The following is a 142,961-nucleotide window of genomic DNA, read 5'->3' on the forward strand; positions in this document are numbered from 1 at the left end:
GACAGAACAAAGGTTTCAAGCTCAAAGAGGTTAGATTTAGGTTGGATATGAGGAAAAAATATTTTACAGTTGCCCAGAGATGTGGTGGATGCCCCACCTCTGGAGACTTTTAAGGCGAGGCTGGATCAGGCCCTGGGCAACCTGATCTAGCTATGGTGATCCTGTTCATTGCAGGGGAATTGGCCTAGATGGCCTACAGAGGTCCCCCTTCCAACAGTAAGGATTCTATGAAATTCCATACACATATTCAAAGTGTATAAGTATTAGAAATCCAGGTCACATCCAGAAATATCAAAACATGATTATCCATGTGAAACAGCCTTAATAATAGATTAGGAAAAGGCAGTTTCTGTTTAGTCCAAAAACTAATATAAGCTAATATTTTTTCATCATATGCTAAAAAATACAAGAAGTTCCAGAATAAAACTAAACATTGCTTATTTGCTTTGCCCGGCACATGAAATAGAGCTCTGCTGCCACTCACACCACAGTGCAGTCGCAGAATTCAGGGTTTGGTTACTGCACTAGAAATGGGCAGTTCACATTTTCTTAATATTTAAATGTTTGAGTAAATCAATAAATTGCAAAGGCATGCATTCAATTTTGTCAAGATGGAAGAAAAAGCAAGATCAAATGATCCACCCATTAGCTTGGCAACTGCTACAAGATCAGACCATAGAGGCAGGTAGTATCTCCACACACTGAAACTTGATTCTTGACCAGATTTAGTCCTAAGAATGCAACAAATTAAGCTGGTTTTGTTTTTTTTTCACTTTGTCCTTCAGACACCTTAAGGTCAGGCAGCAGAAATGTAGATTTCAGTCAATTACCAGACTTCTTTACTGAAGTTCAGCAATTGTCCATTTAGCACAATTCAAGCATAACTCAGTTTACACTCAGATTTTGTCACTCTTTATTTCAGTGATGTCAAGTAAAGGACTCCATCATATGAGGCAGCAGAATCTTTCTCAACACAACCCACGCACTTTGTCTGAAGACAAAAAGAACATAAACTGTCAAGCCATGAATACATCTCAGCTTTCAATTCACATAACAGAGACTGTAACAATAGCTGAACATATCGAAATAACTGCAATGTTAAGGAATTGACCTTTATTTAATATCTTTTCATCTTGTATTATGCTACTGAATACCTTGTGCACTTTCAGATGAAGATTCACATAATTGTCTTACAGATATGAAAGAAAATCTACACAACTGCCTTTGGTTATTGTTAGAGAGCTGCTTGCACACAGCATGCCATCCCTGCCAAAGTGAGCTGTGGCTGGTCTTACAGAGAAAAGATGCTCTGCAAGATTCTCTGCAAGATTCTCAGTGTCTGCAAGGCACTTTTAAGTGAGTAGCGATTTTAATTCTGAGCATACTGACAGACTTACAGAAGATAAAATGACTTGTACAAAAGCCAAGACTAAAGCAATTATTCCTGTCAAAATCTGTTAAATATAATTAGACGTTCAGATGAAATAAAAATACAGTGTGACATAAGGATGATAATACTCAATTTCCTGTTCTCCAGCCTGTTTTTCCTGCTCTCTGGGATCTACTGCTCCTCCCTTAATGCTGCTGTTTTTCCTAGGATTTACTGAATATCCACTCTCAGTCTAGTCAAAAAATGTTTGAAAATGTTCCATTTGGTATCTGAAGGCAGCTCCAACCTGGCCCATACACACTCAGTTGCTTTAGGAGAAACTAGGCTGACACGTGACAATGTGTCACCTCAGTTCTGCTGTCTGAAAGTCTCACTCTGGTGAGTGAGTGAACTCTAGCCAGTTCATGTACCAAACTCGGGAACAATGAAGAACTCCTGGGCAGAATGGGCCAGATATGATCTGTAGGAGTATTTCAAACCTTTAATATGTCCAGCTCCTAAGACAACCTTAACGTTGACTTTAATCAAGCATCTAAGGAAAAATGCACATCTTTGCAATAATGAATCTGCAAAATAATGACCAACAAAAAGTCCTGTTTTCCTTTTTTCTTTTTATTCCTTGGTGATGGGAATAAAAATGTGTGTAAGAGACTCAGTCTCAAGATTAAGTCAGCACTTCAGAAATACTCTTCATGATAGATATGTTAACAGAATCAGCATGCATTACATGCATTATAATTATGCCAGACTTCTTGAGTGAAAAGTTTATATGGCTCTTTCTGATTCATAAGCACATTCACCAGAAATAAAATACAAATGTGTATATATATACGTGTGTGTGTGTGCGTATGTATTCTTTGTGAACTGCTGCTACCTACTCTAAAGTGAAATAAGAAAGCACTTGTTACATATGTAGATTAGTTTAGAAGTCACACCAAGGAAAGGAACACAGTGCAATCCCTAGGTAACTCTCCATAAAACATGTCCTGCAAGCTTGATCAAGTCAAGGTCTAGTTTTAGCTAGTCACGAATTGCACCAGTTTGATTCATACAGTTATTTGGCTGAACTCAGGCTTTGTAGGATTTTTGAGGTTATCTTTTTCTTAAATGGTCAAAGAAATACTAAATATTATTCCCACATAAGATCTTCTTATGTATAAAGCTTTACACTGGGTAGTTCAGATTCTCTCACTAGGATCATGTCTCTTGCTATTCCCTGAACAGCAAATGTTCAAACACAACTTGGATGCTGAAAGATGTACCTCACCAAACTTTAACTGTCTAGGAGATAAGCATCAAGTTCAAAGTAATCATCAATACTTCTGTGCAGTTAATATGAAAGGTAGACACCTTCAGAATGTCATTCATCTCATCTATTCCAGGATAAGATAAAACATCCACAGGCACCTGTCTCTCTGCTTTTGAGGCAATCTATTTCACCAGGTCAGAACTGACAGCTAACTTTCCAACACTTCCAGTTAAATGAGACAAATTCCAACCAAGGTGGCACCTAATTATCAAGAAAACTCATAGCATGCTCGAGTATTTTGGCTGCCAGCTCAGATGCTGCTGGAGCTTGCTTGGCTTTCCTTTCTGTAGAAATTAATGCAATAGGATGCAATGGGGAAGCAGCACTGTGCACTCCAGGGTCACAATCTGATTAAGAACCAGGATGCAGCCTAAGACAGCACCTTGATAAGATTAGTAATGGCAGCTTACAGCTGTACAAACTTGCATTGCTGGAGATATGCACACTCATCAAGGTGTGGTACTGCAGGGAAATCCTAGGGGCTCCTTGGAACAAGCTTGTCTAGAAGCTAGGTAGCTTCCTTGACCCAGCCCCATGTATCAGCCTCTCATCACAGCTAATTAGCTACTTTAATTCAGCACATGATCCTTGTTATGTGCAAGCTACATGGTTCATAGCCAGCTTGGCTATATCCTCATTTTTAACATACCCAGAATGCCTGGGAACTCATACAGACCTTACTAGTTTGCAATTTGCACGCTGCCTCTGCAAAACAAGACTTGTACAAAGACAAGCCTTGAGCTACAATAGACAGAGTATCAAACCACAGCAAACAAAAATATGTAGGTAGCCAACAACACATACAGCTCCTGCTCAGCCGCACAGTGCCAGCCTGCTCACAAACTAGGTGAAACATATGAAATTAGATGGGAAGCAAGTATTCCTTGCTACTCCTGCAAAGCTGTGAATACTGAAGTGGCTTAAGAATAGGCCCAGAGTTACCAAGATTTATCTGTCTCATGGTGCACTTACTGATTTCTTCCTAAGAGCATTGTAAATAATAAAATCAGCTAATGGTTCATCCAAAAGTCAGTGGTGAGCAAAGCCTGACCCATCACACATGAGAGCTTGAGTGCTCAGAGCTGGAAAACTGTATTTTAACTCTGTAAAAACACCATCTGCCTGCAGCTACCTCAGCACCTTTATTTTATCCTTTGCTCCTGAGATTAAAGCAGCAGGTGAGCTGCTGAAAATAATGTTTCTTCTTTGCTGCATTTTGTGTGCTTTCCTTTCCTTGAATCTGTGGCCTACTCATCCATGCACAGGAGAGCACTGGCCTTGGCCTCCCTGCAGGATCAAGGCCTGAGAGAACTGCAAATTCACACCAAGCCTTTCAGGTGCTTTTTCACATTACGTAACTTGAAATATTGGTCTTAAAACAAGACATGAACACTAGGCTCACACTTCTGCCACAGCAGCACTTTGAAATGACAGCAGCGGCATCCAGAACAAGCTGCAAATAGCTGAAAGCCTCAGCGGGAGGTTGGGCAAAAAAGAATTTCCAGGCTGTATGTCTTTCCCACAAATCTTCACCTTTTTTCTTGTGTACATTGTTTGAGAGTGATACTCAGTCTTTCTGTACATCTACTGTCTCCAAGTAACATTATTACCATAAAATCATTAGCAGCAAAGGCACAGTCACTCACGAGACCCATGACTCATGTTTTGTACTGAAAGTCAATGGTACAATGACTTTTTGGGGGGTAATAATGGGCAGATATTATCATGATGTGTAACTTAGCTTTGATATACACACTTTGGCAGTATCTGTGGGCAAGGAGCTGCTTAATACAGCTAGAGCACATGAGGCCAAATGCTCTACTTCCTAAGGGTTGAGCATGGTCTGCAGAAATGAGTTCTCCATTCCCCTTTGCCTGGTAACTCCCCAGGCAAAAGGCACTCTCATCAGATACAAGCCCTCAACACTATCTTTCCAAAAATCTCCAAAGCAATGATGAGAGCACAGAGAGAGAAGCACAGCTCTCTGGTGGTCTCCAGCTGGTAAAGAAACAACTGTAAATCAGTAAAATGCTTATCCAACTTTCTGATCTTTGTACTGTGCCAGCACTAGCTGGAGTATGTGAGCAATCCAGGCCTTTTCCCTTTCACCATAACAGAAGAGAATCTGTACCAGAAGTATATGGTCCTTCTTCTACCAGGTGCAGTAACAAAACTTAGTACAGTTAGATGTGGGATTCTAATGGTTCACTGAAGTCATACTGGTAAAATTAATTGAAGTTTGAATGTTGTATTCTTAAGATGATTGGTATGATAGATTAAAAAAGAACCAGAATGGGTCTGCAGGCTTCTGAACAGAGAAATTCTACAAATAAATACTAAAATTTTCCTTATCGACTGTCACAATAAATATATTAGTCCACTCACTAACATTCACTCCTGACTATGCATGACTTTAGCTAAATATACCTTGCTGAACCCTGACAGAGCCCAGTGAAATCCCAAGCATTTATTTAGTATATATAAGAAAGGATTCTGCAGTATCTTAGCATCTTTTTGATTCTCAGCAAGGACACAAAATTGAGTCTCAAAATAGAATCACCTTTTCCCAAAACAGCCCAGGAAATAAGTGGCACACATGTTTTCATCTGCACTCAAATCTGAATCAAGTAGTCTGAAGGGACCGCATATCCTTTCACTTACCCTTTCACCTTGGTTCTACTCTGAGAAAAAGAGCATGAAGACATGAATTCAGGCTCTGAGAGAAACACTTGTTTTTAATTTATGAGTATGCACACAGTAATTTCTCTCTCTTGTTTTAAATGTCTGGTGGAAGCAGGCATCACAGTTGGTACCACATCTTGGTCTCATGGGGCGTAAGGAGAGAACAGCTTGATGTACAAATAGAAGTGCAGTTAGAGTTACTTACATCGAGCTTTAATTTTTAGTAGCACGGAAGAATCAATCATACATGGCTTAACAGGAAAAGAAACACCAACTAGCACACGTGCAACATGGTGCAACTAGAAAGAAATGATAGGAAGCTTCAGCACCTTTCTAACCAATTGGGGTGAGACTGGAAGGAGATGGCTCTCAGTAAGATGGATATAAATCACAGACTCACAGAATGACCCGGGTTGGAAGGGACCTCAAGGATCATGAAGCTCCAAACCCCCTGCCTGGCAGGGCCACCAAACTTCCACGTTTACTAGATCGGGTTGCCCAGGGCCCCATCCAGCCTGGCCTTGAACACTTCCAGGGACTGGGCATCCACAACCTCCCTGGGCAGCCTGTTCCAGGGCCTAACCACTCTCCTATTAAAGAACTTCCCCCTAAAATCCAACCTAAATCTTCCCTCTTTCAACTTAAAACCATTTCCCCTTGTCCTGCTATTGTCAGTCCTTTCAAAGAGTTTACTCCCCTCCTGATTATAGGTACTCTTCAGGTACTGAAGGGCTGCAATGAGGTCACCCCATGGAGCCTTCTTTTCTCCGGGCTGTACAAGACCAGCTCCCTCAGCCTGTCTACATAGGGCAGGTGCTCCAGCCCCCTGGCCATCCTCGTGGCCCTCCTCTGGACCCTCTCCAACAGCTCTGTGTCCTTGTACTGAGGGTTCCTTGTGCACTGTCTTGCAGAATGATGCCAGAGTAGAACCAATTCCTGTTCAATACACACAGGCCCAGAAGTAACACTCAGCTGCACCAGCTACAACTCAGTTTTTTTAAAATGCAAATACTAATAAATTTTTTCCGAAAGGATACGTGGTTTTTTACAGTCTCTTCCCTGTATAACTAATACATTTGCAGATTTTTTTTTTTAATTCCGCTCTATTCAGATAATTTTAATACTTGCTGTTCTCATATGGCTCCTACCAGTCATACATTAAGGAAAAATATATTGCCATCAACTTATTTAAAGCTTACCAATTTATTTATAATAAAATTATATGTATGCTAGCTCCTCAACATTCAGGAGAAATGCCTGGGAGAAAGCATTTTGCTTATACACAATGTGATTAAAACCAGACATACTGCAACTGCTCATAGGTGACGAGACAACTAAAACAATCTCCAGCTCCCTTATGTGTACTGGAGGGAGAAAGGGGATTGAAAATGCCAAATGAGTTCCAGGCTTAAAAATGAAATGATGTGAGCCATTCAGATCTAGTGTAAATGTCACTGAATGTTAAGCTAAACAAATAGATAATCTTCCTCCTAGGAAAAAGAAAAGTTTAAAATTAATGTCCAAGCATGGGATTAATTCAATAATATTACAGTCTAGCATCTCTTCCACCAACATCCCTCAAAAACAGCCCAATTCTGCAAAAGACCAAATATACTCCTTTCATATTGATTACCAATAATTCCAACAATGCATGCCAGGGCTGATTCTAGAGGTGATATTTATACAACGTGTTGCAATAAGGAAGTGATCATAGTCAATAGTGATTCAAAATATTTTCCATTTCATTGGTGAATACAGTGAAAATCTCTTTTCAGCACTGCTTTTTCAAACACAGTGAGAATTTTAGCTAAGCAGTAGTACTCTGACAACAATGTTGATCAGCACCAACTGGCGAAGAGACCAGACCAGACCTGACTTTTAACCAGGCTGTTCTATTTTGCATTAGCTTAGCAAGGCTGAAACAAGCAAAGAACTTGCTGTCCTTAAATCTCAGCCTGACAGTAGCTGTCAATTCCTTTGTTGCTGGACAAGGAGACAAAGTCATTCCCATTTTAATAGGCATTGCAGAGTAGTTTCACAATGCACCTCTGGTACAATAGTGCTGAAATCAAACAAACAGGCCATAAGCGAATGCTCTTGTATAAGACGTATCAACCTCAACCCATCCTCTTCTGGGAGCATGATGCTCCCAGGGTGCAAGGGAACAGCATGCATATAGACACCCATATGTCTCTGAATAGAGCCCAGGCCAAAATAAAATACTCTGTCTAACAGTGATTATGCAGGTGGTCTTGTCTGTACGTAATGCACAAACACAGGCATGCTCTTGAGGGTGTTTCTTACCTTGAACAGTCTTCAGTCTATAATCCTGATGCAACAGAGGATTTCAGGCATTAGACAACACTTAGATTTAAGAATGTACATAAGCTCCAGTGATACAGAAGCATTTAAGTAAATGTTTAAACACTCTCCACTTTCTTCTACAGGAATGAGAGAAAGGATGAACTATCAACACTTCCCTATCTTTTAGCAGACAGGAAAGGTCAGCTCAGAAAGAGAAAACAACCTGTCAAGGAAGGTCTAGGTGCTAACATTAAACCTGCTATTAAGCAGTTCAGAACTTTAAACCCGACTCATTATTCTATTAGAAGACTAATAAAAATAAAAAAATATATAGATTTCTTATTATATAATTGGATAGAAAAGATGTCAGCCAAATCACATCTATCTCATTTTCTAAAAATAATAAAGTATGGCCCATCACTGAAAAAATATGAAAGGAGTATAAATGTTGTTTCCCATCATCACATGGAAAAAACTCACTACATAGTAAGCCATCATCATTAGACTCTGTAAAATACTACTAAAATACTTTTAAAGTATTATGAAGTATGATTTTTACAGCCCCTACCAATGTTATTTCAAAACTCCAAAACACAAATCTACGCAGTATCTCAAATTGTCAGAAATCCACGTCACAGGAGATAACTGACAACACTTTCCAAGTCAAAAGTTAATCCTCAGGCGTGCATTATTATTTCTTGCAACCTGAGAGTAAATTTCTGATTTTAAAAAAAAAATCTTCAGAACTTCTCCCACCTTTTCACTGCAATAAAAGTAGAAAAGAATGGTTTCAGCAAAAAAGTGCTTTCCAGATGTAATATATAACTTCCTCTTCATCTAGAACCAGCAAAAGGACATTCTCTTTTTTCATATTTTTCCCTCAAAACATGAAGTCCTGACTGTTATTTTTCTTTCACTTCCCACCTGCTGGACATGTTCAAACTAAAACTCACATAACTGACTGTTACATGAGCTGCAGCTCAGTTGGTTGAAAGGCAGCTGGGAGCATTAGACATCTTCTAAGACATGTCCAGAGAAGCAGAGAAACATTCACAACTTCTTGTGGAAAATCAGCCCACAAAAGTTTCAGAAATAATCAAAATGGACAGGAATGATGTTCCATTTCATCAGATGCATTCAACAGTTTTAAACTGTTATCCACAGAACTGAATGTTTGTGTTCCAAGATAGCAGGTCTCCGTTTTGCTCTCATTATTGTCTGGTAAACTTGAAAGCATTAAAAATTTTCACTGCATCAGACCAAACCTACCAGTAACATTTATTTCAGGTGTCATTTTTTGTTAGGTAGCTTAAGAAACCCACTCAGTGTCTCAGTATGCCACACTCAACATTGGCAAGAGTTTACAACTTCACTGACTTGCAGTTTTGTACCCAATTTCACAAGTACTGATTTAGTCCTCATCTCCAAAATATTTTGTACCACAAACAATTGCTCCTCTATTCTGAATCAGTTTAGAGCCAATTACACTGCACCACAGTCAGCCAGTTATCTACGCCTCTCAATTACACCACAGGAGTAAAGAATATAGAGAAGAGATTCATAACCTAACCAGACATCAACAAAAAACATAATGAGTAGGGAACTGCATGCAATTTAAGAAAGTAGACACATTTGGGGAGTTAAAATCTCTTGTATTTGATTAAAAGTAACTATCATAGAATCATAGAATCACCAAGGTTGGAAAAGACCTAAAACATCACCCAGTCCAACCATTCACCTCTTAACAATAGCTCCCACTAAACCATGTCCCTCAACACAACATCCAATCGTTCCTTGAACACCCCCAGGGTCAGTGACTCCACCACCTCCCTGGGCAGTCCATTCCAGTGCCTGACCACCCTTTCTGAGAAGTAGTATTTCCTAATGTCCAGCCTGAATCTCCCCTGCCACAGCTTGAAACAATTCCTATCCCTATCACTAATGACACAAGAAAAGAGGCCAACCCCCAGCTCACTACAACCTCCCTTCAGGAAGTCATAAAGAGCAATAAGGTCTCCCCTGAGCCTCCTCTTCTCCAGGATGAACATTCCCAGCTCCTTCAGCCTCTCCTCATATGGCCTGTGCTCCAGACCCCTCACCAGCTTTGTTGCCCTTCTTTGAACATGTTCCTGGGCCTCAATGTCTTTCTAAATCATTTCTTCTTTTCTTTTCTTTTCTTTTCTTTTCTTTTCTTTTCTTTTCTTTTCTTTTCTTTTCTTTTCTTTTCTTTTCTTTTCTTTTCTTTTCTTTTCTTTCCTTTCCTTTCCTTTCCTTTCCTTTCCTTTCCTTTTCTTTTCTTTTCTTTTCTTTTCTTTTCTTTTCTTTTCTTTTCTTTTCTTTTCTTTTCTTTTCTTTTCTTTTCTTTTCTTTTCTTTTCTTTTCTTTCCTTTTCTTTCCTTTCCTTTCCTTTCCTTTCCTTTCCTTTTCTTTCCTTTCCTTTCCTTTTCTTTTCTTTTCTTTTCTTTTCTTTTCTTTTCTTTTCTTTTCTTTTCTTTTCTTTTCTTTTCTTTTCTTTCCTTTCCTTTCCTTTCCTTTCCTTTCCTTTCCTTTCCTTTTCTTTTCTTTTCTTTTCTTTTCTTTTCTTTTCTTTTCTTTTCTTTTCTTTTCTTTTCTTTTCTTTTCTTTTCTTTTCTTTTCTTTTCTTTTCTTTCCTTTTCTTTCCTTTCCTTTCCTTTTCTTTCCTTTCCTTTTCTTTCCTTTTCTTTTCTTTTCTTTTCTTTTCTTTTCTTTTCTTTTCTTTTCTTTTCTTTTCTTTTCTTTTCTTTTCTTTTCTTTTCTTTTCTTTTCTTTTCTTTTCTTTTCTTTTCTTTCCTTTCCTTTTCTTTTCTTTCCTTTTCTTTTCTTTTCTTTTCTTTTCTTTTCTTTTCTTTTCTTTTCTTTTCTTTTCTTTTCTTTTCTTTTCTTTTCTTTTCTTTTCTTTTCTTTTCTTTTTTTTCCCATATTAATGAATTAAATAGGGTGAAGAAAGATGGAACTTTTTCAGTAGGATTACTCTGTACACAGAACCCATGATCTGAGTCCTTAAGAGTGAGTAAATATTTTTGCCCTGTTCTTGGCAAAACTATTCAAAGGACAGACACCAGACAACACCCAAACTATTGGAAATTTTGTTTTGGATGTTTTGCAGAGCAATACAAAACCACTGAGCAGGTCACTGAGAGCATAATGAAGAACACCAAAGTGAGGAGATATCAGTGAACAAACAAAGTTGAAACTGATTGTGTTCACAACATCTGTGTTCTGAGAGGACTCTTAGAGATTTCACATAGGAGGCAATGCAACTTGATTGAATCCCAACCGCTTATTATATGTAATAAATAACATTATATAATAAGTATAATAGTATTATTTAAACATTAACAGCAGCTCGAGAGCAATGGGAGAAACAAGTGCTGAAGAAATACTCCTGGTAAATCACAGAATCACAGAATTATCAAGGTTGGGAAAGACGTAGAAGATCATCCAGTCCAACCATTACCAATACTTCCCAGCTAAATCATATCCCTAAAGAAGAACAAGCCAATGGAAACAAAAAATAAGTCAATAGGATGGCCAGGAAAAGAAATCACTAAGTCGTGTTTAGCTCCTTTCTCCTTATTGTAACTTCCTCCTAGGAGAATTTCTTTGAGTTTTAAAAACGTTTTATGTGTTTATTCTCCCTATCTAACAGGTGCAAAGGCAGCTGAAATCTTTGCTAGAGTTACAGATTTCACTTACAGTGGAATTTCAGTTTTGTGCAACACACAAATGTTAAAAAAAAAGTTTGTTTTTTTTTTTTTTTTAAACAGTTGAGGGTTATCTGTTGTCAGGCAAACCCTCAAATCCAGTGGTTTTTGTCCCTTTTTTTTTTCTTTTCTTTTTCTTTTTTTTAATGTAAAAGCAACAAAAAGCTTTTCTTCCAGACTCGATAATATGGGAACCTTTGGAACTTCGCAGTGTAAGCATACGTTCTTCTTTTATTATTGTTATTACTATCACTATTTCTATTATGTGCATGTTTTTTTCAAAAGCTCTGTTACCTGTGTGAGTCCTATCTTTATCTACCATGGAATAATTTATTGGTCCCCTACCTGTGGGAAAATGAGAGGTTTCCTTTTGTTCTTTCTTGAATGTTATCTACTCTGAGAAAAAAAACCATAACACCTGCTGTTTTCTATCAGTTACTTATGAATAGAAAAAAATAACACTATATTTGATACCGTCTCTCTTTTTGAATAACACAGCTAGTTTCCATGGAATATGCAATTAGTATATCCATGTTAGAATCAAAACAAAATAAGGACTGAGATAAATCTGCTTTTGTGAGCATAAGGAATAGCAAATGTGAAAACAGGTCACTTCAGTGTCTACTTAGAGATGTAGACCAGCCCCAGATATCTGCAGACAGGTTTTGATAAGTGCTTGAAGCTCTGCTGGAGGCAGGAGGCAGAGGCAGGGACGCACATGTTTTCACATGTAGAAACACACACAAACACACTTTGGTGTCCTTCTATTACACACACTGGCATAATAAGAGTCCTTGTGACTGCCATATCAGTGATAATGATGTCCTTGCTCACAAGTACTTATTCCAGAAAAGCTCTACTTCTAGAAAGAGCTGAAAACATCCCATAATTTTCCTGTTCCAAACAGTACCCTCAGCAAGAAGACTTTGATCACCACAGCCATGCCAGCATATCCATACAATCTCTCCATCTAGGGTCCTGTTGCTCTATTCCTTTCTTCTTCAACTTTTACCTGTCTTCATGTGCCTTCTCTCGCAGCTCTATACTTCATGGGACTGTGCTGTACACTGATCAACTTAGGTTTGTGCACATATATTATTGGATTATGTTCATGGAGCATTTGAATATTTATCACTTTTTTTATTTTGCTGTGCAGATCATTTAGCTACTTTAATATAAATCTAAACCTACAAAACAGGATGAAAAAAAACAGAGTAGAGAGGGGTGATTCTCATGCCAGTGCTAGATGCTTCTATGAAAGGCAGCTGAAAAAACAGAGTCAGCAGTGAGTCCATGAGAACAGTACAAGAATAACAGCATGAAAATAAGAATGGAAAAACACTGCCACAGATGCTCCAGGAAACACTCCACCTCCTCAATGGTTTCAGGGAGAGACTACAGAGCTGCATCACTAAGGCCAAGGCACTTCAGTCCTTCCAGCACCATGCAATGCCCCTGCAGCACACCACATTTTGAAAGCAGCAGTTATTCCCCCTCTGACCCAAATTTTCTTTCTCCTGAGGAGACAAACCAGACCTACTTCCCCTGTAATGAATATGAATAATTTATTCATATTTTACTAATTATAATTATCTCATAAACTTTCCTAACACAGCTTTCAATTCATACAGAGATATCTATGCCAGAACTGGAAATGGTTCTGTAGATTAAAACAGAATTGTACTTTCTGAATTCACAGGATTGCAAAGAGAATTTGTACCTTTCTATCATTGGGTTAAAATGGTAGGCTTGCTACATTTATGGTTATTAAGGGTAGGACAGGTTTATGGCAGAAAACAGAATCCAAAACAGCAGGGGAATCTCAGCAAGGAGGCTGAATATTGAATGCCCATGGCGAGTAAATTATCCTCTCATCTTCTGAACTGTTCCCTCTGGACTGCATTAATGACATGCATTAGTTGTGTGCATCAGCACAGCAAAAACTGAGCCATGATTCTGAACGATAAATGATCTCCTTATCAAGAGTGAGGTAGACTGTATTGACAAAAGCAGACCAGCTAGATGAATAAACTAAGTTGTCAAATAAACAATTTGTGAGCTTCATCTTATTTCCAAGGATTAACTCTAATCTCTCCATTGGAATTCTGTTCTCAACTCACGTTACAGAAGAGTTAAATTTACAAGTGTCTGTGATAAGTATGTGATATGCTGAGCCACTGTCCCCATTTCTCTAAATATGGAGATTTCATTTATTAGCATTCCTAGGTTAACAGAGCAAGAAAGAGGACAAGAAGATGTTTGGAAAGTGCTAGAAAACATTCTGAATGTCCACGACTGCAAATACTTTCTAACACAATAATTAAGTGATCTATCAACATTATAGGCTGCTAAATTCATTTGAGAAGTGTCACCAAGCCTGAAGGTGCTTGAAGATCCAAGGCAAGGCAAAACAAGGCAGGCAAGTGTAAGGACACCAGTCTATGAAAAATTCCCTTTAACTCCATTAGCATGGGTGGGAAGAGAGCCCTTCTGCCCCTTGGGGCTGTCCCAGGCAGACCAAGCCCTGGTTCCAAACAGTGAGATTTCCTCAGCATACCTTGTAATAGTGATTATTAATTTACTGATTTATATCCAAACTGATATAAATAAAGACTGATCACAGTCAGTACGGGTGATTTATGTCAAATCTTTGCCTAAAGTAAATAAAATCAAGAAGTAAATGTAGAGAACAGGCCTATATTATGTGAAGCTGCAATTGCAGTTACAGGCAAGATGATCACCTTGTCCTCACCACTATAACAGTTTGCTATAAACTACAAAGCGTTACCAGGCTAGGAACTTTACAAAGGAACTCTTAAAAAGCATAAACATAAAACTATAAGCCTGCAGGTCTTAGATGTGCACTTACCTTTCAAGGATCTACATAGTCCTTGGCCAAACTGCACTAGTAGTTGAAACTAACAGACTCTGACTTAAATTGCGGTTTAAATTGTCCTGGGTTATCTTAAACCTTTCAGATGACCTCCCACTGCGCAACACCACAGGAGCAAATTGGCTTAAAGCACATGACATCCTCCAAGAAGTACAAAGTTACTGCCTTGTTTCTGACCCAGAAACTAAGAGACTGAGTTTATGTTAGAGAGCAGATGATAGCCAGAATTCATCATTAAAGGGTGCATCTCACAAATGGATTTAGCATTGTTTCCAGTTAGATTGCATTAAAAGCACTGTGAGAACTGTGGTTTTGCCTTCTCATAGATTTGGCGATTAAATAACTCAATATTCCAGTGAAAGGGCTTTTTCTTCTAAATCTGTGAGCTACAAATTCACTCTGGTGAATTGGAAAGTCAAGCTGAGTTGTTTCCATCTTAAACTTTAGTATCAGAAATAAAGACTTTGGAAGCCAAGTTTAACACTCAGTTGTACTTCTGCAAATTCATTGCTTTCAAATCAAGCTTTTAGTTTTGAATGCTGTATCAAGGGTAACTGTTTTAAAGGGTTCTCAGTGCAAATACTTAAAGTTATTGGGACTGAGACTGGAGACACATAGGTGTATCTGAGCACCACCAATGCAAGGACTCAGGATGATTAATATTTTCCTAACCATTGGCCTCTAACATTGGTCAGCCCCACTCTGTACACTTTTGCATGAGTATCTAACCAGAACTTGCTGGGGTGCTTCTTAAGTCTCTAAACAGGTCTGACCCTCAAACTGCTGACTCATACACCTCCTTCTCCAATTATTATTCTCCAATGAATAGTCTGGATTTTATTTGTTTATTTAATAAAAGAGATTTCCTCTGAAGAGAGGAATTGAGCCAGTGGGGACAGCTCTCCTGTCTGATACCGCCCATGCTCTGCCAATGCTACAGATGCTCCGCTAAATTATTCTCCTTCATTCTTCAGGGTGCTCAGAATGATTCAGCATTGGCTTGGGTTCAAAGAATGTGAACAAGTCGCTTTGGGATCAAATCCAAGCTCAGACCTGAACTGGAAACACAGATTGAGCACTGCATACAGCTACATAACAAAGTCATGTACATAATGATGTAAGATTTGAGGGGGAAGAAAGGAAACTATTGCCAAAATTGCCCATTTGAGTCATTTCATCAAAACTAATTTCACCTTTAATCCCACTGAGCCTTTTGTAAACTCATTAATTTTAGGCCAGCTCTAAAATACAGCAGCAGAAATTCAAGAGATCCTGGAAATGCCTTCAATCTAGCATTTTTCACTTGTTTATGAAAATACTTCCCAGTAAGACAGACAACATCCTCACTGGAGGAAGCCCCAGAGAAATCGAGTCGATCTCTCTGCTTATTTGGATGCACAGAGCTCCACAGATACACTGGTACATTTCTGAAATAGCTGATGGCAAGCCATGCTTATTTATTTGTTCAGGTCTACAGGTTCAAATTGCCTCAGCTAACTTACTTGGAACTAATGCCATTATAAATGTTTGTAAATGTCAGAGATTATCCTCTTGGATGATTTCATATTACTTACTCTTCAGTGCTTTAAAATGATACAGTGCTGTCCTATTTAAAATTAGACTTTTCCCATGTACACTCAACTGCACCAAATCCAAGAGTTTCCTATTGTTTTTAGGTTTTTGGAATGCTAGACAAAAGTCACAACGCTATTCTGAGAAAGGAAGCTTCACTGCACTTTCATTATATTCATTTAGGAAGTAAAAAATCAGCAAAACAATAATAATAATTTTAGATTTCAGCCTCTCTGTCAGAGAACAAGCCAAACTAAAAGTATAATTTACAGAATGTTTAAGCAGTTTCACCTTTCTTCGTAAGCTATCAAAAAAGAAGACAGAGACACTAGTACATCCCAGGAGTGAAGTTGGAGTGTTTGCTTTATAAAGAAAACATTCTTCCTATTATTTCCACTCTTAAATCTGTTCTACAAAACTACTTAGAAAATCTATGGGACTTAATAAAGGAGTTATACAAAAAGCAGTCCAAGGATAACACAATAGGGTTTTTTTGTAAGCAACATCTCCTGTCCCATAATGGAGTTAGATTACATATTGCAATTCATTTTTATTTCTGAGTTCTAGGTACACATATTATGCTTTGCTTGAAATCTAAGTCACAGGCTAAGAAGAAACAGCAGCCAGAACTGCCAAGAGACACAAAACCAAATCTGACTTTAAGCTCATTAATTTTAGACCAGCTCTAAAATACAGCTATTCTCTACTTACAATTAGCATGAGTCTTACTATTTAATGAATGTGGTTATATTCAAGACATAATAATAGGAATCGATATGTTCAAAATTGGGGCATTTTTATGTTTCTCCTTCCTTTTGTAGCCTGCCAAAAAAAAATGTGCTTCTCACCCTAACAATGCAGGATGCATATCACTGTAAATACTCAATAACACACCACAGCACAACAATTCTGTTTTAATCCCAAAATAACGCAACCAATAAACCAAACAGCAGCACATTTATTTTTCTGTCAGATACCTTAAAGAAAATCAGTTTATAACAAACAAAAAGGAGTGTTGGAACAAAGGAGCAAAGCAATTACTTTGAAAGGGCACATACAGAAAAACACATTTTCAATGACCAAAAATTTGCATTTATGCTTGGATTTGTAACTAAGGATTAACAATGGTGATGTTAGATACTAGCTAATATTTTAGAGATAGCAGAGTCAACTTTTGGGGTGGAAGAATGTTGTAACACAAGTAAATTGTGGGAACAAGCTCTGAAATTATTTATTCACCAAGAATACTGAATGTTGCTATTGTCCTACTAAACCAATCTCACTTCAACACATAGTTCTTGTTAACTAAGCACGATTTATGAAAATCTTGAAACTGAGGTCCAGTTACATTTAGTAACCCACTACATCATCCAAAGAAATCTCACATTTATAATATCTTCCCATATTTGCAAATTTCTGCTTATAACAGCAGCACTCATAATCGAGATACTCAGAAGTTAGAGACAGTTTCTTTGTGAATAAAACTGAAAAGAGCATTTTTCCTGGTATTACATACATCTTCCTTGAAAGCAGCATAGATTTCACAAGAAAATCTTTTTAAGAGGTAACAGAAAGCAGAGCTTCTGACATCCACAAAATTATTAATATGCAAGACACAAAATAAATTCTGCATTGTCACCTCATGAATGAATGGGAACATGACTTTTTTCACATGCTGAATGAGTTCATATCTCCCCTGTGGTTTATTTGAACTTTTCCAAAGAAGAAGAATGATTTGCCTGGCCACATTTTATTACTTACAGTACAGATTAGAAAGAATCTTGCTTCCTGCCTGAGACATATTGCAGGTCTCTGCCAGTGTCCCCTGAACAACCTTATCAGGATTCTTTTGTAAGAGTTTTCGTCAAAAATGGCAAAGGTGACCCCATGTAGATGAAGGATGAGATGCAACAAAAAAGCTTAAGCGTCATTAGCTATGGAGATCACACTGTTTTAGGCAAACTACCAAAGATGGGTGAGCAGTCTGTTGGAATGTTCACCAAATGTAAGGGTGATTTAGGAATACGTCTGTGAGAAAGGAACATTGCAGGATCAGCATGAATGCATACCATGCATATTAATTCAAAATGCCTTCCAAAATTCATGAAAAAAAGCACCTTCCTAATTTGTTTCTTTTAATAAAAACTGTTCTGTACAGACAATAAGTGATATTAAGAACTTCCCTGGGACCACTACATTCAACATATTATGTAAATGATAGAATTCATAACTTTTCTCCGCCTGAAATGTAATTATAACTCTTCTCTGTGATACAGCAACAGACAGTTCTCTGCAAGGAAGGAAGCAATCCTAATCAGTTTAACCTGAATTTTGACATTGATTTGCATAGGAAAAATATGGGATCCCTGACTACTTTTGCATGAAGTAGCAACTCTCTCCCTCTAAGACATTTCACAGAATCACAGAATTGCAGGCGTTGGAAGGGAGTTAAAGACATCATTGAGTCCAACCCCCTGCTAAAGCAAGTTCCCTGAACAGACTGCACAGGTAGGTGTTCATATGGGTCTCAAATATCTCCATAGAAGGAGACTCCACAACATTTCTGGGCACCCTGTTCCAGTGCTCCATCACCCTTATCATAAAGAGGTACATCAGCATGTTAGTGTGGAACTTACTGTGTTCAAGTTTTAGGCTATTAATCCTTGTCCTATCACTACATACTAGCAAGAAAATCCTGGCCTCATCCATTTGCCTCTCACCCTATAGAGATTTACAAACATTAATCAGATGCCCTCCCACTCTTCTCCTCCCCAGGCTGAAAAGACCCAGGTTACTCAGCCTTTCCTCATATTAGAGATGCTCCAGGCCCTTAACCATCATTGTAGCCCTCCACTGGACTCCTAGAGATCCTTGTCTCTTTTGAACTGGGTAGCCCAGAGCTTGAAACGGTAGTCCAAATGTGAACTGACCAGGGCAGAGTAGAGGGGGAGGATCATCTCCCTTGACCTGCTTGCCTGCCAGGATCCCATTGGTCTTCTTGGCCACAAGGGCACACTACTGGCTCATGGCCAACCTGCTGTCCACCAAGACCCCCAGGTCCTACAGTTGCCTACACTGGCATGGATCTACATGACTCTCCCTGATTCCAAGATGTACTTCTGAAGAGACAGACTGATTTTCACATCCCCGTTCTAAATTCAGGAGCTCATAACTAACAGAATACTGAAGCACTCCTCAATGCCCCAGTCTTCAAATGCCTCTAGTAGTAGCCATCATTTAATATTTTTATTTATGCAGTCCGGGAAAATGCAGTTCATAAGTGTAGAGTCTGTTAAGCATAGAGGTCCCATTGCTTCTCTAAACCTTATTCATGAGCTCTCAGAGGTATTATGAGCAATGCAGAGATAAGTGTTTCAAAAAACATATACTTCAAAAAAATATTTTCATTTACAGAGAACATCCTTGAAAACATAATAGAAGGAATTTTAAACAACTTCCTGTTTTATTTCTGCTGATGAAGGTATAACACAATCAGTTCATGTTACTTGATCCCTTTAGGTATGCCAGCATCCCATTAGAGTAACTCTTGAGCTTAGCAGCTAACTTTGCCAACACAGCTCTGTATTATGGAAGAGGAACACTGACAGCTACTGACATTTAATCACTGTTTGTGTTCTTCAGTGTGGGTTATCCTGCTGACCTGTTCTTTCTTTCTCGGTGTCAAAAAATTCTTTTACAACAGCTCTTCTCCAGTAACAGCAGTTAATATCCTATTTCCCATTGGGCTTAAGTGCCAGCAGCCCAATTTTGCTGCCCTTTCTCACATAAATGGTATTTTGCAGCAAACACAGATCCAGTGAATCTGGTAATAGTACTTGTACTGTAAGGCATAATGTGAAATTGAGTCAGGATGACTGAACTGAGCCCTTTCTGTTTAAACATGCCTTAATTCTCCAGGTACACACCACTACTGCCTGTTTATGCTGCACTGATGGCACAAAAGGACCCTGAGCTGGGTACAAATATGAATGTTAGATAAAAATCAGGCTCATCCCACACACATTTCTGTGTATTCATGCTGCAAAGAGATGAGTGGTTTGAAAGGCCAGGAGGTGTGCATCACTCACAGCATGAATGAAGGAGAGGAGGGCAACATGCCAGCATTCAAAAGATAGACATGAGGGACTGACTGGATGTGAGTGAATAAATAAAGCCAAATACAGCCACGGGTGCTCTGTTTATTTATCACAGGTCCAACCACAGCTCCTTAGAAAAGGAAGAAAGACAAACACCATACCACAGCAGCAGCTGTAACTACAGCCTTCAGACTACCAGTGCCCCTGAGGCCACAGCACCTTCTGAGGTGAGAGAAACTATAGATGAATGCAACAGTTTTGCTTCTACCCTGATACTGAGAACATGACTTGTTATCTGAGTGATCAGTTATTCATCAGGACATTGCTTTGTCTGTGCTAAGAAGCACTGATATCTTAATTAATTACAGAGAGTTTCTCAAGGTAGAAACTACTTTTTCAGTCTACGGGCTACAAGTGGAGACATCTCAAGTATCTTTCAAAACAATCAGAGATGAAAACAGTCAAATTCCATGTTTTCACTCTATTTGAAATCATCCTCTCTTTGCATAGAGTTAAAAATAAAGTATTCGATTGTATTAAATGCAAAATTATAGGTATTGGTAGCAACAGAAATCATTGAACAGACTTAAACATAATGAAGTCAGTTGAATAAGTAAAGAAGAGACTTCTTATAGAGCAAATGTGGTTCCATTTATTTAACAAGTCCCCTTTCCTTTTTGGGATGTTAACAAACCGAATAAGAAGGTAAATTTTGCTTTGCTTTATATTTGATGGGTTTTTAAAGAAATTGAAAAGAAGGTAGGCAAGAATAAAATATGAATTGTTTGAATATCTTGGGAAATGGCCAAATCTTCAGATGACACTTAATTGGAAGCATAGCAAATGATGATGAAGAATGCAATCAAGTACAGAAGAGATTTACACTAAATCCCCAAGCATGCAGACAGTGTGTGCAGTTAAATGGGGATAAATTTAGAATAAGACTGACAGGGAAAGAAAAAAAAGGAGAAAAAAAAACCAAACAAACATTTTCTGTTGGGCAGACAAAGTAATTGTTAAGCTATGAAAATATGGAGGATGAGATTAAGGACTACCTGAGAGTAAACGCACACTGTTAACAGCTAATATGGTCACATGTTTTTTGTTGTGAAAACAAAAAATTAGCTCTGTAAATATGACTAGTTAAGATTCAAATTTGGCTTGTCTGTGTAGCTCGTAATGGGAAATGCAGTCTCTGGTCTCTAGGGAAAAAATCATTTTGAAGAACATTGGACATATGGCAGATGAGACAGAAATCTAGGAAGTGTTATAGTGGAATAGCTAAAAACAGAATATCAGTGTCTTGGAAAGAAGCCCGTTATTCCCCATGTGATTAGATCCAATTAGTGCTAAGTTTTCATTAGAAACTTTTTTTAAAAAAAAATAAATGAAGGGTAATTTATTACACAACGTCCCCTTTTTATGATGCCTTTCTAGAACAGATGGGTGCTTTAAGTTTATTGACTTTTATTTTAGAAGTCCTATTGAAAATATATGAGCTAGTGTATTACATCTTTCAGCACTAACTCAGCTAATGGAAAGATAGCAATTTTGTCATGAAGAAGTGCTTGAATTATTACTGTTCTGCTCTCAACGTAGTTGATCCTGCATCTAAGTAAATCCCACAGGATTCATCAGCAAATCATGCAGCATGCTCTATTCAGTGCCTGCCACTAAATTATCTGACAGGGACCCAAACTGACATTTCAGTAGTCCTATTTCCAACTCTTAATAGTTACACTCAGAAATTACTTAAACCTTTCTTTCCTTTATGGTGATTCTCAAATTCAGACATCAGATGTAAAGGAAAGCAAAACTACATTTGCGAAAAATTGAGTGGAAATGACAGTACTTTTAGACTACCCAAAAAGCTGGGAAGCTTCATCATTTTCTTCAGCTATGCTGACTAAAATCATACCACAGCAATAGAGAGTTAGCACAAAAAAATCTAGCCTTCCAATTTAGTGCAGTTTTGTGAGAGTATTATTCTTTCACTGCTGGAAGCAAAGAAAAATCATACTCACACTGCATTAGTCCTGAAAAGATTGCCAAGATATCTGTAGAGATTCACACAATGAGACTAATGTTGCAAATTGCAAAACAGTACCACATGAAGAGGTATTTCTGGAGGCCAAGAGTTAGTTTTTCAGCTCGTTTATCCAACCAATTGCAATTCAAGGCAACAGATGCAGTAGAATATGTATAATCAAAGAAAACTCGTTTGCCATTTGTCTAGATGCTTTTAATAAATAATATGCTGGATTTATTTGTTGTTTGGTTTGTGCTTTTTTTTTTTTCCCCCAAAAAGAAAAACTGCTGATCTGTTGATCTTGCCTACTTATGTTCTTTTGTAGATGACTGATAGTAGATAAGCTATATAATATTCTCTGGAATAAAGAAATTGTTTAGTTTTATACACACACCTGCTAGGGTTAGAGGCAAAGATGGACCTTTACCCAGAAATCAATCATGTTATGGTTAGTTACCCTTTCCCTCATTAGCAGAACTGGCTGTAGAGCAAACAGCTGGTCCAGACACATGGATCTTTAATAATACATGGCAATAATTTGTTTTCCAATTTTCCATAACATCAAAATATATCACCAAGAACACAGTTTATAGTAACCTTTCTAATCTGTGTTTTCCCTCTGAGGAAAAATAATAATAATAATAATTTTAAAAAATTAACAACACAAGTAATATGAGAGTGCAAGGCAAGACTCCAGAGTTACAGCTGAAAAGCATATGGCCAACTTTTATAAGTATTTGCTGATAGAAATCTGATACTATTGTCTGCATCATCACTGATGGTTGGACTAGGTGATCTTAGTGGTCTTTTCCAATCTTAATTATTCTGTGATTCTATGACCCACTGCAAGAGATACTGGTGCAAGTCCATGTCATTGGACATCAACATACAGCACAAAATTCCTAACATTCTCTTACTATTTAAAACTGAATTATTCTGTAACATTTTTAAGGAGGCAGAAAGTACTGCTATCCACATACTATATAGACTGAGACATTGAAATAGCACTAAGTAATGAATTTGGGGAACCAGGAAGAAGAGCTATCAAAGACAAGATGAACCTGTGTAAAATTTGTGCTCCAAATAACAGAAAACACTGCTTCCTATCATCCATCAGAGTAAGCTTCATCATTAATATTTCCAGTGTGAATATTTAACATGCACTAAAATGTTACATTCTCCTACTTTGTTGGGGTTTCTTTCCCCATAAGTACAGTTTATATGAAGACATAATTTTTTTCCTTTTGTTCTACTCTGCTCTTCGTCTCGTAGCCATCAAGTAAAAGTTTACCCCACATGTAATTTTACTTAGATTTTTACATGAACTTCCTTTCTGAACACAAGAATAAAACAGAGACCCAACAGGGGACAAACAAGAGGGGTCCTGATCCAGGTCTATAAATATCTGAGATGTAGGGGGCAGAGTGGGGAGGCCAGACTCTTTTCAGAAGTGTGTGGAGACAGGACAAGGGGAAACAACCAGAAACTGGATCATAGGAAGTTCTGCATGAATGTGTGCAACAACTTCTTTATGGTGATGGTGACGGAGCACTGGAACAGGTTGCCCAGGGAGGTGGTGGAGTCTCCTTCTCTGGAGATATTCAAGACCCGCCTGGACACCTACCTGTGTGAGCTGGTGTAGGGAGCCTGCTTTGGCAGGGGGGTTGGACTCAATGATCTCTGGAGGTCCCTTCTAACCCCTACAATTCTGTGATTCTGTGATTCTGTGGTTCTGTGATTCTGTGATTCTGTGAAGAGTTCAACATTTCTGAAAGGTACTTCATGGACAATCTGTGCCAACTGATTGAAAAACTCTCCTAAATGGATATCTCAGAGAAACTGAAATCATCTGAAAATGCATTTGTCTCTATGTATGTATAGGGTATGAGAGATCATGGACGACCACTTCAAACATAAGTTTGGATGGCTAAACACTGGTAAGAAGTATTGCCAGTCCATTTCATGTATACCACTACATAGTCTGTTGGCAAAAACAAGGACTAATGGCAGGTAAGAAAGATTCTTTATAACACTGGTAATCCTTTTGCCATTGATTCTTCCAGTAACAAACTTTCTAACACTGTAATCAGGAAAAGAGGTTAAGAAAAGATGGCTTGTAATGCAGTAATTTAATTTCGCATTGGATACCATTCCTCAACAACTTCATCTTGTAACCACAATTCATTTTTAATAGTTGTACCCCAAATTATTTATATTCCAGACAGCAGCTTAAGTCACTTGAACAACTTTGTGAGCAATTTCTTTTGCCCTGTTTCTTCAGACGTAGTAATTTCTTAGGTACCAACTCTTATCATTACTTTTTAACTCATCATTTTTACTATCATTTTGATTCAGAGTTCATTTCTTTGATGTATTCTTTGTTGTGAGAACACAGAATATCAAAGGACACAGATATCTTCATCATCTAAGGCACAGCATGATCTTACATATTAGAAAGAAATTGTTAAGTATTATTTATGCTTCCTCTGAGCCGTATTTCTTACAAAGAAGTCAGACTGCTGCCACTCCAAGAGTAGAGTGTATAATTCATTTCACAGCAACAAAACTCCATTTAATATCAGGCAGGGAGAATGCACACATTGAGCTTTGTAGTGCAAAGGTCTGTATTCTATTTTACATTGTACAGAGTAAGAGAAGTCCAGGCTCCTTTGTAACTGTTCTTTAGATTATTCTGCAATATCATCCAGAAAACATATTATTTAGATTCTACGTGTAAGGGTTCTTCTATATCTCTATTTCTTGCTTATTTTTGCTTTTTCCTACATCTCCTTTCCTGTTTTGTATGAAAGGAGTCTGATTTACCCAACCGAGACAGTATATCTTTTCATTGTCAACACATGACCTGAAAGGTGGCTAATGCAGGTCTGCCGGGTCTTGGGTTAGCTGCTAAGATGGCATAGTATGCCTGTCATTTCAGTGAGCAGAGCTGTAAGCTAAAAATCAGCATCAGGAATAAAAACTTTTGTTGTTCTCTCCCCTTTTGTGTCTATTTGTCTTGCTTTGTTCCCGGCAAAACAACATCAGAGCATAACAGCTAGGAAGTACAATGGCTTGAACTCACCTCAGATAAAACATGGATTTGTTTGGAAAAATGTTTTGTTGTTGTTTTTGTTTGTCTGCTTTTCCAAAATGACATTCAATAAAATTTTTAAGGATATAACATAGTCTAGCAGGAAGAAGGAGTTTCTTTTAAAATCTTTATATACAGAGACAAAAAGCAAGTAGATTGTGCGAGTGATATAAAAACTTCTTATTTTTCATTCTATTACGTAATTTTGTGGTCCCAGGTTTTATTTTTAAAATGCTATTTCAAAACTTCACTTAAGAAACCGTGCTTTAAATGTTTTAACTACATTTAAAAAGAAAAATTACAATAACATCCCAGTGAAATCTGCCACAGCTGAGATCTTTTGAGACATTTCCACTAGAGCTCCTCTCCTGTAAAAGAGTCTTTGTTCCACATAATCATCCCTTGTGATACATACTGTTTGATAATAAAAACAAACAGGGCAAAGGTCTGAAACAACTGATTGATCTTCATACGAAAAACCCTGCTCTCTCTTATCAATATCTGCCTGAATTATTTGTTACCATAAATTCTCTCATCCTGTTCAATACAAAATTACAAATTCAGCCTGAAAATAATGATGCTCTTCTAGCCACATCTGCAAATATTTAGCACACTTCTGGGCTCTGCAAGATAGAAGTAATAATAATAATTACTAAACAGTAGCCTCCAGCCCTGGAAAGCCTGCAAATGTTAACATGAAATTAACATTCCTGGATGCAAAATACTCTTGAATTGCAATTCACAAGGTAGAGCTGAAATAGGAAAAGACTAAAAGGTTAAATAAGCCAAAATTATTAGATACAAGGTCCTTCTGAAGGACAAAGATTTTGTTTTCTTCTTCAAAGCCAAATGTAAGAATTATCTAGTGTTTGTCTTTTGTTATTGTTGGTTGCTGTTTTGTGGGGGTTTTACCATAAATGAAATGAAATTTTTGCATAATATTCACTTAAAAGCAACCAGCTACATCTTGGTACTTCATAAGAAAAAGATAGGATTATGAGTCTGTAAAGATGCCAGATTCTACCTCTAATATGGAAAGAAAACACTGCTAGAATTCTGGCTAGCTGAACACAAGGCTTAGCACAACACAGAAGTTCACTTTAGCATGTCAGCACAGCACACAGCCATCCTGGCACTTACTGAAGGATGGCTGTGCTCATTTCCATATCAACATGCCACATGTTTCTCCAAGACAAAGCTGTTTCACACCACTGCTGCTATTTGAACTTTGTAAACAAATGGAAAGGTTTCTGTATTATTGTTTAAACAATGAAACTCACATATTTTGAGCGCAGGATACAGTTAATGAACATCAGCCTTTACAGGGCTGTGTCAGTGATTGTGCAGGAGCAGATTGTAACAGAGCTTTGCTGTGCATCGCTTCAAACTCAGAACACAAGGTCATGCAAGTAATAGTGATGCATTCTACCAGATTAAGAAGAAAATTATATTTATTGCATCTTTTTTAGCTAGCTCAGTAACCCATAGAAAAACTGGGAGTTTACAGTAAAGCAAAGTTAAAGAGATTTGTCTAAGATCACACAGAAAAAAAACAGTGAAACAATAGTTAGAAATTAAGTCAAGCCTCACTCAAGTTTTAAAACAACTTAAGTTTCTTCTTTAACCCACAGATAAAGACATTTGAGACCCTGCCACAAATTGATGATAAATTACATCCTACCCTACAAAATGGAAGTTGCAGAGCATTATAAGGGAAAACCAGGAGCTCCAACAAAGGAAGTACTAAAGAACCAAAGCTTTGCAAGACCATTTTATAGTTCAGGATACCTGAACCATATCTGTCCAAAGGTTATTAATGCAAAAGAGCAACCTCCTCCATACACATTTCATAGCGAACTGAAAAGTGAGGGAATGCTTCAATGATGTAAAACAAAGGATATTTAACATCACTTCTCAAGATTGTCTAGTCCAGTCACTGCTCATAACAAAGTCAACAAGAGTAGAGTGCTCAGGGCTGTGCCCAGATAGATTTTAATTACCTCCAACCAACAACTTCTCTGGGATACCTGTTCCAGTGTTTTATCGCCTTAATAGTAAAATGCATTGGCTTATGTTCTGATGGAGTTTTCTTTCCTTCAGTTTATGACCACTGTTGCAATGACTCTTATCATTCCAATGGACACCACTGAGAAAAGTGTGGCTCTATCTTTTTTTACCTTCCAATCGGTTATTTATTCACATGGATAAGAAAGAATCATAGAATTATAGAATGGTTAATGACCATATAGTTCTAACTCCCTGCCATAACTTCTGAGCCTTCTCTAGGCTAAACAATCACAGATCTCTCACTGGTGCTAAACAGAGGGAAAGGATCACTTCCCCCAACCTGCTGACAACATTGCTAATTCAGGCCAAGATACTTTTGGACTTCTTTGCAGCAGGGACACACTGATGGCTCCTTTGCAATGTAGTGTCTGCTTGGAGATAAAAATTGCTTTCCAGATGTTTTTTTCCCAGTCTGCATTTTTTTTTTCCCATGCTATTATTATTCCCCAAGATCAAGACTTTGCATTTCCCTTCACAGGATTCCTGCATACTCATTTCTTCAGCCTGTTGAGGTCCCTTTGAATGGCAGCATAACTACCTGGTATACCAACCATTTTACATAGATTTCTATTTCCTAGAAACTTGAGGCTGTGCTCTGTACTATCACAAGGCCATAAATAAAGACATTAAACAGGATCATACCCAGTATCCATCCTGGAATCCACCATTAGTAACTGGCTTTGAACTTGATGTTATGTCACTGATCACAAGCCTTCAGGCCCTGCTTTTCATCCAGTTTTCAGTTCAGATTTTGTTCACTTGCCTAGCCCATACTTTATGAGTTTATCAGCAGTATAATGTCAAAAGCTTTATTTAAGACAAGATAAACAACTTCCACTGCTTTTCCTCACCCACCTAGCCAGTCAAAGCATTATAGCAGGCTATCAGGTTGATAAGACGATTTTCCCTTCATAAATCCATGCTGATTAATCTTGATAATCCTTGTGTCCCTCATGCTCAGAAATGCTTTTCTGCATTATGGCTTTCATCGTCTTCTTAGGTATTAACAACAGGTCTGTAGCTCCTCAAATCTGTTCTCTTGGCCTCATTGACAATAGGTAAGATATTTTCTTTCTACCATTACTCAGGAAACACCCACAAACTCTATGTCCTTTCAAAGACAATCAGGAGTTTCTTTCTGAAACACTGCATTGCTCACTCAGCATGTGTGTGTGCATCCTGACAGGTTGCTGGATTTCTGAATGTCGTGTTTGTTTAAATGTTCCCTAAATTGATCGCCTTCCACCAAGCGTAACTTGACATTGTTCCAGATTTTTCCATCGATCTCAAGGGACTGACAGTCCATGAAAGTCAATTTTACCAGTAAAGACAAAAGATGGGAGAGAAAGTAGGACTCTGTTGGAATATTACAATTAAATTATTCTTAAAAAGCACATATTTTGCTCTTTTTCCTGAAGGGTAGGCAGATGTCAATGAATTTTTAGTTGTCAATTTATAGGATAATTAATCCAAGCATTAATATAATCATTTCTTCAGATTGCTTCTTACTGATGATACATCATAATTAGCAATCAGTGATGACTGTTATTTGTGTGTTAGAGTCAAAGCAAGATATACTCGTTTATGATAGGGGTTGACAAAGTTGTCTATGAAGATGAAAAGGAAGGAAGAGAAGGTAGGACAGACATTCATTTATTTGAGATCTCAATATCTGATACAGAACAGAAGGAGATGTTATAACTTTTATTATTTAAAAATCTATTCATAGTTAATTCATAAAGTCTGCAAGCTTCTCTGCCCAAAATCAGTCCCTAAGAGAGAAAAACTTCCTGCAAGTCAACATAGACCTACCCTAGAGTCAGATCTACCCTTAATTCTAAAGGCTGCTTCTTCCAATTCCTTACCTGAGTATTTCAATCTAAGAGTGAAACACAATGAGCATAACTGAGTAGAAAGCAATGCGTAAATCTTATTTGCAGCTCAGTGAATTGCCAGAATAAAACATGCCAGGTGCACTATATCTGTAAATCTGGTATACAAAAAAAATAATAATAATAATAATAATTTAAAAAATCTATTAAGTCACTGTTTTTATTATGTAAACAGTCTATTATTGGGATACCACCCTGAAAACATTTTTGATATAAAATTATATCACAATTAAGGATTTAGATGTAAAACTTCAATGTAAGTTAGGTCTGTAGCAGATATTAGAAGATAACATATCAGTCTCACCAGGTCTATCGCAACCAGTTATATATAAAGAAAAAAAATATAAAAAAGATGCTTCTTTATCATAGAATAGATATACTTTAATTATAGATTTTATCTTGAGAGATAAAGGCCCAAATCCCATAGAAATATAATGGGACCAAAGGCAAGAATTCTTCTAAAACACAATGGAATTCAAGTGTCTACACACAATTAAAATGTAATGAGATATGCCAAAATCTCATAACATCATTGACAGTCCATTCTTGGTGTTTCAAGAGATCATGAGGACAGGTGGGACTTTGAAAATACACTATACAGAAGCTACATGTAGTTCAATAACAGATTATCCCAAAGTTCTCACCATTATTTACATGTTTTGAGAACAAGAATTACAATTGCTGGTGTTACACAATTTAGCATTTCCTGCATTCTACAAGTGAGAAAATGCTAGGAGTTCACAGAGGTTGCTTATCCCCTAAACAAGGTTGAATTAAGCTATCTAAACCTCTAGCATTAGCTAATTCATGTCTTCAGCACAATGCATTTGAATGCCCTAAAAGATTTTGATTGCGCCTATAATAAATCTACAAGCCCTCTGGAGAACCAGCTAACCAAGTGTATGGAGGCAGAGTATGGATGGAATCTGCTACAAATATGTGCAGGAAAATATCAGCTCCAGAGCAGCCCAACAAATACTTTCCAGTCTCTTAGGCTGTTAATAACATCTGCTGTTCTCTTGACTCAATAATGCAAAATGCGCGCTGTTGCCACATGGTGGCTGTCGAGCTGCAATGAAAGCCACTGCTTTTCTGCTTCCTTAAACAGCTGAAGCAAAGCTTTATGCACTGCACTGCTCCAGCCACGGCACACTGGGAAGAGACACTGCTGAGAAAAGCAGAAAACAAGCAGATCTCATTTTAATTCACCTTGATCTTGCATAGTTTCTCTCACCCCAGTGAAGCAATAGTCATCGCTGATGACTTTGCAGAGTCTTGTGATGTGAAGGTGCCGAGGCCACATTCCTCAGCAGCCAGAAATGCCACTGACTTCTGTGGAATTTCCAAATAGCCAAAGAAATGCAGCCTCACTCCTTCCTACACCTACTCACTGTGATGAAAAATACCCCCATCCTCTTCAAAGGATTTGGAATAGCACTCCGGCATGATCAACAGAGCCATAAGGAGAACTGACTTCAGTATTGTTAATTAAATAATGGAATATAAGCAGGTGTTCTAATGCTCCATAAGATTGCTATAGGAGAGAAAGTGTTCTAAGCAAGTGGAAGTTAGAATTTACTTGTTTTTTAGCAGCTTCTTCTCTTCCACTGCTCTAAGTTAGGGGATATTTTCATCTTGGGGGGACAAAGTTTAGCACATGATAGTGAAATACTGAGTATATCAGATTCAGCAATGCCCATTTTCAAAATGCAACTGATTAACTCTCCCTGGATGTTATGTAATGCATTTCAAAAATTCCAGTGTATTATCCCTGTTGAGTACTACATACTTAAGATAGAATTGGGAATATAAGTGGGAAATTAGTTCAAAAAATGTTCCTTGCAGCATGGTTTCTGCACCAGTCATTCACAAATGTTTTCCGAGTCTGTTAATTCCACTAATGATGAATGCTAGCTAGCCTGAAATCTGAGGAAATTACTTGAAAGAATGACATCCATTAAAAGTCTAAGTTCCAAATAAATTCCAAACAGTCCAATGTGAAAGAGAGAAAACAAACAAACAAAAATTACAACATAAAAATAAGTCTGTGGAATATAAATCCAGCATACCAGTGGTAACAGTAGTTCCCCAACCAGTAGATGCTGAGGTAGTAATACAGCAGGACTGTGCAACATTTTGCAGTCACAGATCAACTCATCTCACCAGACGAGCTTTGCTGCACTATTTTTGTACCCCAAAACAGCACAAATAAGGTGTGCAGAATCTCAGGAGAGGTGCACTGCTCCCTAGAAGCCTTGGACCAGTCCTGAGCCAGTCAGGTTTAATGTTTTTAGTGATATCTGGATGAGAGAACTGAGTGTGCCCCATAGTAAAGTTGCAGGTGACACGCAAGTTGGGAGGAAGTGCTGATCTGCCTGAGGGTAGGAACACTCTAGAAGAGGGATCTGGATAGGTCTGATTAATGGGCTGAGGCTAGTTGTATGAGGTTCAGCAAGACCAAGTGCCAGGTCCTGCATTTTGGTCACAACAAAGCCATGCAATGCTACAGATTGGGGCAGAGGGGCTGGACAGAGGGAAAGGATCTGGAGGTGTTAGTTGACAGCTGGCTGAACATTAGGCAGCAGTGTGTGCCCAGGTTGCAAGCAGAACAGTGGCATCCTGGCTTGTATCAGAAGTATCGTAGGCAGCAGAAACAAGGACCTGTGCTTAGACTGGTGAGGCTGATCTCAAGTACCATGCTCTATTTTGGGCCCATCACTACAAGAAAGACACTGAGGCCCTGGAGCGTGTTCAGAGAAGGGCAACAAGGTTGTGAAGGGTCTCAAGCACAAGTCTTATGAGGAGTGGCTGAGGGAACTAGGGCTGTTCAGGGGTGACCTTATCACTCTCCAAAGCGGCCTGAAAGGAGCTTGTGGTAACTTGGGGAAATAGTTTTAAGTTGAAAGAGGGAAGATTTAGGTTGGATGTTAGGGAGAAGTTCTTTCCTAGGAGAGTGGTTAGGTCCTGGAACAGGCTGCCCAGGGAGGCTGTGGATGCCCCGTCCTTGGAGGTGTTCAAGACCAGGTTGGACGGGACCCTGGGCAACCTGATCTAGTAAAGGTGTATGTTTGGTGGCCCTGCCAGGCAGGGGGGTTGGAACTACATGATCCTTGAGATCCCTTCCAACCCGGGTCATTCTGTGATTCTGTGATTCTGTGGCCTCTTCTCCCACGTAACAGCAATAGGACGAGAGGGAACAGCATGAAGTTGCACAGGGGAGATTCAAGTTGGATTTTAGTTGAACTTTCTTCTCCTCAGAAGAAGCGGTCAGGCGGTGCCACAGGTTGCCCCGGGAGACGGAAGCAGCCCCGCGGTGCGTGCCGGAAGCGCAGGCCGCGCCCCGTTGCGGAGCACGCCGGTCCGTGTAGTCAGTCCCTCCCGCCGCCGAACCGCAGGTAGCGCCCCAGGCCCCGCCCCAGCCCTGGTGGCAGCGCGCGGAGCGGCGGGGCGGAGCGGCAGAGAGGGGAGGGGCAGCCCCAGCTGTGGGGCCGCGGAGGGAAGCGAGCGGGGCGGCGGAGCAGGTGAGCGGGGTTGGGAGCGGCCGGTAGCGGGAGTTGATGGCGGTGGTGGGCAACAGAGCCCAGCAGAGCCCCTCTGCCGTCCCGCGGAGCAGCGCCGGGCACGGCCGCCCCCGCGCACCTGAGCTGGGACGGCTGCGCACACCCCGCCGGCTGCGGGCGCCGTGTGGGTGTAGGCGGCGGCGCTCCCGCAGCGCTCGGGGTTTGCCGGAGCGCGGCGCCGGCCGGGCCCCGCTTTCAGAAGGGTTAACGCGTGGCCTGGGGCCGCTGCCCTCCTCAGCGAGTCCTTAAGTTACGTAAAGCCGCCCGGCGGAGCTACGGGGCGGGTCGTTCGCGAGCCGTGGCCGTTGTGCCGAGCGCTGCCCTCGGCGCGGGGCGAGAGCGGAGACACCGCGTGAGGAACGTGAGCGTGAGCCGAGCTGCGCTCGGACTGTGTTATCGCTCTGTGGTGGGTGCTGCGATCCGTTCCGGATCCATCACGTTTGGAAGGTGGGCAGCGCGAACGATTCGTGTGTTGGGTGACCTCACTGCAGCCTTTCAATACCTGAAGGGAACTTACTCCCAGGAGGGGAGTAAACTCTTGGAAAGGGCTGACAATAGCAGGACTAGGGGAAATGGTTTTAAGTTAAAAGAGGGAAGATTTAGGTTGGATGTTAGGGGGAAGTTCTTCACTAGGAGAGTGGTTAGGCCCTGGAACAGGCTGCCCAGGGAGGTTGTGGATGCCCCGTCCTTGGAGGTGTTCAAGACCAGGTTGGACGGGGCCCTGGGCAACCTGATCTAGTAAAGGTGTATGTTTGGTGGCCCTGCCAGGCAGGGGGGTTGGAACTACATGATCCTTGAGGTCCCTTCCAACCCCGGTCATTCTGTGATTCTGTGATTGGGTTGTTGGGGGACAGGAGCTGCCTGCAGTTGGCTCTCATGTAGTGATGGGGGCTCCTCAGCTTCGGTGGGGAACTGTGGGGTTGTGATAAGCACGTGTATGTGGCAGGTGTTGTACATGGGGCTTTCAGCTTGTCAACAGGTGATATGCAGGCAGCTGAGTAAAAGTGGGCACGAAATTTCTGTTGGTGTGGAAACAATTAAGAAAACCTAATCCAGCATTGTTTCTTTAGCGTTTCCACTGGTTCTTAAGCAAGCGTTCCATTATAGTGTTTACATCCAAAGCAGCGAAGGTCACGCTGACTCCATTGCCCAAGCAGAGGTGTTCTGAATGCAGCCAGCTCACAGGTAGTATTGCATAGCTGAAAGTATCCTAAATCCAATTACAAGTGTTAAATAAGGATCGTTCTGTTTATAATCTGTTATCCTTGAATCAAATGGCTTACTTGTTTCTCCCTGAGCCTAAAAACCATTAGCTTAAAAGGGTTTGGAATTGCAGTTGCTTCAAATTGGACGCAAACCCTTTTGCAGAGTGGTTCTATTACAGCCTGTTTCCTTTGCCTGCAAAAAGAGAGGTGCCTGTTGCAAATAACAGGTAAGTTGGTGTCATCCTGTATTGCAGCATGTGGCAGTGTGATTCCCAGGACTCTTGTCCTATCCTGTCTCAGGTTTAGCAATTCAGTCCAGCAGAAGTTATCTTTGTTTCCTTCTTAAACTTGCAGCTGAGAATCAAACTGTGGGAACCAAGTGTGGGTTGCAAGCAGGGAACAAATTTCTTATTCAAAAGTAAAGTAAGTACTTATACAAGAAAGAATTGGTTGGTTTCAGGTGTCACCACTGATCTGGAACTTAGTGTGGTGCAATGTTCTACTGGTTTAATGCAGTGACATGAGAACAGGCCGCTGTGAAGCATGAAAATAGCAGCCTGCATCTAAATCTTCCCTCCTTGCCTCAGCAATGTGAGGAAGGAGCTTTCTGGTTTGTGTAAAATATTTTCTGAGATTGCTTTCTGTTCCTTTTATTACGCAAAGTGATGATGAGCTTCTGGACACACAGAAAGACTGAAGGCCTAAGGTTGTGACCCTCATTTCAGGGTACTTCTTCTCTCAAAGATTTAACCTTTATGAAGAGCAAATTAATGCGATTTTAAATCCTGGTGAAGCTCATAGCAAATATTGTGTATGTCTGGAGACCAGTAACTCTACTGGTTTAAGATGTTTAAGATAAACTTACATATAACTATGTGTTTATCAGTATGGTAAGTTCTGGTGTAATATCTCAGTATGTTTCTTTTCCTGTTTTCTTGACAAAATACATTGGTTTGAATGGTATAGCATGCCCTTATCTCACTTGATGCTTCCATTGCTCAGAGAATACTGTTATGTTACTCTTCAGAGATCAGGAATATGAGTGAGATGCTGCTAGTATCACTTATTTATCTGTGGTTGTGTTTGCTGTGTTTACCGCATTAGCTTGAATGTCTTTTAGAAGCAGATACTGTGATCAACACCATTTAATGTGCATTGACTTACAGTTTGGAATGGCCTTTAGGTGTACATGAGAAACCTAAAACAAAAAGTGCAGCTTGGGTGCAGACTCCAGCTGATAATAAATGTTCAGTCAGTGCTACCAAATTATAGCCAGCCTGAAATAAAAGTTGCTGAACCGTATGTGGAATAGATGTTGGATTCTTTACACCAAGTGCTTTGCACTACAGCTCCATTCATGCTAAGCTTCTCAGTAACAAGTGTGCATTGAAGGGAGTTCCAAATAACAAGCTTTTGGCTTGCAGAAGGCTGTATTACTTTTGTATCGTTAGTTACAGATCCTTTGATTTGTTGCAAACCTTCAGCTCACCTGGATTCTTCTGTTCATAGGGATTTAATCCCACAGATCCCAGAAACTAGGGGATGCTTTCAGTTCCTCCTGCTGGTAACATGTACTGCAGCCAAGTATTGCTTTGTTTGGTATTTTAGGCATACTGAGAACTCCAGAGAATATCATCTGCCTGAGAAGACTTCATGGTTTGATATTTATACAATATTTATACAATATTTATGCCTCACTTAGAAGTCATTACAGAGTTACATTGAGGCAGAAGTCAGATTTGCTTACTGGGATACACGTGGGCAGAACAGATTTGTATCTTAGTTTAGCTACAGGAGAACATCTTGTCTCCAAGACAGGTGTGACTTGCTTCATCAGCTATCTGATATGAGGAATGAAGTGACACAACGAAGCGCAAGGCTGTGCTGCAATAGAATCTGCTGGGTTGTTCAAATGAAGTTCTTGGCCAGCAAAGTAACTCGGCAGAGTTTTGTGACACTGACATTTCTGCTTCATCAGTTGCTACTCAGTGTCCAGCTGCAACCCGTGGAAGGGCAGGGAGACTTTTGTGTGTTGATCCCAGTTTGAAACTGCTCCTTTTGGTCTTGTTTTCTCAGCTTTCAGACATACAGAGTGTGTGAAGTTTTCACTGAGCATTTTTTTTAGTCTGTCTTGTTGGTACTGATTCAGTTTGTATTCATTTATTTCTTATGTTCTCTAATATTTATGTAAAACAAGAATGAAAACGTGACATCGCTCCAGCAATTAAAAAACTCATTTGGTTTTTGCTTCAGTAAATGACTGATTGTCTCTATGATGTGAATCAGGCTGACAGCTTCCCATTTCCCAGCAGCCTGCAGCTTTGTGATTGGTGTGTTCCTGGGCGAGATGGGTGTGACACAACTGTTAATCCCAAGAGATAGCAGCTCATTTGCATCTTGCAAGGACGCTTCTTTTGGAATGAGATTATATGCTTCTTTTGGCAGTTTGAGACTGCCAAAAACTTTATATAGAAATGTACATAAATGTACACTAAATAATTATTCTACTTTACAATGCTTTTCTCGTGGACCAACGTAAAACTTTTGATTCATTTTTTTGCTTGAATCTGTTTCTTCTTTAGTCTCCTGAAATAGAAAACTAACATTACAACACTATTTTTGAGGTACATGCTTGTAAAACTTAACTGCTGTAATTAAGGCTACAGAAAAATGTACCTTGTTAACTGTTAAAAATGTCTGAGATTACATGCAGCAGTTGGTTTAAGAACAAACACATCATAGTCAGTGAATATACATGTGATGTGCAAATCGTTTTCTTCACTGAAGTTGTTTAGTGTTTTTCAATCTGATTCGTGCCATGAATATGATATGGATGTGTGGTTCACGGACATCATGCAGAAACAATTCTGTTTGTACTAAAAGTCGATGGCCTTTTCAAAAAACAAAATCCCACTGACATGGTAAAGATTTCTCTTTCATAGTTGTACTTTTCACTTTCTACTATTTTATTTTAATAGCTGTGAAAGGCAGAAAACTCCTGAATATCAGTCCCTCAAACAATAGAGATGAAGCAGTATTTTGTATGTGGCCAAATTCATTGTGAAAACATTTAACCATCAGTACTGCTCCATCACGGCACTGATACAGGTTTTTCTAAAGCAGTATCTTGCTGTTGTTTGCACTTTAAAAAAATAAGCTAAAATGCTATTTTCTGTCCTTCACTACAGATACTGTTCTTGAAAAGAAGAGGCATCATGGGCTGTTCACTGAATGGACCTTAAACTCTTGGACTGGAAACAGGTGGTTTTTTTTCCATGAAGGATGGCAACACCATATGTTCCTGTTCCTATTCCTGTTGGAAGTTCATCATCCAGCTTTACAAACAGAAACCAAAGACGTTCTTCTTTTGGAAGCATCTCAACAAGTTCCAGTTCCTCGAAGGGACAGCCAGAGGATTCTGCAGTTGGTAGCTTTAAAAAGATGAGCATGCCTGACCAGACTGGTTCTACGTCATCTGCTTGTAGCAGTCCACTTGTTAGGACTAAGTTTACAGGTCTGGATACATCAATAGAGTACTGTACTCAGCCCGTAGAAGAAATAGAGCAGAATACAGATTCCAGGAGCTGGGAAGATCGGCCATCCACACCTACAATACTGGGTTATGAGGTGATGGAGGAAAGGGCGAAATTCACTGTAAGTTTTTTGGAACCATATAGTGTGTTCTGTAACGATAATATATTGACTGTAGTTTGTGTTCTCTTTCACTAGTTAATCTTGTAGGGATGTTGGAGTACCGTACCAAATACTGGTCATGCTTCAGAGTCCCTCAGCCTGACAGGAAAATGTCGCTCCCATTATACAGGTGGGAAAACTGAGAGTCAGAAGCAGTTTTCAATAACCACACACATCAGTACAGGTTAGGGGCTGACCTGCTGGAGATGAGCTCTGAGGAGAAGAACTGGGGTCTCCTGGTGGGTACCATAAGCCAGCAGTGTGCCCCAGTGGCCAGGAGGGCACATGGTGTCCTGGGGTGCATTAAAAAACATCATGGGCAGCCAGTCAAGGGGGCATCTTCCCTGTCTGCTCTGCTCTGTGGACTACTTGTACTAGGCTCTCCAGTTCAAAAAAGATGGCCTCTAGAGGAGTCCTGCAATGGGCCACAAAGATGATTAAGGGCCTGGAGCATCTCCTCAGGAAAGGCTGAGTAACCTGGGTCTGTTCAGCCTGAGGAAAAGAAGACTGACAGAGGATCTGTTAAATGTTTATAAATATCTATAGGAAGGTGGGAAGCAAATGGGTGAAGCCCAGACTCTTCAGTGGTGGATAGCAGTGTCCTAAAACTTGAATGAACGTAGGAAGGTCCATATGAACATGTGGAAGAACTTCTTTCCAGTAAGGGTGATAAAGCACTGGACAGGCTGCCCGAAGAGGTTGTGGAGTCTCCTTCTTTGGAAATATTCGAGACCTATGTGTGCAACCTGCTGTAAGGTACCTGCTGTAGCTTGTGGGGTGGTCTTGGTGATCTTTTGAGGTCTCTTCCAGTTCCTGTGATTATGTGATTTTCTTAGACTCTGTACATGGAGTAGAAGTGATCCATTCTACTTCAGGAACGAAGAATACCTGCTGGAGAAGTCAGAAACCCTTAGAAAGTTTTAATTTCTTGTGAAAGTTCTGAGTAGTTAAAATATCTCAAAGTTTAGTCTTGCATTTGTAATGAATAATTTCATTTCATGATCTTATTTGCATTGAAGCACAAATACAGTTTACAGCTTCTTGTTTTGCTAGGCTGTTAGTTTCTAATTAGTGGAAATCTCTACTGTCCTAAAAATATCAGATCAAGATATACCATGGAATGTCTGCTGACAGAACATCAACTGATTCCTCAAGTACTAGTAAAATCATCAATTTATTTTAGCAAATAATTTAAGTAGCATGGATTTTATGATTGTTTGAGGATGACAGCTTGACTTGCCATAAGTTTTTCAGCTTCTAACATCTACATGCGTGGTAGCATAGGAGAAGAGCCAGATTTTTGCTATGTATAGATTAAAAGATTCCTTTTAAACAGAGCCTTCAAAACTGAAGCAGCAGGTTGTATTGTTAAACTGACTGTAAGACCTAAAAATATGCTGAGGCAGAGTCCAGTGTTCACTCAGGATCAGGTGCACTGAAATTAAGTAGTCAAAGTTGTCATTGTCTTCTTAGAATTCCTGAGCTACAGAACAAATGAAACTTTCTCTGTGGTTAAACTACTTGGATGTGTTTTTGGCCTTCCATAGTTCTCTTGTGTTGCTGTGTTGTTATTTCTGAAAGCACGTAATTAACTTTGTTTTCGGTTGCATGTTGAAAATCAGCTTGCTATTGTGTATTAAAACCAGTCAGTAATTAGTGCTAGAAATTTTGGTTGCTTCTGTAATGCAAAAATCAATGAGATGGAAGACAGTGGAGGAAATTAAATCAAAACCACAAGTGAGAGGAGATTGCTTTGTTAAAGTTGTTTGTTGTTGTTACCGTGGCTTTTTTTTTTGGTTGGGTTCATTATGGTTTTTATTGTCGTTTGCTGGGGGACTGAAGGACACACTGTGAGCGGTTGGTCTCATGTGCTGGCATGGCAGTCTTGGGGTCTTGCTACCCTCTTCTTTTTTACCTTTAAGTCAGCTAGAAATGATTTGAGGTGCTGAATCAGCTAAAGAGTTATTGCTTAAGTAATATTTTACTTTACTTTGGTAATCACAAGCTGACTTTTTAGTTTTCTCAGTTGTCTGGGAAAGCCAGACATGTATATATGTGTCTTGGAAGCCACACACGTATATATGTGTGTTTGTGTTTATAAGCAATATACTTGCAGAACTTTTAGTTGAACATTCTATAAATCAGAAAAGTTGTAGCAAAGCTGCTTGTTCTGGTGCTCTGCTGTGTACCAGCAGTAAGTCTTGACAATTCTATATAGTGGTTATTCTTCATCAAACTCTTGTATAATAAAAGTTTGTTTATATTCTTGCTATGAAAGGAAAGCTGAGACATTTGGGTAAGCACAGGAGAAGCAAGAAGAAATTATGTTGTAAGACTTACTTTGTAGACATGTCTTGCAGAATGGATTTACAAGCTAACAGCACTTTGGTCATGACCAAAATACTGCTTCGACTGTAGGCAGAGCTGTCCACAGGTGCTGCCTCTTGAAAGTAGTGTTCAGTGTTTATGAGTAGATAAGAGAAGTACTTGCTCAGAAATTGCTTTCATTTATTTTTTTTCTACTATAGTTTTCTGTAGCTTGTATAACTCTATGCAGTTGAATGTAATATTTTCTTTTTTAAGAAATGAAGTCTTTCTGCTGCACAGAAGTTGGGAGGCTTTGTGGTTATATTACGTGTTGGGACTGCAACAAGAAAAATATGTTTATAGAATGATAAAAAAGAACATTTTATGACAAGAACCTACAGAACTAGAAACAGAATTAGGTGGGTTGGAAAAGACCTTCAGGATCACTAAGTCCAACCATCAACGTGACCTACTGAGTCCATTGTTACAGACAGAAGTTCAATTATGGAAACTTGTTCCTTAAGTTCTGGAAGTTACTTATGCTGTTTATACTGAACTATTTTTTTTTAATCCAATAGTTCTCCCTTTTCCATTAAGGAATAGAGGATAATCTCAGTCTACCAGCCAGTAAGTTGTGAAGTTCTGCATGTTCATCTAATACTCCCTATTCTTCCACCCAGGTATACAAAATATTGGTTAAAAGAAGTCCAGAGGAAAGTTGGGTGGTTTTCAGACGGTACACTGACTTTTCCAGGCTCAACGACAAGGTAAGAAGTATACAGTGGGAGATCTTAGCTAACTTGCCTCAGTCCTGCTCCCCATTTCATTTTCTTTCTGTCTGCTTCAATGCACATAATACGTACTGTCTTAATGGAAAACAGTAGCATGCAAATATTATGCATATGAATTAACTACATCTAGTATAAAGATTTTTTTTCATCTCAGACTGTTAGAGTACATTGTGTTGTACTCCTGATCAATCTGATGAAGGAACTTAACTCAGTAGTTGTGTCCTCTGTGTGGAAATGGAACTACATGCTTAAATACCTTTGCAGGAACAGTCCAATAAATGATTTATTCTTCTTTTGTGCAACAAGTTCTATGCAGACTGATAAAACTGGAGCTTTGTAAATACTGGAAGCCTACTGTAAATACTGAGCCTAATCACCTAAGAACTTTGTTTTGAAATTCTCAATGTGGATTTGAACTCACACACTCCAGGCTCTTGGTTTTACTTATTTGGACATCTTTCAAGCTACTTTTGGAACATGAGTGGAATCTAAAACGACCATATATTGCCGAATATAGATTAGTTCAGAGACTTCTTTTCTGAAGAAGTTTCTGTGTTTTAATTAATTCTGTGTCATAAATTAAATATTTATGCGGGAATTATTAATTATAAATTATTAATCCCCTGAGACTATATTAGAAGTATGGCGTTAAATGTCAGACGAATTGAGTAATTAGTCACTATGAATCATGGTCTGAACTATTAACTGGGGGAAATGACTATTCAAGAAGACAAGGTAAAGAGAAGAGAGCAGTTCATCTTGTATGTGTCAGTCATGTGCTTATTCACAACTCCAAACTAAACTGAGGGATGAATTTCAGCAGTGGCTAGAAATGGAGAAAAGGTAAGAATAGGGATTTATGTAGATGAATTTGTAGGCTGAATGAATGCAACTCAACTGACTGTAAGAAGCAGCTAGTGAACTTAGGCATTCTTTGCCCTGATTTCTCAGAGAAATAGGAAAGTAAAATAGTATCCTAGAAAGTGTTTTGGCCATATCTTCTGCTAGTTTCTGAAATACTTTTAGTACACAGCAGCTAATGAAATAGAGTGAAAGGTCAAAACCATTAAGTGTTGTTTTATGAATGAAACAGATAATTTTTAAAACTGTTGAAGTGCAGGATGAGCTGTTGCAGGATCCCATGAATGATATGTAAGCTTCTGCAAGTCATTAGAGTCAGCTAGAAGTAAGGGAAGGAGGCAGAAGAATCCAAATCCATGACTTGAGAGTAAACTATGGAAAGCAAATAGTAAATGATAAGGCGAAGACAGAAATAATCTCTTGCTTTAGTCTGAAAGGTCTGGAGAGATTAGGAGCAAATAGTAACATCTGACTAGATGAGTACGTTTTGTCTCTTAAGAACACCTAGTGGGTTAGAAAAGTAAGGGGAAAGTACTCTACTGTGCCAGAGGTTAGTGGGGAAAAAATTACACCATTTATTACTCTGCCTGCAGAGCTGCTGAGCTAAGAATAGACCAAGTTAAGTAATTTTCCCTGAGATACTACCTCATGTGATACATGAGCTATCACATGATGATGCAGGGGAAAGACATCTAAAAAACACTGAATACAAGCAAGCAATCAGTCAGCAAAACTTGTCTGACGCATGGGTTTTCCTGGTGCATCCAAGTAGCATTCAAGAAAGAACAGGACCATGCCTTTGAAAGTTGGTCTGCTGACAGCTGCTGGCTTTCTCATACTGTATTCATTCACAGAAGGAGTAATCTGTGGATAGACGTAACTTTTTCCTTAGAAATAAATGATGTGATCTACAGATCAATGTAGATTTGTAGACAAATGAAGTCATTAAGCAGAAATCGATCAGGTTGAAAATTTTTTCCAGAAGTGAGAGTTTATCTACAACTGGGATAAGGCAGGAAGTCCTTTTGTTATTGTTTTTGAGTCGTGTTCAGTATTTTGTTAGTTAAGAGGGGTTGCAGAGCGTAAAAGATACGTGTACAGTATTAATGATAACTTGGTAAGAGATAAAGGAACTCTAGATGACCAAAGATAAACTTAAAACTATAACACCTGATAGGTGAAATTCAGTAAGCAAGGAGGAAGGCTTCAAGATTTAAATGCACAAATAAGGAGTAAGGCTTTGATAAATCATGTGATAAATAGGAAACTAGATAAAACCAGTAGTTATCATAATGCAATATTTGTGATCAAGTCAAACCAAAACCACCATTCCGGTGCTATGAAATGGTACTTAAGTGTGCAGATGTGAGAAACTAATGTGATTATTCCTTTAAGCTGTAGAGAGAGGTTGAAGCTGAAATGCGGTATCTCTTTTAAAATCAGCTACCCTGGAGCTTTTTCCAAGAGTTCCTGAAAGTTAACTAAAATTATTAAACTTAATGCCAGGAAGTTCAGAGTTATTTCCATGGAGGAATCAAGAGGCTCACTGAAGAACTGTCTCGCAGCTACTGAAACATGGAGTGCTAAATTGTTTTCAAGGGAGATTCTGGAATTCCTATCACTAGTACATCTGTATGAATGTATTTGTTGTATATACCTGTGTATCTCTGGTGGAGATGTGCTTGATCTTGTCTTCACAAAAAGATTAAATTTGTTCCTTCGATTGAAGGGAAGTTATTTCTGTGAAAACATGTTTGTTTTTTTTTCTCTTTATGATTAATCCTATTTGTGTTTTTGTGTCTCGAGCGTCTCTTCTAAGAAGAGGCATCTTGAAATTGCTTTCGGTTAAAGCTTTAATGTTTCTGATCTTAATGTATATTAGAAAATCAGATAAACCAGTGTCCTTGGGCTGGCCAATCATTATAGAATTTTCAGCATCCATTCATTTGCATGTTTCATTTTTTCAATTTACATAAATATTCTTTGTCTTTCCGACATTGAATATACGTCATCAATATTTAAGCTAGCCAAAATTTTTGCATGACAGTAATAAGATTTGAATGGCATCCATGTATATTTAATATTTCTTATCAGGAGTATCCCATGTGTGCATCATCATTTATTCTTTTAGCCTTCAAAAAGGATGAGTTGCCGTCAAAGGTCTGTAGTGAGCTTTCTGTATTTTCTTTATGTAGTACTTGCTATCCCTGTGCGGTTTATTAGCACCACTGATACGCTTACTCATCTATTACTTCTTTCTTATACAGTTCTTGTACGTTCACCATTTCAAATACTTCAAATAGCAAAGCAGTGTTTTTTAATCCTACTCTTACACAGTAAATTTAAGTGGTCATTTAATTGCCAAGGGCAATGCAACATGTGGTAGAAATGTATCCTTAACTTACACTACGTATAATTTCAGTTTACTTATTGCTGTAAGATGTACCTAGTTCTTGAACTTTTCAGAAGACGGAAAGAACCTGTAATTCTGAGCAAAGCCTTCATCAGATTCGATATTTCTTCAAGACTTTTTTCTTGGTTTTCTTCATTTGTCTTTGTCTTCTATTTCAGCTGAAGGATATGTTTCCAGGATTTCGGTTGGCCCTTCCACCAAAGCGGTGGTTCAAGGATAACTATAATCCTGATTTCTTGGAAGACAGACAGCTGGGACTGCAAGCATTCCTCCAGAACCTCGTAGCTCACAAAGATATTGCAAACTGGTACGTGATTAGAATTTGCCCCTGACTTTAGTACTTTAGAAGTACTAAAGCACTTCTGACAAAGTACAGAATTTTGTCAACATTTTATTTGTGTGTGTATTTGGTCATTATGTGAATCGTTTGGTGCCCTGTTAGTCACACTTTAATCATAAGCAGAAGAAGGGAATTGCACATGATTAACTAGGAACTAGATGTAGTAATATTTAAAATTGAAGATTCAGTATAAGATCAAATTGAAATCCACCAAAAGATTTTAATGCGTCGAAGAAAATACTGTATTAACCACAGAGTGGGAGAAAGAAGCTTAAGCTGCTAAACAAAAGTATCATCAGGCTTTATAAATGATATAGCTCCTCTCTGCCTTAACCCTGTAAGGAAGCTTGAAAGTGAGGAACTCAACTGTAGAGCTCAGTCTTGTCGTGGATCTCTTGTGCAGTGCTGCCTTTCCTGTCCTTTTTTGTGCTGGTGCATTGCTGCCTCTATTGAGAAGGGCGTCAGCTGGCTAAGTGTCCTAGGAAGAAATAAATAACAACTACCTCCATTACACAGTGTAAAAGATTTCTTTGAATTGCCACTCTAAGGGCGGCATTTTGTTTCTGATAAATGAAAGGAGGAAACGCATAGAGGGGAAAACGGGATCAAAACATGCTCTTGGAGTGTAGCTAAACTGTAAGAGAATATTTATTCCATCAGATTGGTATTTTATTAAAAGAAGGGAAACATTTCCAGTGATCTTAAGTTTCTTGACTTCCTTATATTAAATGGTGAATCTACAGCATTCCATATGTTTTTGAAGCAATCTAAAAATATAATGTTCTGCTAGCAGCAGCAGGGAGAACAAAAAGTGGATATGGCCTTTTTCTAAGTAGGCTGTAAATCAAATGTTTTTGCAGGTTTACTCTTCTAAATACTTCCTTTCTCGTGCACAAGCATTGCTGCGTGTTCTTTTGTTTTACTATTGCACTTCAAAATGAAATTGCTAGCGAAAAGCAGAAATGTTTTTAAGGGTCTGAACTGAATTATGTGATCGAGGATGAAGATACTCAAGAGAAATAATGAGCAGAAGTGCTTCAATATAACGAATTCCTCTGCATTAGCCATATGCGAGTCCATTCAGCACAACTTTCATCTTTATGAAAAGAATAATTCAACCATTAAGAAATGGATTTGAGAATCGTGTTTGAGAAAGAGTCACTTCAGCCGGGCAGATTAAACTATTTGGACAGAAAGAAAAAAAAAGTCTCTTCCTTGTAAAAGTGCTTTACATGGCTGAGTAGCTTCGTTTGGTTTGCAGTTATTTTTCTAAACATTTAACAAATTTAATGACTTGTTAGCATCTATCACTTCTTGAGCTAGTCAAAGTGATAATATTAGTTTAAGTTGTCAAATACTTGTGTTATTTATGTGGAAGAGACGGTTGTAGTAGTACAGATAGAGGCTGTACACATCATGAGTTTATATAGTACAGCAGAGAGGGCTCAAAACTGGAAAATTTTATAGCATCTATCACAGAGATTAAGTGGAGAAAGGAATGGATCATTATCATAGCAGGAATTTTCCAGGTTGGTATAAAGGCTGATGAGGTGAAAGTGAGTGTGGAGACAGGAATTCTTAGGTGGGAGGGGAAGAGACAGGAAATTAGTTCAGATCTGATTTTACTTATGTGGGGTTTTTTTCCCTTCATTGCAATAGATTGTTTAAGGATTTGTCAGTAGTGAGTGAAGGCACAGAATTGCTAATAAATTGCTTGGTTATTAATAGGGATATAATATCATAAGGATATATTCTGAAGGTTTGAAGATAAAAAAGAAGGTGTTTTAAATGGAATACTACCTTTTGTTTGAGAACTTGTGTTCTTCAGTTATGTTTCAAATAATTTCCCTCAGTAACACATAGAGATGAGACATTCAAAGCAATGTTAATGAACAGTTACTTGAGAGTAATGTAAGGATCTAAACATGCAACCTTGAAGAAATACTACCCTCATGTCTTTAAGTGTATTTTTGTACATTGAGTAATGCACTCTATTTTATTTGGTTAAGCATTGCAGTGAGAGAATTTCTTTGTCTGGATGACCCTCCAGGTCCTTTTGACAGTCTAGAAGAGAGCAGGGTAAGTACAATATTGTATTTTTTTAAGTATACAGGAAGTAGTAATTCATACAATATTGGAAAATCTGCTGGCATGTTCCAAATGAAACATTTTCACTTCCATTCTTTCTCAATGGAAAAGCTCTGGAGTCTGTTGATAATTGGTACACGCTAATAAACTTTGACGACTACACTTAATCCCTGCACATAGATACAGTCTCTTCCTTTTTGCATTTATAAGCAGCGGATGCATTTTTTAAAGGCCACTACTGAATGTAGTTTGTTTCTGCATACAGAGAGAGGTTTTTTGAAGGTTTGCTCTACACGTTGTCACAATGCGTACAGAATAAACTTCAAGCTTAGCTGTAAAATATTCTTACTACGAAAAGTAACAAGGAGTGTAATCAAGAATGCTAAAAGTGGTGTGCTTGCAGATAGCTGAGAGCGTCAAGTAGTTTGTTAAGATCACAGCTTTTCAATATGCTTGTGAACACAGTAGTGCTGTGAGCTGCAGTCTGTTTGGGTTCCATGTATATTTCACTGGTATGGGTAGCTAAATCAAGTGTGTCAAGAACTTATTTTTGGTTTTCTTACTTTATAATGTAAAAATATAAAATCATAGAACCATTAAGGTTTGAAATGACCTCCTGGACACCAATCTTGTAGGGTACCTCCTGTTGCAGGGGGGTTGGACTAAGTCCCTTGAGGTCCCTTCTAAGCCCTGTGATTCTGTGATACATTGGTTAAGTGTCAGAGATATTCTTCTAGCATAGAAATTTTAGCATGCTGCTCAAATAGATGTGCTGCTGCGTTTTTGTTTCTGAAACATTTAGGTAAATTTATCAGATATATCTGTCATGAAATCCTGGCCTCTATGGGGTTGGCACATCTTATTACAGAATGGCTGGAGTTGTCTTTTGAGAGATTACAGAGAATACCCGCGTGGGTATCAAATCTGCACCAGACTCTAGGTGTCCAGCTCTTGACAGAACACGATACCTCACACAGTTCCCCAGTAGGTTTGTCTCAGTTTTAGTTCACCTTCCTGCTGTTACGGCATCCTTTGAAATATGTTGACATTCACTTTATTCAGTTGTGAATGGTGACTTACTTCCTTCATGGAGCTGTTACATAGATTGCAGCTAGAATTGAGGTTCTAAGAATTGAGTTTTGAGGTTCTAAGGTTGAGCTTTTTCACTCTCATGGAACAATGAAAACATTCACAAATCTGTAGGATATTTTGAGTTTTTCTGTGAATAAGGAAATTTGCTGGCACATAAAGGTAGAAATAATATAACAAAATTCTTAAGGAAATAATGGCCAGCTTTCAATTAGACTACAGCAGCCCTCAGTGCTTTTACAAAATACACTAGGATTTATCAGGTTTGGCTGATGGAACAGGAGTACTGCTCAGCTGAAATGGTTGCCACAGGGGTAAAATCCTGCATTAAGGGTGAATGGTGAGCAGTGTGTTCTCAGCTCTAGCAGGTGTGAACAGAGCTGTGACTCAGCTGATGATTGGTCTTAAACATCTGTCATCCAAGGAAATTTGTCAATAAAACAAATTAAAACTCATTGTAAAAAAAAAATCATTATAAATGTTATTGTTATGGAATTGAATAACAAGGCACTTGTTTGGATTGTGTAATTATTGTGCTGTTGGATAATTAAGAAGATTCTGTTCTTCAATGTTTGTAGCCTGTTTTGAAATGTTAGCAATGCGATGTCTTAGCAGCATTCTTAACCGAGCTCATTTAAGATGTTTATATTCAATGAATTCCACGAATTAGTGGTTAGTTGCATATAATGTCATCCAAGATAGCCTCCTAAATGTGTTTTCTTATTTAGCAAGAATGTGTAAATTATTAAAAGAGAACTGCACATGACTGTTGGTAGGCTTGCTTTTACCAGTAATTGGCCAGCAGGCTCAGTGCCAGCACTTGGGTCGCTTCCTGCGTTCAATGATTATTGCACTAGATGTTAGCTCTTCATGTTAAGTCTTGGGATTGCTCACTGTCACATTGGCCAGGGTGTACAGTTTGGTACAGTAAATTCATTCTTCAATGCCAAGTGGCATGTTTAACATTAAACCCGAACCTAATTCTTTTTTATATGTAGCTCTTTATGGTAATCAATACAAAGAGAAGCAGATACAATTCTGTTACAGTTGGAGATTTCTAAAAGAAGAATCAATAAAGGCATTCCGCTAAAGTTAAATTGATGTTCTTAAATCTCTCTTAGGCTTTCTGTGAAACTCTGGAGGAAACAAATTACCGTCTCCAAAAAGAACTGCTTGAAAAACAAAGGGAGGTGGAATCACTGAAGAAATTACTAAGTGAAAAACAACTTCATATAGATGCTATCGAAAGAAGAATTAGGTACGTAGAAATTATGGTCCTGTTAGTAGTTTCCTCACATGAAAGCATTCTTATTAGATGGTTTAGAAGAACTGGCTTTAAATGTCTTCCTGAAAACAATTTTCCCACAGCCACACACGAGGCAGTATTTTCAGTAATCTTTCTCTGGCTAAAAGCTGTTATTTCATACCGATAAGTGAGAAAGCATTGACCCATGTTGTCCTTTTAAAGTCGCTGGGTTTATGTTCCTTAATCCTTGAAATCTTGTAAAGATAAGGTGAAGGTTCTCTTATGCTTTTGAAATGGCAGATACGTGAAATGCCGTAGTGGAGATGAGTTGTAAAACTCCTCCTGTACTCAATAACAGAGCATCACAATCAAGCAGTGGTGTCTATAATAATTCCTGACTTTGTTCTGAGCTGCCTGGCATGTTGCTGCGTGTAGCTTTTAAATGGCACTGAAGATTGTCCCTTTAAAGAAAAAAATATGGTTGAGCTTCACAGTAAGCCTTTATGGTACTCATCCGCTATGTTTGGCAACAGGCAGAGAGGTGTTAATATTCAGCATCCTGCTAGGCTGACTGAGTCTGTCTTTGTGGAGCTTCCTTAGGAAAGGAGCACGTCCCCACGGACCCTTAGGAAGTTACATTAATCCTGCTTGCTTTGCTGATTGTAGAGTATCCAAGCTGACTAACCAACTGCATTTTGGAATATATATTTTTGTAGGCTGGATTTGGAAAACTATTTAAGTGGAATTGCTGTGGTTTGTTGAGAATTCTGACCCAAATACTACATTCAGTTTGTAATACCGTTCCTGAAGGCAATTAACTGTGTTTGAAAGATGTCTTTCCTGTTTATCAAGTAAATTATGACTTACTACTGCCATAAATGCTGAATTAACTAACAAAAATTAAATAGCTTGTATTTGGCTGAAACAGCATGGTAAGAAATTCTGTATGACTAAACGTAAAATCAGAAGGTATGAGGAACAATTCTTCAGTGCTTTCCCTAAAGATAGATATTTTTATTTCCTTTTTAACACAGATGCACCATGTCTGTGTTCAAGACGCTGTAAGGCTTTTGAAAGTCAGCCAAGTAGTAGCTGAAATCTTAATTGGAAGTAACTCCTGTGATTTTTGGTTATGAAATTACCAAGTAATGTGGTGACTTTATTAAAGAAATACTGTTTGGCTGATGGGAATGATGTATGATGTTACTTTTGCCTTTTGAAGTGGAATTTTTATCTAGTAGACCAGCGACAGTTAGACATTTTCTATCCTTACACTCTCAAAGCTAAGGTGCCTAAAATGTTTGTGAAGTAGGAGGTGAGCAACTGGATAAAATATTAAACTAGTAGACCTCTATTTACCATTCTGGATTTGGCTGCAGGTAGGCCAGTAATTCATTAGATTCGATGAGTACTAATGAAGTTTAAGTACTACTTAAAACTAATGTTAAAATTACAAAAATAATAGTAATTAAGGGAACTTTAAAACGGGATGAATGCAGGAGAATTCTCCTCAACCCAAAATCATTCACGAGCCTTTCTGATTCAAGTGACTGATTTCAACCCTAAATTTATATATGTTTTCTGCATGCAGAAATACTTTGGAAACAAATGTAGTTTCTTTAGGTAATATCACGTGACCATCGTTTGATTTTTAGCCAGACTGACTGGACCACCATCTTACCTTGCTGTGAGGAAAAGAAATTACTACCTGTCTCTTTAATGGAGAAGATATTGCTCAGATTATCTTGCATCTAGCAATTTAGGGGTCCTTCTGCCATTGAAGCAAGATGCATGTGGCCTAGATCATCTGCTTCTAATTCCATATCTGAAGTCCCTGTTGCTGCTCCAGGACTTGGATTATTTTATACAGCTACTAAATTGTGATACAAGAGGATTGAGCTTAGTGTAACCTGTTTGAATAACTGTCCAGTGCAAGCCCTGCATCTTTGTAGTAATAAAAGAATATGGAGCATGTTATGAGTGAGGTTGATATGTTCCCAGGAGCCAGGAGGTTTAAAATAAAACAAACTGTCTTTCCCTGATTAATATTTATTACAAACAGGTTGATGATGCTTCGTTCTTCCTTGTAGGGATTTATCTTCAGGAAAAATGATTCGCCAGATGTCAGGAGAAGAAAGTGAGTGCAGTGGTGAGGTGGAGTCTTCTGCGGTAGAAGCAGACCAGGGTACCCTGGGTGAGGACAGCTGGTAAGTACTATTACTTTACTTAAAATATATACATTTCTTGAAGCATGTTTTCAAATGGTCTCGCATAAATTCTGCACAGCTGAGGAGTTTGGTGCTTTATTTGCACCTCTCTGTAGCTCTCCTGTGTTTCAGAAAGCCCTCAGGATAGCTCGTTGTAGATGTTGAGTAAGTGATAAGTTAGACAAGCTTTTGTAAATGTTGAGTGGTTTGTGGGCATAACGTGACTACAGAGAATCATATTAGTTTCCATGTGACAAAGCTTATTGATCTGTTGTTGCAGCTCAGATAAAGAGAACCATCACACAGCGTGCTGGAGTGGCTCTTTGCCTGAAACTTCTGTACCAGAAATTGAAGTTGCTGAAGTAGCATATACGGCTGATGAAGAGGAATAGATCAGGAGCAGCTGCTGTTATCTAGGAAAGTTTCCTGTTTGGGACGTATTCTGTGGGCAGGGGCATCCAGAAGCTGTAAGGAATTTACAGCCAAGAGGAAGAATGCACATATCAAATGTTTACATGAATCCTTATAAATCGTTAACATAAGAAATATACCCAGTGCTGCTTTCATTTCAGTTTTTATTTAGCCTTTCTATATTTAATATATTTAAAGTCTCGTAAGGGCTAAGATCAGCTAAAATTTAGATAGTACACATCCACAACTTGGCTGACTTTCCTAGCAGAGTGATAACAACTTTACATCACCAAACACACAGAACTTGTTAAACGTGACACGGTTTGCTGTGTCACAGCGGTATGGTGCCACTGACGTGATGCATTTGATGTGTTCTTCAGTTTGGTATTTGTGTTTTCATGTTCTTATAGCCATAAACTGATGAACGCTGGACTTAGGATGGACTCATCTTACATTTAATAAGAGCGTAGCATATGTTGTTTTTAAAGTCTGAACTTGGAGAATATTTGTCAGGAAATTTTAATGCAATGCAATAGGAAAATGTACAGTTCCAAGAGAAAAACTAGTTATGAAACAACATTATAATGTCACATTTTTTTTATGTTTGTTGAAGAAATGGTCATTTTTGCTGAAGGAACTAAGATGAGACCCCCAAAACACTGTGTATTTTCATCCCAAGATGGCATAATATAACACTTTTAGTTGGATAATGCTGCTTTTAAAACCTGGGATACCTTTGCTACGTTACCCATGTAACAGTAAAATCAGCAAGTTTGCCTTTTACTTGGAACACTACCTCTTATCACCTTGCTAATGCGTTCATGTTTGCTTAAAACTATTTCAGATAAGGAGATAATTGAAAGACTGTAAAGAAGCCATATTTTTTTCTGCACAATTCATGACTAGATTGAATCTAGTTGCGGTGTATTTTTGTTTCGATGTATTGTACATGTTGGAATATTGCTACGTATGTTCTATAGCCTATTTTTCAAGACGTATTGAGACAGGAGATGCACTTTATAACTAAGACTCCATTGTGCCAAGTTCCGTTGGCTAATTGGTTGAGAAAGGAGTCGCAGGGAGAGGATTATGTAGTGCCTTTTTGTATTTTACTTGTTCATTACTGCAGAGTTTTGTTACAGCGCTCTGGGTCAGCTTTGTGGAATATTTGATACAGCTTGTTTCTGTTCTTCACTTATTTACTGAAAGTGCCTTGTTTTATTCTGCTTTTCCAATAGGAAGAATGCTGTTTTGTTTTAATATATTTTTTTTCCCCCTTACCACCCACGTTGTTGTTTAACGTCGTTAATATGCAGTGTCTTTGTGCTGGAGTTTTCAAAGGGAGCTTTGTACTTCAGGCTGTGCATACAATGACCTTCATGCAGAACTGTATAAACCTTCCTGGTGGAATAAAACTATGGTCAAAACACCTGTCTTTCTTCTTTTTTCCACTGTAGAAAAAGCGTTCAGTGCCTTGCCTGGCAAAAGGGTGAAAATGCTGCTAGAAAGAGATGAATGACTTCCTACAGCTTTTCAGCTTTTGGTTTGACCTCTGTTTGCATAAAGATAAATGAGAATGTTGTAACAATACACCAGAAAAATTACCGAATCATAGGATCTTAGAATCTGTAGAGTTGGAAGGGACCTCTATAGGTCATCTAGTCCAGCTCCCCTGCAGTGAACAGGGACACCCCATAGACCAGGTTGCCTGGGACCTTATCCAGCCTTGCTGTAAAAGTCTCCAGGATGGGGCATCCACCGCATCTCTGGGCAACCTGTGTCAGTGCCTCACCGCCCTCACTGTAGAAGATTTTGTTTTTTCCTTATCACAGTATCACAGTCTCGTGTGGGTTGGAAGGGACCTTAGAGATCATCAAGTCCAACCCCCAGGATTCGAGCCTCCTGTGTAGCAGAGCGGCACTTCTACCACTTGCGCCACAGAGGGGATTCGAACCCGGGCCCCGGTGTTGCAACGTGGCATTCCTACCACTGTGCCACCAGGGCACACAACCTATATCTACCCTCTTTGAGCTTAAGCCATTTCCCCTTGCTCTGTCTGCTGAGGAGTCTGTTCTGTTCTTTCCTGTAGCTCCCCTTGGATATTGAAATGCTGCTGCTGGCTCGTGTCAGGCTTCTCCTTGCTGAACAGCCCCAACTCTCTCACTCTGTCCTCACAGGAGAGGTGTTCCATTCCATGGATCATTTTTGCGGCCCTTCTCTGGATGTTCCTCAGCCAGGTCCGTGTCTCTCCTTTAGTGGGGATTCCACATCTAAGTTACTCTGAAAGCAATCGCCTTGAAAGCTCAGCCAGTAAGGTACAGCTGTCTTTTTAGTTTGTTTTAGACTTAGTACATTGTACCCAGGTGAATCTCATTGGGCTTTCATTTTCTTCTATTGCTTCCTAAATGTAATAATCCTGTGGGAATTCTGTTTCTCTGAGGCACTCTCAGGCTTCTCACGCTATTCCTGCTTCTGATTTCTGTGTTCCTAAATTAATTCACATGCTGACTGTTGAATCAAGAATGAGTCCCTGTAAAACACCCACTTCATACCTTTCCCACTGTTCCTGTCAGTAATAATAGTCCCATTGAACCAGCTTAAGGAAGGAAGCACATCAGTAACTCGTAAAGCTGCACCGGACAGCAGTGGGAGGGAGCAGCCCACAGCCTGTTTTTCAGTACGCTGCTGTCCTCGTCTTCCTGTGTTGAGCATCTCTTTGTTGCTTTGAGGTTTCATAGTTGCAGAGGAAAGGGATGTGGACAGCTACTGTTTGGTGGATATGCCTGCCCCAAATGCACATCTTCATTAAACCACAGTTTGATGTGTCTATCCATATCCTTTGTTGAGAGGGATATAGCTATGAAGCTATAGTGATTGCTCTGCCAGACACCCACATTTCTAGTAGCAGAACCGATAACAAAGGGAATTTCTATAGATGTTTTACAGGTTTTTGTTTTCCCGTGTTCAGTAAAATAATGTGGAAGAATTCTGAAGACTTCAGCTCTGAAGTTGCTGCCATTTTAGCTGTGGGTTTTGTGGTGTGTAGGTTTTGATTTCTGTAGTTCGGTGGCGGCTTTTGTTGTTTTATGAGCGTCACAATAGAAATAAACAGTCCACAGCCATGAACCACCATGGAAAGGAAGAGTGCTGTAAGAGACACTCTCTGCATGGAATACCAGGTTGGGGTATATTTCCTCCTAGCAATTCTTTTCTGCATTTCAACTGAATCTTTGCCATAGGTTGCACAGGTCAGCTCCCAACACTGGCTGAGTCTCATCTGTATTAAGGAAAGTTGGTAGGTTCTGGACAGCCCTTTGTTAAGCCTTTGGCAGCAGTAGTTTCATGTGTTCTGTGGCATTCAGCACAGTCCTCATGGAAACCTTTACCTCTTTTATCCTTTTTAAGAGCTCTGTGGGGATCGTAAGTACTCGCTGTGTTGTGCTGAGCTCTCCTGTGACTCGAGAGTCATCAAAGCGCTCTCCAAAAGAAGGAATTTGTCCCCACTTTGTATCTTAGAGGAGAGGTATTGCATTACCTCTGCTCTGAAAATGAGGAAGAAAGCCATTATGTGATTCACCTTAATTGCACGGGAAGCCACTTGGTTTTGTCCTAATGTTACTGCTGATCCTACAGACTTGTCAGCAGGTTAAAATTGGATGCTTCTCTGATCCAGTGAATCTCCTGTCTGCACACAGGAAGTGTGTCTTGGGTTTCAAATGGATCTAAGTATCCCTGCTGACAAGTTAGCTTGTTCTAGACTTTATGATATTATTTCCTACCAGCTTCATCTGAAACTGAAGAGACATTTGTGTTAATGCAGTGGAGACAAAAAGCTTCTGCTCTCTGACCCACACAGATTAGTGCTGCTCATCCAGAAGAAATCACAGCTGCTGCAGTTGTTCAGTGGGAGCACTGAGGATGGCCATCACGTGCTGCTAGTTGCTTGATCGCAATTAAAGCAGGTTTGTCAAGTATTGCTCATCCGGCCTAATGGGAGACGGTTGTTGTGCACTGACCTTTCAAGACTGAATCACTGCTTCACGTGCTTGAAAATAAGTAAAAAAAAAAAAAAAAAGCAATAAAATGCAGTTTAGGAAGCAGTTGTTACATGTGCCAAACCTCCTGCTGGGGCTCACCTCAAATCTCCTGTGACTTTCCTAGTTCTTAGTAACCAGCAAATTGGGGGCATAGCTCACAGTGCAAAGGGCTCCCTCTTTCCCTGTCATTCTGGAGTATGTACAGTTCTGAATCATAGAATGGCCTGTGTTGATCACCTGGTTTCAACCCCCCTGCTATGTGTGGGGTTGCCAGCCACCAGACCAGGCTACCCAGAGCAGCTTCTCATGCAGACTATAACACTGATGTATTGTGAAGAATTACCAAGCAGTGAAAAACTAAAGCTCAACTGTGCTGTTAGTTAACCAGATGATGTGAGCGAATGACTGCTTTTACCTTGTGCTCTTGGCATGCTGCAGTCCCCTACTGGCACCCCCTGTGTGATATGGGGATGTTACAGTCCTGAAACTCTCGTTCCATGAGAAGGCCCACAGCCTTCACTGCCCAGATGAGAAGTGATGATAGAAAGATAGATTAGATAGATAGATAGATAGATAGATAGATAGATAGATAGATAGATAGATAGATAGATAGATAGATAGAGGAGGCTCGTGACATCCCAAAAGTCAGAGCAGTGCGAAATCTCTCAACAAAAGGTCTCTGTACTGCTCTGGTGAGGCAGATGTTGGCTCAGATTTCAGTTTACCCAGACAAATTATGTGCCCCAGACAGCTCCTCCGTCTACATAAATTCATGTATTCACTACTTATCATTTTATCCCACCATTTTTTTCTGGTTAAATGGATTCTCTCAGTAACAGAAAGCTCTTTGTGCATCTGGTGCAGCATAAGATCAGCAGAGGGGTTAATGCTATTAGAAACCTTTTCCACAAATGCCTTGGCCTGCAGCGAGGAGGATACCAGGAAGCTCATTTAGTTGGGCATATTCTTTTCTGGCAGAGCTTCCATAGCACTAGGAGCTGAAGTTTTAACCCTTAACACACGAGGTGATTTCTGCCCTGCACATTCAGCTCTTCCCTTTAGAAAAGTTTCTATCCCGGCCACAGGGAGGCTACGAATAACAATCTATTTAAGCAGCGCATCTGTATGTGTTTTTCTTTGTGTTTGTTTGTTTCTGTGTGTTTGTTGTGGAGGAAATGGCTGAGCCAAAGACAGCGTTTCTTGCAGCACTGTTTCTCATTGCGGGCACGATGCCTCTGAGGAAGGGCGGCGGTGGGCTGAGCTGGGTGTTAATGAGAGGCTGCTGGGGAGCTCTGAGTTACATCAGGAACTACCGTACACCTGAATTAGGGTACACGAGCTGTTCCGGAGCACAGCACAAGGCGGCACGGAGCTCTGCTTTCCGAGCAGGGAAGGAATGACGGCGCTGAGCCTGGCCCGCCGCCGCCGGGCGCTGTGCGCAGAGCTCCGCCTAACGGTTACTTGAGGCGCGATTCTCCTCAGGTTCCTCAGGTTCACCACAGCCCAACGCCGCGCGGTTTCATTTGCCTTCACCGCACTTTCCCCTACTTTCTTTATACACCTCTGAGGATTTATTGAATTCTAACCCGGTGCTGAAAGACCAGCGCATCAAACAGTGTTGTCAGAAGTGCTCATAGCAGCTAAATAGAGTACTGTGTGCTGGTGGCGGTGTAAGAAGCAAAGGTAAGTTTTCCCCACCAGGAAAGTAAAACACAGCACAGACATGGCACCAAAACATTTATTTACAAGACATATATATATTAACTCTTCTGTTTCTTAATCAATGTTTTTGTAAAGCTATTCGGCTTTCAAATGCCCATGCCTGCTAAGAAAATAATCTTAAAATAAATAACCAATCAGTTACGGTACACCATATGCTTCCACAGCCCTCTGGTAAAATATGTTCAAGGTAATAGAGAGTGTTTGCAGTAACACGTTGATTCTATGAGTTCTGCTTTCAGATGGCTGCAGACCAAAAGCAATTCCTCTGCAGATAACGAAGTACTGAAAAACTGGAATTTTAAACATGTTAGTAAATCTTGGGTTTCATTTGAAGAACATAATTTGAAAGGTTCTGAGCACGTCAGAATGCCACATCAGAAACACATTAGCTTGTGCTTAACCAAAAATACCACAGTGCAGAGCCTACTGTAGGCTATTAAAGCAAATCACAGGTGAAAGCCCACCAGGGTAACTGGTCAGTCTCCTGTTGCTACAGATCTACAGAAAGCAAGATTCCCACTATCCCCAAATAGTTCAATCATCACAGAATTACATCAATTTGAAAAGAAGAAAACAAAAATCAATGTGACTCTGCTCCCACTTCCCTAGGAACTCCACAGCGTTTTACTATTTCCCTGTGAATTACAGCAAGCTCCTACCACAAAGCTTCAGTCTTATTAAATACAATTTCTTTGTACAAGCCAGCACATTGAATTTGTTTTGTACTTTAACAGTGACATCTCTATATACATAGTGGGTTAGTACTGAGTGGCATCTGTTCCTTACACTAAAAAGCTGGTAGCTGGACAATCAGATGTCAATTTTATAAGTAGTTTAGATGGGCAGAAGGGTTAAAAAGGCATTTTGGATACCACACACCGATAAGGCACTAGCTCCCAGGCTCAAAGGAACTCACTGGTCCTGTGTATAAAGCTGTTTGGCTAACAGACCCAACCACACAACCCCCTAGGATGGGGCTTCCATTACTTATCTTTTTCATTGCAGTAATGCATCCAGTTGTGTGTGTGCACAGGTGAGACACTGAAGTCTCACAGAACAACAGGACATAACCTATTAAAAAATGGTACTAATAACAATATGTCTCTGGCCTAGGCTGGAATAAATGTTAAGTTTGAAAGCTTCAGCAATCACTGTTTTCCGTTTGCTTGGTTATAATATGGAAATCACACTATTCTTAGAAAGATATGCCATTTTTTAGAAGTGTATGAAATAGAACCACAGTAAATTGGTAAGGTTACAACAGTATTATAGCTCTTGACATCTGTACACTAACATTCCATGCTGGGAAAAGACCGTGCCCTTAGGAAGCCCAGGCTGCTAGCTGCTTCATGTCATCTTCATCCTCCACTCTCTTCCTGCTTGAAGCTGCAGAGAGAGAGATTAACAACAATCATTAACTAATAATAGTGATCAGAACCATTTTATTTGTGAACATCAGGACTTGCACGGTGCTTTTTAGTTTTAAGATCTTGGGTCACTGCACTGAGGAGCAAGCTAAACGTAGGTAACAGTGATGAAGCTGATGGCTTTGGTGTTTTCACACAGCCCGAATTATAACCTCACACAAATAGCCTACGTTCAGTGACCTGCAAATTGCATGCCCTACTGCCCTGGTTCAGCCCAGGCTTTCCCCAGCTCCATGCCGTGTGCGTCAGGATTTGCATTACTGGGTGTGCACCAGCCGTGCGTGTTTGTTTTAGTGCACACAGTCAGCTCCTGCCATACTGCTGAAAGCTACCATTGCAGAACAGACCCTGAGTACCACTTCTAGAGACTCAAGCTGGGAAGAGGTCACAGAAGACCAACAGGTTGAGTTCCTACACTGCAGGTGCCACTGGCTTACTGCTCAGCAGGGGAAGGTCACAGTGCCATTCTTGCCACTGAGTATCTATTCTTTTTACTAGCACCAGTACACAGCAAGTCCTACAGCTCCTAGAGAACAGGGACACATGAAGGATACAGTTAACAGCTGCCTGTCTGTGGCTTAATTCAAAACAAACACAGCGTAACTGCAGGGAAACAAGACTACCTTAACGTTCCAGGGAAAGAAACCAAAGGAATGACAATGTTTCTTTCTGTTTGCTCGCCTTGCTACCTCTTGCATTGCTAATTACAGTGTCAGTGGCAAACACCAAACCACTAACCTGAAAAGCTGAATTTTCCTGAGGCAAACATTTTGTATCTAGGTCAGACTCTAATTAAAAAAGAAAGATTGATAATCTAATTGCCATATAAAAACTAAATCTTCCCATTCTCTGGTGATTTCATTATATTTCAGCAGGAGATGCACCAGGATATTGAAAGGTGAAGTTCTCTGAATTTACCTCTTCAAATCTATAGAGATTTTGGTCCTAAATGCTCTCATACATCAAACTGGAATTCCTTTTTCTAATAAACTACGCCAAAATAAAAGTAAGGAATTTACAATGCTTTAGAAAACAAAGCAGAGGTAAATAAGTGCCTGTGATTTTCTCTCACTCTTTGACACACAGCGTGGTTTAATCATGAGAAACTTAAAATGGCAAGCCAGCAGTTTACCAGGGCGAGAAGGTAGCGATGTGGATGGAACATTTGGCAGTCTGACATCTCGCATTCTCTTGTTCAGTTCTTCTTGCTCCAGTTCTTCTAATTCTGCCAACAACTCATCCTAAATTCAAGGAAAACATTAACAAATTCATTGTCCTGACAGTGATCTCAGTCAAGGGCACTTGTAACCACCATAAAGCAAAGTATTACTGAAATAGCAGTTTATGCTTGATAAAGGAATGTTATAAAGTAGTGTACTGCAAGGATCATTTTCACCAACTGTGACCAATAGCAATAAACCTTCACTGAAAGTTGAAATGAGGACGATGGAAGTTAGAAACAGGTCAAAGTATAAAACTAGAAACAAAAATGCCAGTGTACTACGTCAGTGTACTACTCATGACAAAGAAAAAGGCAAACAGAGAGAAAAAAGTCCAAATGCCTTCAGCAGATTTGTTCCAAACCTGCAGCCTGCACAGTTTAAACCGATTCTAATTTTAATGTGCATCTTTTCACATTTTAAAAACCAAACAGACTCCATTGGTTATAAGGCAGACTGACATTAATTGTTGTGTTTCCACCCTTTTACGCTAAGCCCAGGATTACATGTGATTTCAAAGCAGCACTAGAGTTGTTCTCCTGGGTCTGGTTACTCACTCCTGAAGCACACAACACCCTCGGGCTTTTAGCTGCAGCAGTTAATTTGGGCAGATAGTCTCATCTACAAGTATAATACTAAAACATAAAAAAGCTTCATGCTTTTTAAAAAGCCAAAGACTAATTCCTTAGATTCTACTCAGGTATGGTAGGACCTTGTTTTGCATTCTTCCTCACACATACAGTGTCACGCCAGGGAGAAACAACCGTTATGTTTATGTGTCTATTTTGAGCAGCACAAATTGCATGCTTCAGTGGTATCATGTGAAGAGGAAATCCAAGTGTGTGGGCAAAATGTCCTTCAAATGAAAAGAAAAAATTAAATATCCTCCTCCAACATAAATCCCCTGAGAACCTTGTGATTAGTCCACTGATTCCAGTACTCTTAAGCTGAAGTAGCGTATAAACCAGGTTTCCCAATGACTGGACACATACTGTAAATATTAGGCTCCTATGCAAAAGCAGATGCTGCTACAATGATGCCCCACATGAATGACAATGGCTTATTTTCCCAAAACAGGAAACACTCATTAACTTAGACCAGTATCTCTTAGAAAGCTTTGGGTCAATCCACACTACACCTAATGAGTCTAGAACCCTACAGAATTATAGAATCACAGAATGACCCGGGTTGGAAGGGACCTCAAGGATCATGTAGTTCCAACCCCCCTGCCTGGCAGGGCCACCAAACATACACATTTACTAGATCAGGTTGCCCAGGGCCCCGTCCAACCTGGTCTTGAACACCTCCAAGGACGGGGCATCCACAACCTCCCTGGGCAGCCTGTTCCAGGGCCTAACCACTCTCTAGTGAAGAACTTCCCCCTAACATCCAACCTAAATCTTCCCTCTTTTAGCTTAAAACCATTTCCCCGTGTCCTGCTATTGTCAGCAAGTCAGCAACCCTACAAGTTGAACACAGACGAAAACTGAGTGATCCTGTATAGCTGTATGGAAGGGCAGTAAGTTTTCCAGTTGACTGGAGCCCAGTTTATGTCAGCCAAATCCCATTCCTTGCACCAATATTAATTCATGATTTAGATTCAAAGTGGAAAAAATAAGAAAGAAGATAATGGAGAGAAAAAAATAAAAATAAAAATAAAAATACAAAGAATCACTACAATTTTCAAAAACTTGTGCAAAAAAATAATTTCTGAATGAAGAGGCAATAAGAAGTTAATTAAGCAAATATGATATATAGCACACATGTTTTTCTCTGCTGTCCATTTGGGTATATAGGAATTAATTAGCTAGAAAGGTGGGAACTGCTTGATTCTTTAAGAGATTATTGAAACGATTCCTAGTGCTCGGCCATCTTAACACAAAGTAGTACAGTTAGTTTGATTTTCTATTTCCACTCAGTCTGACCTGCAGCTGTACTTCCCACAGACTGCACAAAGTACCCCCAGCCTTTGAGCAGTACCAACTTCCTCAGGCACACAGAGTCAAGTGCAGCCATTGGATGAAAGCTACTGCAACAAAGTTTCAGAGGTTTCAGTTTCCTGAATGGTACTTAGGAAAAAAGAGTTCTAGAAGAGAACACTTCCTGCTACAGGAATTATTCCTACATTCTTTCGTACTGTAGAATATCCAGAAAATAATGGCAAGATCATCATCTCTGACCACCAAAACAATACAGTGTGTTAAAATCTGGCCCATATATGCAAAAATTAGGAACAGTAGCCTGTTCATGGTGCAGTGATAGCAATATGCACTCTGTTAAATGGATTCCTGTTTGGAGCACAACAAATTACACCTTTCAGTATCCATTTAGAGCAGTGCAAATTATATGCTTTAGTGACCTTCTCCTGCCATGGTGCAACCGAGAACACTACAACTGAAAATACCAACCACGGCACTAGGTTTGAAACTTCCTTTTTATTTGTCTATATTTTTATCTTTATTATTTCTATAAAAATTTAAATAAACAAAAGAGGTCATAGATAGGATAAATTAAGAGCCACAAAACTTCATATCCTCACCTTTTGAGAAATAAAACTCTGGAACAAACCACTGTACCACAAAACAACTACAGAGTGATTTTACAGCTAAGACTCAGTTCTTACTAAAATACTGACCTCATCAAACTCATCACCAAATGTAGCTCTGTTTGAGATTGCTTCTGAAATTTCCCGAGCCACATCTTGCTGTTCAGTGATATCTTGCATCAAGTCATCAATTTTGTTCAAGTCCCTGGCAACATAAGAGAGAGCAGTTTTTAGAGATACATCATTCAAATTGTGCAGACGGGGCTCAGAAACACCTAAAGAAATCCTAGTTTACTTCTCTTTAAACAGAAGAACTCACATGGATTAATTTCCCTTACTTAAGCCTTAATGTTTCCTGGCAAGTTTAAGTGTGTTTTACTCAGTCCAGTTCCTTCCACTGTGGCATAACAAGTCATTCTGCGCAGCCAGTGCTTCCTCTCTCTGTGCTTCTCACTCATCCATCAGCCAACAGCTACCATCACTGGGCAGACCACATCTCCTTCCTGGGGTCAGCACCACTATAGATGGATCTTTCTTGATGTTAAGCATTCACCAGAACTGGAGGAAACTTATAAGGACCACACTTAAAAGTTTCCCCTTATTGTTCATTTCATTATTGTTTCAGTTCCTGTTTACTTTTGCCAGAACAACCTTTCTGATATAACTCTTTATTCAGGCAGGAAAACGGCTCATGAAACAACATAGGCCATATAAAAGTATTATACACACACACAAAAAAAATACCTTCTATTCGATCCTAACCAGTACTTTGAATCACACAGTTCAGTTTACAGACTTTGAGGTAGAGCATCCACTTAGTTGAAGAAACTCAGCTTTATTGTGGAAGACTTGAGGGCAGCATCAGGTCTCTGCTGCCAAGGCCTATTTACTAAAAAAAAGTGCCACCTGAATCTCTTTATTTAGCCGGACTTCCATCTAAACTTGCTGCTAAGAAAAAATATTTGCCTGCCAAATATAACACAACAGCACCAACAGCATTCCTGACATTAAATGCTTGAACCAAAATGAAGTCAAAAACTGGATGACTGGATACAACAGACCATAGCGATGATAAAGGTTAAAAACAATTACCAAGCTCCTTTTGAAAGCCAGTAGTAGTGACTTACATATTTTCATGGACTTTTTTCATAGTTTGTGCAGCATAACTCATATTCTTGAGCACTTCTGTGTTGGTGTGTGAATTCTCCAGTGCCTCTCTCTGGAATTCAATTGTTGAGAGCGTCCCATCAATTTGACTCAGCTGCTTCTCATACCTCTTTTTTCTCTTCAGTGCTTGTAAGGCAGCTGGAATGCAAAGAGGCACAGGACATTGTGTATCTTCACAGCAAAACACAAGGACAAGCAGTTCAGTAACGATCTGACCAGGAGAAGTCACAGTTCTCACCTTCCTACCTTACTAGAAGAGAGGCAAACTTTGACCACATCGGATCAGCAGCCTGTTTATCACCAACATGCAGAAGCATGAACATGCTGGGCAGCCTCTTTTAGGTTAAATCCTTTTAGAACAGGCAAGAACAGCTTCTTCCTCCTCTACAGAAGATCTTGAATTCCACGTGGGGAAAACGGGGAAGATAGGGATGAAAAAGAAAAACATCAAAGAGAAATCAGAAAGCAGGAAATGAGAAAGAAAAGATTGCAAAGCCTAAGGTAGAGCTAAGGAAGACAGAGCAAGATCTGGCATAACGGCCACCTCTCCAACAGTGCTGTTGACAATGTTTTGTCTCGGTAGCAGAAAGTGACCAGTGTAAAGGCAAGTCCAAATGACCTGACCTCAGGTCAGAGGCAAGATTCACACTTCTTTGGCTTTCAGTTTTATCTGCGCCCAGTGTCGCAGTGATAGGAATGCCACGTTGCAACACCAGGGCCCGGGTTCGAATCCCCCTGTGGTGCAAGTGGTAGAAGTGCTGCTCTGCTACACAGAGGCTCGAATCCCGGGGGTTGGACTCGATGATCTCTAAGGTCCCTTCCAACCCGCACAAGACTATTATCTATTATTATAATCCTTATGTTCCTTGTAGTCATCAAGGAACATACATATTAAAAACTCTGAGCTTGAAAATATATAGAAGATATAAAGCTTTTGTGGACAAGGTCACACTTAAATCCAGCACTTCTCAATTGCCTTTTTAAATCAGGCAGATTACTGTTTTGTATTTGCTAAGTTGTAAGCAGCATACTTTGCCCAGAGTAAATCATTACCTGTATAAATGCATGTGACAAACAGAAGGAGAAAAGGGCTTTCACTCAGTTTCTGGGTGTGGAACACACAATCTTGCCACAAGCATTTCCTGACCAGTATTCCTTCCAAACCCGACATGTGCCAGGCAAGATAAAGCATACAAAAGAGACTAAGTTCTGACTTAGGGAAAAAAAAGAGAGAGACTATTAGTTTTTCAAAGCCAGTTAATAGCCGTGTCTTTTTTCCTGTTATATTCAATTTTTCAATCATGTTCAGAGCCAGCAAGCAACTGCAGTCCCCAGTCAGTGGAAAAAAGCAATTACTGTTGGTGTTCTGTTTACTTGTGTAAAAAAACAATGAATCTAGACATTGGGGTATCCAGTTCTCCAAATAAAGCAAGGATACCCTAAAATATCTACTTACTGCTTGTGCTTGAATTTGACATAGTCAAAATTGCCATCATTAGCTGCACAAGGACAAGCATTCCCACAGACTCTGAAGTACAGCGCCTTTGGAATCTAAGGTAAAGTGTATGAGGACAGCAAACCACAATCAAAACAGATTAACTCGGTATTGAAATTCAGCATTTAGCCAGCTTTTGGGACACAGTCTGAAGCTTTGCAGTCCCAAGCATGAGTACAGGTTGGGAAACAAGCGGACTGAAAATAGGGAAGTATTGTCCTTTGTTCTTGTGAGGCCCTATTTGGAACACTGTGTTCAGGTCAGGGGCACCCATCCTAAAAAGGAGATGGAGCCTTTGGAGCAAGTCTAGAGGAGGCCACAAGGATGGTGAGAGGGCTGGAGCACCTCTCTCCTCTGAAGGCAGACTGAGAGAGTTGGGAGCTTTCAGTCTGGAGAAGAAAAGGCTCTGGGGAGACCTTAGAGTGGCTTTTCAGTGACTTACAGAACAAAGCTCATGTTAGCAAATCAATTCATACTCTTTCCTTATCAACCCAGGTGTGACATATTCCAACACAATAATACATCACCTTTCACCTTATATTAAATGAATGCCCTTAATTGCAGAGTTCTGTAATTATAGCCCCTACAGATAAAATAAGAGAATTTCACTGTTACTTGAAATCTGTTTTTTCTGTTTTATGGATTGTAATTAAATTTACTTTTAAGTAATTTTCCACTACACACACAAGCATTTTTAAGTCTGCGTACTAATTCTTGCAAGCACAATATTTAAATGCTTCACAGAAATGCTACTGCATAATAAACTGAAATATAATCTCTAATTTTTTAAATGAAAAATTGAGGAGAACATCAACTTACTTTACTGAAGCTCTGAGAATGACACTGAAAGAGAGCGTTGCCCATTTCCAAGATTTCAGAAAAGGAAAGACAGCCTGGTAGGATGAGTCTAAGTAAGGGCAGAGTCTGAGGAAGCAAAAGTAAGACCAGTTTAAGCAGGTAGAGGTGGAGGTCTTCAGGACAAAAAGAAAGCAGTCTCATATACTCTGTTTTGCTCCAGTGAAGCAGATTCCACTCCCGCATTTTATAATGGAGTGGTGAGCAATTCCTTGTAGTTTACCAAGTGTGTTGTGCTCTTCTTCACATCACACAGAATCACAGAATTGTAGGGGTTGGAAGGGACCTCTAGAGATCATCGAGTCCAACCCCCCTGCCAAAGCAGGTTCCCTACACCACATCACACAGGTAGGCGTCCAGGCAGGTCTTGAATATCTCCAGAGAAGGAGACTCCAAGTCCAGCAAGCAGGACACAGCTCAATAGGATTAGGAACCACTGCTTTGAATTTGAGTTTTTATTCTATTTTCCAGTTTAGTGGTTGGAACAGCAACAGGCTATTGCATCGGTTTAGGCATGAATATTGATGATCTTCTGTTATTTACACACAGACACTTCTCCAGTATCGCTGCTAAGCTGATGTTATAGTAAGGAACAAGAAATAACCAAAAAGCCTTAAAATTCCCAGGGGAAAACTGGTTATGTCTTCAGAAGACATAACAGCACTGTGAAAACACCGGATTTCATTCTTGACTACAGTTCACAAAAACTCCACTTTGTGTCCCATTAGGGACTGATGGATTACAGAATCAGAATTCAAACCAGGTACAACCAGATGAAACGCCACTGAGGCCATAAAAATCACACTGCCTTAAGATCATTATTGATACTCTTAATCCTTAAAACCCTGTGAGGGAAGCCATATACAGTTACAACTGAGACAATAATTCAGTAGCAATAAGGCACTTGACTCATGACAACCACTCCAGCTGACTGCAAGACACTTTGAACGTGACCAAAAAGAGCAGAGAACAATGGCTGTAAGTCACAGAACAAAGACATGCTTAAAGGTTTCCTCCTGTCTCCCTGCCACAAACCTTCAGTCAGTCCCTACCTGTCACACACCCTGCTACAGCGATGATGGCCCTGTCCCTGACAGCAGCAACTGCCACATTGCTCTCCAGTTTCAGCAGCATTCTGGCTCCAAGTAGCTCATTGAAAAGGAATGCTACATGGCTACATGAGCCCTACCCAAATGTACTACACAAGAAAATCCACTCATATAAGCCAACCTTCTTCACAAGCTTTGTTCTCAGTAGTATTATATAGCTGCTAGGTTAAGCTTTATTGCTATTCTGGATATAGAAGAAATGAAGGGAAGGGAAGGGAAGGGAAGGGAAGGGAAGGGAAGGGAAGGGAAGGGAAGGGAAGGGAAGGGAAGGGAAGGGAAGGGAAGGGAAGGGAAGGGAAGGGAAGGGAAGGGAAGGGAAGGGAAGGGAAGGGAAGGGAAGGGAAGGGAAGGGAAGGGAAGGGAAGGGAAGGGAAGGGAAGGGAAGGGAAGGGAAGGGAAGGGAAGGGAAGGGAAGGGAAGGGAAGAAAATAAGAAAGAAAGAGGTATGGCTTCTTTCAAGTTATTTTTGAAGTACTTCTTTTAATTCATCCATATTTTAGGATCTGTGACAGCCTTCAGGCTTAAACAAAGTTATTTTCACAGGCACAGACACACTTCAGAAAACCCTCTTTCTTCTAAATGGACTTTTCTGGCAGCAAAACAGAAATAAAAGACTTGCATGTCTGTGGAGCTATGAGATAGGGCAGCTGAAGGAAGATTCAGAGGCATTGGGATTATTGTAAGAGCAAACAAGCAGTAACAATAAGGCACAGAGCATGAACACTTCCCAGGACTACTCTGGAGGGACATTTTCTTGTACTTTGTGCTTATTCATACATTCAGTATTGCTGATAAACTCGCTTTAAACAAATAAACAAAGTCCTGGTCATCATTTCATCACTCAGCAGTGGAGAACCTCTCCACATGCTAAAAGAACACCCAAAACGAAGGTGGGAATTTTCAGGTGAAAAAGCTTCTCTGTGGTGAGCTGTATTGGATCCTAACCCACAATCATAAAGGAACCGGGTGTTGTCATTGCTAACCCGGACATAACGAGCCATAGAAGCACAAAGAAAACACAACATCTTGCATCTCTCCGGCACTACCCCAATTTCTCAACTCGAGCCTCATCAATTCTGACACTTTGGATCACTTTCTGTCCTTCACAATATTGAAGATGAAGGGCCAATGTGCTGCTGGAGCTGGCAGCTGTGCACTGATTGAAACATCAACAGATACTCAAGAAAATAAAGCAAGACTGAGTTATGATCTGATATGGTGAGACATCCAAAGGCAATGCAAACTGTACAAATAACTACTGCTCATCATGACATAACCTCTCTTAGAGGAATTCCAGCACACACTGTCCTTCAGAAAACCATGTGATAGTCTAGCTACAGTAAAAAGTTACCATCAGGTAACATGGCAACTGTATCATCCCCAAGGCCCAGCTAATTTCAAATGAAATACAGGAACTGCAGAGATGCAGACTTCATGAAGGAGAAGCCAAATATATTAACTGGCACTTCAGATCTGTTTATATAGCTAATATGTTACAGCTTGAAGGCAAGTTAAACCTCCTGATGTCACACAAACCCATCCAAGACTCAGACCAATCTGAACTCATGAAAAATTGCTGCCCCTCGAGTATGATCTCACTTGTGTCAGTAAAATTGACTCACACTCATGAGCCTAAAAATCAAATGAGATCACATTAACTTGGAGCACTGTCTGTATTTAGATAAATCCTGCTTCATCCCACGTGCTCCTATTATAAATTCCACGGGCTCCTCCACAGGAGCAATTATGAAAAGAACACATCAAGAGACCCACCAGCTCCTTCTGAAATATTTGCTTTAACAAGGCATTGTAGATTCAAACTTCTATTCTCTTGTCCGCACGTTGTGTTTACACAGCGCTACAATAGTTGCAGTCTAGCACAGATTTCCTCTGTACTATAGCACAAGGAGCAGTCAGAGCTGTTATACATTAATGAACTGTGATAAAAACTAGCACAAACATCACAGCAAATGAAGGATATTCTTAGGGAATGAAGTTTACTCAGGCTGCCAAATTCAATCGCTTTGGCACAGCAAGATGAGTTTCTCCCATTTATCATGACTGGAGTTTCACCACCTCCTTATGACTTTAGAGCCATTTTTGACATTAAAAGAAGATCTTTCTCTGTACTTCTTGCCCTACTTTCTCTTTACTGACCTTAACTGCGGGTTACTGAGCAAATGACAAGATCAAAGGGAGTTATTTTTGACCACGACCAGTTCAACAATACAGTTTGCAACAAGACTTCACACAGACCTGCATAGATAAAACCAGGATTGCACACTCAGTGCAGCAGAGGAAGCAAACACCTGGGAGAGAAGCTTCACAAGCCTAATGCCACGTGTTTTAAGCATGAGACAATGGGTTGACTAACAGCCGGAACCCACATAAACCAGTCAGGTTGCAGAAACTGATCCACCTTCTCCCAGTAATGAGTAATTGCTGCCTCTGCACCATTCTGTTCTTCACAGGTGCCCAAGCTCTTCTGCAGTCATGGAGTTGGAAAAAACCTAGCCTAGCCTGGGCAAAAACAATCTAGCTGAAAAACTAAGACATTTTACAGCTGCTTTCTGGAACACACCCTTCAGGAAGCTCTGACAACAAAAGGATGGGAGTAGTAGTAGTGTGAGGCAAGACTGAAGCAGGAAACTGCAGTAACGCCAGCTTAAAGTGCAGGCTTGGCATGAAGTTCCATAGCAGCATGCCTAGGTCTTGGTAGGAATTGCTACAGGCATAGGAACAAGCCTGTTTCCTTCTGTCAGCCCCACTGCTCGTGCACAGTGACCCAGCTCTGGGAGCCATCTGGTCACTGTGTCCCACAGCATGAGTTTACAGTGATTCCCTCCCTGAAGAGCCAGTGCCTGCTCAAAAGCCCAGTGAGACACTCCAGTTCAAAGCAGGGAAGTCCATAAGAACTCTCTAAGATGTCTGGAACACAACAACCCTCAACGTGACATCCCTGAGAGCTCACGTGCCACACACAGACTCAGCTGCTGGGATGGCTTTGGTCCCTTAAAATCTGACCAACTCCTACCAACGTTTTCTAAACCTAATTAAATACTTCCTGCTAACAACTATGAAGTGCTAAAGCATTACAAATACATTAAGGGGATAACCAAAGCACTCCTCACGAGCTCTAAATTATACAGCATTAACTTTTTTAATTATCCAGCAACAGAAGGAGTATGTGAAAGAACTACTCTTTTGCTGCAGTGTGAATCTTTGATTCTGAATATTTTGTCTCTGTTTGGAAGCATTTAACAAAAAGTACATCTTGGAGCAGACAATAAGGATTCCAGGCAACTTAAAGAAGTAATTATCTTGTTTCTCAAAGGCCTGTGTGTCCATGTGGTTCCAACCATTTGCTTCCCAGAGACGACAACACTGATGTAAGCAGGATCCTGACTTTAATTTATTACCACCCGCTGGACAACAGGCACAAAACTAGTTAAGAATAAAGCATCCTCTTATCAGTCCGCCATAATGACTCCACAGCACACCGCACACAAACGGATACCAAAGCCACCACAGCAGCCTACTGTAGGAACCCGGCCATTTAAAGACACACAACCCACTCAGGCTGCCACTGAACGGATCACCCGGGGTTCTCCCGGCCAGACACGGGGCTCACCTCGCCTGTTCTTGGTGCCGTGCTGCCGGGCCAGTGCGAGCTCCCGTTCAATCCTGGTCTCCAGGTACTCCTGCTTCTTGCTGAGCATCTCCTCCGTCTCCCGCAGCCGGGCCAGGGCCTCCTGCGGCGAGGGCCCCCCACGGCCCTTGGAGGCCGCGGAGCCGCCCCCCTTGAAGAACCTGGAGATCTTGCTCATCGCGGCGTCGTTAGGCTCTGCCCGCGCCGGGCCGCCCCAGAGCCGCGAGGGCACTTCCCGGGCCGAGGTACGGCACCTGGCGGCGGGGCGGGGCGGGCCGGGCCGGCCTCACCTCCCGCCCCCGGATCGCGTGTGCCCCTCGAGCGGCGACAGGGCGCTGAGCTCTGCGGGCAGCACCGGCGTCCACGGGCAGCGGGCGGGACCGAGGGCGGCGGGGGGGCGGGCCGCTGCCCGGCGGACGTGGGGCGGCGGGGGGAGCGGCAGCAGGGAGCTGCAGCGAGGAGGTTCCTGCCTCCTGGCCGTCTACAGAAGGAACGCTGCGGGCGCCTTTCTATGCCCTGCCCCTTCTTCGGCTGAGCGCTCACGGCGTGCTTTGGTAGCAGTGCAGGAAGCGCAGTCCTGCTTCGAGATAACCGGACATGGAAAGTTTAGGGATGGATTTACAGCTTGTGTTTCTCCCCAGTTTCGGGATCACAGAGGTTGGAAAAGACCTCAAAGATCAGCTGGTTCAACTGTCAACCCACCCCCACCATACCACTAAACCAGGTCCCTCAGTGCTGCTTCGTTGCCCTTAATAGGACACACTCCATGGCCTCATTGCAGCCTTTCAGTTCCCTGAAGGGAACTTACTCCCAGGAGGGGAGTAAACTCTTTGAAAGGGCTGACAATAGCAGGACACAGGGAAATGGTTTTAAGTTAAAAGAGGGAAGATTTAGGTTGGATGTTAGGGGAAAGTTCTTCACTAGGAGAGTGGTTAGGCCCTGGAACAGGCTGCACAGGGAGGTTGTGGATGCCCCGTCCTTGGAGGTGTTCAAGGCCAGGTTGGACGGGGCCCTGGGCAACCTGATCTAGTAAATGTGTATGTTTGGTGGCCCTGCCAGGCAGGGGGGTTGGAACTACATGATCCTTGAGGTCCCTTCCAACCCGGGTCATTCTGTGATTCTGTGATGGCCTCATTGTCTTTGTTCCAATGAGTCTCATATTGCAAGGAGTGTTTGCAGAGGGACAGTCACCTCATTAACAACGCCAACCAGCCATGAATGTGCCAGCACCTGATGTATGATGTCAGTGACAAGCAGGTGACAGACTCCTTGTAAATACCGGGTGCAGAAGTCGCTGGTGACACAAGCTGTGTGGTGGTGAGTGGCAGCTGTAAGCCATGCTGTAAGAGGACAGTCATGCACAAGTGCCCTGAGGCTCTGCTATGACCTCACCTCAAGCACTGCGTGCAAATTTGAGTGCTATGATACAAGAAGGACACGAAACTATGAGAGAGCATCCAAAGGAAAGCTGCAAATGTGGTAAAGGATCCAGAGGGCTACAGTAAAGGCACCGCCACGACTAACAGTGCCACCCAGCAGGTGCCACAAACCCCTCCCTGAAGCGGGGAGAGCCGCATATCTGCATACGTACTCCCACCCCTTCTCCTCCCAGTCCCTCCGTGCCCGCCCCCTGCCTGCTTGGAGTCCTCCAGCGCTTGCGCTCCTCGCTCGGCTCCCCACCCCTTCCGTGAGGGAAATGGCGGAGCTGTCGGTGGGGCAGCACTGTGGGGTGCCGGACTGCAGGCAGCTGGGTGAGCTCTATAGGGCTCGGCGGGGGAAAGCTCCGTGGCAGCACCGCCTTTGTGCCGGTGCAGGACTGTTGTTGTTACTGTTCTCATTTTCCACTCTTATAGTTGATTTCAGGTGTTAATGGAGAGGTAAAAACCAAATTAAAAGCTATTAGAAAAACAAACAAATCAACAATAACAACAACAAAAAAATCCGTGTTGTTTAACTGAGAGCAAATCTCCCTTTTTGCTTCTGAGTTGAAGGAGGGAAGATTTAGGTTGGATATCAGGAGGAAGTTCTTTACTATTAGAGAGGTGAGGTGCTGGCACAGGCTGCACAGAGAGGTTGTGGATGCCCCGAACCTGGAGGTGTCCGAAGCCAGGTTGAATGGGGCCCTGGGCAGCCTGGTGTAGTGTTAGATATGGATGTTGGCAGCCATGCATGTGGCAGAGGGGTTGGAGCTTCATGATCCTTGAGGTCCCTTCCAAGCCAAGTCATTCTGTGTTTTCTTTCAGATTTTCTCCCCTTTGTATGTGATGGCTGTTCAGGTGTTTTTTGGTAAGTCTTCCTGCATGTCTCAGTATGGCAATTGTTGCAGACCTAAATGTGCAGTAACTCAAGTTAGATATGTTCATTTGAAAAGTAATTTTTTTTATTGCCTGTTCTCCCAAACAGCTGTTGTAGTGATTTGAATTCAGAAAGAGTATCTCTAGAATGTGGTTAACTATTATAGAAGGCGTGAGGGTTAGACCTTGATTTGTACAGATGTTGGTATTGCGCTTTTTTATGTGCACTTTTCTCCTCTTGAAATGATGATAATGTTGTGATATTTTCTTCTTTTGCCACTGAGTCTTCAGCACAGGAGCCGGGATGCTCATGGGTGTTCTGAGGTAATCTAATAGTACAAGACTACCTTTAAAATGCTGTGCAACTGAACTGGCTATTTTTTTTAGATTAAGGCATATATGCATAATAAATAACTGTGAATTATTAAACTGAGGGTGCTTGACAAGCTTAAAAAAATGAATGTACTCTTTCTCTGTGTTTCAGGATTAAGTTTGATTAGGAGGATGGTTCTTTTTGTAACATTTATGTTATTTAGAACTATATTAATGCTGAACTAGTTTTACCTAGAGAATGGAGAGCAGGCACAGTCTTTTTCAGTAACCTGGCTGGTGTCTTGTCTGTGTTATGCTTGTTTACACCTATTTTGTACTGATGCTCAGGTGAATGTAAGAAACAACCCTGTGAAACCAGACCAGCACACATCTTACCTGTGCTCGTACAAGGACTGCCATGCAAAGGAACTTTTGCCAGTTTTATGTCCCTACTGTGAAAAACATTTTTGCCTGAGGTGAGTGGAATAGGGTTTTTAAAGATAAATGCTTGTTCGTTTGTGATGGGGCAGTAATTAATGTAAGTTTTTATCTCTGTTATTTACAGGCATCGGCATCAATCAGATCATGAGTGTGAAAAAATGGACACACCGAAACCTCGAATGGCTGCCACCCAGCAGCTAGTTAAAGATATTATAGGCAAGTACAATGGGAAAATATATATATGCTACAGTTTTCTTCAGAAGGATTGTGACCTTCTTTAATGGTCTAGGCTTGACCAAAACATTGACAAGATTGGATTTCCTTGTTTGAATAGCCTTAAACTCACCTGTCGGCTTGTAATTGTGTTCACTGTAACTGCAAAAAGAGTAGCATATATCATAACTAGAAGTAAAATCTTTGAAAACAGAGAGGAGACTCAAGTTTCCTTCAGAATTATTGCACTGTGTACTATCACAAGTACTATCATGTAGTTAATTTTAGTTACCTACTTATCTTTCCATATTAGTTTATATGCAGATAATGGTTGTATTCTGTGCATGTGCCCATCTGCTGGGATTATAGCTATGCAGTCAAGGTGGCAAAAAAAAGTGAGTCCCACAATACAATTTTTGTAGCTTTTATACAAGATCTGGTGCAGGAAAGAGAATAGAACACACTGCCTAACTGGCCAATGGGTATTATATGTAGAAAGGAGAACCTAAACCTGTTGCCATATGAATACTGTGATCACCACAGCTACAGTAACATTGGAATTTGTATCTCTTCAGCCTTTGCAAGATGTTTACCTGGTTCTTTTGCTGATCTGCCTTTCTCTGAAGATGAGTTCTGTTACATCATAAATATTCTTGAATAGGGGTACATAATAACTTGCCCTTGACAAGGTTGGGAGTTGACAACTTAAGAGATACAGCAAGGCTTATAGTATAGAGGTGTAATATAAGCTTATTCCAAGGTATGTTCATGACAAATTTGACTCACACTAACAAGAGTTAATATTCTTCTCAGATTCTAAAAAAAGTGAAGAAATAAAAAGCAAAAAGCGCAAAGGAGCAAGAAACAGTGAAACAGCAGCAAAAGTGGCATTAATGAAACTGAAAATGCATGCATGTGGTGACAAGTCCTTGCCTCAGGTCAGTCATATTTGGTTTCCATAATTGACTTCTCTAAGGGAAGGATACGTTTTCTAACTTTCTTCTTTTTCTCAGTTTCTTTATGGGTTTAATTCTCCAAGTCCACTGTCATTTACACATAGATTTCAGCTTGCCATCCATGCCTTTTGTAAGGTGTTTTTGTACAGCTTAGAGCAAATTGTGTTAGCACACCAAGTTTAGGCCTCTGAGATTGGATTTATAATAGTGACAACATTCTGTGTGATAATTAGGTGTTTAATTATTGTTTTTTAAACAACTGTAGCTACTCTATTACTGAGTCCTCTTATGAACTTATTTTTTTTCTGTACTTGTCATGCTTTAAATTAGATAGATCTTCTGCTATGAGCAGGATTATTGCAAAGACCTGCTTGTAACACTCCTCATAGTGCCATTGTAAGAAATATTTGCTGCAGAGAGAGTGATTAATTTCAAATATTATGGAACATTGACTGATAAATAAATTCCTGTATCTCTCTCTATTGAATTTGCTTCCTAGACTCTTCCTAGATAATCACTGTTTACTCTTCTTTACTGCCATGCTAGTTCCAGTTTGACAGATTTTTTTAATACGAAGTTTCTCAAACGCTTCTTAGGCATATTAGTTCTCATAGCACTATATAGTGAAGTTGTAGATGTTCAAAACTTGACTGAATCTGACTCGATGCCACCTGATCAGTCATTGTAGTTAGGCTCAGCTCCAGTTTTGCCTTGCATTGAGCATGGTCTGCAGCATGTGATCCCAGCAGTCCTTTCTAACTAAGATCAGGAAAAAAAAAAGACTATTTTAGAAATGTCTTTTCTCTCTTGATAGGCCAGGGACTGGTTTTTTGCAGGTAATTGCTTCTTTTGGGTACTGATTGCAAGTAAGTCAGTCAGCCAGCTCAAAACAGGGCCATGTGGCAGTATAGTGGTAGTTATTGTGTCCTTGATTGACTGATATTCTCTTGGGTATGGCACAGAAATTCTGGGATGCAGCAGTAGAATGAGCAGTTTTGTGAACTGTGTTGCAGTGAGCTGTAGGAAACTGCCTTGTCATCCTTAGAACTGGAGGAGGAACTGGAGGAAGGTGCTAGGACACTGTTAGAAACTATTTTACCATGTGCTTGTAATAAGATGGCTGTGGTAGCTGTTTCACAACTTGTAGTCATTTATGTTTGAGATTTAAGTCCTGCTTCCCTTTCCCCTTTGTAGGATTCCTTGGTGTTACAGATTTTTGTGTGAGGAAAGTGCACAGGTTGAAAATTCTCCTCAGTTTTATGAACAGGCTGAGAGGAGGAGTGTCTGGTTTGGATTCATAAAGGACAGATACAACTGAGAAATACATCAATGCATATCTGTGGAATTACGCTTTGCTCTTCTGCTTTTACTTTTTATCTTTTATAAGTGTAACTCATTTTTATGTTTCTCTAGACAGAAAGAATTTACTTTCAAGTGCTTTTACCAAAGGGAAACAAAGAGAAAAGCAAGCCTATGTTCTTCTGCAGTAAGTGGAGTATTGGCAAAGTAGTAGATTATGCAGCTTCATTAGCAAGCCTTAAAAATGACAACAACAAATCAACAGCCCAGGTAAATAAGTAATTGTGTGTGTGTGTGTGTGTATAGATATATATATATTATACATACATACATATGTATATATATGTATGTATAATATATGTATATATGTGTGTATATGTATACATACATATGAATATATATGTAATTTTTTTTTCTCTTCCCTCCTTCTCCTCCTCTTTTTGCATCTCAGGCAAATTTAGCTATTAATTTCTGTGTTATTTACCTTGTAGAAATTGAGGTTATGCCACAGTGCCTCTGGAGAAGCGTTGCCATTTGAGCACACGTTGGAAAAATGGCTGTCTGATGAAGAGTATCCATTATTCAATGGTGGAAATATAATTCTGGAGTATCTTGATAACGATGTTTTATTTATAGAAGATACAGAGTCATACTTAACTTAGTAAATTATTGTGAACGAGACAACAGAAGATCTTCTACAAGTGTGGTATTCAAACCAAGGCCACTTTCTTCTTCATGGAATCATAGAACAGCTTGACTTGGAAAGGACCTCAACAATGATCTGGTTCCATTGGCAGGGTTTGCTACCCTTAAATGACCCTGAGTTTCAAAGGGTGCTTCGACATAATAAAATTACATCTGTAGTTGCTTGTAGTGGCTTCTAAAACCTTGAACTGACATATAACACCACCGCATTCAATGGGCAAAAGGCGGCCCTCCCCTCCTCGCAGGCGCGTTGGATCCCGGCTGTGTAGGGGCGTGTCCGGGGCATGCGTAGTGCCGCCGGGGTTGAGCGCTCCCTCAGAGCGGCGGCGGCGGTTAACGGAGCTGGGTGGCGTGAGGTGAGGTGAGGCGGCCCGCTCCTCGGTCGCCATTTCGGCCCTTTCCCCACGTGAAGCGGGGACTGCACGCGATACGGGCTGCCTTTCGATCTGCCGGTACCGTTGGAAGCCCCGGGTTCCCTGCATGGCGGCTGGGTGCCGGTGGCCTGTGCTCTGCTGGGACCGGCGGGGCGGGAGGGCGCTGAGCTGGGAGGAAACGGCTCCGTCCCGTAAACGCAGCTGTTGGTGTTGAACTAGAATTCGTGCAGACTTAGTGTTCGGATGGTTTTATGAGTGTAACTGGTTGCTTTTCCTTTGCTGTGCCGTTGTGCTGGGTGTCTGTGTGCTTAGTGGGATGTTGCTTAGTGCCTTTGGTGTGCAGCCCAGTGCCCCGGCACCTCACTTGTATTATCTGACTGGCCCTGTGTGCACAGGGCTCTGTGGTGAATGGGTTATGAACGCAATTGGACCATCGGCTCGTTGTGTTTTATAAAAGTGGGGTTTCTTATGGCAATCTGGTGGTGAGGTCCTGGAACAGGCTGCCCAGGGAGGTTGTGGATGCCCCGTCCTTGGAGGTGTTCAAGGCCAGGTTGGACGGGGCCCTGGGCAACCTGATCTAGTAAATGTGTATGTTTGGTGGCCCTGCCAGGCAGGGGGGTTGGAACTACGTGGTCCTTGAGGTCCCTTCCAACCCGGGTCATTCTGTGATTCTGTAATCTCCAGCTGTGAGGACCTGGACGAGGGCCCTTAATCAGGATACTTAGGCGGAGGATGGATCATAGTGATTGCGGAAGATTTATTTTTAATGGGCTAAAGTTACGAGCATTTCATATCTCTTGTCTTGCTCATAAGTTCTCCAAGACAGAACCACTTGTATAGGAGCTACATGGAAGGCTTCTGAAAAGGCTGTCTTGAAAATGAGGCAAGCCTCCAAAATTGAATGAATGTGTGACCTGCTGTGGACGTGGCAGACACAGTATAGGATGTGATAATTGCTATTTCTCATAGGTGTGCATACGGAGCAAGGTATTGGTAGCTTGAATTATTTCCTAATATGTAAGTCTATAGAAGATGCTTTTAAATGACTGTGGGATCTTGTATCTTTCTCACATAGAATCAAAACCATTTCATATTCCTGTTTGCAACACACCCCGAGAGCAAGGAATGACAGAGTAAACAACAAAGTATAGGTTTGGGGCTCATTCCTTTCTAATTTGGGATGTTCACATTCATTTAAACCATACTTAAAACTAGACTGAGCTTTATACCAACAGTCTTCTGCAGTAAATTATAGTGATGATTCTTAAGCAAACAGGCCCTGAGCTGTACACTGCTCCTCTGTAACCACTCTATTGCTTTTCAAAGCCTTTATATGCTTTGAGGTCAGTGTCTAAATGTAGAATTGCTTACATGCTTGTGTCTTTCAGCACTGAGGATTTGTACTTGTTAATGCTTTTACTCTATGCCTTATTGACCATCACAGAATGTGCAAATAATCTGGTAACCTCTAGAAAGCGTTTAATAAGTTTGAAATCCTTCCTGAGTGGAAGATATATAGACTTCTGTACTGAAGTTAGGAAAAAAACACTGCAGGCTGATCAGGAAGAGTGAAAAATGAGAATTTATACAAAGTAACCATAATCATTTCTTGTGTTAATGTGTCTCGTCAGTAGGTTGTAGTCAAAGAAAACATGGCAGATCCTTGGCAAGAATGTATGGATTATGCAGTTACACTAGCAAAGAAAGCTGGGGAGGTAAGTATAAACCATTTATAGCTAGTAATGTTATTTATTGAGGCTGGTATGTGTGTAGCTTTTGAATGAACTTTGGTGTTGGATATTCTTCTGAGGAGTATTAAGAAAGGGAAAGAATTAGCACAGTTGTTAAAGAGCTGTTTCAAGATTGGAGTGTCTTTGTTTGTTAGTGTAATAGGAAACTTGACATCTCTCTTTGGAATGAGAGTCTAATAAAAACCAAGGAATATATTTTGTCCCTTAAATTTCATTTTATGATTATTTTGGAGTAATTGTAAATGATGGGTATTTGTTTTTCCCCTTAAATTTGTTTCCCTTATTTTTTGCATACCTGAAAACTGTTGGCTGTTGTTCATTGGAACACTGTTAGTTGGCTTTACACAGTGGCTTGTTGGCACTTCGTGCCATGCTGTTTTTTCTTTCTGAAGAATGCTTTACATCTGCAAATAAGAAATATCTCTCACAGTGAGAGATACATGAAACTTTAAAGTTTCATGATCTAAGATCTCCTGTCTGATGGACGAAAGACTCAACATGAGCCAGCAGTGCGCTCTGGCAGCCCGGAAAGCAAATGGGATCCTGGGCTCCATCAGGAGAGGGGTGGTCAGCAGGGATAGGGAGGTGATTGTCCCTCTCTACTTGGCTCTTGTGAGGCCCCATCTGGAGTACTGTGTCCAGGTGTGGAGCCCTTAGTACAAGAAAGACATGGAGATTTTGGAAAGGGTCCAGAGGAGGGTCACGAAAATGATCAGGGGGCTGGAGCATCTCCCCTATGAGGACAGGCTGAGGGAGTTGGGTTTGTTCAGCCTACAGAAGAGAAGATTGCGGGGTGACCTCATTGCAGCCTTTCAGTACCTGAAGGGAACCTACACCCAGGAGGGGAGTAAACTCTTGGAAAGGGCTGACAATAGCAGGACTAGGGGAAATGGTTTTAAGTTAAAAGAGGGAAGATTTAGGTTGGATGTTAGGGGGAAGTTCTTCACTAGGAGAGTGGTTAGGCCCTGGAACAGGCTGCCCAGGGAGGTTGTGGATGCCCCGTCCTTGGAGGTGTTCAAGGGCAGGTTGGACAGGGCCCTGGGCAACCTGATCTAGTAAAGGTGTATGTTTGGTGGCCCTGCCAGGCAGGGGGGTTGCAACTACATGATCCTTGAGGTCCCTTCCAACCCGGGTAATTCTGTGATTCTGTGATCTCTTGAAAGAGCTTTTCTGTCTTAACAAAGGCTCGTCATAGGAGCTGTTAATGAAGGTTCATTTATTCACTGTAGTTTTGCTTGGTACAGCTGTCTGTAGCTTGAGAAGATGGCACGTGTGATAATGCTGTCCCCAGAGCTGCAAAATGGCAAAACATTGTTCCTGCAATGACCTCATTACATTCTTCCCTGAAAAAACTTTCTGAGTAAACTAATAATTTGTGCTGTGAGGCATGCGTTCTTATTCAAGCTGATGCTGCCAGTTTTAAGACTGTAAATGTAAGATCTGGCTAAAAATGCATCACATAAGCTCAGTCCTGAATATGTTTGTTTATTAGTTTATAAATTTAGCACAACAGAGCTCGGTGTCATGCACCATTGTATCGGTCATGTAGATGTTTGTGCTGAGTAGGGATTGGAGAAGGATGTAGGGGTGAGCTCCTGCAATTAAATGGAGATTTTGCCACTGTTTGTCTTTCTGTTATATATATGCAGTATAGAAAATAGCAGTAAAAATGATGCCCTGTGATGCTCAGATTTCCTGAGATAACTAATTATTTCCATGCTGTTAATGAAGAAAGCTTCCCCCCCCCCCCCCCCCCTTTTGTTAACAGATAATCCGTGGAGCACTCAAAGAAGAAAAATCCATTATGATTAAAAGTTCCCCAGTAGATCTAGTGACTGAAACTGATCAGAAAGTGGAGAACTTCATTATCTCCTTGATAAAAGAAAAGTATCCTTCTCACAGGTATAGTTCCTAAAATAACTGGATGCTAAATGTTTTGTATATTGTAGGTTGTATGAACTAACATATCTTCTCTGCCTAGGCTGTATGGCTAATGTGGCAATGTGTGCCTATGGCAAGTCTCATACTGTGTAAGAGCCTTGAAAATAGACTGACCTTTCTGCTTCTGCATAACTGAAAGTTTGTTATACAAAATACTGACTTCTTTGTTTCATGTGTTTGTATAAAAAAAATTTCTTCTTGAAGGGTAAGTTGTATTAAATTGCTGTCTTTCCAATTTTGACATGAGGCTCAAGTTTAGTAAAGTTTTCTAAACAAGATTTGCTAAATTTTCATGCCTTTTCTTGGAGATTTTCTTACAGCAATGCATATATTGCTACGATAACTTAATAAATAGGCATAAATTTAGAAGAACTCAAGTGATGCTAAATGTCAGTAACCTAACCAAATCGGTGTAAGCATCCAGATGTAAATAACAACCTCGGAAGAAAGAAGTTTCTGGTATTGACAAACAGTTTAGAATATTTCAACTTATATTAGGTAATTTATAGTGTTTAGAATGCTGAATTCCAGTGAGGGATAATAAAGCATTTTTTCCCCCAACATTTGTGCTGTTTTCTGACATCATAAATTTCAGCACAAGCTTGGGCAGGTGCAGTTGGTGCTTTCCAGCTTTTCTCATCTTTTCGCATATAATTATTGGTGGTATGGAAACCCGTATCTCGCTTCAAGAACTTAAGTTTCAAGGACATTATTGTAGTTCAGAATGTTTAAACAGTTTCTTTGTATCTTTTAAATATGTTTCCCACTGCAGCTTTATTGGAGAAGAATCGGTTGCAGCTGGAGGGGGCAGCATTTTGACGGATAACCCCACGTGGATTATAGACCCTATTGATGGAACTACCAACTTCGTACACAGGTCCACCTTTCACTTTTTGTGTTAGCAACTTCAACTGCTTAACATTCTGCACTTCCTGGAAAGTACAGCTTTTTCTCTTCTAAATTGCTTTAAAGGAGAATTTGTTAATAGTTACGAACTGTTGAAATTTAATGAGACACTGGATAATTTAAATTGTTATTTTAGTGTTTCTGTAACTTTTACAGTAGTCTTGCCATAACCATGAACATATATTTCTTCAAAGGCTTTTACTATGTGTGGTCAGCAGCCTTGAAAAGCATATTGAGTCAGAATTAGAAGCTGCACCTTCAGAGAGGTTTTGGTGAAAGGCAGTAACAGCTCCAAGCACTGATTTCCAGCAGCTTTCAAATCTGATCTATGAGCTCCTACAGTGAAAGAAAATGAAATTATCACAAGTGACTGCCTAGTGGGTGTTTTGTATGTTGAGAAGGGGGCTTTCAGGGTAATGACGACTGACTGTTCCCTCATCTTTGAAACACGCACATTGACCTTGGTGAGCTTTCTTGAATGTTCTTGAATTCCATTTTCAAATGACTGTTTCTGTGTGGGCCACATCTTTAAATAGCTGCTGTATCCTGATAATTAACGTGGATAAAAAGCCACAAGAAAAGAACATGTTCTGCTAAATTTACCGACTTAAATCTGTAAGGAAGGCAGGGGAGATGACTAACTTCTGATGAGGCTGTTTTGGCCAGACTGTTTGTTCCTTCTGAGAAAGGTTAGTGGTATGGGGGCCTGCTTGTATTCTTTGGCTATAAAAATGACAGTCCCCAAGCCCAAAGGTAACATTCATCATCATAGTATCACAGTCTCGTGCGGGTTGGAAGGGACCTTAGAGATCATCGAGTCCAACCCCCAGAATTCGAGCCTCCTGTGTAGCAGAGCGGCACTTCTACCACTTGCGCCACAGGGGGGATTTGAACCCAGGCCTCCGGTGTTGCAACGCAGCATTCCTACCACTGCACCACCAGGGCACCATCCTAGCTTCCGTGGGTGGAAAAGTTTGTATTTGCCATGGTAAATGGTGTTGTTGGGTGTATTTTCATAGTTAACTGCACAAATTCCAGAAAAAAAGTATTATTTCCTATATACTCCACGTTTCTTTTTTGGGTATATAATGCATATGCGTGAAAGTTGTTTTTGTTAAGAATAATCATGGTAACAAAAATTTTGGTATCTTCACATTAGCAAAATGTTTTTTTTTGTAGGTTTCCCTTTGTGGCAGTTTCAATTGGCTTTGTTGTAAACAAAAAGGTATATTTTTCATTACTTAATATTTAATCAAGCAAAACCAATCAGTTTCTTGTTGCTAGTTTTTATTAAGATTTGTATTTTCACAGTAAATAGGAAGAAAGAGAAAGACTAGAAACTTCAAGGTATATTTCCTTTCCCTTGCAGATAGAGTTTGGAATTGTGTATAGCTGTGTTGAAGACAAGATGTACACTGCCAGAAAAGGAAAAGGGGCATTTTGCAATGGGCAGAAACTGAAAGTGTCAGGCCAAGAAGGTAAGTGGAACAACACAGTTGTGTTTTTTTTTAATAATTTCATTTGCTTTACGAGTGGTGCATCAATACTTTTGGACTTGGATGTATTCCTGTTTCTTAGCACACTGTTTGCTTACAAACACAAGCTTTTTGGCCATGAATTATTCAGATTTGAGAAACAGTTATGTTCTCTTTGATGCTCTAACATGCTTGTGATCTTTGCATGATCTGCACTTGCTTATTCCTTATGTGTGTTGGTTTTTTTTTTTAAATTGTATTCCCTGTAAGTCTGTAATCCCTCTGTTCTTTGGGAGTCATAAATCTCTTGAACAATTCAACTTTGTCCAGCTGTCAACTTTGTGCAGGGTTTAAATTCCTATCACTCTTCCTAACCCTAATGTACTCACCTATTAAAGTCCTCACTTAAAGTGGAGTGCCTTTAAAGTTCTGAGAGCTTATCTAATTTTTCTAACAATGCTTTTTCTTAGTAATGGCATCAATTTATGTATATATAAAATTGAACCATCTTATGCTATATTGACTTCATTTCATATTGTCTTGCCATTATGCCTAGAATAAAGGATTTTTATATATCCAGTACGTGTAGTATTAATATTTAAATGGCTTTTATTCTTTTGTGTAAAAATGCAATGGAGTAAACTCTGCTTGAATTTATCTTAAGCTTAATAACAGTAGTTAGGTATGTAAGTTGTACTGTTGGAGAAAAGAGATTTTATTTCTTTTTCAGACATTACAAAATCCCTTCTAGTGACAGAATTGGGATCAAATCGTGATCCAGAGACTATAAAAATCGTTCTTTCTAACATGGAAAGACTCCTCAGTATTCCTATTCATGGGTAAGATGCTGCTTATTTTTGGTATTTACTGGTAGTGTTCCATAAGATCATTTTTAGGACAGATCACTTTCATATTATATTTTGAAAGTGGGACATAAATGTTACTGTGTAGTAGCTGTCTGCGGAGAAACTGTATTTACACTTTTTGAGACTGAGATGTAGTTAAGAAGACAGTAACAAATCAGATAGTATTGAAAGTTAAAGCATGTTGGGGTTTGTTTACCTAGTTTTGGTTTTTTCTAAGGAAATATGATTGGAGATGCTATGTTAGATTAAAGCAGCTGTTACATTTCTTATTTCTGTGTAGTAACCAAAGTCATTTTTATTTTCTAATATAGAAGGTGATCAACTTTTGTCCTTTCCTCTTTTGGTGCTTCGCAAATACTTTTAAGTTGTCCAAATAATTGACTCTTAGCTCAGTGTGTTCCTCGTTTCTTCTCATCTAGGTGACCCGAAACCTGCATTTCCCCAAAGCATTTTCTTTATTTAAAGCTGGTTTCAGTGAACAGATTTCTGTAGTTCAGTCTGCTTATGTTTCTAATCTAAAAGTAGTTCTAGTTTTATGCTGAGGTTCTCAAGGTTCTTGTTTGGACATTTAACACTTAGTTTGTATTTCCAGAAAGCCTTCCAATCTCATTGAGGAATATACGCTGCTATAAGTTATGAAAGCATAAAGTGTTTCCTCACTTCAAGTTTAGTGTTTTGTGTGTAAAAAGTAAATAGAGCTTGAAGTTGGTTTAAGTTGCTTCTTGCTGTAAATTAGCTGCTATCAGTTATAATGTAATGCAAGTTTTACTGATAATTGAAATAATTACTTATATAAGTTACTTATTAATTACATCAACATTTCCAAAAGAAGGTGAAATTTGTAACACAAAGAAGATTTTGATTAAGTTATCCAGGCTGGTTTGCCACTATGTGATTTATTTTTTATGATGATTGCTGTTGTTTTGGGTTTTTTTGCAAGCCAGAAATGTTTGTTGAGCTTCCTCTGAGAAAGGGAACTAATTGTCTTTTCAGTATTGATAAGTGCACGTTGTATTTGAAGTCTTGTATTCAGAAAGCAAAGTAGAATATTTGTTGTTGTTTCATGGGTAAGTGATAAAATTTTAGGGCTTGGAAGGGACCTCTGGAGAACATCTAGTCCAGCCCCCTACTAAAGCAGGTTCCTTACAGAAGGTTGCACAGGAAAGCATCCAGACAGGTTTTGAGTATCTCCAGAGAGAAGACTCCACAGCCTCTCTGGACAGCCTGTGCCAGTGCTCTGTCACGTTCAAAATCAAGAATTTTTTCTCATATTCATAGGGGAATTTCCTGTGTTTCAACATGTTCTTGCTGCTTCTTGTCCTATCACTGGGCACCTCATCCCCTTGACTCTAGCCCATCAGATTTTTATAAGCATTAGTAGGATCCCTTGTCAGTCTTCTCCAAGCTGAACAGTCCCAGGTCTCTCAGTCTCTCCTCATAAGGGAGTGTTCCAGGATTCTAATCATCTTTGTAGCCCTCTGCTAGACTGTCTGTGGCAGTTGCTCATCTTTCTTAAACTGGGGAGCCCAGAACTGGACACAGTACTCCTGATGTGGCCTCACTAGGGCTGGGGAGAGGGGGAGGCTCACCTCCCTCGAATGTGCTCTTTAATGCACCGCAGGGTACCACTGACCTTCTTGGCCATAAGGGCACACTGCTGGTTCACAGTCAACTTGCTGTCCACCAAGACACGCAGGTCTTTCTTTGCAGAGCTCCTCGTCCAGCCAATCAGCCCTGAACCTATACTAACGCTGTTATTCCTCTGAGCATGCAAGACTCTCCACTTGCCCTTGTTTGAACCTTGTCAGGTCCCTCTCTACCCAACTCTTCTACCTGTCTAGGTCTCACAGCCTTCTGATATGTCAGCCATTCCTCCCAGCTGTCTTCCATTGTGTATATTTTTTTTCTAGGCTGAGAGGTTATGCAATATTTATTTTCTTTCTAAAGCCACTTTTAAAATTGGAATTTATAAATATTATTTCTGGGAATTTGTTATGCACACAGCTTCAAGCTATTTAGAAGAAGTAAATGGGAATGAAGTTATGCACATTTGTCTCACTGCAGCATTCCATCTTGTTTGCTCTAGCTCAGCTCATTTTACATGTGATGCTTTTGTGTTCTTTGCCATGTGCACATACCTTGTGACTTCCTTACAAACTGTTCTTAGCCAAAAAACAACTGTCTTCTCTAGGATTAGAGCCGTTGGTACAGCAGCTGTGAACATGTGCCTTGTGGCAGCGGGTGGAGCTGATGCCTATTATGAAATGGGGATTCACTGCTGGGATATGGCAGGGGCTGGAATCATTATCACTGAAGCAGGCGGTGTACTCCTGGATGTATCAGGTAAGCATAGGAAAATGCATGACATTCCTTTGTCATTTTAATTAGCTGAAAAGAGAATGCATGGAGGTTATTACTACTAGACAGAATTAACATCCTGTTAATATATGGATTCAGTTGTCTTATAACTTAATAAGAGCATACCACTTTTTAACCCATTTGGCTGAGCACCAAAAAAGAACTAAAAATAAAATTAAAAAGGCAATAAACACATGTTGAGAAGAATTGAAATGTAGTTCATGTGTTGCATAAACCTGTTAAATGTTTTTTTTTCCAGTGGCAGAATGTGGTCCAGAATCATCACATGTCCTTTTTTTGTTAATGCTCATTTTCTTATCAACATTTAATTTCTTTTTTCAGCTACAAGCTATTTAACTTGCTTGCTTTTATTTCTAGGTGGACCATTTGATTTGATGTCTCGGAGAATAATTGCAGCAAGCAGTCGACCTATTGCAGAGAGAATAGCCAAAGCACTTCAGATAATTCCTCTGAAAAGAGATGATGCAACTGACTGAATACCAAAGCTGCACCTTCAACATAACAGTTACCTGATGGTTCTCTGTCTCATGTGGTGATTGTTCTACACCTGGCACCTGATTAAAAAAAAGAAAATAGATTGTGTTCTTGCAGTACTGGATAGCTTATGGTGTGACTGTGAAGTAGTGTTTTGAGATTGGACCAAGATCTAAGCAGGCTTTTATTGTCAAGTATTCTGTTTAGCATTAAAAACACATTCTATTCGCTTCCTTTTATAGATCTACAACTGCTGTTTTGAAGCTTTATACTACACTGTAAGATATAGCATAAAACCCTTTGTTTAGTTACATAATAACAAAACAGATTCACCTGCTCAACACCACATAATTGCATCTGACCAGAAGCTGAAGGCAGTACTGTTTATCCAGTTTTTCTCTCCTTTTCTCTCCTGCCTGTTGTTTCTCTTTCAGTGTCATTGGCATATCAGTGTCCTTAACTTGTTAGGGTTTTTCTAGAAGCAGTTTGTGTGTTTCCAATGTTTGTTTTTAATTGCTTGTAGTTTGGGATCTAATTCAAAGCCTTCTTTAGTTACCTGTCTTTGGTTTTCTGGTCATGGTTCTACCTTTTTTACATTAGATAAACACACTTTTGCTTTTTATGTGGCCAGTACTCTTGCATATTTATTACACTTGCAGAAATACTAATTACTGTGCTGGGAAAACGTGGTTTTTTTTTTCCCAGGAATAAGTTCTGAGCATGCTTCCTCTTGACAGATGGACTTGCTCCAAATCAAGACTGAAGTATGACTTAAATTTGTCCTGTCAGTTGGAATTATCAGCTTGTATGTATTGGGTTCTCACTCATTATTTGGAACTGTAATAACCATTAATCTTGTTGGAGTTTCTCCATGGTGAATTTATTTCAGAACCTAAGGAATAATTAAAGTCTGAGCTGGCAAAAAATAAGCCAGTAGTCCAGGCTTCTAACATAATTCTCTGTAAGTTATAAAAGCAATGGCTGACTGAGTTCAGCTTTCCATTGTGTTATGTTGTGTATAGGCACAAAAGAAAACATGTTTCTAAACCTGAATGTTTATAAATCTAAGAAATAACAGTAATCTAATGCATTAAGTGTATAGCTCTAAGCTTATAAAACTATACTGTTCTTTGCATCTTTGTATTTAAAAGTATCAGTCTACTGAGCAAACAGTGAATGCACTTTAAGAAAAAACCTTAATTTTGATAAGTTTTCAACCTGATTTTTCTGTGTCTGAGGTCTCCAAAAGAAGGTTGTCTTATAGAGATTGTTTAGTTAAATAACAGCGGTATTTTGGAAAACCTGACTTCTTGGTCCATTCCAACTATTTTTATTTTGGACAGTGATCTCTCTTGGAAGTTCCAGCAGATCTCGTATGTAATTTTGAACCTTTAATATCAGTCGGTTTGGTTTTTTTGCAAATTTGCTGAAACGTTGTATTTGAAATTGTGTCTGATGCCAGATGATTGACATTCATGATCAGCAGCTCCCGATATTCATAGGTCTTTGTCAAGAAATGAGACCTAATTTTACTTCTCAAGTTGCCATTTGACATGGATAGGAACTGTTTGGCTATTCCACTGTAACTTTATTGCTGTTAATGATTTGGGATCATTGTTATTTCTCAAGTATGACTGTTGTACCATTTCTCTGGCTTTTATAGAACAAACCCCGCATAACCTTTTTTTAAAACTGATTAATTTGTGAAATGGAGACATAGATTAAAAAAAATAATAATGAGGTGAGAGAACGTGTTCAAAATTAATGGGTCCTGAAGCAGCTGCTGCTTCAGGTGCGCTTTCCTGTTTAATCACAGTATCATTAATGTTAGAAAAGATGTCTGAGATCACCTAGGCCAATGGCCCACCTACCAGCAATGTTGTCTGCTAAACCACATCCCTTAGTACTGCATCTACCTTAAACACCTCCAGTTATGATCACTCCACTACTCTTCCCTGAGTGACCTGTTACAATGTGTAACCTCTCTCTGAGGAGAAAAAAATATATAGACATAGATCATGGTAGATCATAAACTGTTATGCCTCCACAGAAATAGTGCAGATATATACACAGCCCAGTGATTGCAGCCTTTCAATACCTGAAGGGAACTTACACCCAGGAGGGAGTAAACTCTTCGAAAGAGCTGACAATAGCAGGACACGGGGAAATGGTTTTAAGTTAAAAGAGGGAAGATTTAGGTTGGATGTTAGGGGGAAGTTCTTCACTAGGAGAGTGGTTAGGCCCTTGAACAGGCTGCCCAGGGAGGTTGTGGATGCCCCGTCCTTGGAGGTGTTCAAGACCAGGTTGGACGGGGCCCTGGGCAACCTGATCTAGTAAAGGTGTATGTTTGGTGGCCCTGCCAGGCAGGGGGGTTGGAACTACATGATCCTTGAGGTCCCTTCCAACCCGGGTCATTCTGTGATTCTGTGATTTATAGAAAAAGTACTTCAGCAGCTTCCCATGAGATCATAGTATGTTAATTACATCAGTGCTCAGAACTCCAACCTTACAGAGCACTTTCCTTACTGTTTGTGAGGCCCATCAGCTGGTTGAAACACACAGCTTTCTCACCCTTAGCTTTCTGAACACTCTGTGGAGAATTTATGGAGCATCATTTCACGTATTTACTTTATTAACTTAATTAACTTTCTTACTATTCGCGTTGTAGGTTTTGTTGTTGTTCTTAACTCTGGAAGCTTCTAGGAATTCTCTGTTTTCTTTTTAACTTCAGTTTTCCTTTCAGGGAAGCTCAGCTTCTTCAGTGTCTTCACAGGAGGGTGCTATAGCCCTCTGATGATCTTTCTGGCCCTCCTATGGACCTGTTCTGACAGCTCCATGCCTTTCTTGTGCTGGGGGTCTCAAAGCTGGACTCAGAAGCAGAATAGAGAGGAACCATTGCTTCCCCCAGCCTACTTGTCACGCTTCTTTTGTTGTGACCCAGGATATACCTGGCTTTTTGAACTGGTAGTGCACACTGCTGGCTCATACTCGGTTCTTTATTCAACAACGACCCCGAGTCCTCAGCTGGGGTACTCTGTGTACACACTGCCCAACTTGCACTTGTGCTTGAGACTGTCCTTGCACTTGGCCTCACTGAACTTCATGAGGTTCTCATGGGTTCACTTGTGAAGCCTATCGGAGTCCCTCTTGTTAGCAGCCCTTCCCTCCAGCATGTCAGCTGCACCAACAAGGCTTCGTGTTGTTGGCAGTCTTGCTGAGGGTGCCCTTATCCACTGTCTCTGTCACTGACAAGAATGTTAAATAGCACCAGTCCCAGTGTAGATCCTTGAGGAATGCTATTTGCCACTGGTCTCCACCTGGACATTGAGCCATTGACTGCAATACTTTGAATGTGGCTGTCTAGCCAATTTCTTTCCCACTAAGTGGTCCATACATTAAATCTATGCCTCTTCATTGTAGAATCAAAGATACTGTGCAGGTCAGTGTCAAATACAGCTGGTTGCTTTACTTTAGAATTCTGCTGAATTGTCACCATCTAAAGAGCTGCTTTACAGCCTACTGCTGTTTTTAACATAGATCTTCAGAGTAGACATACTGTTGTTTAGCTTAAAACTAAAACAACCTACTAAAAATAGGTTAGACTGATTTTCAGTACTGGTTATGTACGAGAAAGAAAGTTACGCTTCTTTGCCATCACCCCTAATCAGCAGCCCTCTCCATTTACTGATTTGAGGGTAGATGGTGATAATTTCCTATGACAAACTTCTGGGCTTTTCTATTTCTTCAAAGCAGGATCGTCTAGTAGGTTTTATCCTTGGGAGTGTTTTCCTGCACGCAATATTGCTAAAACCAAACTAGTAAGAGGCCCCAGGCCTTTGTCCAACCCTGTTAAACAGCTCTGGAGAATCACTTTTTTCCTTCAGTAATAAATATGGAGTATTATTTGTAATATCCATGACACAAAGCTATGATTTTAAGGCTCTTCTGTGCAGTCTAATGCCTAGGGCTGACTAAATACTTTGACCAGACACAAGATGTCAACATGTGAGCTCAGTGTGATGCGTTTTAAATACAGAAGGTCTGTTTTCATGAGCTTCTCATCCTCTCAAAGTCAGCTGCTAATTCAGTTCTATTCATTATTTGTGGGTGAAATAATTACTTCACAAGTCTGATCCTGCTGTTACAGTGCTGACAGGCAATTTTCCAACAGCACATTGTTGTTGGATCTACAGCAGTTGGCATGACTTCCTTTGTTTGTGCAAGCTCCAGGCATCAGAAGGTTATTGTTGGTGATGTGACACCTCAAGAGCCTATGCCAGAGCCATCTCCAGGACAACATCATCCATTTCATCTCTGGCTTACCGCCTGTGCTGCACCAAAAATGGCAGTGAATGCAGTCTGTCATGTCAGTCTTCAGTCTGCTCAATCTTCACACACAGATCTGTGGCTTCCCAAAGACAAGCAGGAGTTTCTGGGCTGTTTAGTCTGGGGAAAAGGAGGCTGAGGGGGAGACCTTATTGCCCTCTTCCAGTACCTGAAAGGTGCTTACAGTGAGAATGGGGCAGGTCTCTTCTCACTAGTGACAAGTGACAGGACGAGGGGAAATGGCCTCAAGTTGCGCCAGGGTAAGTTTAGGTTGGATGTTAGGAAGAAATTTACAGAAAGGGTAGTTAGGTACTGGAATAGGCTCCCCAGGGAGGTGGTTGAATCACCATCCCTGGATGTGTTTAAGAGCCATTTGGATGTGGTGCTCAGGGATGTGATTTAGCAGAGGGTTGTCAGTTATGGTACTATGGTTAGGCTGCAGTTGGACTTGATGATCTTCAAGGTCTTTTCCAACCTGGGTAATTCTATGATTCTATGATTCTGAAATGTCCTCCTTTGTGCTCGCTGTCTCTGCTACAACAGTGGGGCATGCAAAGGCTTCAAAGCCATATGCAACATCCAAAGCAAATTGAGGAGCATGCTCAGCTGAATGCATATCATGTCAGTGTGTGAAAATGCTGCAAACTCTTGCCTGTTGGAGGAGGATGGATTAGATCCTCCTGCCACAGAGCAGAAAATGATTCCTAATACAACTCAAGCTGCTAAAATGGTAAAAATAATGGTGTACAACCATCATGTCCTGGAAGCTTATCACCTATACTGATGACTTCTACATTAGCTTGAGTTTATACACTGTGTATCGTATTTGCAATCGGTTTCTGCAGTTGTGATCAAGAGTTTTACACTGAGATTTTTTCTTTCCTACACCACTGTTGCTGCTGTTAAGAATCAGGCCATTTGTACACCCATTTAAGTGAAAGGCAAAGAAGCCCAGAATAGAACAGTAGCGCCTGTATGGCAGCAGTAGTAAGGTATGGAAACCTGCTCCCTTCCTAAGTGTGTGTTTGGATATGTCTCTTAGGGATCACATTTGCAACCATGCAAAGCAGTTAATTCAGAAGAAATACTTGGCATCTAATATCATAGAAGCTCTTCCTCCCCTTGCTGTGTTAAATCTTCCCCCTCTGCTGCCCATCGGAGAGGTGGATCTGTGCTATTCGTCCTTTCTGCACAGAAATATGAGTTTAGTCTCAGAAGAGACAAACTCACTAGGCCGAATTTCACCGTTCCTGACATAACACTAGATGGCAGCCAGAGACAGGAAAACACCACGGTTTCCTCCAATCCCTTCCAGCTCCGTTCTGCTGTCCCTCATTAATGGTGAAGACAATTAAAACCATATCTGATGACTTTTCGAATGAGTTATACCTCGAATGTGTGAGGATTTGCTCTCATTCTGTGTGTCTGTGTCTTGACAAGAAATTCGAATCAGGACTTCTCTTGTGCCAGCAGCATTAACACTCCCGGCCATTCAGCATGAATGTATTGAAAGATGGTGGCATTTGTCACAAGAACTTGGATTATAAATTAAAGCAAAAGCCTTTTGCTTTATCGAGGCTTTACAAAATATTAGACTGTGCTATATTTAAGGCTGTAGTAATTTCCCCTGGATTTTTGCTGTCACAATTTAGGACATAGCATTTGGAAGTCTTTTATAAACCTATGAAATAATGATCACGGTATCTGTGCATCAATCTGTATGCAGGTACAACAGCTATTAGGCTACAGATAGATGACTTATCCCTTCATTTCATTCTGTCATTTGTCTACATGCAGCACATGAGAGAAGGTTTCTATGTATGATATTTTTCTTCTGGTTTTAGGAAGGCAGTTATTTTTCATCTCCAACAATGAACAGCCAGGGTGAGTTCTGTATAGGTTTTCCATAGAGCCATATTGAAAGCCTAAGTAGATGCAGCTTTCCCCAAACAAAAAGTTAATTCAGGTTTGGGATGACTTTATATGTTATTAATGACAGAAACCTCCAGATTACTGACTGTTAGCATTGGCCTCATGTATGCAAACAGCTGAAAAATAGTTATTATTTTCACCTCGCTACTGAAAGCTAAAAATAGCAAAAACTCCTTTCTGCTTCATTATGCTTGAAATTGCAATTACAGTTCTGAACAGTCCTCAGCAAAACACATTTAAAAGAGAGTAATGCATAATGCTGTTAGAAATTTCTGTTTCAATATTTACTCAGGCATAATTAGCAATGTATTAACTATGTGAAAGTAAATTGTACCCCGCTTCACCTGTGCACCTTTTTCAGCTCACTGGCTGAAATGGAATTCATAATGTTAAACTATCACAGCAGAGAGAGGTTAAAAGCTTTAGCTCTGTAGACACATTGGTCTTAACAGCTGTTTTCGCCGAAAGGAAGTGCAAACCCTGAAATAATGATTTCCACCAAGAGTCGTTTGTGTATCTGATGCTGAAAAACAAATCAATGAGAAGAGAAAACAAGTTACACACCAGCGTGTGCTCCTGTTCACCTTATTTCTTCTGTCTTTCATTGAAACTTTGTGGAAAATGCATTATCTGTGGCACCACTGAGAAGTATTTTTTTCTGCCCTCTACATACCTGCCAACTGCTAAGCCCAATATCTGCCGTTTTAGGAAACGTCAGCCCAATTCTGTGCACAGTTAGGCCTTCCAGATCAGCAGGCTCTGTTACAAGGACTTATTTCCTTTACTTCCTGAAGGTTTTGTTGCAGCCTTCAACAGGAAAGTATCAGTGTACCTCAGTATCTGTTATGTTGATGCCCTCTTGGGAGTCCAGAATAGAATCAGAGAATCACCAAAGTTGGAAAAGACCTCTAAGATCACCCAGTCCAACTGTCCACCTATCACCACTATTTCCCACTAAATCATGTCCCTCAGTACAACATCTAAACCTGACCACTTTCTCAGAGAAATTTTTCTGAATATCCAAGTTGGATCTCTCCTCACACAACTTGAGGCCATTCCCTCTAGCCCTATTGCTAGCTACATGTGAGAAGAGGCCGACTTCTACCTCACCACAAGCTCACTTCATGTAGTTGTAGACAGAGATAAGATCACACCTGAGCCTCCTCTTCTCCAGGCTAAACAATCCCAGCTCCCTCAGCCCCTCCCATAAGACTTGTGCCCCAGACCCCTCACAGCTTCGTTGCCCTTTTCTGGACGCCTTCCAGGGCTTCAATATTTTTCTTGTAGTGAGGTGCCCAAAACTGAACACAGTGCTCTAGGTGAGGCCTCACCCGAGCTGAATACTGCTGGCAAAACTGCTTCTGATACAAGTCAGGATGCCACTGGCCTTATTGGCCACCCGGGCACGCTGCTGGCTCATGTTCAGCCGAGCATCAACCAACACCCCCAGGCCCATTTCCACTACACAGTCTTCTTGAGGGGACTCAAGGCTCCATTCCCAGACAAATATCCTAGCAAATAAGAATTTGATGTGCAGTGGGCTAGAAAGCAAGCAAGATAAATTGGAGGGGTGCGGTTTGTTGGTTAAGATACATACCTGCACATGAAATTAGAGGGGTTTTGTTTTTGTTTTTTTCCAGTTCCTATTCCAACAGCTGGATTTTTTGCACCTCAGTAAGTGCAAAAACAGACTGTACAAGCACAATCCGGCCTTTAATCTCTGAAAGGAGATGCTGCCACCCCATGACTATGCTGTGAGAATTTCCAGAGTCTTTCAAATGGTTTGGACTGATCTTCATTCTCAAACAGATTTACAGGTAAAATACTCGCCAAATTTCTGAGTGTCCAAGGTGTTATTTGCTGACAATGCTATGCAGTTCTGGGCATCTGCCATGTACCTCCTGGGCACCTCAGGAATTCTCAAGACAAATAACAAAGTAGTAAGAGCGATTAGGTGCTGCCAGTGGGATTCTGCAGCTCTGCAGAGACCTGTTGCATAATGAATTTGGAGGCTTAGGCACCCACATTTCCTGTGCTAAGATTCTTGAGCACCATCTGCTCACTGCCATTCTGGACAGCCTATACCAGCAGAGGGACTCACATCACTGGGTTTGGACACACGCAGCCCAGCGTTCAGTGTCACACCATGGTTTTGCCCCCTTGGTGGCACACCACCATCTTCATTCCTAGAAAACAAATGCTAAGTGAGAGTTTAGGAATGTGTTTTTCCCTGAGAAAAACTGAGAAGCCACACTTACACTTGCAGAGAAAAGACAATACACAGAACAAACATGTGCTACAAAAGCCCACATCTCCCAGCCAATGTAGGTAACTCAAGATACAGGCAAGTTGCAGAGGTTTGAGTTGGGGTTCATTGGGGATTTTTTCTCTTTTTCTCCATTCTCTTGTGGTTGCATGTTCAGTGAGAATCTACATGAAATCATTTCTGGGATCATCCTGGCCAAATGGGACATTTCCCATCCACCTCAGCAGCATGGGATCAGATCCACAGTCCCATCCAGCAGAGCCATTTAAACTCTGGAATTGGATAAAAATTTATTTCATTTGAAGGTTTTTCTACACTCCTTGCTTCAACCATTCCAGGATATACAAGATGACAAGCACAGGCAGTGTCCAAGATGTGTGACTCTTGCATTACAACCTGTGGGAATGTGCCCATACCATTTCCAAATGCATCACAGCAGCTGACTTCCTGCAGCCCATCACACCTGCCTGTTGTAATGTCTTTGTCAGTTAGTTCAGAGGCAACACAAACTTAATGAACTCAATCTGAAGTACAGTTAAGGACAACATGAACTCATTTTTTACAAGAGCGTGTGAGCTGTTTTGTTGTGACAGAAATCTTGCAAGCTAACGGTAGAGAAGATGGTTTGTAACAGCCTCCTTCAAGAGGGAAGGTACTGGGTGTAGTGAAGCCCTGTTCAGTGAAGCTTGCTGGGTTTGGTGTCATTTCAGCTCTTAGTTAAAACAGATGCATTCACAGCAGGTTTGTAAGTGGGCCAAACAAACATACAGCAACTACCGTGTCATATTAATAACATTGTAGTGAATATAATTTCAGCTAATGAAGTTACGGAAACTAAGGGAGAAAATCTGTAAGGACAGGATGGTTCTTCATGTAACTCAATAGATTTCATGCACACCCAGGTACCTCAGCTGCTCCTCACATGTCTTACAAATGTACTTAGTACTTCTGCCATTAATGTTTGTCGTTTAATTATCAGCTCCAGAGTTTGATCACTCAGCAATGACGTTGCAAAGAAAGAAGCTTTAATGTGAACCACAACTGCAATGTTGAAATTTAATTATGGTTACAGCTGTTAGAAATTAAGATAAATGATACAGATAGATAGTGTTGTTCATAAACATTGATGGCATTTGATGTGATAGAGGCTATGTGAGGTCCTGATTAAGAAACCATTGGTAGGTTTCTTCTTCGGGGAACTGGAATAGTTCAATCTGGAGAAGAAAATACTCAGGGGAGACTTTATAGCTCTCAACAATTCACTAAAAGAAGGCTGTGGCGAGGTGGGTCAGCCTCTTCTCCTGCAATAAGTAGCAATAAGACAAGAGGGAATGGCCTCAAGTTGCACCAGGGGAGATTCAGCTTGGATATTTTGAGAAATGTTTCTCCAAAACAGTGGTCAGGTTCTGGAATTGTCTGCCCAGAGCGATGGTTGAGTCATTGTCCCTGGAGGTGTTCAAGAAATATTTAGATGTTTAGTAGGGAAATATTGGTGGTAGGTGGTCTGTTGGACTAGATAACCTTGGAGGTCTTTTTCATCCTTGGTGATTCTATGATTCTATGATTTATGTGCATTGATGTTGCCTAGGTGGTCTCTGACCAGATCCTTCTCGACCAAGAGGAATTCTTCTATTCACCACTTTTATCTCCATGGTCTGGGATTCCCAAGGGGCATTCTTAGAAGTAACAACCAAAGCAAAGAAACTATTCAGTAACCCCACCTTCTCAGTGTCCTCCCTTACCATGGTACCCACCTCATTCAGTAGTGGACCCACATTTTCCCATCTTCCTTTTGCTACTGACATACTGAAAGAAGCCTTTCTTGTTGTCCTTTGCCAGATTCAGTTACAAGCAGACCTTAGCCTTCCTTGTGGCAACCCTGCATGTCCTGACAACATTCCTATGGATCTTCACAGAATACTGTAGTAATGACATAACTTGTTCTTGATATCTGTGTTAGCAAGTACTACCATTGTTAAAAATCATCTGAATGCCTAAAATGGGTTTTTCAACAACTGTCAATAAGGCCTGTTAGTCTCTATTTCTCTTCCTCTCTCGCAAGGATAGATGCTATAGGGGAACTTTCTCTGGGCTTACATTCATCTCCTGTATATTCTTTACTGAGGTTGCTTCAGCCTGACTTCTAATATACCTGGCAATATATCAGCTATGCTAAAACATTAAGCATCACAAAGTTTGCCCTGCAAGACCTCCTCATTCCATCTTTCTCCTATTCTAGACTGAAATCTTACACTTTTTTGGGGGGGAGGGTATTAATTACTATAGGTTTGCTTATCATTGAACTTCCTAGGGAAAGCTAAGCAAAAGAAAGAACTGAGTATTGTATCCTTCTCTACATCAAGCTACTCAGTGTGGCAGGGGCCTTCCTCTTGCTTGACTCTTCCCTTAGTCAGCCTGTTTAAAAGCCAAATTTCTTGTTGCATCTTGTTTTATGCTTTGCCCTTTAGGATCTTACCCCTCATTGCTCATACTATTCTTCTTTTCCTGTAATTATGAATATGAGCTTCTTTCCATTTTGTTCTTTTTCCTTCTGCATTTAGAGACAGTGACAAACTTTTGTTTGTTTTCTCTCTACTGGTTGTTAATTAATTTTCCAGAATTAACTACATCTGAGATTAAAACAAAAGAGATAAGAAAATCTGTGGGAATTAGATACTAAAATATTCCCAAATGACTGAAATAATAGAATAGTGCATCCTTACCTCATCTTACCTTACCTTCCCTCACCATGCTGTACTTTATTCAGTTCTAGCAATATCATGGTATGAAACTCCCTGGAGGAAAAGTTTGTAGTAAACTGCCATAGTTAGATAAAAATTCTTTGATGAATAATAGTAAGAAAGTTATGTTAATTAATTGGTGTCCTATTTTCTAAGATGCAGGATAACAATTTTAAGAGCAGTCAACATCCCTTATCACGTTACTAAGTTTAATGTGGGAGTTAGATCACTACAGTGGAGCATGGGAATTTGTCAGGTTTGTAGATTCCTTGCCTGTTCATTAAGAGGCTATTAAATCTAACTGGGTTCCTTAAGATCTTTGCTTATTAGCTCTTCACCATGAAGGTATTGGGTGTTCTCACATGAAAGGAGCCAGAAGTCAGCTAAAAGGCTACATAGCCCACCAAGAAGTGGGCTATAGGGTTCATCTCTTTGTAGGAAAGGACTCAGACCACCAATGACTCACCTTCCCAAAGGGTGTGTAACGGAGGGCAGGGAAGGCTCTGCTTCACCTGCTGAACTTGTTCCACTGTGTGGAAAAGTGAAATGTTCAGTGAGTCACTGGAAGAGTGCACGCTTCCTCAGAAAGGTGGTTGGGGTGGAGGGCAATACCTGCCCTTCAAGCCAAAGTTTGTGTATGCGTTTGGCATGAAATAAATATTGCATAAAATATTGATGCAATCCCGCCAACTAGGCCCAAACCCGTTGCTCCAAAGCTTTGTTGCAGGCATTTAATTGCAAGGCTGAAAGTCCCAGTCTTGCTTTCCAGTGTAATGAAAATCTTAACTGTTTTATACCAATCAGGCCATTGCAACAGGAGAAGACCATGAGCAGTCTGTGGACCAGGAATCTTGGTGCATGTCATGAACCTGGTCTCAGGCAGAAGAGCCCAACCTTCATCTTACATGAGCGCTCCACAACTGGGTGATGCATACAGCTTGTTCCTCCTTGCAGTGTGTGGAAGAAGGGAGTGAGCCCTGCCTCTGGAGGAGAGGCTGCAGGCAAAGGATCCGAGTTGGGAAACCTGCATGGAGAGAAGGACCACTTCACAGCACTGACTGACACCTCAGGCCCAAGGAGGGAGAAATGCAGGAAAAATGTCACACCTCAGCACTTCCAGCGGCCTAATTTGCACAGCTTCCTGGTGACTTTGCTGCTGCCATGCTGATGCCCACGTACATACCCACACAGGTTGCTCTGGTTCAGCACCTTTGTGGAGCTCAATGCATACTCTGTAGTACTACTGCAGAGAGATCTTTCTCTCACCATACTGCTTTCTTGTCTGAAGCTAATTTACACATTTGTTCTGCTTAAATTATACTTTCAGAAAATAAGTGAGTACAGACAAGCCCTGGAATAATTTGCCTTGGGAAATCTGTAGAAGACTTCATTGTTGGAAACTTATAACAAAAAGACCAGACAAACATCTGGTGGGAGAGGCATGGATAGAGTTTATCCAGTGTTTAGGTGGGAGGTAGAGAGCTGATCTGCGGAAGCCTTTTCCAGCCATAATTTCCTATGATTCATACACCTTTGTACGATTCATGTACCTTTGTACGATTGCTTCACACTGTACGTGATCAGTAGCTTCTTGATCTTGATAACGGCACTAGATCCAAATCTGCAGTGTCACCTGTAGCTTCATACAAGTTTATTTAGTAAAAACAGCATCTAACACCTGCCTGTATCAGGGTAGCAAAGGCACATTGGACAACATGAATGCATCTACTGTGTTCTCAGTAGTGACAGCTGCCAGCTAGTCAGAGGGATGCAGCAGATAGACATCTGTAAGGAAGACACTTCATTTGGGCTGTGAAGAGGAAAGTTGTTGAACAGAGATAAGAATACTGAGGGGTCACTTACTTTTATTTAAAACCGTTATGCAGCTGATGCAGAAAGAAAAAAGGAAATAAACATTATCTGGTCATAGAACAATAGACTTAAACAGCAGAAAGAAATATTAGTTATCTGCAGAAAAAAAAAAGGCTCAGAGAGGTTTGGAAATGTCTGCGCTCGCAAGTTGTCAAGAGCAGGTAATGTGGATATCCATCAGAAATGAGACATTTGTGATTGTCCCTTTGAGGACAATGACCTCTTAAGGTCTCTTCCTGCCATGTTGTCTGTACTCCTGTGATAAGATACAAACATATGCAGATATGACAGAAGATATATTAGTAACCAGAAGAAAATCCAGCTCTTTGAGACCTTTATCAGGTCCTTCTCCTTTGCTCAGTCTCAGTAGAATGGAAACTCCTTGAGGCAGTGTTTATATATGTAATGCAGAGAAAATAAGACTGTGTGATAAGCAGAAAATCATTTAGAAGATGGAAACAGTATCTTTTGTTATTCCTGGGGTGGCAGCAGAGTTTGAAGATGTACAAATATTTACAGTGTCAGGTAATAACAGTAGGCTTCTCATCTGCGATGTGAAAGAGTCCTCTAAACATTAGTATACAGCACTACTGCAGCAGTCAGAAGTCTGACAGTTCTACTGGCAACACCAACTGGACTTTATGCATTCATTATGTAGTTAATTAAGATTCTAACAAAATGGTGGAACAGAGGCCAGGTACACAAAAGCCTTATCTTTAAGAAGTGCACTGCACCAGATGAATTGATTTTGTCTTCTAGCCATCAGGAGGTGGGAAAAATTATTCTTAGACATTCATGTAGAAGGATTAATGTGTCCCATCCATCTGCAGATTTCAATCTAGCAGGTTAAATTAATTCTGAGCTGTCAGACATGAGCCACCAGAGGAGAGCAAGGAGCTGCTGTACCAGCTGAGCAATGACGTTTTCTCCTTTGCTACTGCTTGCAGACTCAGCAAAAAAACTGTAATGAATTCAGCTGACTTGTTGAGACAAGACCTGCTGAAATCTGATCTCAGACTTCTGGACATCCTCCCTCCGCACTCAGCCATGTTTGCCGCAAAACGCAAGTGGTTCAGCCCAGGCATTTCACAACTCGGCTGGCCAATATGGGTTCTGCAATCCAGTAAAGGCATATAAGGATGTGTCTGTTAAAAACAAACGTATTTTTACTGCTTGAAAAATTCTCAAAACCTGAATTTTACAAGTGTTCTGGCACAGCTGGACTTTGCAGCTGGTGGACTGAGATGGTTCAAGGATGCTCATGGAGAAACTGGGATCCAATCTAAGTTGCAAAGTAGGAAAAATTAGAGAAATATGGGTACTACAACTTGACAGGGTGCCCAGCAGGGCTCCAGGGACACTGACCCCAGCTGTCTAGAGGATAATTTATCTCCTACATAAGCATGGTTGAATGAGATTCAAAGTGGGGGGAAGTGGAAAGAGCTCCATGCAGGTCAGATTCACCTGATTTTGCACAGGACAGAGGAAGTCTCACCCATCCAATTAAAGACCAGACTTTTCAAGGATTCATTTAGTAAGGAATCTGTTACCACATATCTCCATAACTGGAATAATCTGAAAGGGGAAAGCCAGGTTAATTTACTTTCTACCCCTAATTTGGCACACTGTGCTCTTTTTCCTTTTAGACAAATTTCAGATACTGAGTTTAGGTACTCTCAGGTACTCATGAAATAAGCTGACGACAGTTATTCCAAAAGAAATCATTCCTGTTTGCTTCCAGTTGTGTGTGCTCTTCCTGGACGTTACATACTGTGGTGGCTGTTCCTCCTGCTCTTTGTAGAAGCCCTCCTTCATTCATCTCTATTAACATAAAAAAATTATCCATAGCAAGCTGGGCCCTTCCCCTGCTGCCCTTATTTTTATTTTGCTACTTGTTACTGTATATCAGTTTGACAGTAACATGTCATATTCGTCAAGGAAAAGCAAAATCCTTTTCTCCCTGACTAAGCTATCAATCTGCCAACATCACCAAGCTTCATAAAAAGCAGCAGCCTTTTTTCATGGCTGCAATATAACTAACTCTGTGCGTGCGTGTGCATGCACAATATATTTGAATGTTAATTATATCAGTATTGCCATGTCACTATTAAATTTAAGGCTTATGAAATGATGAATCTGTGAGATTACAGATCCTGAGAGTGGGACACCACATCTACTCTGCTCACCCCCACTACCAGCCCACCCCCACTACATGCAGCCACTGCAGCTGGGACCTGTCTACAAACCTCTCTCTGTGGTCTGAGGCTGCTCTTCAGGTGATGTTAGGCAGGAAACAAATACATGTGGTTTTTGTCTTATGGTCAGTAGACCCCAGGGATGATGCACTGCCAGTCCTATGTCCATAAATACAGAAGAATCACAGCATTATCAAGGTTGGAAAAGACCTAGAAGGTCATCCAGTCCAACCATTACCAATACTTCCCAGCTAAATCATATCCCTCAAAACAACATCCAGACGTAAGGAAGAGTAAAGAAGATGTTTGAAGAGGTGAAGTGCTCAGATGCTTGTCCATTTTTTTCCCTACAGATTGGTTTGTCTGTAAATACCATCACTGCCCTTACAAACCCTGCCACTCTCTTAAATTTCTTTATAGTTTTGGATCACCAGAAATTAACCATCTCCTGGTGGTGCGAGACAAGCCTTTTAGCTGGTGGCATTTCACAAGTGATATTAGTGATATTAGTGAAGTCAGCCCATCACCCATAGCTTTGGCTAGGCGCACTGTACATAGATAGATACATTTAAGCAAACTCAGCATAGTCAGCCCCAACATAAAAAAATTGTCCACACTGACAATTTAAAGTACACAGGCATTTGAAAAAATAAATTAGGTATTATTTTATTTCTTTTTGAGCACACATTTTTAGGTTTCTGTGTTTTGCTTTGTTTTGGTTTGGTTTCTGAGAGTCATCAAATCTAGAAACATATTTTAAATGAAGCCTCGTGTCTCCTGTGGGACTTGAATGAAGCCATTAGATGCTGAGACATGGAGGTAAATCCATCAGCTGTCAGTGTTGGTAGCAGGGTGGAAATATCCTGTACACACACATACATACTACGTGGTATATCCTCTTATCAGTGACAGAACTTTCAGAGCACAACTGTACAAATCAAGGGTGAAGTCCCAGCCTGTCTTGAACAACAGTCCCTGTCAAGTCTTTGGGTCTTAACTTGAATTGCATTTTTTAGCAAGACACTCTCTGGATTTTGAAAACATTTCATTTTACTCCCCCCAGAATTGCAGTGGCAGCAATCTGCCAAGCTTGCTGGCATAGGTGAGGCTGTTGCCAGTCAGCCCTGCCTGCACACGTAAGACTTCCAGCAGGTCCTGGAACTACACATGTTTTTCCAGGTATATTCTCAAGGGTGAAATGCTCATGTCTTGTGAAAGTGTGGGAATTAGTATTTGGACTGTTATGCCTTAAGGGTGATAAACCCACTGCTGAAAAAGGGCTTCCTTGAATAACAAGTTTTAAAATATTATGCATGATGGATGATTCAGAGTTTTCCATACGCAAAGTCCATGACTTTCAGTCTCTTCCCAGTCAAGAATTCATTTTAAAATTTCAAACGTGGAGCAATTTTGAATTTCACCAATAGGTTTCTGCAATTCTTTGTGCTATGTGTTTGTCCAGGAAACTATGTTGAGGAGGTTAGCCTTAGGTGAAGGATTACCAGGTTGTCAAGTTCTTTTTAATCTTGTTCAGTGAAAGGAAGCCTAAGCCTCTGAGACTTTTATATCTGTGAGATACCTTCCTTTTCTTGAGTCTCAGCTCATCAAGAAGATAATTGTGCTAATCTTGCTCTACCCGGTACCACTTTCTCTCTTAAGTAATTGTTTAGAATGGGATTTGGTGAAAAGAAGATTAGAGAAACTTTCAGGGCATGGAGAACAGCCCACCAGAAATAACACACTGGTAACTTGACTAATTGGCCAGTATTAGCTGTAGTGGGATGCATCTCCCAGGGATTAAGTTTCAACACACCTGAGATTCATAGGATCTTACAGAGAGTCAAGGGGCAGCGGTCCTTCAGTAGGAGTGTTGATTTGTTTTAGGAGCTGTGTTTGCCTCCCCTGGGACTGCCTATGGCTTTGGCAGGAGGCTTGTGCTTGTGTCCTTGGGTGGCACCATGGATTGAGACGATAAATCAATGATAAAATGCTATATGCTTTGCCAGGTGTCCTACAGTAAGTGAAATAGTTGGAGAAGTAATGACATGATGGTGATAAAGAATCACAGAATGAACTACACCTAGCACCAGGGAAAGACCTAAACAATAGAAACACAAACAAGGTTTTGGCACACTCCCTCTACCCAAGAAATCTGTTTTTCCTTCTGTTTCTCTACGGAATCCTCATTATAATTCTGCACCACTCAACTTCTTGTGGGCTTTGGTTTTTGTTTTTATTTTGTTTTTTGAGTCACTGTGGAATCCACTTCTCAAATCCATGAATTCTTATTTTCTTATTAACTCACACTTTTTCCTCTACTGTTTTCTTCTGTCTGACTGTAAACTGGTCTCAAGCCTTTACCTGCCACATCTTAAACTTAGATTTGCTATGCCCATGTTTCCCCTAGGTGACCTTCACTCCTTCCCTCTGATGTTTCCTACTTCTTACTGATGTTCAGCCAAGGACCAGAGCACTGAACATCCATTATCTCTGGGAATGCAGCCCATCATCATCTACTTCTGTCCAAAACTGCAGCACTGCTCATCTAAGCTTGACTTTGGATGTCTGGTTGAGCAGAGAAGAGGAGCAGAAAGCAGATCCAGTCCTACTTTTGTTCGGTTCCAGTTGCTGCTTCTCTTCAGCCTCAGCTAGGACGTTTTACTCTCCTGAATTGATAATGGTGGTTGTGCCATGGCTGTGTGACCAGTGCTGGGCTGGGCTGTTTGGTGGGAAGAGCCACCAGTGTGATGGCATGGGGCAGGGGGCTGCTGCTGGCTGGCCTGGACTAGGCCGCGTGAGGCCTGCAGGTTGGACATGCCTGCCACCACTATTGAAAATCCTGTGATCCGAATCAAAATCTAAATGAAATGTGAGCGTTCATATTACATTTTGAGGGGAAAACAATAAAATGTTAAAGCGTGTATCAAAAGTTTTCAGTTTCTATAAATAAGCACCACTTGTTGATTCAACTTTACCTTCTCAAATAGGTACAGAATGTCCTTAGTGGACTTGTAATAAGACTTGTGAATAGACCCAGACCTGTCTGGGTAAGGCATGAAGCTTGAAGTCTTCGTTTGATCTCAGTTTGTATAAACTGTTAAACTCTAGCTTATCATAAGATATCTTTATGCAGCCCTGAGCATCAGTCATGGAAGAGGTCAGAACAGGATAGTGATGCTCTGAAAAAAAATCCACAAAGCCACAGGCATGAAGACATTTGCTGTAGCAGGAATGGGCATGCATTGTATCACTGAACATTTCTCACTTCTGAAAAGCCAAAAATTGAAAGAAATCTACAGCTTTTGCAGGCCAGTCTCTGGAAAGGGCACAGAACTACTAGCGCTGCAAATAATTTTCCTGGGATTGATCAGGTGGAGTAGTTTCAGCTTGTTCATCCTGTTAGCAGCTCTGGAAATCCCTGGGTGCTCCCCTCAGGCTTGAAGTCTATCCTAATCAGCTTGGCAGAAGACCTGATCATGTACTTGCATGGCCAGGTAAGTATAAGCATGCTCTGCAGCTGATCTGCAAGGTTCTCTTTCCAGGTGTGAATATCTCCTAGCCTGCAGGTGGAGTGATCATGTGCATCATCCTCTTAGGTAACATTCACACATCTGTGCTGTACCTCCTGCATATAGCAACTGTGGCTTTTTCCAGCTTTTGCGCAGGCAGCTGGAGTGCAAGCTCAGGAGAAAGTCTCATATTTCTTTTACCATGGAATCCTGGCAATAAATCAGCTGGTATCACCTCAGAAATCAGCAGAGTATTGTATTTTGCTGCTCCTCAACACATTTGGCTTCCCCAGCCACGGTCATTTTTGTCTCAGTACCAACACCATTTAAAACCCTCGCTTCTCTGACACGAGATAGGCAGTCCTCTCTTATCTCACTATGAAGCAGGATAGTGTTGTAATGTACAGGGCAATATCATACAGTGATTTACTGCAAGGACCTTCTCATGAAAGCAGCACCTCAGAGGAGGAGAATAAGGTTCAGTGAGGGCATCGCATTTTCATTCTGCTGATACCAGTTTAAGTTAAATAATACAAAGCACTCCCAGACTCTGGAGGAATTGTGAGTCCATCTGCTTCTCTCTTGGGTTTGTTTTCAGGCCTAATGCCAGTGGGATGTTTGAATCCTGTAATCTAGCTTGCCTGGTCATGAGCACATTGGCAGTAAAAGGAGCTTGTGGGAAGAAACCAACAGTTCTAAATGTTATTAGGCACCTGGCTTTCTTTGCAGAGCCAACTCACGTGCCAAATGCCTGTTTGTGTTCAGCTTCCCATTTCGAGCCCAGTTACTGGTAATGTTTTGTCCAACCTGAAAAGATGAATTGGGGAATTCACCGTTGTACTTTAGCAATAAGTCATACTGGGAAGATGGTCTCATACATGGGTGCCCAAAGTCTTGCCTTGCCTGGGCCGCACTGAGTGAAGAGGAATTGTCTTCAGCTGCATATAAAATATGTAATATAGTTAATGAAGATAAGTAACAAAATTTCATTTATTTTTAAGTATTTTTCTATTAAAAAATAAAAGGGCAACAAAAACATAAAACTGGCAGTTTAGTATATACCATTACTCACTTCATGAAGTGCAATCTGTATGGAAGTGCAGGGTCTGTGTGACAGCTCATCATGCTCATAGATCACCCTGCTGCCAAGTATTGGCAGCTGTAAACAGCAGCAGTGGAGCACAATGAACAGACAGCAGCGGAGAATGTATTTCCTACTTTACAAATAACAGTCACTCACTTGAAGAGCTGATAAAACACAACCCATCTTCAGTGGGAAACCAAGTAACTGCAGATGCCCAGAGGTCTTGAAGACCACACGCTGTGAAGTGTTTACATTTCCCATCTGTGTCGCTTTTCTCTTTACAGGATATTCAGTTCCTCAGAAGTTTCCTTGTATTTATAACAGATGACAGAATTAGATTCATCTGTGTGTCTCTCTGTCTGTCTGTGTCTGTCTGTCTGTCTGTCTATCTATCTATCTATCTATCTATCTATCTATCTATCTATCTATCTATCTATCTATCTACCTATCTGGGAACATGTTCCTTTAGAAGACAAGTTTGAGTTAATCTAACATTACTGACTCCTGGAGGATTGCCTGTACATTATGAACAAGAGTTTCTGAGTGGTAACCAAGATGGAAATAACCTTCAGTATAACTGTTGCATATCCTTCCCACTTGAATGAAAAACATAAAGGAAGTCACAGTATCAATCACACAGTCACCTTAAGATCAGAAGTAGGAGGAGAGTAAATGGATTACTTGGAACAGATATTAGTTGGAAGTTAGAAAAATCAGGGGATTAAAGTGACTGCTTTTAACCTCTTCAATTGCAGATACAGCTGACAAGGTGGCTGAGGAGTGGGGTGCTGCTGGCCTTGCACCAGGTTTCTCAAATACTGTGGCACCTTCCCAAAACTGTGGACATGATGTGCCATATTTGAAGTCCCAATACAGGAACATGGCTTAGTTGTCATGGTACTTGCTCTGCGCTGTCATCTTATGCAGAGAACTTGGATCCAGTGGCCCTAGACTGTGAGTGGCTTGAACTACTCACATCTGGAGATGCCTCACGAAACTGACAAACTTTCTTTTGTTTTATTTATTTCCTCATGAACTTTAATGGGTGATTTTGATGTGTAAAATCATGCAACAAAAGATTAGGAATAAATTTACATATATAGTTCAGGGCATGAGGAAAATAATAAGATTTCATACCTTGGATTTGATTCTTTTCAGAAGCAGCCTAGTGGTAGGATAGAAGCTTTCTAATCATCCCAAACAAGAACCAACCATGTTAACAATTTCTGCTGCAGAGGAACCAGGAGTACACAAATTCACACCTATTTTTGAAGTGTTATTGACAGAAGGAAAATTTGGCTTTCAAATGAGTAAATCATCTAGTGGAAGCAAGGGCGTGTCACCTGGGAAGAATATAGGGATGCTGTCCAGACTTGCAGAGGTGGAATTAGGAAAGCCAATGCACAGATGGAACTTTACTTGGTAAGGGATGTGCAAAATAATAGGAAGGGATTATACAAGCCAGAAGAGACAAACTAAAGAGAGTGTATCCTCTCTGCTAAATGGGAAAAGAGAACTGACTACAATGGATGTGGAGAAGGCTGAGGTACTCAATGACTTCTTTGTTTCAGTCTTCACTGGTAGCCAGTATTCTCATATCGCTGAACCTCACGTCCCTGAACCTGAACTTCTACGTGAAAACCAGGAAAGCAAACCCCCCCTCCACACACACTGTAAAGGTGGAGCAAGTCTGAGATTGACTGAATGAGGTTGAATGTGTACAAGTCCATGCAACCAGATGACATGCGACCCAGCATCCTAAGGGAGCTGGCTGATGTGGTTGCTGAGCCACGCTTCATCATATTTAAAAGGTCATGAGTGTCAGGTGAAGTCCATGGGGACTGGAAAAAATTAAACATCACTCCCATTTATGATGTGGCCCTGGGCAGCCTGATCTTGGACTTGAACTAGCAGCTGGAAACTCTCCCTGTGGCTGAGGCATTGGAACCTGATGATCCTTGAGGTCCCTTTCAACCCAAGCCATTCTCTGATTCTACGATTCTATGATTTTTAGTTTGCTAACATAATCTAGTGGATGTGTGATGAAATCAGTTGAGATTAAACAGATAAAAGCAATTAGTAGAAAAAAAATATATTCATTTTGCACAGCTCTGCCAATCAGACAGGGAAAATAAATCACTAACAATCAAGTTAGCATGGCATTTTCTTACAGGCATTTGGAAAATTCAGCCAAGGATTTATGCACTGCAACATTCACCATTGCTTTATCAACTGTGCAGTTAACTAGTTAAATTTAACTGTGGTGAGTTGACTCCAGCTAAGCACCATAAAGGCTGCTGTGCTCCATCCCAGTCTGACCCAGTAAGCCATGCACTGGTTATATAGAATGTTGGTACATCTCATGGAAGAAGTAGGTACCTATGAAAAAAATCCAAATTATTAAGCATCCTACTCTCACCAAAGGTAGTGACACCGCGATTTGGCTGTGCTGGTGATGTTGAGAAGAAGGCTGTAGTAAGAGATCACCAAATGAGGCCAGATGGCAGCCTCATTAAAGCTGTTGTTAGTTAAATGTTAAGTTAAATGACTTGTAAAGTGCCTTTTTGGCCTTGTTGAAATAGCATTTCTTGCACTTTGTTCTTTCTTCAGCTTTCTTAGAAGAAGCAAAATTCTGGGAAAGTTCTTGCTTCAGAGAAGGTCAGCTGTTACAAAAGAATGCCAGCCACTGAGAGGAATACCTAAAACTTACAAGATATTGCAAATTACCAAAGTGCTACCATTACCATTAGTTCATCCTCTTTATGTCGGCATTGCTCCCCAGCTTGCTTAGAAATATCAAGAAAAAAAGAGGGGGAAAAAAAGAATTTTAAATGCAAAATTTTCACTTAATTGTAACATTGAAGGCTGTGTCTACAGTAATTATATTCATACTGAAGACCAGCCACTCCTCAGGAAAAAAGCAACACTTACTAGGGTTAAGTAGTAGGTACCTAGAACATAAGCAGAATTCATATAAATCTTTGAAAATCATGGGGTTAGGCTTCATTAACATTGCTATTGCACTGCTGAATACAGTATATTTGAGTTAAAGCTATGACATTTATATACCCTTATACATAAATTCTCACATTATGTTTTGGAGTTCTAACACTTGCATGGCAGTAGCAGCTAGCATATCTGCAACCCTTTTTGATGTGATGACAAAAAAAACACAACTAAACCCAAGCCAACTTGTTTAGTAAAGCGACCATTAGCAATAGTGCCCTGAGTCCTGAGTGAGATGGGAAGGCACAGCCATGAGTGTGTAGGGAGCATCAGTGTGCTGCTGGGCGCTGCTCTGCTGAGCAGAGGATAAGGGACCTGCTCGTGTCTCCTGCTAGTAGCCATAATTCTGATTTGCTTTTTCATGTTTTCACATCTGAGAGTAAGCTGTATTTCTTACTTTGACAAATCCATGTACATTTGAATTGTCATGAAGGTGAGCAGGCAGGATCTCTATTAGATAGCATCAATGCCACCAGCATATCTGTTGTCATAGAAGTCTCTTTCAAGGCAGAGAAGACCATGGATAGGATAATTCCCAAGTGAGAGCCTACAAGCCTGGTCCGAGATAGCTTTGAAGGGAACAAGTATTTTTACTGGATTTGAGTTTTCAGGTTTCTACAGACTTCTCACACATAGTGCAGTGTTTCTCAGTCCAATAATCCTAAGTAATAAAAAAAAAACAATCTTCGGGTCTGTCAGAATTTCCTTCTAAAGAGAATCTGAGCATGCGATAATCTGAGAAAGCCAATCAGGAGAGAAACCAGGGGCTTCCATAATCAGAATGTTGTTTTAGTTGCTTTGGGGTTAACCCAAGGTCAGTGAATATGCAAAGACTCAAAAAAGAATGGATCAAACTTCAGATTTAGATATTCTCAGGGGAAAAAGGAGATGGAGTTTAAAAAAATCTTTTTTTTCTCAAACAGATCCTGCAGTCCAAAAGGGACAAAAGGGTAACTAATGATACATGTACAGACATCTTCAGTTTGTGCAGCAATGAAATGGGGATGAACTGGCTGGGGAGCAGCTCAGCAGCAAAGGTCCTAAAGGTAGCAACAGAAAGGCCATGGTGCTTGCAACGTAGCACCTATGGAATGTGACAGACGAGTTGGAACCAGGGATAAAAGACTAAGAATAGAAGTTAAAGAAGAGCATTTCAGACTGGAGATGAGGAGCCTCTTTCCCCAGGGACACAGGGCTGGACAGGGAGCAAGTTTCCCACGAGGATGTGCAGCTCCATCCTCAGAGTTGTCCAAGTTTCTCCAGAGGATGCAGCCCTGGGCTGTCCAGTGTGAGCTGGCCCTGCCCAAGGCCGCATCATCCCATCTGAATTTTCCTATAATCTTACAATTATATACAAACAATTTTGTTATGACATCGTTATGTCAAAATATGTGGACAAACATATTTGTTTCAGTGATCAGAAAAGTGTATTGAATAAATATAATAAGGAATGTACATGATTGAATGCACGTGTTTTTTTCTGACAGTGTAATAGCGTGTTACAGCCAGAAGGAATGTCTAGTAAATTGCTAACTGCCTCCTTTTTTTTATGATCTGAGCTAAGATAGCATTAGAGAATTGGTCAGGGTAGATCTCATTATGCTAGGCCTGAATACACTTTGTCTCGAGCTGATAATTACATAAACAAACAATGCAAACAGAAAGAAAATGATAAATCCAGAGACTTTCAGTGGGCTGATACCATTACCTAGATTTTTGCAAGAAGTAGTCATCATGCTGGTCATTGGGACATAGGTCACTGGAGGGAACACAAGTAAAAGCGAGACAAGTCATCAGTTGTGTTACTCTGCATTTCATAGAACACTTTGTCCCCACTGCATCCCAGGAAAGCAGAACACAGACCGATTGGATCTCAGTCCTCAGCCAAGGAAGTAGGACATATCCTTCAACAGCCACCGGCATTCCCACGTTCTCCCCCCAGGTCCACTTTTTCCTCTAGCTCTGTGACTCTCTGTAGAAAATCACTAACTCTAGTTGTGCAAAAAGAAAAGTAAACGATCCCAAGTCTTTCAGATCTTGCAGCCTAGGAATTTAGCTGTTTTCATACAACATAGAGGACTGAAATGAAAAAAAAGGAATATGGGAGGCAGCATACCCTCTTGGGGTTGAATCTAACTTTTTCTTCTCAGAGAAAATATGATTTTAATATTTGTCTTTATGGTGAAGTGTCTTCTTGAATTATAAAAATAATTAAATAAAAAAACGACAGTGATCTTTGTGCTAGTAAGGGCATATGAATAATAACACTGTGACCTACTGGCAAAGGAGGGGTAGGGGAGGAAGGAAAACACTGGGCACTAAGGACTCCCTCTTTATTGGTCATCCTAGTACATCATGTGGCCGAGGCTCCTTTTTAAAGCCCATCTCTTGGAGCTCATACTATCCTCACGGCTTCTATTCCTGCTTGATCCTGTGAAAGACTGCTACCTGGCCTGACAAAATGTGCGACCAGTTTGTGGGCACCTGGAAGCTCCTTTCTAGTGAAAACTTTGAGGACTATATGAAAGAGCTGGGTGAGAAATGTTACCTGAAATTATTTTATCTGGGGAAGGGAAAGAATGCTGAATTCAAGATCTATTTCGTACTTGCTTTTTCTGGCTATGCTGTTTACTAAGGTCTTTTTAGTCCAACTGCTTTTATTAAATAGTTTTATGCTGGAGAACTTGGCTGTTTGGATTAGTATTGTCACACTCCTATAACACAGGAAAATCCTGATTAGGAGGAATAGTTACAGGTAGGCCAAGTCTATGCATGCCGAACTGGTAGTGCTATAAATGAAAGTAAACATTTTGCTGCAGCATTTTACGTGAATTTGCTTTTAAGCTTTTGGAAGTACAAAGTAGTGTAATGCTAGAATGCAGCCAGCTTCTTTGCGTCAAAGAGCAACACACCTAAATTTGCTCTTGGACTAGGATGCTGATTAATTTTTATGGCTATCAGAGACAGTGTACGAAGCTCTATGACTGTCTCCAGTGAATATTAATGAAGGAAGTTGCACAGATTCATGCAGATACTGCAGGTACTTGCAAAAGATCCAATCAGTAACACTCTAAAGGCGTAGACTTCTCACTTTGAATTAAAATTGGGCTTTAAAAAGTTTGCGTACTCCAGTTAAGATGGGGGAAATGTGGGGTAACTTGCACTGTTTGGATCAGTCCAGGGAGTTATTTGGAGATTGAGGGTAAAGCACTCACTGCAAGTTCTGAAGCATGCATTCATATGGCTTTCAGTGAGATTCTTCATCTTTACCCCAGATTTTACTCAGGACATAAGAGTTGCCAACTATTTCTTAATCATTTCCTTTCATTCAGCCTAGCCACTGGTAAACATATCTGCAATTTAAGTGATTTTGTATTTGTTTGTTTTCATGGCTTACAAACTGTCATATGTTTCTGCTTATTTACTTTTAGATATAGTGTACAAGTTAGTGCATAAATCACTGCAGTTATCAGGAGCATGCACATGTGCAAATATCTGGCAGTGAAACTTTGTCTCAGTCTTCAAAATATTGATTTTGCTACTCTGACAACAGAGCATACCCTAACCCTAACCCTAACCCTTATCTCATCCCATCTGGCTTGGTGTATGAACATACAAGCTAATGAGATGTTACAAAAGAACCTCTCCTACATAGTATTAATTAAAAAAGAAGAAGAAAGTGATGGTGAGATTCCCATATTTTCCCCAGATAAGGGAAAATCATGAAGATAAAACTTTCATAGTGTCCTTTATAATTTACAGGTGTGGGGTTTGCTACCAGGAAGATGGCTGGTGTGGCCAAGCCGAATTTAACTATCACCATCAACGGTGATGTGATAACCATTAAATCAGAAAGTACCTTCAAGAACACAGAGACCTCTTTCAAGCTGGGTGAAGAGTTTGATGAGACCACAGCAGATGACAGAAAAACAAAGGTGAGTCCAAAAATGGCATTTTCCAACCATATATATTTCAGAAAGATTGTTGGAAAAGGAGGACAGAGTTGCTGTTTTGACACCCACTCTTGAAATGCCGCCTTCAAACGTAAACGTGCTCAGATTGCTTTTTGCTTCAGTACTTTTTGGGCATGGAGAAAGTATTCTCTTTGGCCCAAAGCATCCTGATGAAATAGTCACACTTTGCTTTTTTCCTCTGACAGAATGTCATAACCCTAGACAATGGCGTACTGAAGCAGGTGCAGAAGTGGGATGGCAAAGAGACTATTATCAAGAGAAGAGTGGTGGATGGGAACCTGGTGGTGGTGAGTTCTTTTTTGCTGATCACAAAACTCAGAATGGAATGCTATTTTGATGGATATATTACACTGGATTCAAAAACAGGGAATAAAAACATCTGACAAGACTATGCATTGAGTAAGAAGTCTTCTGAACAAGTCTGCAGCATGTATTAAAACTGAAAGGCTCTTAAGTTTATGGAATGATATAGAGGTATCTGCATTCCATCCATAGCGACAAATGGTTAAGAAAGAATAGGGTGAATTATAATCTCAGTAAGGGAAATGTTTATATTTTATAATGTTTATATTTTCTGGACAGGATAGAGAATGCATTAATAAAGTCTGTGTTAGGTGCACCCTCTCTGACACAAAATACTTCTTCTGTTCATCTCCAGTAGACCCCTCCCCCATAGCAATGTCTAAGGGGCATGTTGCAGACTACCAGGAACCTTCAAAATACCTAGGGGAAAACTAACGATGTCCTTGTAAAAGGCAGCTGGGATTCCTACGTGCTAGAAAATGATGCACATACATTAAATTCTTGTAGAGTTCTGCCTTCCCTAGAGAAAATGATGTGTCTGCAATTTTAATACTTTATTTGGATAAAGACCAAAGGAGAATAAATAAGAAATAGTGTTTGATAACAAATTCATTAGAAAAGACTAAAGAGAGCAGAAATTGATGTAGCAGAACAAGAGATGAGGACAGAGCCTAAAATGCAGAGGATGACACACGCAGCTGTAAGTTGCACTGCATACGTCTGTGTATCTGTTGCACACACATATGGAGAAGATGAGCCACAGCTAGAGAAGGTGAGGGGACAAGAGACAACTGCCTATATCCAAAGTGCTCCCTGGGTGTTAAGGCCCAGAAAGTGAGATTAGCAATCTCCTGGGGAGGCCAAAGAAGTCCTTTGATGTTGCTTTAATCCTAGGCTTCTATGAATATTTTAGAGATTTTCACCATGAGTTTCACCATTTTTGCAGTTCTTCTTGAAGGAAGAGAAATGCAAATTCTTTCTTGCATTGGCTCTCAGTAGTTCTCTACCTTCTGACTAACAAATTTGCAGCAAGACTTAAAAGCTGATTAAATTTGCATTTCTTTCCAGGAATGCACCATGAATAATGTTACCAGCAAAAGAGTTTATGAAAGAGCATGAGGAAGCCGTCTTCACGCAGGACTGATGCTTAAGGCTGAACTAAAACTACTTCACTGAAGCAGAAAAACTCCACAAATACATTTTTGAACGGAACGGCACTTTTTACAGATGTATCCCTTCAAAATTACATGCAGCTAGCCTAATTTGTTGTGGCTATTCAATAAATCATTCCGCTTTATACAACTCTTGTGTGTGTTGGCATTTATCAGAAAGGGCTTTGGTGTGTGCACTGTGGGGATGGTGCCATGTGGGATGTATCACGTGAAATCCAACACCATGCTTAGTAACTGTGGCCCATCTCACTGCAGAAAGAGGGTCAGAGCCCATCCAGTGGGTGGTATTTGCTGTGTAATGGAGGTAGATGAAGACCTGGATACAAAGCATCAGCTGATGACATGTATTTGCTGTGTATGGCCTACCGACTGCAAGGAGCCTGTGGCCAAGATGCCCAGCACTGGCTTTCAATGTGAGCAGGGAACCTGGTACCTCACCCATGGCTATGGTTTGAGTGAACATAAAAAAGCAGAAAACTTTAAGCTTGGGGATGATCTGAAGCAGTTTGATTTTGTTCAGCTCCATTTGAAGTGAAATCAGAGCTGCAGGAGCTCTCAAGTGTGATTATGTTACTAATGTGCTTTTCTTTTTTTCCCCCTAGATCAGGAAAAAAAACATCAACCTAATGATCATAGTTTAGAGAGCATACTAAAAAGCCTACTAAAAAGCCTTTAAAGGGTTTATCTTGTTACAGCCTCCCTATTCTCCTATATGCATTTTCTATTAGGTTAAATCAGTCTTTGCATTTTATATCTGTTAGAGAAAGCTTTTATGGGAACGCAATCTTTTTCAGATGCAAAGCCCATTAGGAGCCAGATTTGTCAGTTCCTCTTTTTCATGAGTTCTACTGCTTGTAGTTCTCAACACCTACTTCAAATGTTCATGATGCCCACACAAGCCTTAGTTTCTTAACCTGGTAGGACTCAGAGGAGGAAAAATTAGGAAGCCTGGGGAAAACCTGAACAAGAATCTGAGAATCCACAAAATGAGAAAAAAAAACCATATCTGGAGCCCATGGTTGGGTTAACCATCTGTGAACTATATTGCACATGTTGCTGACGTTCCTGAAATTAATACATACACTTGGACTTTCTTATGAAACAGAACTGTGTCCAAGATTCTGTACTATTAGCACAGTTGAAGAGGGGGAAAGGTAGGGCTTCTAACCTCCAGCTGAACTAAGGAGTCATTTAAGAGCAGTTCTGAAAGACTATCAGCAAATTCTGCAGAAAAACGTTGAAAGAGCCATGAACGATTAGCTCCCTGTTTTTATCATGGCTTCCGTGATTGTGAAATGTCATGAGCTTAAAGAACAGCAGTTGCACAGGGGAAGGAAAAATGCTTCTGAGTATCCCATACATACAGTATTCATTTCTTGAGGTGGACATAACCCTCAGGTAAATGAAGTGTGAATAAATGACGATATACATTTCTAAACATCTTGTCCTCAGCTGTGGAGCAGCGCAGGCCACCATCTCCTTTTTGAAGTGCTGAACTATCAGAAACCATTCAACAGCATTCCTTTCTTAAAAAGGAGGATCTCATTACATTCTTGCAAACTCCATAGGCCACAGCAGGCACCTCTGAGCACTAAGAGGAGCAGGTGTTACTTGCTAGCTTATTGGCTCACTATTCCTGTAAAGGTTTCATGGATGATCAGAGGAGAAGGGGACTCAGCCACAAATTTTTAGCAGCTCAGAAAAAGGATGATACAAGGCTTATACTTTGCTCTGACCTTCGTCTTATTTTCTTGTTCAGTTTTTAATTTGGGTTAGCACTGGGAGGAATGAAGAATACTTCTGTATGTGGGTCTGCCAAGCCCAAGGTCACCCAATTCTGCTCTCCATATCCTGCCCTCAGCAGCCTTGGCCTGGTCTCTTGGGTCCCCCAGATAAGCTGACAAAAAGCCATTCACACCCCCAAGCCAGAGCTGTTGGGAATAGGCAGACAGCTGGCCTCACATTCACAGTCAGTCCCTCGGCTCCCTCATGTCAGCAGCAAAACATCCTTGGTGTCTTTTAGGCAAGGCAGGCATTTGGCCTCTCTTCTCTGCTTTTATTTCTGTTTGGTTGATCTCCCCTAGGATTTTAATTAAGTTGTCCTTTGGATGAAATGTGCCCAGATCATATTTCCTTTAAAGAATTTGACTTAAATATACATTTTAAGTTATTTTAATGTATGTTCTCCTCATGTTTTGTCTCCATTTTTACAAGTTTTTACCCTTCTATCTAGTCCTGCTTCATAATCTCCAAGCGCATTTATTTCAAATCCCATGTCACTCCAATCACAAGAAGAAATGGAATCAAAGATCACTCTTATCTTGTGCATGCACAATCCTTGCCACATTTTTTTCTTTACACTTGAAAAGATTTATTTCCACAGATATTATTTCTACTGAAGCTATAATTCCCTGCTCTTCTTCTTTCTAGACTGTAAGTCCTTTAAATGAAAGCACTGATCTTTCCTAGTGACAAAGAGATGGATGGTAGCAATGTCAACATTGTTTGAGACTGCTTAAGACTGGGGGTTTTGTCTGTATAAATAATTCTCTGTCACTTTTTTTTCTTAAGGTTACTGGTACTGCACTATAGCTGTTCTATTCTGACTAATCTGCTCTTTTTGAATTTCTTTGGACCTGCTTTTACAGTGTCCCAGTCATCTTTTATTTCTCAAAGGCACCAGCTTTGTCTTGTTAAAGTGCCTTAATTATGTGGATAGGACAATTAAATGAAAGAACAAAGAATAACTGAGGGACAACAGTAGAATACTTTTCTATTATTCATTGAGAAATAATGGATAGTTTCATTTAGAAGAAGCTTTATCATTTCCAAAGACTGGATAAAAGGCCTGGCCATTTCTTACACTACATGTAATGTTTTAGAATAACACTGTGTGGACATATTCACAAATTCATTCACATTTATGTACACTGTACAGACATAATATCTGCTTCCTATTGTGGGAAGAAAGACTTATTCTTTTCTTCCTTTTTATTTTAATTACTCTGGACTGAACCCCTTTATGCTGCACTGTAATTAGACCTGAGCAACAATGAGAGCTTCTCTCAGTTTATCCTCATTCATCTTTTGACTGATAGGAAAAAAACATTTTGCATTTAAAACCAATCTTTCTAATTTAAGACTCTGACATTTCCACACAACCTTACAATAATCCAGAGACTACTTGATTTTCCCTGCCCAAGCTGTACCTCTCTTCTCCTTAAGCATGTTTCCCTTTCTGCATATGACAGCTGTTGAGACAACACACATCTTTGCTACCTCATCCCAGCATCAGCTCCATTCCATTCTTTCTATCCTAGATGCAACAAACTTGGTTCTGCAACCTATCATACCAGCATCCCTTCATACTTGCAGTGAAGATCTGAGATGTTCCCATATGTGGTCACAGCTCAGTAACTAATTATACAAAAAATATATACATATAGAAACCAAATAGGAAAGAAGACTTAATACTTTCATGTAACAAACAATGGCTTTCTCCAGGAAGTTAGTTTAGAAAGGAGAAGGGCAGAATTACCCTTGATGTGGTCTTACACTGCATAGTTTCATGTATTTTGGGTTGTCTTGAATTACAATTCTTCACCTGTCAAGTACAGATATGGTTTATGTTACTAACCACAACACAGTAATTCTAAATGTACATTTACAAAAGCTTTTCATACTTAAAAACTCAGTGTTTCTATTTCCAGGTTAACATAAGCGAGCAGAGTCTCCTTGCCACAAGGAGTGACATTAGGAGACATTTGAATGCAAGACCTTTAATGACTGTAGTAGCCGAAATATGAATATCAAATCTAACTATGCAGGTGTGGTGAAGCAAGAAAGGAATAGTGTATTCCCTCCTTCCAAGCCAATTAGACTGCTTACCTCTCACTGAGTGACTCTGTGATAAGCATAAGTGATAAGATAAGCCCTTTAGAGTTGAGCTCCACGGATGCACCACTATTCTGAACTTGCCCTTAGTTGTAGAAGAAGGGAGTCAGTGAAGCTTAACTGCCCCGTTTCTCTGTGGTTCTTTCTGGGCTACACACAGGGAAGAACCAACAGTTTGGGCTCAATGCTCTGATTCAATGGCAGAAAACAGGACAAAATAATTCCATTATGTCCCCAAAGAATAAAACACACAAATCCTATCCTGGATGTATACCAAAACAACAAAAAATACACATAAAGAAGATCCTTGGCAACTCTTCCCACACACTGATGTGGTTTTGATTTACCTGTCATAGAAATGACAATGGTAATAATGGTGACTGCAGCAGAATGGCGTTGGGAGGACAGTCAGAACTGAATTTCAGAGGAATAAGGTGGTGGGTGGCTACATATGGCTCAGATCCCACCGCATTCCCCAGATTGCTCCATGTTTTCAGCAATAACCTCATATCCCCAGCCCCATGTGTGCCTCACTGTCTTGATCTATCAGTGGAGGAAGCTGAGGCAGGCGTCACCCAGAGCCTTGGTACAGATACGACTGCCTTGGACAAGGTGCACATTGTCTTGCCCTGGCGCTGCTGCTCCCATTGGCCCATTCTGACCATTACAGGGACTGGACATCTTTAAAAGGAGGCAAAAGAGATCTGAGTCAGGCACAAAATTTCTTTGGCTCCCACCAAGAGCTTCTGTGACTATTGCCTCCCTCAGGACCACTGCCTCAGAAGGCCAACACAATGTGTAACCGATTTGTGGGAACCTGGAAACTTGTCTCCAGTGAAAATTTCGATGACTACATGAAGGAACTGGGTGAGAGATGTTGAGTGCTTTTTTTCTTCTGTTTCTTTTTTTTCCTAAGTAAGTTTCCTTTGCAAATGCCTCTTCTTCATCTTATGCTTTGCGTATGTATAGCGCTTTCTTCCTGGACACATAAACACTGTAATTATTTTTCTAGCATAACTTATATCCTTAATGCCTAATATGGAAAGAAAAGAAAGGCTGCTGTTATGAATTTACCTCTGTCTAAATGAACTAACCTGATCTAACCTGTTTTTAATGAGCAGGATCTAAGGAGATGCAGCATTTTTTTTAATGTTTCTCTTCACTGCACTGCTAAACTCGTGACTTGTGATAATTTACAATATATAATGGAGCTGATGTCTCACGACACTTTGGTTTCAGAGCTCTAAATCCTATGAATGAATATATCTGTTGCTGAGAAATGCCAGGAATTTAATCAATTGGGCATTGTTTTTTATTCTAATGCTGGCTTCATTCCCAGATAGCAAGTGCACCCAGTCAGTTACAGCATTTCTTTTGCTGTATAAATGATTCACTGAGACACTAATTCCCCTTCTTTGAAATGTTAAACTGAGTAACAAAAGAACTTCAGTAAATTAATTAACCAGGGTAAATGTGGGATGTGAGTCCAGCTACAGACATTTTCCAGAAGATTGGTACAGAAATGTTTCAGTACTGAATAATTACTGCAAATAGCCTTACACTTTACAGACAGCAACGTATATCCTTTTATATGTCTTTTCTCATATGAGCACTTCATAGCATTAATTCAATAGCTATAGCTACCTCCTTTCTGTTTTTATAAAGCAAAGATATGTCATTATTTGTAAGTGTACTTGTCTTTTCCTCTGAAGTTCAAGAATTAGGATCCCAGAGGTATCTTAGAAAAAACCGTAGGAATTGTCCATTCTCCAGTATATTCTCTGCTTGAATGAATAAGCAACAGCATACTGGCGGTTCAGAATCCAGTTTCTTCCCAGCATCTTGCTAAGAGAAGTTCAGGTTCTAAGATAATTCAACAATTTTTATGTAAAAAGGATTTAGTTGGGCTTTTATGAGAAACAGTTCTATCTCTTCAAAGGTACACACACTACTAACAACAAATAGTTACTAACAACAAATTAGTTGTTAGTAACACTACTAACAACAAATAATAACTTCCTAGTTAAATGAACACCAGTACATACTCAAGTGAATCTTTGCTTCTTGCTGGAGGTGCATGCTATCTACTGGGGCTATGTGGTCATCTGAATACAGTGCTTCCACATATGAAGAATCGGTGTCTCATATGAAGAAAGCATTACAGTATTCAGGAATAAGCTTTTCCTCATTTTTCTACTGAAGTTTTACAAAGTGATATGATTTTTTTTGCTTCCTAAAATGTAATGACGGTTTTGTTCCTGATTTCTAGGAGTGGGCTTAGCAACCAGGAAACTGGGTGGCCTGTCAAAGCCCAATGTGATCATCAGTATGAAAGGGGACATAGTAACCCTCAGAACAGAAAGCACCTTCAAAAATACAGAGATTTCCTTCAAATTGGGTCAGCAGTTTGATGAAACAACAGCAGATGATCGTAAAGTCAAGGTAAGGGGGTGACGTTCTCTGAGTGGTCCTAACATACTAGAAGAGAGACAGGAGGAGTTTTTCCCTACCCTCTTAGTGCACTATGAAATTCCCAGGTTATTCAAGAAAAGCACTGAAAGAAGAAGTAGTATGATGCTGACACCACTGGAAAGAAGTTTATCATTAGCAGAGAATGCAGATCTGGCTGACCATAAAATTAGTTGCTACTTTAATCTGCAAAGCTTGGATTATGGTTTGAGACTCTTCTCTTGGCCTTTGTAGAGTGTTGTAACCCTGGAGAAAGGGTCATTGGTTCAAGTTCAGAAGTGGAATGGCAAAGAAACCACAATAAAAAGAAGACTTGTCGATGGGAAAATGGTGGTGGTAAGTACCAGGCTCTTACACTTTGTATGCTGCTGCATGGCAGGAAGATGTAACATTCAGTTGGCCTCTGTCTAAGCTGTGTGTCAGTTTTGGTGTATGAGAGAAATGAGGTTGGACAAAACGGGAAACAAGCTTAGGAGACAGTCTGGAAGGATACAAATATTGTTCCATACCGGCAAATTGTAGTTAAAGTAATTATACTGGCAGAGTTGTCATGACTTGAGATCATACTTACTTATTCTGCCTAAAAGAAATGTAATTTTCAGAGTAGAAATCTGTGAAATGTAAAAAGAAGTTTGCAAGACAGAAATTTCTGTCCCTGGAACGTCTCTTTCCTTTCTTCCATCTTCAGAATGAATCCTGTCCACCTTAGAAAACTGATTTCATACCTTTTTTGCACACCTGTTTCAACTTCAGCCAGTCAGTTCATACTACTGTTTGTTTTTTAGGCATGAGCACATCTAGCTAAAGGTGCTGGAGGTTTACTGCATGAAAGGCAGTTCTCTGTGCCTAATCCTACTGGTGATGCTGACCTGCAGCAGGGTCAGCAGGTCTGGATGGCTCCTCTGATAGGCCCTTGGCATTGAGAGAAGCACATCCTTCATGATGGCTGGGGACTTTCCTCACTCTATCCAACCTGCCTACCTTTCTTACGGAAAGGGTTGTTAAGCACTGGAATAGGCTGCCCAGGGAGGTGGTTGAGTCATCATGCCTGAATATGTTTAAAAACCATTTGGATGTGGTGCTCAGGGATATGATTTACTGGAGGATTGTTAGAGTTAGGGTAGTATGGTTAGATTGTGGTTGGACTTGATGATTTTTCCAACCTGAGCAATTCTACTATTCTACGAATCTATGATTCTCTACTAAGCACATAAAGGCAACAGGGGAGACAATCTGGTGTCATAACACATTTTAGGGAACTGAAATATTCTGAGTAGAGAGAAGTATCTTAGAATCATAGAATAATAGAATGTCATAGGTTGGAAGAGACTTTAAGGACCGCTCAATTCCAACCCGCTGCCATGAGAGGACCAGGCTGCCCAGGGCCCCATCAAACCTGGCCTTAAACATCTCCAGACATGGAGTATGCACAACTTCTCTGGGCAGCCTCTGCCAGTATTTTGCTCATTGTTCACTGAAGTTTTTAAAGAGCTCAAGTAACTTGTTCACCAACAACAGCATCAGGATCTTACATGCTATCTTGTTCAGACTGCATTTTATTTTAAACTTTCTTAAATTGGGAATGGTTCTTTGTTTTCACACCTTATTGTGGTTGCATTTCTCTGCTAGTTTGTTTTTAAATCACCTACACATCTTTGAAGCAATGAGCACAGTTTGGATCCCTCTACAATTAGCACCCTGCGGCCTGTTCCTGGCCTGGGACAGGACTGCTGAGGAGGACTCATTTCTTCACACTGATGAACCCTGTCTCATGTTCTGCCACCTCTGTTGCATTTGTCTGGTGGCTGTGAGTCATCGAGAGCCACTGAGGGCCACCCGGACGAAGGGGTCAGGAGAAACATTTTGTGATTCATGACTGCAAAGTTTTGTAGGCCAGAATCCTGACCTCTGAACTGCACAGGCTGCATCTGTTTCCACAAAAATATGTTTGTAAAACTGAAAGAGCCACAGGATGATAAAGTAGGCCATGGTGATGTTTCTATCAAGCCAGTAACAACATGGAGAGAACATTTTTTTTCCTGTAAGATGAAGCTAATTGTGCATTCTTTTTGTCACTATATGCCATTTAATTTAAAACAAAAACAAGACCCTTACTGCGCTATAACCATAGCTTTGCTATCTGTTCTAAAAATTATATAGATTTTCAGAATATGACATCCAGATTTTCAGTGACTTTCAGTGGCAGAAGATACATTTGCTACCAGTGAGATTCTTAAATTAATCTCTTATTTTGTGCCTTAGGAGTGTGCCATGAAAGGGGTTGTCTGCACCAGAGTCTATGAAAGAGTGTGAAGAAACAGCTTCTCTGCACCGGACTGGGACTGGCTCTAAAAACTCACCCAAGTTCAGTGACCAAAGCTTCATGCACTGTGCTTCTTTATTTTATTTCCTTTTATAGGGAGAATGACTGCATTATGATTTGATATTCCAGAGCCATAGTATGACTAATTCAGAATATTGTGGTGCCTCAATAAAAGCTTCTCAATAAATTGAGTGTCTGCACATCAGTTTTTTTACATTTGCTTCCTTGGATGCTGCCCATCTTTCCTGTTGCTCTTGTCTGTGTAAACAGTCAGACTATTTCTGCATAAAATGCTAAAATACAACCGATCCGCCTCTGGGAGAGGGTTAACACTGTTTCCTTGGTGTGTGTAGAAGTTCTCATCTCATGGCTTCAATGTTACTTTCCTGTAAATGATTTTGTTGCTGAATAGTTTCTATAGGGAAAATCATCTTAACCACAATAATTTTTGACTTGCAGTATGATTTATTATTTCAGTCTTTTAGCTTTACTGCATAATTTGTTCATTCTCATCCTAAAACGCTATACTTCTCTTCATTCCAATTTCTACAACCTGGCATTTGCTTGGAAGAGAACACCTCTTGGAGGATGAATTATCAGGATACATTCCATGTTTCTCTGCCCAGTAGCTTTTGAACTTCCAAAAGAAGTGTGAAACAGGTCTGAATTATCTTCAGAAATCTTAGTGCTAGAGAGTTTCATTTTGCAAAGCAGTTCTTCCTACTTCCAGCAATTTTTAAGCATAGGTTTACTGTAAAGCACACAAAAGGGTTTTCTGCTAGACCCAGTAGAGGAACTAAGCTGTTCATTCTTCCCATTGTACCTACTCTGCGCTTTCAACTAAGGAAAAACCAGAAAATCTCCTTAATCCAAAAGCTTTAGAGCAGCTTAATATTTTTTGCCTTCCTTGACTAGTATTCAGTAATACCACAGCATTCATGTTAACAACACAAAGAGGAGCATTTCTTCCCTTTTCATTGCCTCCATATCATCTAGCAGGACTCTCTCTGCCTTCTCTGGGGAGTTAAAACTGCTGTGATAGGCAGATGTGTTTATTTTGGCTTCTTAGGAGCTGTAGTGTTAATGTGAACCTTTGCCTACTGGTTCTGAAGTTGAGAACATGAATTCTCACAGTAAGTGAGATCCCGAATGTCAGTATCTGAATTGGTGAGGCTGAGCGGATAATTAAGAAGTGAATGTCATGTGCAAATGCAAAATCTAAAGGTCACCTTTCTTCTCTGCCTATCACTGGAGCAGCTTGAGACTAGGTTCAGTTTTGATCACAATGACATTGATGCATACTCACTGTAGGCAGCTGCCTGAAGGTACAAGAGACATCCTAGACAAGTGGTGAGAGAAGTATGGAGACTTACAGACAACTTTGTACTGGTCTCTAATGTAAGTGGGGGTAAGAAGAGAGCAAATTCTTCAGTTTTGCCATTAAGACTCACATTTGTGAGAGTCAGTTTCTGTGACTCGGTTTCTGTAACAAGTAAAGTGCTGCCCCTTGTAATACAGCATTGCTCACAAGCTGCCTGCCCTGCCCCAGCTCTTCTCTGAGCTGCAGGCAAAGGAGTGGTGAGTGCTGCAAACATGCTCTTTATTCCCTTCGCTTTTCTTTCAGCAACCTATAAATGCTTCTCTGAGGTTAAATGGAAAAATTTCCTTCCCAACTGAATATCAGTTTTCAGTTTTTTTACTTCCTCAAGAAAAGGAAATAAACATTCAGTTTGGTACAAGCTGTGTTTTTCCAGGACGGGGGAAAAAAAATAGGGCTGTTCACTCAGTCCTCATTCATTTACTGCCTTCTCCCTTTCTCTCGCACAACCCGCCTTCCTCCTTTTCTCTGTATGTATTTTTTATCTGCATCTAATTTTCCAGAGGATTAAAATGATGGTAGCTTTTGGCTTTCAAATTCCTAGTGCGACTCAGGTATGTTATTGGGATCCCAGTATTTGGCATCTTCACTCCATATGAAGGTCACTTCAAAATGTCATGTGAGCTGGGAACTTTCCAAAACAGGAAAAGTGCAACAGGACTGATAGTGTGGGAGGCGAAAACAATGAGGCAGGTGGCACAAATCAGCACAGAAATGAAGTGCTTTGGGATACTACAGCACATAAAGCAGACCACAGGGCCTCCAGAAGAAATTAAAGTTTATATGAACCGTGTGGTCTGAAGGTTTATTTCGTGCCTAATCATAGAACAGTGTCCCTCCTCTCCTAAACATTTTACATGCATTACATGGAATGAAGGTCCAAAATGAGTGAATTTTCCATTTACCCGCTGCTTAATCTAGGGATGAGAGTATCCTGATGCTGGCATATGAATAGAATTGTTTAAGCTAATCAGCTTGATCTAGTACCCACCTCTCCTCTGTTCACTACAGAGACCACTGGGACTACTGAAATCAAACAAAAGCTGCCTCTGTCTTGTGGGTGCTATGGCTGTTGCCTTGGACTGGACAGAATTTGACTATTTGCAATAGGAAGTGTCTTTCGGCAATGCATAGCTAAACCTGTGGTTCTGTAATCCATTCACTTCTGTTCAACAAGGAGCAGGAAGGAGAGGATGCAAACTCTCAAGCATAGTCTTTGTCCCATGTTGGTATCCCACATAGTACCTTTAAACTCTTCACAGCTGTTCTTAGTGAGCTCACATTTGTGTTATTGCAACTGTATTGCAAAGCTTATTTGTACACATCCTAGGGACCAACATGTGGCCTTTGGCACTATTGTAGTTATACTACCTTGATGCCTACTGGGACCATTTCATCAGGCAGTAACTGTTCCAGGAATGGCAAAGATGGGGAAGGGGATTACATGGAATTATTAAATAAGTTGATCTTCATAATAGATCCTCATATATCTTTTTCATAGAGAAACTCCTTGCCATGCTTACAAACACTTCACCGTATAGAAACTGCTCAACTGTGCTTTTAAGATGTTGTTTCCTTCCTTAATTTTCATTCTGTATTAAAGATGTTCCGTTGATGTCTGTGTTACAATGGAGTGAAAGGTTAGCAGAACTGAATGGGTAATCAGCCAGAAACAAATAGGCTAATGCAATGAAAAATTGCCTTCAGAAATCCTGGAATTGAAATGTAATCAAGGTCTTTGTTAAAGAGGTAATTAAAGCATATCCTTGCCATTTCAATGGGGAACGTTGTGATTGGCCATTGGCCATTGTACTGCAGATAGGAAACACAATAAAATGATGTTATTTGGACTAAAGGGTACAACAACATTTAGAATAATGCATTCCCTGAGACACTAAAGAGAAAGAAAGCTGTGTAAAGCAGACACTGTCCATGTAGCATTCCCAAAGGAGATTGTGTTTTGTTTTTTCACCTTTTGGGTTGCAAATCAATACTTAAGCACAATTTCCTCAAATGTTATGAACAGTTTAAAAACTAAAATTGTGAGGAATTGCATGATTCAGGGACCAGGAAAGATGGAATAACTGGATTACAGCTGGATCTATTTTCACGTACTCAGTAGATTGGTATTTGAGAATAGTAAGATTAGAAATTATGCATATTGTTTTAATGTGATAACCAATATTGATTATACTATGTGAGATGTGTAAGGCAGGGAAAAAGGCTCCTCAGTTTACTTCTTAGTGAACATTTCCACTTCCTAGCACATTTCCTTCTGGACACAGCTTCCATATAGGCATCTGTGTGAGCAACAGGGTCAAAAACACTGTAAGAATCAATCCTGTGCTTCAAGCTTATAAATGCTCTACCAGCTAGGGCTAAAGCTACAGGAGATGTCTGTAGCAGAGCTGTGTGACAAGTTAGCTAAAGCACAGCCCGTATCAAGTCTGACTGAGCTTTAGTCTTCTTTGGGAAATCTATAGACATAATTCCTAGAAAGAAAAGATATTTCCTGTATCTTGCTTCTGTACAATACTTAAATTACTCTTAGTGCGAATTTCCAGAACTGAAAGCTGAAAAGTAAGTACATGTTTTACTTGGAAACTCTGCACACTGCATATGAAATATGGAGACAGTGAATGTGGAAGACTCAGTCATGTTGTACTCAGAAACCTCTAGCAGAGAGGCACAGCTTCATACAACTTCGTGCCACCTTCTCATGCTTTGCACCATAGTGTTCAGTTTTTTACCTTGATGACTCTAATAGGCGAAATCATTTAAAGAGAATATTAATTCTTACAAATCTTAGAATCATAGAATAACAAGGTTGAAAAGACCCATAAGATCATCTAGTCCAACCATCGTCCCTTTACCATACCTACAGAAAACCCCTAAACCATATCTCCTAGCTCCCTATCCAGAAGCCTCTTGAACACTGCCAGGGATGGCAACTCCCCCACCTCTCTGGGCAGCCATTCCAGTGCCTGACCACTCTCTGAGAAAAAAATTTCCTTCTTGTGTCCAGTCTAATCTTCCCTTTTTGCCAACAGTAGGATTACGAAGCAATCTGAAATCATAGAATCAGAGAAGCAATTTGAAATGATGACATAATACTGAAGGCCCCTAATAACCTGGTTAACATAAATATTTTGACTTAAATTAACAAGACAACAAGCAGACAGATTTTAAAAGTGTAGGTGCATAAACGTCTCCACTTTCCAGATAGAATCTGAGCCTCTGGCCAGGAGTGCAGGAGCCAGCACTAAGGCTCTCCCTGGTGCTTCCTCTTCCTGAAGAATCTGATGTAATCAAGAAGCATCATCACAGTTTGTACTGGCATTGTATCCACTTGGGTAGAGATTGCATTGTGAAATAAAAAGGCAACCATTAGAGTCTAAGATAACAAATTTGGAGGACTTGTGTCAAGGAAGAGGAATAATTTTAAAACTGTATTCCCCGGCCTTTGCAAAGCCTGTGCATTATGGCTAGTTCACATCTTAGTTTAACTGCATCTGACTTGTTGCTAACAACAAAGTTCTGAGTGAGATGATTGTTCAGATATGACTACAAGCAGAAATACAGCTCTTATAGAGGAAGGGGAAGCAGAGGTCCAGCATACATCTTCAGTTCTTTACTAGGATAGAAAGAAAGGCCAGGAACCTACAGAGCAAACAGTACAACATAAGGCCTCAGAAAAATTCCAAGTAGGATGTCAGGCAAGCTATCACAAGAAGCTGAGAGAGAGCAAGATAATGGAGTTCAACTTGAATAAATAAATTCAAACCAGTGCCGTTTTCTTCTACCAGAATGACAGACAAGTCTTATGGCTGGAAAGAGAGTGGCAATCCTCACCTCTAGTCACTTCAGTAAGGCACTGACAGTCATCTATTAAACGTTTTCTTATAAATTTAAGCTAAATTGAGTGAGTTGTTCCTACAGAGAAGGGATACAAAAAATATCTGGACTGTCACTGTTTCACTGTCAAACTGGTAGGATGTTTTGAGTGGACTTCTGGCCCAGTCCTATTTAATCTCCTCAGTAATAGCACAGATGTTATTTATGGATCATACGGAGAAGAGAGGAAATGCAGCACACCGGAAAGCAGGGTTCAAATTTGGATGATTTCAACAAACTCAGGAAATAGTTTAAAACAGTCAGGGGAACATTCAGGAGGGGAAAATGTGCTAGGCAGTATCAGCTGCAGCACACACACCAGATGCGGAACAAGGAGCAACCAGCATAAACCCTGGGAGTCCATAGTGGATCACAGTCTGAATACAAGCAGCAAAATTGGTATTATTGAAAAGGCAAACCTTGTGTTGAGATGTGCAGTCAGGAGGACAGTTAGTGAGATGGGGTTGTCTGTATTTGCTGCTTGACATTTGTAAAGCCTCCACACCGCGCATGTCTAGTTCTGAGTAATGCAGTGCAAAACATATTTGTCAAGAGAGAAGTACTAAGCCTAAAAAACATGCTTTAAATAGGAAGGATTCAGGAAAGGGAGACTGGCCAAAGGTACAGATGACTGCAGTGACACATCAGAATTCCTCACATCACTAAGATCTGTAACATATGCAGATCTACGCACACAAGCACATGCACAGAATTATCTATTAATATGTGCCATTTTAGTCAGAGCCAGTGACCACTGTTCTCAGACATCGAAACTGCTCCAGAGGCAATGTGCCTGAGACCCACCTCACCTCTGCAGCACCTGCTATGAGAATCATGGCTCAGTTGATGTCTCCTCAGCTTCCCAAGAGCACATTAATAGAAAAAGAGCAGATTATCCAGACAATGAACGACACTATTAATTTCCTTCTACTACTCAAATTTTATAACTGATCTGTGATATGAAATAGGAGACTTAAAATATTTGGACCAATAATGTATTGGTATAAGATGCTCCTTTGCTTAAGTAAATAATTAGCTGGATGTGAAAAAATATGTGACACATAAAATAAAAAGAGAGAGGGAGAGAAAGAAAATCTGAACTAAGAAACCTTGAATCTGAATGCAGCATGCTGCCACGAACCCAGCCAGCCTGTGAATATGGCCAGATTTTGTATCTGCCATTGTTTAGAAAAGCTGAAGTTCTTGTAGAACAGAAGATTCTGTATCTCTTAAAAAGGCTACTCTTCTCTTCCTGTCACCATTGTAGAGTGACTGAGCAGGCAATTGTGTGTCATCTTCCTAAAGATTTTCTAGGATAAGAGAAGAACTGGCACATTGCTCTTTAGTGCAAGTTTCACATTACTCACAAGAGGCTGTGAAAACATTGAAGGATGTGTGTTTTGTCTTCATTTTCACTGTAGTCAAGCCAGAATTCTTCCCTGAAAACCATATGAAAGCACTAGGTTCCCAGAGTGGGACTTGCCTGTATGATACCTATGAGCCCTTTGATGCCTGGTGTCTATAGATTGGAAACATGTTGGACTAAAGATATTCTCAAACTCTGCATAAGCTCTGCCACCTAAAACCAGCTTGGAAACCTGCTGACAGCTTCTGTTGGTCAGTAGAGGAATTTCACCCACCATCATCTATCTGAGTTAAAATGCCTGTATATGTCATATAGAATGATGCCCATCATGAGGAAAAGGTTTAGATGACTTGGTTTAAAGGCCTTCATTAGGAGACAAATAATAGCTTAGAAATCTGTGCCTTTCCTTCCTGACTGCTAAGAAATATTTGTTATTGTCTGGTATTTGATTAACAGCTCACCAAGCGATAACCACTATTCTGGTCAAACTATATCTTTGATGGTAGATCTCCAAGAAGCATCCAGCTGGAGAGTGGTGGTGGCCTGGTGATGCCAAGAAAACCCTCCTACATAACTGACTGTGTGCCAGGGAGACAAGATGAACTCTGTTAACATGACTGATGATCACAGAAGAGCAGTGAAAGCAACTCACTTCCTTCCACTCTGATGTGCAAGCATGGCCCGGGTCAAATACCAGCATGTGTCATAAGTGCGGTGATGCCAGTTTGTTTCTCCGTGCTGCCACCTGGCTTCCTGCTCTTTCTGTGGATCTGGCAGACTGTCCTGCTTCTTGGACTGAACAGCTGGGCAGTACTGAGGGCTGCTTTCCAGTTAGTTTCCTATCCTAACTCAAAGGTAGCTTCATGCTTCTGGTCATTCATATACATTTGTTGTGCTAGTAAAACATGTGAGAATCCGTGGGGCTACAAGGTCCTTCTTGGCTCTAAGAAACAATGTGCTCTTGTATTGATGTGACCCAGTTTGGGCTCCCTGGAGGTTCTCATCCATCTGACAAACAGTCAAAATACTGGAAGCAAAACTAAATTTGGATCCTTGTTCCTCATTTCTTTCTAAAAATACTGTAGTTTTTCTACTCATAAATAGTAACAAAACATAGCAGCACAAAATAGCAGCAGGGTTCTCAAGTTTTATTTATTAAATCAGGAAATTACTCACCACTCTCCTGAGCAGTTTTCATTTTTTTCTTCCTCTTTTCTCCATAAAACTGCAGAGACCGCTTTTGGCAGATGGGGAAAGGGTGAAACACAGAAAGGATGCTAGAGTTCAATGACAGCACGTTGCTAACATCCAAGAGAAAGAGGAGAATATCACCTTAGGGACTTGAGTGTCCACATTATGATAACATGATGGAACATTCAGATCCACAGCCAGGAGACAGGGATGTGATCAACGTCACTCCCAGGTGTGGTGCAAGGATGTACGGCAGCCAAGAGGAAGAGAAGTCTGTTTTCAGTAGCAGAAAATTCTCCAAGCACCATCTGGATTTGAATAGGAGATATTCTTCAGAGGAAATAGCTTATAAACGATGGCATTATCCTTTGTATTTTGCATGCCTTTCCACACACATTCTTTTTATAACACACAAATGCACATGGGGCTGAGGTACTCCTACTGCTTACAAACCCATTCGTAAGTTGTGACTTTTTAAATCTTGTGAACTTGTGAGAAGTGTCTCAAAATGTGAGGAAGACAGAACATGACTAAAAGACTGAAAAACTGAAGGATCCTGAACATATAAATGTATGTTAAGAAAGGAGGATGTTTTCTTTTCTTAGTCAACCTAAGCAATCTCTTACCTTAAAATGCTGTAATTAACCAGTGATTGACTCCTGTGCAGTGAAAGCACAAGAATGTAGCACTGCACTTCACAAGATTTTCCTTTGGACGATTCTGTGTAACTTTTGCCAGGTCTTTGATCATACTAAAGACCGTGTGGACAGCTGTGGGGGAAAGGCACCTGTACCTCACTGTCTTACAATAATCATAGAGTCATAGAATCCTTAGAGTTGGAAGGGACCTCTGAGAGCCATCAAGTCCAACTCCCCTGCAGTGAACAGGGATACCACAGCTAGATCAGGTTCCCCAGGGCCTGATCCAGCCTCACCTTGAAAATCTCCATGGACAGGACATCAACCACATCTCTAAGCAACCTGTTCCAGCACCTCAGCACCCTCACTGTAGAAGATTTTTTCCTTATATCCAACCTAAATCTCCCCTTGTTGAGCTTTAAGACATTTCTTCTTGTTCTGTTACAACAGACCCTGCTAAAGAGTCTGTTGCCTTCTTTCGTGTAGATCCCCTTTAGATACTGAACGGCTGCCATCAGGTCACCTCACAGCCTTCTCTTCTCCAGGCTGAACAGCCCCAGCTCTCTCAGCCTGTACTCCTGAGAGAGGTGTTCCATCCCTTGGATCATTTTTGTGGCCCTTCTCTGGGTGCTCCTCAACAGGTCCGTGTCTCTCCTGTACTGAAAGCTCCAAATCTGAACACAGTACTCTAGGTGAGGCTTCACCAGTGCAGAGTAGAGGAGAAGGATCAGCTCTCTTGACATGCTGGCCACACTTCTTTTGATGCAACTCAGGATATGGTTGGCTTTCTGAGCTGTGAGGGCATATTAAGTCCAGTTCTGATATACAGAATCATAGAATCCGTGTGTAGTAAGTATGAGACCTGTAATGACCATCAAAGTATAGCTATGGAGTGAAAGGCAGTTTATGCAGGGCGAGGGAGCTTATCATGCCCCTCTACTGTGCTCTCATGAGACCCAGCATGGGGTATTGTATCCAGTTCTGGAGCCCCCAACATATTAAGGACATGAAGCTTTTGGAGCAGGTCCAGAGGGGGGACACAAAGATGATCAAAGGGCTGGAGCACCACCCCTGTGAGGACAGGATGGGAGAGCTGGGGCTTTTCAGCCTGCAGAACAGAAGGCTCTGAGGAAATCTTAAAGCTGCTTTCTAGTACTTGAAGACAGCCTATAGAAAAGTTGAGGAGGGGCTTTTTATAAGATCAGGTAGCAAAAGGACAAAGATAAATTGTTTTAAACTGGAAGTGGGTAGATTTATACTAGATATCAGGAAGAAATTCTTTACTGTGAGGGTGGTGAGACACTGCAATAGGTTGCCCAGTGAGGTCGTGGATGCCCCTCACTGGAAGCATTCAAGGCCAGGCTGGATGGGGCTATGAGCAACCTGGTCCAGCAGGAGGTGTCCCTGCCTATAGCAGGGGGTTGGAACCAGGTGATCTTAAATATCCCTTCCAACTCAAACTATTCCATGATTCCATGATTAGAATTAAAACACAAAAAAAAAACCAGACACAAAAGTTCTTTAAATTATAAAATAGATGTTTTGTCTTTTGGACACCGGTATATATTCTTCTGGAATATACTATGTCTATTCAATTTCAGGTGTATATCTTTCAGTTTAGGTAAAAAAATCTTGATTTCATTGTTCTTCAAGCAATATGGCTATTAAAAATACTTTTTTACTATTTTATTTCATTTTAATTCAGATTCTGTTGCAGTGAGTCTCAGGAAAGATCTCCTACATGTGTTGGTTACTGGTCTCTTGACTGTTGGAATTATTTCAAGATTTCTTGGAGATGGTGATGGCTAAAATTAACTTATTTTATCAAAAGATAACTACTCATGACAAGCATGTACTATAATTTGTTAAAGAAATGAAGACAAGATACATGACACTTCAACTGATGGAGATGGAGCTGCCATTTTTTATTACTAATAGCAGACAACGCTAGCAGCAAAATGATGAAGTTTCTTCATAGCTCCACCTTACTCAGCTGAAGAATATTTTCCTCCCTTTTGCACTAAAACCCATGTGCTTAGTGAGTGTTCAGTCATCATCAGCTTTTTCCTAAGAGCTTAGTTTCCTACCTTGTTTCTGATTATTTTATTTAGGTTATCACCTTATTGTTTTGCTATGTCTACTGGAATTTTTATAAACTATTTTAAAAGACTTCTGAGACAACCTGTTGTTGGAGGAAACAGGAATATTGTTCTCTGCCCGGATGTTTTAACACAGCTAACTCCCTTTTATGTAGTACAAATCTTGAGGCAGAAGAGGTTAACTGCAGAATTGATGCCACCACAGAGGAAGGGAGATTTCCTAAAGTGTGCCCCTGACACATCATTGTCCGTCATTCACAGAAATCTTGGCTCTAGGAAAAGTTTAACTTGTCATTTCAGTGCTTCCCAAAATTGTGTGCTTTTATTGTCATCAGCCCCAGACACATGGAACACCGATCTTGTCCTAAAATGAAGTCCTTCAGGCTACTATATATCCACTATTATATAGATGACTCTTTAAACCTGCTTTAAGCTAGTTTGCACTCTCCAATTTTATGTATGTGTCAAGATTAGATTGAATGAAATCAGGAAAAAAAACAAACAAACATTTTTTTGGCAGAAAACATATCACAGATTATACAATTAATTTCCAGTCTTAGAGAGCACAGCATCCCAGGAGATTGGGAAAAGCAGCTGCATTTATAAAATGCTTTTTTCATCCATACGTGAGAAAAGAAAACAGTAAATCCGTGATCTTACAAAGTTGTGTTCATTTCTTGGTATTTTAAATATGTATTAAATAATCATGTGAATGCTTTGTTGCCAAGGATTAAGGTTTATGTTAAAAAGTCACATGCAGCCTAAGCCAGGGACCTCTGTCGACCATATTTCATTTTTCATTCCATATTCATTTTAAAGCTGTTTTGGGGAAGATGTGGTTAACCCAACATGACTTACACAACCTTTGAAGTCAGTTAACTGTTACATAGATTTTTGTTGAACTTGTTTTGGTGGCAAAGTGAATCATATTTACTAAGAACTAGCACTTTCCAACACTAATTACATGATGTATAATCATGCAGAAATCTCAAAGTACTTCTAAGGAATGGGAGAATTTAGTAACAATATTTGCTGTCTTGTGACATGCTGTCAATTTTGTACCTTGCCAGTTGCAATAGAAGCAAACAGAAATCCTAATAACATGTGTGTCCAATGTTTAGGCTTGTCTGGCCTGGTTTGAGTGAAGAGGGATTGTCTTGAGCTGCATTAAAAAAAATGTATAAAACATATTTTTAATATACGATTTTACCTTTTATGCATATGTATAATTAAAACATAAAAATGAGAGCAACAAAAACTTAAAACTCTGGGATATCTGACCTTGTTTTTGTGAAACTAACACATTGGTCTGGTTCAATGGAATTGGCTGCAATTCTTAGTGAGTTACACAGGTGCTCATCAGATTTTTCAGGAAATTTTACTCTTCCTGTACTTCACCCATGAGAAGAGTTATCTACAAATGTACATGTTGCCAGAAAGTGATGGCATGAATCACTTGTGATTGGGAAGGGAGGGATATTTTTCTCTGATAAGAGATGTCTTATGAAAGTCTGGTAAAGAGACAGATGCGGAAGGAAGAAGCAGTGTTTTTGTTATATATTCTTATGCTTGAAACTGGGAGTAGATTAAAATGTAATGCTAATACATAGCTTGATTTTCTTCTTCCTTGTTTTCTTTCACTGAACAGATGTCAGGGGAAGAGGGCACTGAAATTACTTCTCGAAAAGGATTGTGTGGTAGATGAGCATCAAGAAATGTGTAAGTTGGCAAATTTGAAGAATGAAAGCCCAAATGCCAAATTTAAATGTGACCTTTCTCATGTGTGTCTAATCTTCAGTGACAATGTGGAAGCATTTTTCAGCTTAAAACCTGCTTTCTGAGTCATCACTTTCACAACCAGTGAGTAACTCTACTATTCTTAGTTGTCTGTGTGACAGCCTGTCGTAGTTAGGGTGGATACACTGCACAGTGGCACAAAGTTCCCCATATAGTTTTTGTCTGAGCATAAGTCATCCTTGGACTATTATTAGGGTACTTATGCCTAATGCATGATGAGACGTTTAATGCCAACGACTGCTCCTGGAAAGACATGGCAGATAATGCAAAGCTCTGCACTGGAACAAGTAGTACGGAGAGTAGAAAACAGCCCTCACCTCACTCTGCTTCTGCACACACCTGCTGATAATACCTGATATAGACAAATGATCTGGGCTGGATCCCAGCTGACAAGCCAGAAATGGAAATCACAGAGATCATTTTCTGTAGTGTGAGTCATCTAGGTTTAATGAAGAGATAAATATTTAGCTTATCCATACAGTGTTTTAAAATGCAAAAAGAAAAGCAAGGTCTGCAAAGTAAAGCACTCTGAAGTTAAGAAATATTCTTTCAGAAATCATTCTTCCACATTCTACATACAGTGGTAAAACTCTCAGTGATCATCTTGTTGTATATTGTTTGGTTTTTTTCCATATCTCTTGCCTTCACAGTCTGTAATCAGTATCTATAAGATCAATGGCAAAGACATCTTTCAACTGTCCTCAGTGGTTACCTGACAGCAGAGAGGTTGTTACCTTTTGTGTGAATCTTCAGAGATTATTTTTCAGAAACTGCAAGAAGAAGGTAATCTGGGGCTCCAAGATCTTCCATCTATAAGAAGGTGCTGTTGTCTGCTGGCTCAAACTGCAGCCACAGCAGAGGTACGTTCACTGGCTCAGCCCAGACACTCCAGGCATTTCTGTGGTGAGGCTGGGATGGGCACCCTACAGCCAGGTCTCACCAGACTGACCTTAAAAAGCTATTTTTCTGGCCTACGTGTGTGAGAATAGGAGGCTGGCATCAGAGGAAACCACAGTGATTTTCCCCTGAACAGTGACACTGAACAGTCAGAGTGAGGCACGTGGTTAGAGGCTATCCTAACCCTTTAACACTTCACCTCTACGATCTCAGCCATTAATTTTTAGTTCTGTTTAAAATAGAGTTTAGAAATTTTCCGTGGGCAGCAATTCAAATTTATTTTTATATGAATTTATGTTCTTCCATAAAGACTGTAACTAGAATAAGAAAAAACATCTCTCTCCCAGTCCAACACAGCTGGCCGTGTACCTGTTCAGACTGCTGCTACAAAGATGCCACATCTTTTTTAACTCATCTAATTATATTTTTTACTTAAGTCCAAGAGGTATTTCGTTTTGAAACAGGTGTGTCTCACCTCCCATCCTATCCTTCCCTAGAGTGTGGTGTACAGTTTTCATTTCAGGGCATAGGGAGTCCTTGCATTCTGCACCTCCCCGCAAGGCACTGTGGAGTGTAACAGGTGGAGGACTCCTCACAATTCACCCTTACCTCAGCCCTTCATCAGGCCCAGGGCTTTGCCCAGGTCTGTTGGAGTGGCCCTGGTGACCAGCACCACCTGTGGTGCCTTGCCTGGCTCACCATTGCTGAGTACTACAGATCCACCCGATAGGAGAAAGTCAGGGAAGTCTGAATGAAGGACATGGAGGTTTTAATGAAACCACTTGCCTTTTCCAAGCTGGGTTTTGCACAGGGTGGGGTGCAAGCAACAGCTCTGGAAAGTGAAGGAAGCACGCCGCCTACTCTCCCAGGACCTCTCTCTGAGTTGGACATTGAAGCTGGACATCCGCATAGAGATGCTCGATAAGTGGGGCCAGAACCAAAAGCCATTTCCTGAGCAGCATGCCTCATAGCACAGTACTCCGCTCCTCCCTCCCTCCTCCTTTAGCAGGGATGGGGGCCTGCCTGGTGGCCCTGGCGCCTTGCCCTGGCATCAAGCATGGCTTCCTGCTCCATCCCCTCAAGGGCCTCTCCTTCTTGATGTTCTCCATTTCACCACTGTGTGCTTGCTGAGCAGCTGTCCAGATAATGTGAAAATACAGCAGAACAGACACTGCTTATAAATAGATGATAGTGAACGGCATGGTTGTAAGCCCGTGGATGCCAGTGGCAAATCTGCTGTCCTCAGTGGGCTTTGGATTGTGCCCAGAGACTGTTTGGCTTTAGATAAGGAGAGGTTTGTGTCAGAATTATAGTACTAAACCTGAGCATTTAATATCTAACCAGTTTAATCACACAGTTTTTCTTGAAGGAGCTCGAATTGTCTTCCTGGATAGTTAGGATACAATATCTTAGTGTCTTAAGCTCTGAATCAGCATAGCAACTCAGTACATATCTAACTTTGAACATCCAATTAGCATACTGGACTTTGTATTTCATTACTTTTCCTTTATTTTTTACAGGAAGGGCTTATAATATTCCTGCCTCCGCAAAAAACAAAGGTTTTCAGTGATATGATGTTAATTAGAATACAAAGCTTATCACTATCATATAAATTCAATCAATGCCATGTTTTCCCATTCAGGGGCTGTGTGCTCAAATTGGTCCCACTACCTGAAAGATAACACAACTAAATTGTTTTGGAGGACAAAGAATGGGTGCAAGGGAAGGAAGGGGGAAGAAAATATTAAATAAGTGAATACTTAAAACAGTGTTTGCTGTTTAATTAGCAGAACGTAAAAATGCTACAGTTTTTCTGTTCAGAATGTTTTGATTTTATTGCATCAGTTTGGTCTGTTTACAAAGATATCCTTATTTTTACTGACTCTGGTGATACTAGGAAGGGAGCAAAGCATCAGGGACCAAGTACAAACTGGGAAGCTCTGTAACTAACAAAGGAGGGAACTGATTTTCTGGGCTACTGATACCCACTGGGCTAGGAATGCAGTCGGTGGTGTAATATTCTTTGGGCAGCTTCCAAACAATGCTGTGTTGTGGGAAGGAAGTTATAATGCAGTTGTGTCTCTGTCTTATATTGACTGCTGGGTCAAACAAAGCAGAGTGATTCGGAATTCACTTGCTGTACCACTGCCTACTGCAACTAGTTTGTGAAGCAGGCTATTGTAGATGAAAAGGGGAAACAAAAAGCATTTGATCTTTGCAACCCTCATGAGACAGCTTTGAATTTGTTGCAACGTTTTGTTTTCTAGGCAGCAAAGGAACAGATTAGTATCTGATTATGGATCAGCACTTTCACAAATGCTGAACAGTAAATGCTCCTGGCATCACTTATTAGGGATGTGAAAAGAAATTATTCAAATCATTTAGAAATTGCTTGACAGCAGTTTTGAGATAAAGATGGATAAAATAAATCTGTGTCTAAGCATTGCTTACCTAGCGATAAGAACATGAGAACTGTTGTGCTGGATGGTATTGAAGGTGTCTTTATGATCTGGCCTCAAGCACTGACCATCTATGGATGCAGAGGAAAGCCCACAAAAGCAAGAAGGGTATGTACCAAGTGGCCCTTTCTTTTATATGTCCTCTCAGCCTCCAGATACTCGCAACTGAGGCACTGCTAGAGCTGAAGAATTTTCATAGAATCATGGAATCATAGAATGGCCTGGGTTGAAAAGGACCACAATGATCATGTACTTTCAACCCCCTGCTATGTGCAGGGTCACCAACCACCAGCCCAGGCTGCCCAGAGCCACATCCAGCCTGGCCTTGAATGCCTCCAGGGATGGGGCATCCACAGCCTCCTTGGGCGACATGTTCCAGTGTGTCACCACCCTCTGCCTGAAAAACCTTCCTCCTAATATCTAACCTAAACCTTCCCTGTCTCAGTTTTAAACCACTCCCCATTGTCCTATTGCTATCCACTCTCGTAAACAGCCTTTCCCCCTCCGTTCCAAGAGCTCCGTGTCTTGTGCTGGGAGCCTCAGGCCTGGGCGCAGTACTCCAGATGGGGCCTCAGAAGAGATGAGTAGAGGGGGACAAACACCTCCCTCTCCCTGCTGGCTGCCCCTTTGTTAATGCAGCCCAGAACACAGTTGGCCTTCTGGGCTGCAAGCTCACACTGATGGCTCATGTCCAGCTTCTTGTCTACCAGGACTCCCAAATGCTCTGCAGGGCTGCTATCAAGCAGATCTTCAACCAGTCTGTATAAACACCTGGGATAAGATTGCATGTATATTCTTAAATTACAGTTTGAACAAGTTCCTCCCTAGATTAAACTAACTGTTTTTTGAACAGTTCTATATGCTGGCCTCCCCAGCATTCTGGAATCAGTTTCCAACATTCAACAGATTTTAGTGGGTGTATGAAAATCATAGCTTTTTGTTGCTTTTTCAGTCATTTTCTGTCAGCTTCCTTAGGGTCTTGCATTCTAAAAAAGGATATGGGAGAAAGACAGTCATTCTCATTTCATCGTTAGCAGACATCAAGATCTGGGTGGATGGGGCCCTGGGCAACCTGCTCTAGCAGAAGGTGTTCCTGCCCATGGCAGGGGGTTGGAACTAGATGATCTTTAAGGTCCCTTCCAACACAAACCATTCTATGATTCTATGATTTTATGATTCTATGACTACAAATGACTTTGTAAGTTTCTGTCACATCTCATTTTGTTGGAGTTTTTTTTGGGGGGGGAATCAAAAGATGTACAGTTCTTGAAAGAACAAATGATTACTCGATATTTCTATGCCTAATTTTATCCATCTATAAAATTGTGTTTCTGATTTTAAGCTTGTTTTTAATATCTTGTCTGCACCTCCACCCTAACATCTGGGAAAGCTCACCTAAGAGAACAGATCTTGATATTTCAGTCAGTGTCCTGGTATTTCAAAGTTAATGGAGACTACACAATTCTCAGTTGCACTGCACACAGCAGCACTGTACAGTAAATGCTGCTGTTAACTCTGTTTTCATGCAACAATCTTGATATGTATGTGTAAGAAAAAAATAAAAAGCTGTACTGAAAAATAACTCACCTTTTGTTGTTCACTAAGATAGTGGGAAGAACTGCACATTGACCACTCTTTTACATCTTTCAACTTCTATATAGGCAAAGCAGAAAGTGTAACATGACAGAAGTGCTCGTAGTGGATGTAAACATACCAGCCACATGCAGTGAAGGAGCAGCCTCTTCTAGGCTGAGTGATCTAATCACAGAGAATGTGGCCCTTGTCTTCTTGAACTGGGGATAAAATTCCTCTCAGCATTCCCAGGGTAGTATAAGAATCTTAATGGGAAAATCATCTTTACGAAAGGGAGGGGTTCAGCTTTCTGAACGTCATATTTCAAACTCCCTGTGGACCACAGCAAAATCTTTTTCATTTCTGAAATTCTACTTCCACTCAAGCACTTTATCTAATGTGTTCCTGGACTGCAGAGCCAGGATGCCTAAAAGAAGCTCCCCTCTTTCTCTCTCCAGAATAAGGAAAATAGGAAAAATTGGAATTGTTTTTTAATTTATAGGACATAAGTATCTTAGAAAAAGATTTTTAAAGATATCTTACCGTTGTCTTTCAATGAACTTCTGTCCAATACAACTTGTTCTTTGTATAACTTCAAACTTAGAAAAGCGGACTGAAACGCCCTTCCCATTAACTTCAATGAAATGTGAGTGGGCTGTAATTATCAGAAAATGGCATAATTACCTTTTCAATACTGAAATACATCCAGGAACAAAGGAAATCCTGTCTTGTGTGAGGGTTTGGTCTTCCCTCTGGCCCTACTTCACTTACTAGCATAGATATTACCTATTGCATAGCGGCAGATTGTCAAGAAGGTGTGATTTCAGCACACAACACTTCTGTAAAAACATATAGGCTCTGTTTAATCTTCTTTTTCCTTGTCAGCAAAAAGAAAGAAATAGTTGCATGATAGATGTTGCTAGGAACATCGCGTTACTGCCCAACTCTGTCCTGCTTAATCACAGCCTCAGGAGCATTCCTGCAGTCCCATAGTAATGTCTGGCTGGAGCATGCAGAGCCTGTGGGAGCAGCAGTGGTTGGATGGATTGAAGCTCTGCTGAGATGCACACACCATGATCCTCAGCAGACTTGCCGTTCCCCAGTGCGCGGGAGGCGAGGTGGAGCTGCCAGCAGTTCTGCTTTGAAGTTTCCTCCTGGCCACAGCACTTGAGGATTAAAGTCTGCAAGAGTTTGTGGTTGTAATCGTCTGGATGTGAATCTGATTGCTTGGAAGGATTCAGTTAAATACACCGCACAATAAAAATGCATGCATAAGAGATTATTTGGGTTTCATACCATGCATAGGATTGGAGTCTAATCACGTCTTTATTGCTAACAACGTCTGATTATAATCACAGAATCACAGAATGGTTGAGGTTGGAAGGGTTCACTTGGGATCATCTAGTCCAACCTCCTGCTTCAATAACACCATCTTCATTTCACAACGACTCTTTCACAAGCTTTCTTTATGTTAGATAACACAGAGGTGTCTACACCACAAAACAGAGTTTGACGGAGAAAGCAGTGCTGAGCAAGAACTGACTTTATGTAAAGGTACTCAGATGGAGGGTTCTGATTCAGAGGACTCAGGTGGGTGGAAAGAACTGTGGTTTATATCCAATGATGTTAACAGGTCGTGAGGTTTAATGACCTAAGAAACTGAAGGCCTTGACAGAGGAGGGCCTAAGGAGTACTGTGCCCCAGTCTTTCAGCCAGATGAACACACTGAT

The 142,961-nt window shown here is 40.4% G+C and overlaps 6 protein-coding genes across 25 annotated transcripts; 5 read left to right on the top strand and 1 right to left on the bottom strand.

Annotated features, from left to right (window-relative positions):
- Positions 1-32,424: 32,424 nt before the first annotated feature.
- On the top strand, positions 32,425-52,689 carry SNX16 (sorting nexin 16). Of its 5 annotated transcripts, none has more exons than XM_085537252.1 (8): positions 32,425-32,446; positions 37,005-37,470; positions 40,497-40,583; positions 44,040-44,188; positions 46,231-46,300; positions 48,520-48,656; positions 50,735-50,851; positions 51,132-52,689. In XM_085537252.1, exons 2-8 carry the CDS (start codon positions 37,099-37,101, stop codon positions 51,241-51,243), a joined length of 1,044 nt encoding a protein of 347 aa, XP_085393378.1. In that variant the 5' UTR covers positions 32,425-32,446; positions 37,005-37,098; the 3' UTR covers positions 51,244-52,689. The 5 variants fall into 5 exon arrangements, with proteins under 5 accessions (XP_085393378.1, XP_015711370.2, XP_015711369.2 ...); XM_015855884.3 differs by lacking the exon at positions 32,425-32,446 and adding an exon at positions 32,509-33,058; XM_015855883.3 differs by lacking the exon at positions 32,425-32,446 and adding an exon at positions 32,509-32,572.
- Positions 52,690-57,019: 4,330 nt separating this feature from the next.
- CHMP4C (charged multivesicular body protein 4C) lies at positions 57,020-70,666 on the bottom strand. 4 transcript variants are annotated; one of them, XM_032442783.2, is made up of 8 exons: positions 70,471-70,607; positions 65,695-65,799; positions 64,434-64,593; positions 63,619-63,775; positions 63,341-63,518; positions 62,304-62,418; positions 59,581-59,689; positions 57,020-58,407 (listed from the first exon to the last, which is right to left on the bottom strand). In XM_032442783.2, the coding sequence occupies exons 5-8, from the start codon at positions 63,382-63,384 to the stop codon at positions 58,343-58,345; spliced, it is 333 nt and encodes a 110-aa protein (XP_032298674.2). In that variant the 5' UTR covers positions 63,385-63,518; positions 63,619-63,775; positions 64,434-64,593; positions 65,695-65,799; positions 70,471-70,607; the 3' UTR covers positions 57,020-58,342. The 4 variants fall into 4 exon arrangements, with proteins under 4 accessions (XP_032298674.2, XP_085395562.1, XP_032298675.2 ...); XM_085539436.1 differs by lacking the exon at positions 64,434-64,593 and having other exon boundaries at positions 63,627-63,775; XM_032442784.2 differs by lacking the exon at positions 64,434-64,593.
- ZFAND1 (zinc finger AN1-type containing 1) lies at positions 70,601-76,863 on the top strand. 3 transcript variants are annotated; one of them, XM_085539434.1, is made up of 8 exons: positions 70,601-70,733; positions 72,732-72,774; positions 73,067-73,106; positions 73,443-73,570; positions 73,660-73,751; positions 74,562-74,686; positions 76,118-76,273; positions 76,495-76,863. In XM_085539434.1, the coding sequence occupies exons 5-8, from the start codon at positions 73,694-73,696 to the stop codon at positions 76,663-76,665; spliced, it is 510 nt and encodes a 169-aa protein (XP_085395560.1). In that variant the 5' UTR covers positions 70,601-70,733; positions 72,732-72,774; positions 73,067-73,106; positions 73,443-73,570; positions 73,660-73,693; the 3' UTR covers positions 76,666-76,863. The 3 variants fall into 3 exon arrangements, with proteins under 3 accessions (XP_085395560.1, XP_015711332.1, XP_085395561.1); XM_015855846.3 differs by lacking the exon at positions 70,601-70,733 and adding an exon at positions 72,176-72,239; XM_085539435.1 differs by lacking the exons at positions 70,601-70,733; positions 73,067-73,106 and adding an exon at positions 72,176-72,239.
- A 162-nt stretch (positions 76,864-77,025) lies between these two features.
- IMPA1 (inositol monophosphatase 1) lies at positions 77,026-88,619 on the top strand. 11 transcript variants are annotated; one of them, XM_015855844.3, is made up of 9 exons: positions 77,026-77,160; positions 78,714-78,797; positions 80,602-80,735; positions 81,547-81,651; positions 82,860-82,905; positions 83,050-83,158; positions 83,886-83,994; positions 86,213-86,364; positions 86,758-88,619. In XM_015855844.3, the coding sequence occupies exons 2-9, from the start codon at positions 78,735-78,737 to the stop codon at positions 86,874-86,876; spliced, it is 837 nt and encodes a 278-aa protein (XP_015711330.1). In that variant the 5' UTR covers positions 77,026-77,160; positions 78,714-78,734; the 3' UTR covers positions 86,877-88,619. The 11 variants fall into 11 exon arrangements, with proteins under 11 accessions (XP_015711330.1, XP_015711331.1, XP_015711326.2 ...); XM_015855845.3 differs by having other exon boundaries at positions 78,717-78,797; XM_015855840.3 differs by having other exon boundaries at positions 77,026-77,069.
- Positions 88,620-112,207: 23,588 nt separating this feature from the next.
- LOC107310340 (fatty acid-binding protein, adipocyte) lies at positions 112,208-115,384 on the top strand. The gene is made up of 4 exons (XM_015855897.3): positions 112,208-112,339; positions 113,568-113,740; positions 113,965-114,066; positions 115,151-115,384. Exons 1-4 carry the CDS (start codon positions 112,267-112,269, stop codon positions 115,199-115,201), a joined length of 399 nt encoding a protein of 132 aa, XP_015711383.1. The 5' UTR covers positions 112,208-112,266; the 3' UTR covers positions 115,202-115,384.
- A 4,475-nt stretch (positions 115,385-119,859) lies between these two features.
- On the top strand, positions 119,860-124,127 carry LOC107310299 (myelin P2 protein). Its single transcript, XM_015855809.3, has 4 exons — positions 119,860-120,015; positions 121,418-121,590; positions 121,852-121,953; positions 123,880-124,127. Exons 1-4 carry the CDS (start codon positions 119,943-119,945, stop codon positions 123,928-123,930), a joined length of 399 nt encoding a protein of 132 aa, XP_015711295.1. The 5' UTR covers positions 119,860-119,942; the 3' UTR covers positions 123,931-124,127.
- The last annotated feature ends 18,834 nt before the right edge of the window (positions 124,128-142,961 follow it).

This window comes from Coturnix japonica, chromosome 2, assembly GCF_054131305.1.
Source record: "Coturnix japonica strain WE chromosome 2, WE-NBRP24, whole genome shotgun sequence".
In the NCBI taxonomy this organism is placed as follows: Eukaryota; Metazoa; Chordata; class Aves; order Galliformes; family Phasianidae; genus Coturnix; species Coturnix japonica.

Coding starts and splice junctions, on each gene's coding strand:
- SNX16 (XM_085537252.1), top strand. CDS start 37,099: ATGGCAACACCATATGTTCCTGTTCCTATTCCTGTTGGAAGTTCATCA. Junction 44,189..46,230: donor CACAAAGATATTGCAAACTG/GTACGTGATTAG, acceptor TATTTGGTTAAG/CATTGCAGTGAGAGAATTTC. Junction 46,301..48,519: donor ACAGTCTAGAAGAGAGCAGG/GTAAGTACAATA, acceptor AATCTCTCTTAG/GCTTTCTGTGAAACTCTGGA.
- CHMP4C (XM_015855847.3), bottom strand. CDS start 70,666: ATGAGCAAGATCTCCAGGTTCTTCAAGGGGGGCGGCTCCGCGGCCTCC. Junction 62,419..63,340: donor AAAAAAGTCCATGAAAATAT/GTAAGTCACTAC, acceptor TTATGTTGCCAG/GGACTTGAACAAAATTGATG. Junction 59,690..62,303: donor TTGGTGATGAGTTTGATGAG/GTCAGTATTTTA, acceptor CCTTGAATTTAG/GATGAGTTGTTGGCAGAATT.
- ZFAND1 (XM_015855846.3), top strand. CDS start 72,185: ATGGCGGAGCTGTCGGTGGGGCAGCACTGTGGGGTGCCGGACTGCAGG. Junction 73,571..73,659: donor GAAAAACATTTTTGCCTGAG/GTGAGTGGAATA, acceptor TGTTATTTACAG/GCATCGGCATCAATCAGATC. Junction 73,752..74,561: donor GCTAGTTAAAGATATTATAG/GCAAGTACAATG, acceptor TATTCTTCTCAG/ATTCTAAAAAAAGTGAAGAA.
- IMPA1 (XM_015855844.3), top strand. CDS start 78,735: ATGGCAGATCCTTGGCAAGAATGTATGGATTATGCAGTTACACTAGCA. Junction 78,798..80,601: donor TAGCAAAGAAAGCTGGGGAG/GTAAGTATAAAC, acceptor TTTTGTTAACAG/ATAATCCGTGGAGCACTCAA. Junction 80,736..81,546: donor GAAAAGTATCCTTCTCACAG/GTATAGTTCCTA, acceptor TTCCCACTGCAG/CTTTATTGGAGAAGAATCGG.
- LOC107310340 (XM_015855897.3), top strand. CDS start 112,267: ATGTGCGACCAGTTTGTGGGCACCTGGAAGCTCCTTTCTAGTGAAAAC. Junction 112,340..113,567: donor GGACTATATGAAAGAGCTGG/GTGAGAAATGTT, acceptor TATAATTTACAG/GTGTGGGGTTTGCTACCAGG. Junction 114,067..115,150: donor TGGATGGGAACCTGGTGGTG/GTGAGTTCTTTT, acceptor ATTTCTTTCCAG/GAATGCACCATGAATAATGT.
- LOC107310299 (XM_015855809.3), top strand. CDS start 119,943: ATGTGTAACCGATTTGTGGGAACCTGGAAACTTGTCTCCAGTGAAAAT. Junction 121,591..121,851: donor CAGATGATCGTAAAGTCAAG/GTAAGGGGGTGA, acceptor TGGCCTTTGTAG/AGTGTTGTAACCCTGGAGAA. Junction 121,954..123,879: donor TCGATGGGAAAATGGTGGTG/GTAAGTACCAGG, acceptor TTTGTGCCTTAG/GAGTGTGCCATGAAAGGGGT.